General features: G+C 39.6%; 6 protein-coding genes across 7 annotated transcripts; 5 read left to right on the plus strand and 1 right to left on the minus strand.

Moving 5' to 3' along the window:
* Nucleotides 1-3523: 3523 nt before the first annotated feature.
* LOC113020711 (ethanolamine-phosphate cytidylyltransferase-like) lies at nt 3524-14067 on the plus strand. Its single transcript, XM_026164910.2, has 13 exons — nt 3524-3827; nt 9531-9619; nt 10035-10196; nt 10305-10371; nt 10455-10539; nt 10616-10657; nt 11621-11753; nt 11881-11963; nt 12042-12119; nt 12224-12289; nt 12378-12443; nt 12531-12619; nt 12822-14067. The coding sequence occupies exons 1-13, from the start codon at nt 3691-3693 to the stop codon at nt 12934-12936; spliced, it is 1212 nt and encodes a 403-aa protein (XP_026020695.1). The 5' UTR covers nt 3524-3690; the 3' UTR covers nt 12937-14067.
* A 674-nt stretch (nt 14068-14741) lies between these two features.
* Nucleotides 14742-27574, plus strand: LOC113020712 (guanine nucleotide-binding protein G(o) subunit alpha-like). The gene is made up of 10 exons (XM_026164912.2): nt 14742-14898; nt 16149-16284; nt 16374-16465; nt 16556-16648; nt 17142-17302; nt 21198-21326; nt 23898-24027; nt 24114-24185; nt 24890-24977; nt 27191-27574. Exons 1-10 carry the CDS (start codon nt 14860-14862, stop codon nt 27379-27381), a joined length of 1131 nt encoding a protein of 376 aa, XP_026020697.1. The 5' UTR covers nt 14742-14859; the 3' UTR covers nt 27382-27574.
* Nucleotides 27575-27796: 222 nt separating this feature from the next.
* Nucleotides 27797-29033, minus strand: LOC113020022 (neuropeptide B-like). Its single transcript, XM_026163692.2, has 2 exons — nt 28655-29033; nt 27797-28137 (listed from the first exon to the last, which is right to left on the minus strand). Exons 1-2 carry the CDS (start codon nt 28910-28912, stop codon nt 28009-28011), a joined length of 387 nt encoding a protein of 128 aa, XP_026019477.1. The 5' UTR covers nt 28913-29033; the 3' UTR covers nt 27797-28008.
* A 2812-nt stretch (nt 29034-31845) lies between these two features.
* LOC113020024 (uncharacterized) lies at nt 31846-35348 on the plus strand. 2 transcript variants are annotated; one of them, XM_026163693.2, is made up of 8 exons: nt 31846-31991; nt 32500-32757; nt 33590-33845; nt 33961-34048; nt 34119-34173; nt 34292-34422; nt 34505-34558; nt 34699-35348. In XM_026163693.2, the coding sequence occupies exons 3-8, from the start codon at nt 33674-33676 to the stop codon at nt 34829-34831; spliced, it is 633 nt and encodes a 210-aa protein (XP_026019478.1). In that variant the 5' UTR covers nt 31846-31991; nt 32500-32757; nt 33590-33673; the 3' UTR covers nt 34832-35348. The 2 variants fall into 2 exon arrangements, with proteins under 2 accessions (XP_026019478.1, XP_080157006.1); XM_080300880.1 differs by lacking the exons at nt 31846-31991; nt 32500-32757 and having other exon boundaries at nt 33545-33845.
* A 3098-nt stretch (nt 35349-38446) lies between these two features.
* On the plus strand, nt 38447-68221 carry LOC113020713 (B-cell receptor CD22-like). Its single transcript, XM_080300881.1, has 8 exons — nt 38447-38883; nt 64307-64651; nt 64750-65007; nt 65711-65956; nt 66098-66188; nt 66258-66300; nt 66532-66635; nt 66709-68221. The coding sequence occupies exons 1-8, from the start codon at nt 38832-38834 to the stop codon at nt 66767-66769; spliced, it is 1200 nt and encodes a 399-aa protein (XP_080157007.1). The 5' UTR covers nt 38447-38831; the 3' UTR covers nt 66770-68221.
* A 535-nt stretch (nt 68222-68756) lies between these two features.
* rnf213a (ring finger protein 213a) lies at nt 68757-115656 on the plus strand. The gene is made up of 67 exons (XM_026164914.2): nt 68757-69029; nt 70851-70969; nt 72562-72719; nt 79717-80403; nt 80525-80691; nt 80784-80951; nt 84779-84984; nt 85108-85397; nt 85492-85748; nt 85876-86088; nt 86201-86393; nt 86639-86694; nt 89716-89890; nt 89961-90119; nt 90248-90346; nt 90459-90581; nt 90760-90943; nt 91136-91309; nt 91429-91581; nt 91659-92275; nt 92522-92681; nt 93362-93579; nt 93746-93883; nt 94009-94173; nt 94652-95924; nt 96013-96194; nt 96300-96455; nt 96551-100159; nt 100231-100355; nt 100679-100783; nt 100862-100986; nt 101071-101193; nt 101296-101357; nt 101475-101628; nt 101717-101858; nt 101959-102150; nt 102496-102626; nt 103515-103672; nt 103765-103971; nt 104116-104303; nt 104418-104538; nt 104668-104768; nt 105154-105336; nt 105545-105711; nt 105813-105915; nt 106022-106136; nt 106217-106424; nt 106535-106731; nt 106826-106948; nt 108582-108692; nt 108815-109057; nt 109141-109216; nt 109312-109346; nt 109445-109545; nt 109635-109791; nt 109947-110121; nt 111433-111527; nt 111631-111882; nt 112288-112420; nt 112766-112849; nt 112929-113109; nt 113361-113562; nt 113660-113737; nt 113854-114051; nt 114256-114345; nt 114462-114640; nt 114731-115656. The coding sequence occupies exons 2-67, from the start codon at nt 70870-70872 to the stop codon at nt 114885-114887; spliced, it is 15657 nt and encodes a 5218-aa protein (XP_026020699.2). The 5' UTR covers nt 68757-69029; nt 70851-70869; the 3' UTR covers nt 114888-115656.
* Nucleotides 115657-144179: the final 28523 nt, after the last annotated feature.

Here is a 144179-nt window from a genome sequence, read left to right on the forward strand (position 1 = left end):
TCTTGTGGAGTGAATCTTTTTTCGTGTCAAGTGTCTTTAAGGTGTTCGAGTGGCACTGTTGACCAATCTCTCGATCTCCTCTGGGGATGATTCTCTTTCTCTCACATACAGCTGTATAGTATGTAGCTACAGTAGGTATTAATGACCATTGTGAAAAAGTGACCCTTAATATGCAACTCAGTGGAAAGGTGTGAAAGAGTAGATGTAAGAGTAATCAATATTGTCAGAGTTTAGGTCTGTTCTTTAATCATTCTTGATGTTTTGTAGATTTTTATTTATTTATGTTTTTTCGCATCCCTCTGTGGGAGAGCAACTGGCCCTTGGTTAAAGCCGCTAACAAAGCTGTCAATGTTTTTAAAGGAATCGTGACAGCTGCACTCAAGCCTTACTCAGTTACTCTGGTCTTCAATCACCTGAATACAAATCCATTAATTAAACTTGGATCTTAACTGAAATGAACTGCTATTATTTAGATATTTATGCACTAAATAATGTTGATGCTACGATGGATTCTGCCACAAGGGCCACTTGCAATATTTTTTTTTTTTCCCCTCCGTGTGTGTGTGTGCGTGTGTGTGCGCGTTTGTGTACGGTTGAAGTTCCTCTGCTGCTACACCAGTCGTTAATGCTCATTGTTTTGCTGTAGCATCATCCACAACGTTTCTGTTCTCATTATGTGTCGTGCGTGTGAATTTGAAATTGATCTTAACACTGTAATTTGTTCTGCAGATTTCCTTTTTAATTAGTTTTTGACTTTTTCTTGTTTTGTTTTTTTGTTTGTTTGTTTTTTGTATTTGTTTGAGCAACATGTTAGAGGATAAATAGCAGCACTTGTGTGGCAGTTGATTTTTAATAGCTCTCAAGACATTGGCTTTTTTCATGAAGTTATGCTTTGTAAATGGTTGACTGTGCAGGTTTTTTTCCCCTCTTCTCTATGGAGTGGGTCTGTGTTTCAAAGGTATACAAATCTGACTAAAGCGAGTAATACAAAGTTAATAATCTGTTTTGTTATTTTTCTGTATGGGTTGTAATAAAATATTGCAGTACTTTGTATGAAAACAGACAATAGTTAATTGTAACTATTTATAAATTAAATTATTGTACTTTTGCAATCTGTAGATAAGTACTATGTATTCATATATACAGTAACAACTGTGGATTTAAATGTGATTCTCTGAGGTGTCTAAGTTATTGATGTATATATTGTATGTTTGTTGATACAGCTTACTTTATTTTCTATAAGACCAATAAAATGTTTTGGAAAAGGGTTTTCAGCACTACTACTCTGTCATTTAAGGCGTTTAAAAAGTGTCGAAATTAGGTTTTGTCATATTCTGTGGCGTCATTGACCCAGTTTGATACTTTTAAAAATAAACTGGCGGGGAAGGCTTTTTGCCATCCAGGGTGGGTTTTAGAAGACAGCGATCATTTAGATGGCACAATTTCTTTTTCTGTGATCCAAAAAAAGCCGTTGGGCGACCCACTTTGGCTAACCTCGGTGGACATATTTTTGGCCCGACACGAGTAAAACATTAGAGTCATGAAGGATGTCTAGGTGTGCTTGTCCTAGATTAGGAGGAGTAGTGAGTTAGTCATCTCAGCTCCCTATGGAGCTTCTAAATCCCCCCCACCCCTACCCCTCGTCTCAGTGCACCTCATCAAACATCAGCCTCCTCAGCAGCGCTTCAACCCCCGCGCAGTCAAAATGCATCTCATGAGAGAACATTCAAAGACAAAGAGACAGATGGCTGAAGACAAACTACATCTTGCCACACCATCCTGCAGGGCATGTGTAAACCCCAGTGCCTGTATTGTTCTTTAGTTCTTTTAAATGGAGGAGGCTTCTACAGGTCTGCGTGACCTGTGCATTAAAACAGGCTCCTCTCCCCTCCTTGGATGCCTGCCCCAGACAAGCATACGGCCTCTGAAGAGTTGATTAATTTGGCAGGATGGGCTAAGGTGAGCTGGTGGGCAATCTAGGACAGCATTCTTCATCTTTACCCACTTCTGCAGCAGGTGCCTGCCCCAGTTCTTAGACCGCAACCTGCTGTACAATTAATGTTGCCAATGCCGTCAGTGAGGCCATTGATGTAACACATATGCACTGCCAAAGCTGAGCAAGGGGCTCTTCTCTACAAAGACCACCATGACACAATACATGTATATGTTCCCCCCCCCCCCCCCCCTTCGTTCTAATCAGTGAAGATTGTTATGGTGGTGCATGTGAGTTAACTGCAAAAATCTCCACAACCATTAAGACTTATCAGAGTTGCAATCCCAGCTATAAGACAAATACTTAACACCCTTTCCTACCCTGATTGAAACATTCAAATCAGCTAAAGATGGAAGCCAGGGTATTGAATATAATGAGTAAAACTGTCTTTCAGGAGCATGCACCTGTTCAGAAATGTGTGGGCTTGGGTTTCCCTCTGCTGGCATATCAGTGTTAAAGCCTTTATATGATTTAACTGGGTTTCCCCCATAAGATGACAGCACTTCTAAACAGGAGGATTTCCCAGTGTTTACCAGGCATATAAAGTGAAGTCATTTAATTATGCAATGTTTTACAAAACAAATTTAACTGAGAAAATGGGAGTATGCTATAGACTTTGAGCACTTTGTCTTGTAGCCTCGTTACTACTGTGGTGCGGGGTAGGTGGTTAGTTTCTGTTATAACCCAACTATGTATATTAGGAGCACTTACAATCTAATGCATCGCTTCTGTAGTAAATCTTTAGCCATCCACCCAGGCATACATCTGTAGGTACTGTTGTGAAAATCTGCTGACAGTGCTGAGACCTTTATTGATATACTGCCCCTGCTAAATGAGCTTGGACAAGTCATTAGACACAGTACAACCCACAGCTAAAATCATCAAAGTGGAATGAACAGATGACACCATGACAAATATAACAGCTGTAAAGTGCAATATTTAGCGAGCTTGGATGCATAAGGATAATAAGGAAAAAGAATTAGTTGAAATTTGAGTAAACTACAGATTTATGAAATCAGATGGTCGTATTTTTTAATAAAATTGGCTGCTATAGCTTATTTAAAAATGTTTTTTTTTTTTTAATGGGGAAAAAATAAAATATTACAGTGTCTACAAAATCTTTTAATCCTTACCTTTATTATTATTATTGTTATTTATGCAGAGATAATTGTGAGCAAAACAAAGTGTACTGGAGATATAGAGCAAAGCTTATCATGACCTCTCCGCTCATCAAAGACGCAGAGGCTGCTATTTTATATTGGAATCCAGATCTCGTCACCTGACGGTGGAAAACGCCGCTATTATGTAACAATGTGTCGGACGCGGCACCATCGTACGATGAGACCTCTGTCAAGTGAGCCTCAATAAACGTGGAGCTGTGAGCCAGACTTTTCAAAATAAAACCAACGCGCAGCGATGTGACACACCGGGTTTTATTAATGGTGTTCCTTTCCTCTCTGGTTCATCCGCGTTTTTGATCAGCTTGACGCAAAGGTCGTCGTGCGTCTCTGCGTCGCCGGTAGAGGAGGCATTGGCGCAACGCACTACTGCTGCTGCCTCGCCGCTGCTGATACAGACACCGGCTGTCCTGCTGAAACGGGACACGCACGAACCGACACGGTCCGGTAACCGCCTCATTTGACGAGAGTCCGTCTCCCGCTCCGGGCTGCAAATTCAGCACAGTCAGCACATCCACAATGATCAAGAACGGGCATCACCACAACCATCACCAAGTGAACACAGCAGCCGGGAAAGACGCAGGCACGACCCCGGGCGCTACAGCTTGCAGTCCGGAGAAGAGAAGGCGAAGAATCCGGGTGTGGTGCGATGGCTGGTGAGTTCTTAAATGCGTGATGAAGATACCACGGCATTATGGTTATGCTCACTGTTTGCATCGAGCACGTTTCATTGGATGTGGCAGCATTATACCTGCTGCTGGACAGGCCTGCTGCAGGTTACAGGACGCTCACAGCGCTGCTGCTTCATTCTTCACTGGTATCAGCATGCACACAACTTCTTGAGTGGGGATGCTGCTTAAAGTGTATATCCTGCTATCGGTCAATCACGTCATCATGCCCAGTTTTAGTGCTCTTCTCAGTAAGGACATTATTAGAACATCAGCACAGATGTGATCTTTGCAGCTGCCTTTGCTCATAACCATTTAACCGTGACCAGAGTCTGTAGAGTAGTTCACTTTATGGTGGATTTTGAAGAGGTCATGTGAGAAGCCAAGAGGACAAACCAAAGTAGTTAATTGATTACTATTTTATCTACTTACAGTTTACTGCGACTTCCTATCATTACTAGGTGTATTTACTGGTCTCGTAGCAGCGACCAGTTGGTATTGATCTTACTTTCATTTTAAAGATTTTTTTTTCTATGGAGTAGAAAAAGGAATTGTGTGTGTAAAGTATTAAATGGCAAAAAGAGGCAAGTGAAGAGTTTCTCTGAGAAACCTGAAGAATTACGCTTATTACAATCACATGTGCCTTAGTTTGGGTAAGAGGCAATTAAAAGAGAAACATCCCAGGACACTTATCCTTATCTTGACTCGGAATAACTGTAACGCCTCCTTAATGACATCTGTAAAACGGGGTGTCTGCTTCTGTGTGAAGTAATGGAATAACAAAAAATCATATCTGATTTGTGATATCATTATTTGTGCATTCTTTGATGTAATACAGGTAATCGATTCATATGATCACAGATATGAATTGTAGCTCTTGTCTTGCAGAACAGCAAACATGTACATGACAGGACAAAGTTCGATTTTTGCTTGCTCTGCTTCTTTAGCTCTAATGTCACACTTTTAAATATGATATATATACAGTATACAGTACACAAACAACAGTCAGACTGAGAAGTAAAACAGTAACTCTGGTTTTAAATAATTTAATTAAGCTGGTGGTGTTAAAATATCCAAGTAAATCACTTAGCCCTCCAGTAAGAGCAGCTGAGTTCTGATAGTCACAGTTAATTGTCGTAACCAGTCATGCAACGAGCACAGAGGTGTTCAGTGTGAATCTGAAGTATGAAAATGTTATTTTAGAAGCACTCATGGTTGTTGGTCAGCCTTTTAGTATTTCAGACATGTCACCTTGGCACTTTTCGGTGAGCTCACAGTGAAGCTAACTCCCCTTCAGAGCATGTGCTGGGAATATCTGTTTGCCATCGCCATCTCAACAGAACATAAAAGTTGCATATTGATTGCTGAAGGTTTCTTTAGTAAAAGACACATTTGGCATTAATCCATACTCCTATATAACTATGGGTGTATTAGAGGGGTTATAGACTTATCCATGTCCATCCCAGAAACAATGGATGCAGATGGAATTTTGTTTGTGGTTCTCGTGGAATTTGAAAAACTCGACAACAGCCCAGCCTTTTCCATTCCATTGACCTCCGTGTGAAAAAAACGTGGCTGTTCGCACCAAGGTCCGTAGCTTAAGAATAAACAGGGAGCATTGAAGTCCGATTTCTTAGAAAATGTGATAAAATGTTTAAAAAGAGCTGCAAACATTAGCTGATGAAGTGAAAATATTTCACAAGAAATTTCTCATGTTAGCTGTTGTCACCTCCGCAAATGTGTGAAAATATAATGAAAAAAAAGCCATATGATGAAGGTGTTTGTTTGTAGTTGTAATGGGCATTTTTCACTACACAAATAGCACAATTAACTGAGCTTGCTGTCAAATGTCTCCACTGGTAGAAAGACCGAACTTTGATGGTGTCATGCTGCGGCGGCAAAATAGATGGTTTGAGTTTCTGTGTATGAAGGCAAGGATTATGGTGGCTTTCTCTTGTAGAAATCCTGCCATTTTTGTGTAGCTGTTTGATGGTATGTTGCAGAATATTTGGGATGCCGGAATATTAACCGGTGGGGTGAGCATGCACAGAGAGCCAATGCCAACAGAGCTCTTGTCATTAACCCCCTTAACCCCTCCAGCCCACACCTGCTCAGGCCGTCCACAGCTTGTGCGGCCGTGCCTCTCACTGAGCACATTGTTCCCCGAAGGCTAACTGTACAGTACATCGCCATGTTCCTACTGATATCCTGCTGTGTCAGCAACTTGTGAGGAAAAAGTCCAAGGAAAGTGCACATTCAGTTCAACTGCTGAGATATTTCTGACCCTGCACCGTCTTCTTCTTCCTTTTGTTTCTCTGTTCTTATTTGTCACTGTGAAAGAAGGTGACCGGGGCTAAAGATCAATTGTCAAACAGGCATCATCAAGGAAGAGTGTAAAGTCTATTTCCACTATCTGCTGAGGTACAAGCAAGACTGTAAAGTGGTTATTCAAAGCCTTTGTAAAGTACTGGTGTGTTCATTCATCCCAGGATTATCTGAGACTGTTGGTCCTGAGAGATAACCACTGAATTTTTAATCAGTCAGCCTCATAAATTGTAATCAGACGTTTACATACACTCATCATGGGCATGGATGTCAATTTTGTTAATTTTGTGGATTTAATGATTTCTTTGAACTTTTCTTTTTCCAGCATGTAATGATTGTACACTATACATCTTTAATTATTTATATTTTGGGCACCAGATGACATTTATTTCATACTTTCTATGCATGTATGCACACATGCAGGTCAAATATATACATAAAGCCCCACTAATATTTGGCTAAATGTCCCTCAGCAAGTCACACGTTAACCACATGCTTCTGGTAGCCATCAACAAGTTTCTTCTATAATTGTGGTTGGACATTTGAGTACTTTCCTTGACAGAATTTGTAGAGTTCATTTAAATTGATTGGTTTCTTGGCACAGATCTGCCTTTTAAGTCTAGTCCACAAATGTTCAATAGAGTTGAAGTCTGGGCATTGGTAAGGCCATTTCAGAAGCTCAGTGATAGCCTACTTTATTCTAAAACAAGTTTTGATGTGTTTAGAATCATTATCCCGCTGGAACACTAATTTGTCCAAGTTTCAACCATCTAGCTGCTGAGTTGAGATAAAGTTAAAGAATTTGGAGGGAGTTTTTTTCATTATTTTATTCAATTTGTGCAATGTACCAGTACCACTGGCTGCAAAACACCCCCTGAGCACGATGCTACCACCTCCATGCATGAAATTTGGTACGGTGGTACTCATCTTTACTCGTCCAAACTTACCCTGTCATTGTGGCCAAATAGTTCAATGTCTTGTCTGATAATTAACCGTTTCTCCAGAAGACATTTGGAGAAGTAGATTAGTCATCATCACTGCAGCTGCTCACATAGAAACATGCCTATATGAGCAGCTGCAAATTTAGTTGAATTTGAATTTTTTCAAAAGAAACTGCCTGTTCTAGTGAAACATGTTCACTAACGAGAAGTTAATAGGTCTTGACTTGTCAAGTTAAAAGACATTATAGAACCTTCAGTACCACTAATAAGTTATTTGACTGTATTTATACTTTTGACCCTGTGTTGACACAACTCTGAAGTCATCAAAAATCTATGCTGTATTTTTCTACCCTGGAAAAAAGAACTGTTCAAAGAAATTATTAACAGCTCAAAATTAACATTCGTGTCCATACGAGTGAGTGTATGTAACATATCTCCTCTCATACACTGTGGCATTAGAGTCCATTTAAACCAAAGGAAGATGATGATCTTTACAGATCCACTATTTTCTACACTTTTGTACAGAGATGTTTGTTATTCATACTGAGAAGCTTAGGTGCAGTTTGGGTGTCTCCTAACAGAGTACACTAATTAATATTTCATCATCCTCCAGTGATACGCTTGATGATCCACTCCTAAAAAATACAAGAGGAATATGGTCGCATGTTATAAGATAGTTTAGCACCTGTAAAAGCATTATTCCTGTCACTGTCCGGGTCTCAGTTTTCATCTCATATCATTCACCTCCAAATGCTCCCGTGTCACTTTCTCACGGCCAGTTCTGTTCCTTCAGCGCCTGCACACGTTGATCCTGTTTCCGCAGATTGGTAGCACATGACACAAACACAAAATTAATTCCTGATGAGTTTTTTTTAGTTTGTTTGGTTTTAGTGAGCAGTGATCACGATCAAAATTCTGGTTACTTTTTAAAATTTCTTGTCAATGCTCAGTGCAGTGCACGCTATTCGTAGCCTAGCTATGTAGACTGACATCACAGAACAACACGGGATCTGTTTCTGCCCTGGTGGAGCTGTTTTCTTATTGATTTTTTTAGGATGCTATTCATAGTGCTGTTCTGGGATTTCCTCATGAGAATGCAAATGTGTAATACAATAGTGTAAAAAGTTTATATAAAATACAATAATGTTATTTTCTTTTGTCCATCAAGATGATCCCACACTGCTTCAATAATGTTGCAATCTGGTAATGGGAATGTCAATCTATAACTGATAGTCTTTTATTGTGGAGTTTTTTGGGGGGGGATTACCGTCATGCAGAAACATTTAAAAGTTGCCAAACTAATTATTGCTAACTATTGCTTAAGACCCCTTTGGCTCAGTAGAAGCTAAACATAAAAAAAATGAGGAGCGGCTCATTTAACGTACTTTAATCTTAATCCACCTCAGTTCATTTTCTGTGTTACCTGCAGTTTCCTTCATCAGAGTACATGCTTACTCCGTTGTTTATATCAGCGCCAACATATCGCATTCAGAGTAGATCAGAAAGAAAAACAGGATGTCAACTGTTGGCAGTAGTGATAGCAATGGAGGCCTAATGCCCATCTGTTCTCGATCACTATGCTAGATTACTGTGTTACAATCTTAGTGTCCAATATGTGTTAATCTAATTATGTACAGATGGCATCCTGCAAGGGGAGGAGAGAAGAGGAAGCGAAACCACACACCCACTGACATTTTGTTTGTAATTTTTGAGACTTTGATTAAATATGTTTGTGGTTGATACCAACTGATTTATATTAAAAGAACCTTGTAAATGTATAAATACATACTAGTATTTTTTCAAATGTTATAATCCATGAATTAAAACTCCTTTTATTAATGCGCTTAATTTCACTTTAATCCGGAGGGCATAAAGACGATCTGACATCCAAGTTTTCAAAAGAGCCAAAAAAAGATTCAAAAGATTGTCAACATTGTTGTTTTTCAAAATTAAAACATATCACCCAGCTTTTATCTGGTTCACCAAAAAGTTCTTGGCTTACTTGTTATGACGAGGAATAATAAAAGAAATATGGTATTTTGAAGAGGAGTTATGCAACGAACAGCTGCCAGATCTTCTTGCTCTAATTCAAGCTTGATGCTTTACTTCATCCCTCTAGACCAGGGGTGGGCAATTCCAGGCCTCGAGGGCCGGTGTCCTGCGGGTTTTAGATCTCACCTTGGGTCAACACACCTGAATCACATGATTAGTTCGTTACCAGGTCTCTGGAGAACTTCAGGACATGTTGATGAGCTAATTTAGCCATTTAAATCAGCTGTGTTGGTTCAAGGACACATCTAAAACCTGCAGGGACACCGGCCCTCGAGGCCTGGAGTTGCCCACCCCTGCTCTATACACTGTACCTGACTACAAGGGAGCTTTTGTGAGTAATCATACTCTTCCTTCATGTGTTTTTCCTTTACAGCTATGACATGGTACATTACGGCCACTCCAACCAGCTGCGGCAGGCCAAGGCCATGGGAGATTACCTCATTGTTGGAGTACACACAGACAGTAAGGCTCAAAATAATGTACACATATATGTGTCCCTTACACATGTACATGTGTAACAGAAATCCTCTGTCTGCATTTGTTATGCATAGTCTAGCTTATACAATGCATTCTGCTATTTCTCCTTACCATAGCACCTGCAGGGCTTGTATATCTTCCTCAGTCCTGTCATTACCAGTCAGGCACCAGCTGCATCCACTGCACTTAGAAAGAGTTGTTGTGACAGTAGCAGGGCGCCTTAGCTGTGCCCCACCCTCCTGTGGTGCACAGAGTGCACTGGGGCACTCTGACATTGTGATAACACAGAATGCCTTGACGGTCAGGGCCGGCACAGATAGCAGCAACCTTTCTTTCAACTTAAGAAGAAATGCATCTGTTACGAGTGTCTCAATCACTCTACTTATTTTTTGTTTGCAAGGTGAGATTTCAAAGCACAAGGGTCCCCCAGTCTTCACTCAGGAAGAAAGATATAAGATGGTGCGGGCCATAAAATGGGTGGACGAGGTCGTGGAAGGAGCTCCTTATGTCACCACCCTCGAGACCCTCGACAAGTACAACTGTGACTTCTGTGTGCACGGAGGTATGGAATATCATCACCCTACGTCCTTATTTAGACACGTAGCTGGAGTCGTAGGCAGCTGTATTTCTCTAAAGTTTAGAGAAGAACTCATGTATGCTGTTCTTTCAGACGATATAACATTAACTGTGGATGGAAAAGATACATATGAAGAGGTGAAGAAGTCAGGACGGTACAGGTGAGTTTTCCTTTCCAAATAAGCATAGCCAGGGTGGGATGTTTCTTTTTTTTAAAGTTACATACTGTGCCGTGATGTTACAGGGAGTGCAAGCGAACCCAGGGAGTTTCAACAACAGACTTAGTTGGCAGGATGCTGCTGATGACCAAAGCCCACCACAGCAACATTGTGAGTATCACCAGATTCTCTCTGTATGAGCTCAGATCAGAATACAAAGCTAAACTTCTCCTATCTGCTGTTTTAGGACACTTCAGACTATCAGGAGCACACAGATAACTTTGGAAAAGTAAGTAAATTTTCTACTTCATTTGATGGTTTCCTTATGAGCCAGTTCATATCAAAACTTCAGCTCAAAGTCAAGCCTTTCAGCTGGGTGTGTTTGACCAAAGATTGCTGGCTCTTTGACTTCCTCTTACTTAACTGTTTTGTTATTTAAGTAGCAAACTTTGGTGTTTGGACCAGATGTCAGAGATAATTAAATAAAGGTCTTTGATTTAGGACCCACTTTGTAATCAAGTGGAAGGCCTTTCCAGTCAATACTGAATGCCACTTCTGTTCTTTGGATGGGGAAAGTAACTCAGAGCCAGCATGCTGTGGCTCTAAACAGCTTCAAAGAAATAGAGGGTCTCTCCACATTTAAGAGTGGAAGAGTAATGCTGTGAATTTGGCGAGGAATGAATAAATGCATTCTGGATTTGTAGGCCTGCTATTGACCAAAGGTGACATTGACCACTTACACCACTGGGTGGCAGTGATGCAGCACAAGTTTAATTCTGGTCTCATATGTAGGGGCAATACTCAGTTTAGTTCAATTCAATTTTATTTATATAGCAGTTGCCTCAAGATACTTTATGCTGTAAGGTAAAGGACCCTAGTGTCTTATAGGAAAAAAAATTCCACAAATCTGACTTGTCCTGTCAGCAAGGTAATGGCGAGAATGAAGAAGCCCCTTTTAACAGAATGTGATCTGTTCTGAGGAAATGCTCAGGGCGTCACAGCAGGCTCAGCCTATAGCAACATCTACCTGTAAACGTTATTAAAAGAACAAGTTTTAAGCCTAATTGTAAAAGTAGACGCAGTGTCTGTCTGAAAATTTCAATTCTGGAGTTGTAATGGAACCACTGAAGAAAAGGTAGCATCAGAGAAATACTTTCTAGTCCCTGTTAATACTACCAGCTATACTGAAGTAAATCTGTTGTATTCCTACTTGTCACATTACACTTCTTTTTCTTCTTTCTTGATTGACCAGAAGGGCCATAGTCCCTGGACAGGGGTGTCTCAATTCCTTCAGACATCTCAGAAAATCATCCAGTTTGCCTCAGGCCAGGAGCCTCAACCTGGAGAAACTATAATCTATGTGGCAGGAGCCTTTGATCTCTTCCGTATCCTTTGTTAACCTCACAATAATTGCTAGAATTGATTATACACCAACCTTTTTTTCCCTTTAAATCATAAAACAGTTGCTACGCAATAGTATTTGGAATGCATTCCTGACTAGTCTCCTACCAGACATTGGCCATGTGGACTTTCTGGAAGCCGTGCATAAGCTTGCAGAAAAGCCTTACATTATAGTGGGGCTACACTTTGATCAGGTCAGTATTTCTATATCTTTGTGAGACATTTACTGCCTCCTTTTGAGATTTCTCAATGCTTGCGTTCATATCATTCAGGAGGTGAATCGCTACAAAGGGAAAAACTACCCCATCATGAATGTCCACGAGAGGACTCTCAGCGTCCTGGCTTGTCGAGTAAGTTCTGTTTAAACTTTATCAATCAGCACAGAACAATGAAAGTTCATTGATTATAAATCTATGAATTATATTCTTTTTTTCTTTTTTTTTTGTTTCTACAGTATGTGTCAGAAGTGGTGATCGGTGCACCGTTTGCTGTCACAAAAGATTTGCTGGATCATTTTAAGGTACGTGCACATGCTATAATTAACTTTTATCACTGCATAGGTAACAGGAAGAAATAATACAGTGAAACACGTGACTTAATTTCCACAGGTGGATCTCGTTTGCCACGGAAAGACAGAAATATATCCCGACAAAGATGGATCTGACCCTTATGCTGTAAGACTCCCACAAATATGCTGCGATTTTTATTTTTATGAAAACACATACATAAGTGTTTACTTACAGTTTTTCCTTAATACTCAGGAGCCCAGAAGAAAAGGGATCCTGCGCACTGTTGACAGCGGGAACAGCCTCACTACGGACGCCATCGTGCAAAGGATAATCAAAAACAGGTAAAACAATCAGATGTAGTAAATTTATCGTACATCTTGATGCAATCATGGTACCTTTTAACCTGGAGTTAGTTAACATTTACAGTTACATTAGTTCGATTAACGAGCAGTCGAACAGGTATACCTAATAAAGTGGCCAATGAGTGTATATTTGTTTGAAACTAGGCTTACTATATATTACTTAAACTTTCCCTTGACTCAGGTTGCTGTTTGAGGCGAGGAACCAGAAGAAAGAGGCCAAAGAGATTGCAGTGATCGAAGCCATGAAGAGACTAGAGGAGGAAAAGACTAAAGAAAGAGCACAGGCTGTGCTGTAGGCACCTCCAGCTAACAGTGACATATTCAACTAATATAAACTCATGTACATTATAATCAACCCTTTTGTAAGTGCTATGACACCCTCCACACGTGATCCTGGCTAATATCAGTAGTCTTAACAGCAGCCCCTTCTTTGACGAGGGTGGCGTAACCTGCTGTGGGATCATCAGGTATTAATATAGTGTGTTACGAGGGTTTGTTAACATGTTCTGCATATGCAATTATATGTTTGTGTCAGTCAACAATCGCACATGCAAATGATGAGATATATTCAAAGTTTGGAGGAAGATGTCACTATATATTCAAATGTCTATTTTATGTCATTTTTAATTCTCAAAATACTTTTTTCCTATTTAAAAAAAGGCATTTTATCTTATTTCTTGGGCATATGCAGTGTGAGATCTTGCACTGTCTTGCGATGTGATTTGATTTGTCATTTCAGCGGGACAGATGCTGCTGTTTAGCCCAGCAGTGGGCTAGCCTCACAACTAATCGATTACACTGTGTGTGTCTGTGTGTATTATAAAGTGACCGCAGGCTCATGGAGGACGCTGAAAAACACTAGAGAATCAGGAGATAAATCTCATTGCTTCTCTTTTCTGTACATACCAGATTCTGTTTCAGACAACACTGACTACTCCGGAATTTAAAGAAACATTTTCAATTTAGTTTTTTGTTCCGTTTCTTTTTCGAAACTTAAAAAATGCACATAATTGAGATCTGAACTGAACACCTGGACTTTTGTGTGCAGTAGCTCTTTTTTTTTTAACCAACACGCTACACATTTATTCTAATATACTGTTTAAACCTTTAGCTTTCACAGTATAACTAGAAGACTATGGCAGATGCTCAGAGTTGTTGAGTTGATCGTGCAGTCTCAATTTAACGTCTGTCTCTATATCAAACAGGATTAAATTATATATTTTTTGTAGATGTATATTTTACTCGCCTCCTCTCCATTAATTACTGTATAGATGTTTTTGCATCGTTTCAGAAACATAATGATATGTCTGTATGTGTGTTTGGAATGTATTAAGTATAGGCTATAATCTTTATGTTACATATGCTGCAGAAACCGATTAGGCTGCAGTATATTATTGCTGATAATAAGAATTTATTCTGAAAAGCTGTTTGCTGTCTTTTTTGTCTTTCATGCACACAGTGTGATTTGTCTTCACCTCTAATTTGATTCCTTAGTTTAAGAGGCGGATGATGAAGCCGCACATTAGTCACATTATAAAAAGGGTAGAGTTATGTTTTGGACACAGAAGTGACCTTTGATTAGAGAGACAGAAGGAGATAATCTGATCTTAATTTTGCCACATCTGAGTCACACAGAGTTCGCTAAATGTCAAACCGTTAATTTGAGATTATTAATAGCAGCTGATTAGCGCACAGCAATGTGCTGTAAGCTTTCAAAAAACATGTTGTGGAAGAAAGTTTGATAAAAACACATTTAAACTGGAGGCATGAAGCTGAAATAAGAACATGTTCTAATTTCGATCATTACTAATTACGATGTTTTAAAGCAGGAGTGGACAATTCATTTTTTCAAAGGTCCACATGAGAAACTGGGACTGCTGCGGAGGTTCACGACAATAAGTCAAATGTGCTTAATTTCATCTTTGTATAATCTTATAAGCCAAACACTGATTTCTCAAGTGGCCTCTTGGGGAAATGAACAGCTCACCTCAGCCTTAAAGGAATACAACGCATACAGGTCAGTACCTATAGCTTATTTAGTTGGGTGTAGCTCGTGACCCTCTAAGAAAAAGCTAGCATGAACGCGGCGCGCATTCTGAAAGACAGAGGCACGCACGTGGCCCTAATTAAAGCCAATTAGCCATTCCGTTTGTTTTTATCACCCCAACGAAAAATAACTTCGGTTTATCACCATCCCAGAGTGACCAGCAACAACGCAGATGTTTTCATGTCTAAATGTGCTGCCAGCCTCACTGCAGGTGAGTCATCGTTTCATTTAAACAACTCAGGATCTCTTAAAATTAGAATATACAGTCATTGGCTTGACCCATTTAGACATTTGGCGGCAGTGAAAGTACTTTCTTCTGCTCCTCTTCTGTTAGCTGAACTGCGATTACTTATCCTAAAGTGACCCCCCCCCCACCACCACCACCACCACACACACACACACACACACACACACACACACACACACACACACACACACACACACACACACACACACAATCACAATTAGAGGGGAAAAACGAGTCATTCTTTAATTGCAGGGTATTTCCTCTCCTATTTTTGGATTTACAATAACCCATGCACTAAACACTAAAACCTATGTTTGTTGTATAAATTACACACCTCCTCAGACATGTAGACGTGGTTGTTGAAAAAGTTCTCAAAATTTTAATTTGTTTTTCATTTAAAAATACGAGCTAATTTTTGAGAACGCCCCCCCCCCCCTCCAAAAAAAATTGTTCTAACTTGATAACTAAAATGCATGTAAAATATAACGATTAAGGTATAGAAACTTTTGTTTTGAATATTTGAAATGTTTCTTAAAACTGTTAAAAACGTGTCACCAAACAAAGCCTGCCCATCTGTCTGTGACAACCCTGTTGACATAAATATAAAACAAACATTACAAAATTATCTTTATGAAACATAAAATATTATTAAACAATATTTCTGTGGTCCAAAGTATTTATCACATTTATTTAGAATAAATATATATAATCATATATATTCCACCTCTGTAATATTCTTTGCTAATATTCTTGATATTTATAATTGAGCAATTTGTATATATTAGTGCTATTTCTTAAATTTGTAAATTCTTTAACTTGTTACTTAATTAGTTTAGTCTGTTACTGTCTTGGAGCAACTGTAACCCACATAATTTCCCGAGGGATTGATAAAGTATTCTGAAATAAATATGTGATTAATTTATTATTATTATTATTATTGATTTTTTTTTTAGTTTATTATTCACTATATTAGTTTGCATAATGTGAAATAAAATAATACCCGTTTTCTTATTTCACAAAGGTTTGAATAGTGTATTTGAGGAAAGAAAATGAAAGAAATAAAAAGAAAAGTGACTGTTGAAAAGTTGGGCAGTATGTTTTCTTATCTAAAATTGAATAAATGAAAACATGAAGTATGAACGGTATGTAAGTGTTAAAGTGAAAGGTGTATCTTATCCATTATAATTTGCATATTGTTTTCTCTCTCTCATTAGCTGTGCCTGGGAATGTGCCTTCACAAGGATGTTGCAGAGGAGCATAAAAAGGCAAAAGTCCAAAGCTCTAAAATAGAACGGGATCTTCACAAACATGCCAGCATGGAGAATAATGTGGTCAAAATCCTTATGCTCGGTATTTATTCATATATGTATCAGTTATATATTTTTAGTTACGTTTTGGCAAATTAAAATTAAATTAATCCTTCGATTTGTATGTGTCAGGTGCTCCAGAGACTGGAAAGAGTACAATTGTCAAACAGATAAAGATAATCCATAATCATGGATTCTCCAAACAAGAGCTTATAAGTTTCAAGGTAAAACGAGTTATCTGTCCTGCCTAAAGGCCAAAACAACTTTGTAGGTGGCAGATAAATGACAAAATGTCTTTGACATGTTTCACTCAGCCTGCAGTACTGGACAATCTTCTGACCTCTATGAAGACTGTTCTGCAAGGCATGGGGACACTGAGGATAAACCTTGCTAACAAGCAGAATAAGGTGAGATTAAGAGGTCTTTGTAGTCCATTTTAATTGCAACTCCTCTTCCCTGCACTAGATGACAGTCTCTATCCATACACAACACAGCATCAGTACAGAGGACTCATCATTATAACCCAATCTTTAACAAAGAATGAAATGATGCAAATTACTTAATGTATAGTATCAAAGCACATAAAACAGTCTGAGTCCATGATGCAATTAGATGAGCCTGTGAGCACAATCAAGATGGCAAGAATGGATTTTAAGGCCATGTATACATAGGTGTTCCAAGATATCGTCATATAAAATATCCTGCCACTGTTCACGTATAAATGCCAGATAAGCCTATTTAGTATTAAATCGAACAAGAACAAGGTAGAAGACTCTGGAGTCCAGGCGTTACAGATTGGAGGCGAAAGATCGTATTTACTCTAATGCCAAAATAAATCTAGTGTCTTCTTTTTTTTTCTTTTCTTTCTTTTTTTCCTTTTAACAATATTGTCCCTATCAGGATCATGCTCGCTCCATCCTGTCCTGCAGCCAGTGTTTAGGGGACGATCAGGAGCTCCTTCCTTTTATGGCTCATGCTTTCTGTGCACTTTGGTCCGACCAAGGAGTCCGAGCAGCTGCAGCCCGAGGATACGAGTTTGAGCTGAACGACTCTGCTCTCTAGTAAGTAGATTGACATTAAGTGACTTTATGTTGCACAACACGACCAATTATGATTGATGGTGGCAAATGTCATGGGAAATTGCCCAGTAAGAAGCATAGCGTCACATCTTGCCAATACAGAGCTACGGTAAAGAGAGCGCTGAGAATAACTTGTGCTCAGGAAATGATTTCTGTGACATTTGTGTAATAGGCTTAATTGGACCACATTTAAAAAACTGTTTGCAGAGATCCAGGGAGATGAAAATTAGAGTGGCGCAGATAAAACAAACACAATTAATGTCTGAGTTTTCTTGTTTGAGAATCCAAAGATGTGTATGCAGTTGCAGTTTCACTATCTTGGCGTATGATTCAGTTGTGACATAACTTTTCTGGATTTGATAAACTGTGTGTGTTTTTAGATATTAGATTACAGCTAGTATGTTTTCAAAACAATTTATTTATTTATTTATATTATTATTACTATTATTGAAGTGGTCAGAGCGTGTCTTTTCCCTATTGTTGTCCTCAGGTTGTGCAAATGTAGATGCTCAGTTAAAAACAAAAAGCGAGCTGTGGCAGCTACACTGCAGCCTGTAAAATGTCATGAATCCTACATGACTACTCAGCATAGATGATTTGTGTGTTGTGTCATCAGGTGAAGTGGGAATTGTTAATGTGAGTGTGGAATATGTTTTAATAAATGGCCTTATTGTTTTTCCCTGTAAGTGCAGTTATGAGACCCCCTCTCACATGTGTGATATTTTATTTAGTAAATATCTGATATTCCCCGGGCAGCTTGCTAAATTCTGATTATTATGTAAAGGCAGTTTGTTTTGCAGTCATTGTTGAAATCGTTCTTAATGCATCACTGTGACCCAATAAACAAATCAAATTGTAATTCATGTTTGATTTGAAGGTTCATGACATACGTTTTTGCATTATTATTGACTACTAGTATTAAAACATGTCTCTTTCAATTATGGCTCAAAGTTAATCTAGACATGTACTGTGACTACTTCAGTTCGTTTATTTCTCTTATAAAAACCGCTACGTTCAGATAAATTGATTTAACTTTCTGAGATTTCCTTACCTTGATAGTTGAGCATAGATCAAGATGCCTTTAATGACCTCTCCTTCAGCCTGAATTAATAGTGGAGTGTAAGTTGGTCATTCATTAGGATGTCTCTTGAATTTTGTGACTTATTGGCTTAAATTGCAGGTTACTCTTATTTAAAGACCATAAGACTGTGTACTGTGGTCAGTGTTGGTTGCATGGTCTTTTAAATGGAAATTTCTTTAGTAATTTTTATCTTTGAATGTAGAACAAATGGACTGAATAGAAGCTGTTATCTCAAAGGGAAAGGCAAGTAGATCTGTTGAGATAAAGTTTCTTTCATGTGGCCAGTCTCAGAGATTTGTGACGGCTTCATTATCAGAACTCGGACTTGAGAGCTGGAGGATAACGTGAAACCCGACTGCCTCTTTGTCTATGTTTTCACACTGCTGGACCCTGCATTGATTTCTCCCTCCGGAAATGTTGGATTGGACTATTGTGATACACTTGACTCCCCCCCCCCCCCCCCCCCCCCCCGGACCTAAATGTGTAAAATGACTTCTGATATCAGCTTTGGCGTCGGCTGAACTGTTCATGTTGCTAAATTGAAATTTGCTGTTACTACAAAGTAACTATTGATGTAACTGCTTTTTAGAAACAGATTCTAATCAGCACTACTTTATATCAGCTTGAATTTGTTGCTGTTAAGGAGGTAAAATTTTGCTTTTTTGTATGCACAGAATTATAAATAATGCATATTCAGAGCAAAACATTTTTTAAGCTTGTGTGATTGACTTTTCTGTAATATTATATCATTCATGGTGTTCCCCTTTAATTACTTTAAAGCAAGTAGATCACTTTTAAGCAATATTATTTGATCATCTTGCCACTAAACTACAGTTTTGTCTTAAAAAAAATGTTGCCTAGAAAATGTAAAGAATGCAATGATTTGCAAGTCTGTAAAACTGCTATTTAAATGATATATAACCCTTTTAAATGTGAATAAGTGGGGACTTTGTGATTGGTTTAACAACTAGCATGTATGGTGAGCGAGCATAACTTGGACCTCTGTGAAAGCAGCATTAATTCTGAAGAGTCACCAGGTTTTTGGAACAAATGGTTATTTTAACATGACGTAACTAAAAACTGCGTTCTTTGCAAATTGTGAGCAGCATGGGTCCATAGTAAGAGCAGGGTGATAAAATAGCCTGCCTGTTGTCCAGGCCTGTCTGGTGCATTATTAAATGGTAAGAAAAACAGTCTAACAAATCAAGTGAACTGATGAGGACCTCAGAATGGAGAAATGTGCTTTTAAAAATTGCAGCAATTTCTTTCCATCATTCAGAATTTGGATAAAGTCTGTTTGTCCATTAGACTTTCACAAGATTTCCGGAAGAGCTTCAAACTGTTAGAGCAGGACCTTTAGGAACATGCATGAATTAAAATCAAAATGTCTAAAACCCTTATTTTTAGCTCCTTGTGTATATAAGTGTTGGCATGTTTATTTTGTTTGTGTGTCAGAAGCGTCAAAGTGCAGAAAGTAGAGTCTTCAGAATTCCTGATGTTTTTCTGTTAGTTCCTAGGGTGTCTTACTTTGGAAGATGACTTTGTGAACACTTTTACTTTAACATATGTTGACCCCAAAAAATAACTGCTGGGGAGCGGTGTGCGCTTCTACAGTATGACGCATGTGAGAGAGCTGCATCCATAAATATCCATGCCTTGTTTACAGAGACTCACCTCCATCTGCATTCTAGTTGGGCTTGTTCTCAAACTTCATCTGTGCTCCAAAGTTTTCTTTTTGTTACTTATGCTGACTTTGGATATGCGAGTATCTCAGCATGAAATTTAAAATAATCATGAACTGACTTTTCTTCACTTGTCTAAATCAGTTTGATAATAGTTGAAATAGTTGCTGTGTTGGAATAATAATTTAAATGGAACAGTAAATTGTTTGTACCTATAATTAATGATAGAAAACACAAGTTACCATATGCCATAATAACATGGCCTGTCTAAAAACACAAAGCAGCATTTTAAAAGGCTAAAAACACTAGCTGCCAATTCCTTAAACTGGGAAGTTTCTATTGATGTTTTACTGACATGTGACTACTAACCACATGACGTTAAGTTTCCCCCATTTTGGTCACATGACAAGCTGAAGAAGTGAAGAAGGGCCCAGTTACACAAGATATAGAGTGGTCCGCAACCATGGGTCATGGGGAAATGAAAAATGAGGCATGACTCCCATTAGCTGTGAGTGATTGCTGGAGACTTTATAGCAGTCACTAGGAAAATGATTGCTAAAGCTTGATCGCATATCCGCCCACCCACCAGCAGCCACCTGTTGCTGGGAAAAACAAACTATATTCCCCAGCTGATTGGAGAAAATATTTTTGTGATTGCTTTTGTTGCTAACACTTTGTTGTACTTTAAATGGAGGTTATGGACTTGTCTAGAAACACTGTCCAGCTACTCTGAGCTGTAGTGCAACACAAACAGGAAATGGAAACGGTTTGCCTTCAAAATAAAAGCTGCACCTTTACTACCACTTGGCAAGTAGTTGCTAAGTGTCTACAGACAAAAATGAAAAACTATAGGCAGCTGTGTCAGTCTAAGATTTTGGTGCAGCGGCTTTTTTGCAACCAGTTTTACCCAGTGATAGCAAGCAGCCTCTAGAACCATTGCCAAAGCAGTTGGGGAATATGCATTTTTCACCTGCAATTGGTGGTTGTATCATGTCCAGTCACACCTACATGTACAATGTAGGTGTGATCTCATACAAACTAAATTTTGGCAAAAAACAGTGACTTGTAGTCTGAAGTCATGTTCCTTCTCCTTTGTTCTTTTCCCTTCCTCCAGTTTCTTTGAGAACATGAGTCGAATCATCGCACCAAACTACGTTCCCACAGATGCAGATGTTCTGAGAGTCAGAGTGAGGACCTGTGGAATCATTGAGACACAGTTTCAAGTTGATAAAACTATGTTTCGGTAAGACACAAAGTCCAAATACGACAGTGCAAAGATTAAATAACTGTACCTGTAATACTTTTCCTTTTTTTATTTTTTATTTTTTTTAATTAATATTTTATTTTTTGAAACAGTGCTTTAGAGTGGACCACTGATTGCCTGAAAAAATATGAGAAAAAAATCTGAATCACATTTAAGATTTACTGTTTGCCACTCAATCTCCCCTGTGCTCAGTGAATATTAAAACTATTTTACCTCACTATACTTTCAAGAGACGGTTGAACTCTTTGCATGTTTGCATAAACCTTTGTTATCACTGAATGAACTCTTTTATTCCCTTAACTCTCTTCCAACACAAACAAAATGAGGAAATCTGGATTAAAAATCGGCCATTATACTTAAGCCTGATGAATCAAATCCCTGCTCTCACACACTGCAATATGCTGCTGTGTACAAATATAGACCAAAACCGCACATGCAGCTGAAACAACACTCATGGACTATTTAAATAACACGGGCTGTTATTTAAATAGCAGCCCGTGTGCATTAGTCAATGCACTACAAATATTTTATGTTACATAGATTAGAGGTCTTTCATCTTTAGAAGATAACATTTTATGTAGTTATAAAAGGACTCTAGATATTGATGCATAACCACTAAAGACCAATCTGATGACTTATGTCAGGAATGTTGTAGTTGCACATAAAAAGGAATAAAATATACCAGTGGTGCTTTAAAGAAAGCTATGATTTGTTGTTGTAGATTGTGCGCTTGTGCACAAATGCATTATTGGACAGCCGAGTAATGACTGAGTCAAGGAAATGGGCATCGAGAGCGCCATAAACTGCAACAAACGCATCCAGAATTAAAGTGGTGGAAATTACTGGGTCATAGTTTTTATGAAACTGCCTGAAGGCTGATAGTTTCAGAGATTTTTAACACAAAACCAATGTAACTTTAACACACTGTGCTAAATAGTGATAGATTATCTACTTGTGACTGTTTCTCAAGTTATTTGTTGAAAAGTTAAGAAATGAATCAATATTTCCTGCATATCAGTTTGAGGTTATCGAGATGCACTCTGTCCAACCTCATGAGCAATTCTGAGTGAAGGCAGGTGGCTTCCTGGCAATGAATCAGTCTTGAAATATGGAGGACTTTACTTTATATTCCACTCAATATTCCAAAAGTATTAGCAGAAATATAGAGAAAGTTAGCTATGACTCATTGAAATCCCAACTTTCTTTCCCATAACTCTTGTTTTTCAGAATAACCAGGCATTCATGATGCCTCCTGCCTACTTTCCCTTCACTGTGATTCTATTCGGTCTGTGGGTCACAAACAGAATCATACCAAGACTTGAATATGAATATTTTATATACTGTAGCTGCTTCGAGGACCGCAGTGTCACCCTTCAGATTTTTTCCTGTTTTTCTTGATAAAATATGAATAATATGACGTTACTAAATTATAGTTTGTAAACTTTAAATTTGATATCTGAATGCACACAATGAAAACTGAAATATTGTTTAGATTCAATTCTCTGAACTTGTTTATCGCACAGTGCTTTTGTGTTTTCAACCAGTCTACGAGGTGACATTGGTTCTACTAGCTGCTTCTAGCTTTTTACTCAAAATGCAGTTGCAATGGACGCAGGAAAAAATCTCACCAAATTAAGGAAGCATACTGCTTTTTGTAGCAGGTGATATGATATCACTGTTGTTCAGTGGTTTCATTTAAATTTATTTCATTAAATTCATTTAAGTTTTCTTGTCTTGTGTTCTGTCTTTAAATTGATCTTAAATGCTTTTTTGTTTTATAATGAATATTTTGTTGCCCTGCAAATATGGCTAAAGCAGACTGAGTCAGTCCCATCTCTTTTGCTGAACTCAGTGTTTAAGTTGTCTATATCTAGTTCTGATCCTGTTCTTGTACTTAATGGGGAAAAGCCATAAAGAGCCCTCTTTCCATTATAAATGATGGCTTTTCTGTCCTCACTACATAAATACTGCTGTCAAATGCCACTGTTAAAACTTATTGTCACCCAGCTTGTTAACGCTTACTCTTGACCAATGGGGTAAATGCTTCATTGTCTCTGACATGAAGACGGCAATCATAGCACCCCAAAATGGGAACTCATTACCTGTGTCACCAAGACCCTTCACTTCACTTGGTGCAGAGTCTTGTTGAGATAAATTGCTCCAATAATTTAAACGGGTGAAATGTTATTTCTGAGTGTCGAGCACGCTGCCGTATGAATTGGGTGCTTATCCAGAGCTGCACAATGAGGCAAGTCAGCTGCTGGTTTGATTTGTAGTGAGACACTTCCTAACTTAAAAAAATGAAGTAAAACTACTTATACAGATTGTTGCCTCTGCTTCTCCTAATTAACTTATTTGCATAATGGCATTCCTTCTAAATAAATTGTATCATTTCTAAATATGAAATGTTCTCAGGCGACTTTATTTCAGAGCACCAAGGCCTTAGCAATTTAATTTTGAGCTATAAAATATGTAAAAGGTAGTGATTACTCTATTTCCCAACTTGTTTTTTTTTTCTAAATAAAGCTTAAAGTTTTTTCTTGTTGACAGGCTGTATGATGTCAGAGGCCAGCAAAGTGCGAGGAGGAAGTGGCTAAGCTGCTTTGAAGGTATTCAAGCTGTGGTGTTTGTTGTGGCCCTCAACAGCTATGATATGGCACTACTGGAGGATCCTTCTGTGGTATGTTGTCACAAACTGTGATTAGAAATCTCTACAGCCAGTGGATTTTGCTCAGTTGGAGTTAAAATTGCCACTTTCCTGATTAGAATCGGCTGCAAGAAAGTCTTGAACTTTTTTCATCAATCTGCATCCACACGGTTTTCCAGCAAACCACCATGGTAAGTTTTTGCAGTTTGAGTTTCTTTAACCCTTTATTGGATCATGTTCTTCCTACCATTAATTGATTAAAGGGTTCAAATGTTATATTTGAAAGTTGGATATTAGAGTTGTGCCGTGTCTTAAACTTTGTGGGAATGACTGAAGGACTGTTTTGTTCATTTCTAGTATACATATTAGGCATACAAAGTCTGAGATGCAGGATATTTCATTTAGTTAAAGAAGCTGCGAGGACTGTTTCAGAGACGCTGCGTTTAGTTTTCTTTCATACTGAGAATGTCAAATTGTTTTTATGAGCAAAAATCAGCCATCAGCACCTGAACTTAATACAATTGAAGGATTTAATTTTCTTTCAATTTGAATCATTTCTGCATGATTGTGTGTTAAAACTGAACAACCAATTATAGTGTTACACGAGAAATGTGAAGAAAATCTATTTAGATGGTTAGAATTATGACTTCATACTGACTGTAGCTGATTTGGATGGATCTGAACTTGCATGTCTTGGCATACCGGTTTTTGCATACCAGTGATTTTAATGCTGCTGAATGTTCAGATATTTTTCTTTCTTTAAAATGGACCTCGAGTGTACGAACAGTTGCTTTTGTAGATATTTGAGACTGAGAGTCATGTTGTTGAAAATCCCAGTGAAGAGGTTTCAGCAGGAATAATTGTATTATTAACACTCCTTATTTCTCTCCTACAGATTCTGTTCATGAACAAAACGGACCTTTTCCGGGAAAAGATCCTAAAATCTGGAAGACACTTGAGACTTTACCATTCTAGCTATAAAGGTACATTATAGAAACCCTCCACCCACTTTTCTTTTCTAAATGTCTTTTTAAGACGTATGAAGGAATTAAACCTTTATGAGATTTTTTTTTTTTGTGAACTACAATTCCAAGAGAATTAATTTGCAACACAACACACCCACACTCTCAACCGCTAATATTCAGCTGCTTGCTAATGCCAATATCTAACCATCCAATCACATGATAGCATTTTATTGCATTTAGTATGTGTACATGGTTAAGATTTCATGCTGAAGTTCAAATTGAGCATCAGAATCAAGAAGAAAGTTGATTTGAAGTGACAGAGTATTTCAGAAACTGCTGATCTTCTGAGATTTTCACACACAATTTTTAAGCTTCACACAAAATGATCTGAAAAGACAAATTATTCAGTAAGCATCGGTTCTCTGGGTAATGTCAGAGGAGATTGAGCAAACTGCTTCAAACTGCTAGGAAGGAAAAGAACTTCAAATAACTGTTATTTAGCAAAGACGTGCAGAGGAGCATCTCTGAATGCACAACATGCTTGCACATGGGGTCATTAAAATTGGACAATTGAAGGTTGGAAACGATGCCTGATCTGCGTCTCGATTTCTGCTGCAAAATTGAGATGGTAGGGTCAGCATTTGGCATTAAAAAACATGAAAGCCTTTTAATGTTCAGGCTGGTATAATGGTGTGGGGAATATTTTCTTGGCACACTTTGGCCCCTTGGTAATAATTATGTACTGTTTAAGTGCAACAGCCTACCTGGGTATTGTCACTAAATGTCCACGGTGTATCAATCCTCTGATGGCAGCTTCCAGTAGGATAATATGTCAAACTGGTTTCTTGAACATTACACTGAGTTTACTGTATTCAAAAGACCAGGGCCCGTATCCCTAAAGAATCTTTGTGCAAAAAGTGGCTCCTAGCGGCCAAATTCTAAGAAAATTCTCAGAGTCATGACGTTTTCTTAGAATTTCCCCTAAAAGTGACACGACAATCCCAGTTAATATAAAAGCTATTCCTCAAGATTCCTAGCGCTTAAAAGGGCTCCTAAGGCGAGATCTGCTAAGAGCAGGGAAGAGGACTTTTAGTGGCTTAGGAGTTCCCCTAAGCAGCTGCACAAAATGGCCAACAGAAGAGGCAGGAGAGATGTCCTGCAAACACTGGATGACAGGGAATTATTGAGATGCTACAGATTGGATCGTGCAGGAATCATGTTTGTGGTGGATCTCCTTAGAGATGCAATTACTTCACCAACTCGACGCCACAACGCTATTACACCGGAGACGAAAGTAATCACAACCCCGAGGTATTTGGCAACTGGGAAAATGCAACAATGCAGCAGTGATGACTTGGGTCTGCAATCACAGACATTGCTAAAAGCTGAGCCATGTTACCCTCGTTAAGACCACACTGGACTTGTAACGTTGTGATTTCTACTTCATTAAGGACAGCCTCTTGAGATAGGCCATCTTGTTTTCAACGGGGTCCATATGGGAGTGAAAGTACAAAATATGCCAGCTAGGATATTTATATGAGCAAATAAGACATGAATCATTATTTGAACAGGGTGTAATGAGTTTAAGTTTTCACATATTTTAGATTCTAATGGCTATAACCCCTACAGCTTACTATTCATTTTCCAGATATTTTCTTGAATGTGAAATATTATTTACAATTACAGTCAGCATAAGATTAGAGTGTATAATTATGTTTATTGATTTGAGGGTACATCCTTTGCTCATTATCACCAAAAGCTCATTTCCATCAAACTTGTAGGATCAACGAACCACGGCTTTTGAAATGATGACTCATACCTAGCAACGGGGTCAACCACACCTCCTCACTAAGATAGGATTTTCCATCCATTCCTTGCTCAGAGTTCACTGAAAATGTTCTGGAATCACTTCTAAGCTAAAACTCCTGGCAAGGAATTTTTAGCTTAAGTTAGGAGCTCTCTGAGAGGATTCTCAGAATCTTTAGGGATACGGGCCCAGGTCTCAATCCAATAGAACACCTTTGGGATGAGGTGGAACAGGAGACTAACATCCTGGATGTGTAGCTGACAAATTTGCAGCAACTATGTGATGCTGTCTTGGCCACATTTCAGGTCATTTAAAGGAAGCTCTTAGTCCGTTTGGGGATTATGAAGAAAAACAAAAAAATGCCTGGTTTGAAATGTACTGATTAACCTTTGCGCAGTTAATTCTTTTTCTCCTGCTATCATAGGTGCTGATGGTGATGTGGATGCTGCAGCCCACCATATCACTGCAATGTTCTCAGCATGTAACAGCAACCCTGACAGGCCTGTGTACCACCACTTCACCACTGCCATAGACGCCACAAGCGTACGGGTGGCATTTCATGTGGTCGTTGATCAGATTATGAGGGGGAACCTAGAAGCTGTTCAGCTTGTTTAAGTCTTCTGAGACTCTTTAAATTGTTTTAAGTCATTCATTGCTGTAATTTCTCTGTAAATTCTCATGTGTGCTTTTGTCTTTTAGAACTTCAAAATCTGATGAAGTAACACTATTTAATTGTTCTTTTTCCTTTCTGACTTTATAACATTTTAAATAAACATATGCTTTTTAAGCATGTCTGATCATTTTATAATTTGGCTCTTTTCTTCTTACCCTGTCTTTTACTGTTAAAAACCCAAAAATATACATGCAGCAACATTTCGTTGACAACAGAAGGTTAACTGCAACTTTGGAAATGTTTCATTTTAAATGTTGACATTTAGTACCACTAACTTGTCATTGCAGTGCTTGAGCTAAGGCATTTCAGCTTGCAATTTTGGGTGCAAGCAAAAAATCACACTGTAATACCTCAGCAGACTGAACAAGGATGAAATACTTTATTCAAGAAAACTCATAAACATTAATACATTTCTTTTCAAGCTTAAAAATTTAGAGCAGGTTTATTCTAGTCAAATGGTTCATAAGAGTAGCGTCTCTAGTGCAACACCTATTAAAATGTCCAGTTTTAAAATGTCAGTCCTGCAAGAAGTATGCTTGGTCATCTATCCCAGCTGTTGGCTTTGCTGCTTAGTCTGCTTCACAATCTGACGAGTCCAGAGAGAGGAAGACATCGGCTTTGCACCGAAATGAAGCCTTGATGTCCTGGATGCGTTCACAGCTCTGCAGGTTTGGTGTAATGTCTTTTATACAAACAGGCTGTTTGGAGAGAGGAAAAAGACAAATGGTACTGCATGAGAGAGCATCCGAAATCAATAACCTTATATATTCTGGAAACCTGAGTAAGTTGACATAAGATTTTTATTTTTAATTTTTAAGGAAGTACCATTGAGGTATTTTGCACGTAACATTTACACAAAATTTAAAGTGGAAAAAAGTGCTTAAAAGTTGTTGCTCTAAAAATAAACATTTGGAAAATTGTAGATTACAGACTGGCACAGTTAAGCTTTAAATTTTTATATTTTGCTATAAAATGAGATTTTTTTTTAAAACTTAACTTTATTATTTGTGCTTAAAAAAAAAAGTACAAATAAGAGTCTAACGGTGCTGAATGGACAGCTCCTTCCTTACTGAAGTGACGGTAACAGATTATCATAAAAACAATACTTTTCATTTTTTTCCACTAGATTTTATTTATGTTTGTCTGTAAGCGTGCTATCCTTAGTCGAAAAGAAAATTAGATTTTTAAAATTCTTTTTAAAAAGCGACCACTCACCATCGTCTTCAAGAAGGAACTGGACGCCGGGATCTCGGAGAACACGTTGTTTGTTGCGGACTCGTCAGTGTCTGCATGGTGCGGCTCCTCTCTCCTCACGTAAGCTGATCTCCGAATACCGGACAGCAAACCGGACGCCCTGCCTACGGAGTAGTAGGTTGGGCCGGCCACCTGCTTGTACCATGCCTCCGTTGGACTGCAAGCGACCAGCACTGAGATGACTACAATGGGGAGCGCGAGTTTAGGAGACCTCTTCATGACGAGCACTGACGCTTGAATGTTCGCACCTCTACTCTAGAGCAACAAGTCCTATTGGAAGTGACCGCTCACTGCTTGTATCCTCGTTTTCCGAGTCTACTTATAGCGACCCGTGATTATGCAGCTAGTTTTCGTCACGGAAAGCTGCGCGATCATTGATATACTATAGGCTCGATTGCGCTTTTAGATGGGGTGTGTTTGATGCGTGTATTTCCAGGGTGACGCAAATTCTCGGTTTATTTCTGTAGGTTTTAATCAAAGGGATTTAACAAAATATGGTAAATTACAGGAATTTTTTAAAAACATTGTCCCTCCACTTACACAGGCTGTAAAATAACTGGGCAGTTGACCATGTTAATGTCCAAATGTATGGCCTTTTATTTCAACATTAGTTAATTCCGTAGGTGTTTATATGTCAGTATGGAAATCCCTCTCATTGTGTTATTGCGATGGAAAGTAGTCATAGAAACTGCTGCTGTGCAGAACAAAATACAAAGCCTTTGGTCTGTTATAAATACAGAGTTAAATGTGCTGCCTGTTGTGTATCTTTGCGTATAAACAATTCATGGGGCCAGTCTGAGAACTCCTCACCAACTCTTCATGGCTAGTGTGATCTTAAAGACCTTTGGTTGCATTTTCTCAAATGGTCACATTTCAGTTTTTGCAAATATTTAATCGTTATACCAGATCCAGACTGACTACTGTTGTTTCTTAACTGAATCCCCTGTGTAACAACTCACCTATGATAAAGGCTGAAGCTGAATTATATGTCATCATAGAAACTCAAAATAAACAACAGACTTATTAAAAAGACATCAGATAAAAAGAAAGATGATCAATTTGGATTTTCTTAGACATGAGGAATGCCTAAAATCTCCACTCAAGACAGGCCTGCTGAAATCTAAATATAGATGATTCACCTACAGTGAACAACAGGTGACAAATCAGTCTTTTCTGGAAAACATCTAGAAAAAGAAAAGTCTGCTCAGGTTTGAAACATCATTCTTTGAGTGGATGAAACCAAGATCATCTTAAGGAAAGGACGGGCTTATCATTCAAAACATATCACATCATCTGTCAAACATGGTGGATGTGACTTGATGACACAGTTTGAACTGATCGATCAGTATTCTGCTAATTATCATTACAATTTATATATATATATAAATTGTAATGATAATATATCTATATATATATCTATATATCTATATATATATATATATATATATATATATATATATTATATATATATATATATATATTATATATATATATATATATATATAATATAATATATATATATATATATATATAATATATAATATATATATATAATATATTATATATATATATATATATAATATATAATATATATATATAATATATAATATATATATTATATTATATAAGCTGTGCATTATGTGGGTAGAATTCATATACTTTATATGACCTTTAAATATATAACTATCCATGTATTTGACAATAAGGAAGATGATTATCATGAGAATGATAGGGGCGATCGTGGCTCAAGAGCTGGAAGTCATGTAATCGGAAGATTGCCGGTTCGAGCCCCGGCTTGGACAGTCTTGGTTGTTGTGTCCTTGGGCAAGACACTTCACCCGTTGCCTACTGGTGGTGGTCAGAGGGCCCGGTGGCGCCAGTATCCGGCTGTGGCTACAATGTAGCTTGCCATCACCAGTGTGTGAATGTGTTGGTGAATGGGTGGATGACTGGTTGTGTAAAGTTCTTAGGGACTAGAAAAGTGCTATACAAATACAGGCCATTTACCATTTACCATGAGAATAGGATGCCAATTATAACATTTACAGGGTGTTCCCTGCCTCTTGCCTTATAGTAGCTGGGATAGGCGCCAGTTCCCCCGTGACCCTGAACTGGATAAGAAGAGAATAGATGGATGGATAATGATTAAATAATGGTTATTATTGTTGTTAATAAATCATTTGAACATATTTTTCATTCCATTTTCTCTCTGTTTTTCTCAAGCTGGTTACTAACAAAAGTGACATACGTATTAGTTCTTGTCAAGCGTTATGTGTTACATATACTCACCTTCCCCATTATCCCCCTGTGCTAATGTCTGAAACAACGTGTTTTTATTACTGCAATATTAAAGATAAGACGTTAAAAATGTGTGTAATGATCATTTGAAAGAAGATAAATGCAAAAGTGGCTTTATGCTAGGCTACAGATGGTAAAGATCCACAACGCAGCTGCAAAATAACCCAAAACTATCTGAAGACAAATAGATTGCTCTTAAGTGGCTGAGTCAATAACCTGATCACAAGCATGTTATTCATTTACTGAAGACAGAACAGAAGGCAGAAAGACTCACAAAGGAGCAACAAGTGAATGCAACTGCAGCAAAGGCCTGGCAGAGCATCTGAAGAGAGGAAACACAGTAGACAGCCTGAGTAATTCTAGTAAAGCTCTTATGAAGTTCCTATGATCCTGAAATGCAGAAAAAGCTGGTTATCTAATCATGTCAGCCTCTCAGTTCACAGCTAATGCAACTGTAAGATTTTAGTCTTACACCACCCCTTCACCTCCACACTTTATTTTTCATAATCACTCAATCCAAAAAGGCAAATAAATGAAACACATAAACCAAAACAGTGTCTTATGGACAACGACACAATGTGCACATTGTTAAACAAAAAATGATTAAAAAACGCAGCTCCCGATTGCTACCTCTGCTCTAACTCTGCTTTCACCACAACAAAGCAGCATCAGACTGTCACGCACATGCACAGGGGATGGGGTTTCTCGGTACTGCTCTCAGTTAAACGGCAAGAGATATCGTGTTTCTTGAAACTGCGGCTTAGATGACCTGATTTTAAGTCTTTTTTTTTTCTTTACAGGAAGCAGTGTGTACAGTATCTAGAGTACAAAATCAGTAAAGAAGAAAAAAAAGAGGAGATGTTCATTTTGAGAACAAAAGATCAAATGCAAACTTGCAAATGTCTCTTCTTGTGAGCATTTTAACATCAGAAAGGAGTTTCAAGTATGTATGAAGAACACAGACACCTGACATGGATGTTAATGTTGCTGTTTCTGACAGGTAAATGCAGCACTTGTATCTTCTTTAATGTTTTACAAGAATGCTAAACGATTACAGCTATCGAGTGAATCTGTCTTTTTTAGGTGTTCTCTGCAATATGTGGAAAGTGAAGCATCAGCAGCGTCTTATTTGTGCAGTCAAAGGCTCCTCAGTCATTTTTCTTTGTTCATTTCAAAATCCTGACAACCAAACAGTGAGGGTCCTGTGGGGTCACCTACAGCCTGCTACTTTAAAGGCTCGCTTAATTTCTAGCAGTTTACGAACTCTTTTCACAAGATTCCAGTACATCGGAAACACATATCACAATTGTTCTTTGAAAATACACCAGGTGGAGTGTAGTGATGTAGGGAGATACTTTGTCAGATTTAACACCATGTCTAATAGACCTCGTGAAGAAAATGCCCCAGTACTGAAGGTTGTTGGTAAGTTTTTGTTGCTGCTGTTGTTGTTCTTTAAATAAATAAAAGCTTTTAACAGTTAAGATTAAAGTGTCGCTTTGCTTTTTCAGATTTGACTATTTTTATGTCAAAACCTTCTGTAAAGGAAGCAATAAGGGAAGGCGACTCTGTAAATCTCACCTGCATGAACAGTTGTGATGGTGGTAAGATTTCATCTGCGTACACCTGGTTTAAGAATGGAGAGCCATTACACGAAGGAGCAGCTCTTTATTTAAGAAACGTGTCCCCTACAACCTCTGGAAACTACACTTGTTCTCTAAAAACACACTTAGGATCAACTTCAAGAGTCCTGGGTATAGATGTTGAATGTGAGTACAAGACACAAGATCAGTACTTTAAGGTAAAAAGAAATAATTAATGATGCTGAAATAGTAATGAGTAATGATCTCCTACATTCTGCCTTTTAGCATCTTAAATCTCTGAACTGTTTATAGCATTGATAACCTGATAATGGGAAATGTCTAAGAATTATTAGTGAGAAGTAGATCAGTGAATTACACTATTTATACTGTTATATAGTCATTGAGGTATTACGTCACAGAAATGCACGGGGGCTTTTAATGACTGTCTAATTGGTATGATATTTCTGCTCAAGCTTCTGGGACTTATTTTAAAAATAACACATACGCAAACTAGCTTTAATGTGCACACTAAAATACATTAATTCTGATGCAAATATTCTCATGCAATATTTATTTAGTCTTAATTAAAACTTCAGTCTTTTCTTATTATAAGCTAAACTGCTATTGTTACCTACACATAACAGATCTAAGCTGGATGTGAACCCCGGTCTCTAGCGTGAGAGCCGTGGGCTTTATATGCTGCCATCAGTTCTAGTCACCTACTGCTGACTCATAGGGAGTTGAGTAATGTGCAATTACGTCCAAGGATAATTTCTGGATAATTACACAGTTTTTGTGACTTTGTCACTGCACACCAGCACAGTGGGTTTTAAATTAAACAGGCAAGATGTGATCAAAGTCCAGATATTCAGCTTTAAATTAAGGATCTGGAGGTTAGTGTACTCCTAGTGCTTGAAAAATTGGGAAGGTTGCTTCTTATGTGGTCCTTTGCATATTTCTAAATTTTCACAATGTTAACTGACAACGATAACGCCCAAATAATAAAATTAATTTTCAGATGGCCCTAGGAACACCACAGTGCTTGTCCAACCACCTTTGGGGGCAGACCCTGGCAGCGACTTTACCCTGATTTGCAGCAGTCATGCAAACCCCCCCCGTGGAGAATTATACGTGGTTCAGAATAGCTGCAGGTGATTCTGTAAATGTTGGACATCAGCCAGTGTTCCACCCTAGGGACAGTGACCAGTATTTATGCAGTGTCACCAACAAACACGGAAGTCAAAACTCTTCTGTTGTCACTTTAAACATTAAAAGTAAGTAGGTTTGAGTGGCTGGTGCTATTGGATGCTTTCTGACTCGTATCAATAACCATTAAAAGTTTGCTTGGCTCTGGCATTACTGAATTAAAACAATGAATTTGTTTCACAGAAAACTGGCCAATGTTTTGGGGATACGTACTTGTCATTGTAACAGTTGCTGTAGTTCTGATTGTGACCACTTTTATTGCTGTTAGAAGGTGAGTGTTACCTAATTTTGAAATGTCACTAATTTTGTAACACATCGCCTAAATTCTGTTTATCTTTCAGACTTAACAAAAAGCAAATGAGGTCACCGGTGGAAAGTGGTGAGAAAGAATCGCAGGTGCTACTATTACTGCTGGACAATCATTAATTAATAACAGAAGTTCAAATTTAGAGTTCAGTAGAAAAAAATGAAGATTGTTGTTAATTGTGCGTTGCTTCTTTGTGACTTTATCTAGAACACAGGTCGTGTCAGCAGGCTCTCAATGTGTGATGATAACCAACCACAACATCAGGATCAGAGTGAAGGAGAAACCACTGAAATCGTCTACGCGGCTGTTTACTTCCACAACAAAAGAAAGCCAAACGCGTGAGATATTTCAACAATATAAGATAAAAATATATTATTTATTGTACTGGAGGAACATGCTGATAGAATGTATTACGTGCAGGGAGCAGCAGAAGAACACCCAAAGTGAAGATGTCATTTACAGCACAGTTTGCAGGTAAGACTCAGACAGTATACCACTACTACTACTAATAATAATGATAGTAATAATAACGATAATATGGGAAATTGTGTATCTGTCAGGAGCTATGGACACTTCATTCTGTTACATGCTGTCATTTCTGTATCATTACTTAGACCAGTTTGTGCAGCTTTGAACCACCCACAGAACCGACAGGAGGCAGCTGGCCCAATATATGCCTCGCCTAAAAGAAAGCAGCCTCCATATACTGAAGAGGGAGCCTGTTTGTTAAAGGGGTCAAAGTTCTAGTGACTTCACACTGGGTGAACTTGTGAGGAGAGGAACAGTGACCTGCCCACTCTCCCATACTGCCCATTCATGTCCCAAGATTTGATGTTGGGGTTCGAGATCTTCTGCTTGATTCCAGCTCCAGGTTGAATTCTTTGTCATTCTATATTATTTATTATTTTAGTATGTTGTGAGTACTGTATTTTATTTATGCATTCCCCCCATTTTTCACTATTGTTAATGCTCGGCATTCTCTTGTGTTAGCATTAACTTCGGTGTTTGTCTTGTTTGTTCTCTTTTCTGTTTTACTGGTTTTACTGCTTCCTATCTGTCCTCACCTGATTTCCTGTTGTGTAATCCCTAATCAGCCCTTGGTGTGTATGTATATTCCTTTGCTGTGTTGTGTCGGTCTTGTTCAGTTACGTTCCTGATGGTACGCTGTACTGTTCTAGTCTCCTTTGTGCCTTTTGGATTTTGCTATTTGGAGTTTGTATTGGATTTATTTCCTCCATTAAAGCTCACTTTCTGTTGAACATTATGTCTCCTGCGATTGGGTCTTCAATTACTCAAACAACACAATTTTAGATCTGAGGTAGCAGGTCACAGGGGAAATTTAGAAAGTAAGAGAAGGAGATGATCCAGTGGATAATAGTAATCAGAGGCAGTACTATACTGTCAATATTCCATTAGTATGTGATGTATATGAATGAATGAATGAATGAATGAATGAATGAATATTCTTTATTGTCATTGTCACAGGTACAATGAAATTGAAAGATGTCTCTGGTCAGTGCAACATCACAAAAGATAAATACTTAAAAACTATAATTAAATACTTAAAAACTATAATGATAGGATATAAAAGATAGAAATACATATAAAATACAGTATTCTCATACCGTAGATACACCCAAGCAATCCAGGCCTAAGGACCCATACAGACACTCAACATACGACCTAGTTGATATATCACTCAAACAATCAATCACTCAATCAATTTGTTAGCGCATCCAATAAAACATGTCTGAAAGCATTCCAACATCAAGGGCACAAATGACAACAGGGGCAATGAAAGTCATCTACTTTTAGTAGCATTGAGACATGATATTGCAATTGGGTAGAAACTGTGTTTGAGTCTGTTAGTCCTTGTGTATGTTGTTTTATACCGTTTACCTGAAGGCAGCAGTTCGAACATGGAGTGTCCAGGGTGTGAGGTGTCCTTTATGATGTTATGGGCTCTTTTGAGGCAGCGGGAACTGTGTAGGTCTTTCAGTTTGAGGAGAGGGCAGCCGATTGTCCTTTGGGCAGCGTTGATTACTCCCTGGAGTGCTTTCCTCTGAGCCACTGTGCAGCTAGCGTACCATATGCCTATGCAGTACGTTAGTATGCTTTCGATGGAGGCTCTGTAGAAAGACACCAGCAGTCTCTGTGTGATGTTGTTCTTCCTAAGCACTCTCAGAAAGTACAGTCTCTGTTGTGTCTTTTTCAGTAGCTCAGAGGTATTCACACTCCAGGATAGGTTTCCCTCTATGCTGACTCCCAAGAAGCGGAAGTCTGCCACCCTCTCCACACAGTCGTCGCTGATGATTAGTGGTTGGATTTCTGTCTTGTGTCTTCTGTAGTCAATTATGAGTTCTTTGGTCTTTTTCGTGTTTAGGAGAAGGTTGTTATCCTTGCACCATGAAGACAGCCGCTCCACCTCATCTCTGTAGGCAGACTCATCTCCCCCAGATATGAGCCCCACCACAGTAGTGTCATCTGCGAACTTTACAATGGCGTTGCTCTGGTGGGCGGGGGTGCAGTCGTGTGTATAAAGCGAGTAGAGCAGTGGACTAAGCACGCAGCCCTGTGGCGACCCAGTGCTTAGATTTAGGGCTGGAGATGTGTAACATCCCACTCTCACTCTCTGTCTGCGGTCGGTGAGGAAGCTATTGATCCACTTACAGGTGCTGTGAGGAAGCCCTAGGTCTTTTAGCTTGGCGTCCAGTTTGTATGGAAGAATGGTGTTAAATGCCGAGCTATAATCCACAAAGAGCATACGCACATAGCTTCCTTGCCTCTCCAGATGTGTTAATGCTACATTGAGTGCTGTTGCTATGGCGTCCTCTGTCGATCGGTTTGCTCTGTAGGCAAACTGGTGTGGGTCAAGGCTGCTGGGTAGGGCTGCTGTGATGTGGTAACGCACAAGTTTCTCAAAGCACTTCATCACCACCGGGGTTAGTGCCACTGGTCTATAGTCATTTAGGCTAGAGATATGAGATTTCTTGGGCAAGGGTATTATGGTGGAGGTCTTGAGGCAGGGTGGGACGTTTGACTGTTCAAGGGATTGGTTAAAAATCCTGGTGAAAATATAGGCAAGCTGGTCTGCGCAGTCTCTCAGCACACGTCCTGGTACGCCATCTGGGCCGGCTGCCTTCCTCGGGTTAACAGCCCGCAGGGTGCGCCTCACTTCATGCTCCTCCAGAGTGATGATGGTACTGCTGCTGTGGGCTGTATGGTGTAGCTGTTCCTCTGAGGCATAGGGTGCAGTGACCTCAAAGCGTGTGAAGAAGATGTTCAGCTCCTCCGCCAATGCTGGGTCACCTTCAGCCATACCTGATTTGGACTTGTAGTTTGTCAGCTGCTGGACACCCTGCCACACCAGCCGGCTGTTCTTACTCTCCAGGTGGTTCTCGATCTTCTTCCTATAGTCCGCCTTGGCCTTCTTAATGCCTTTTTTCAGGTTGGCTCTAGCCCTGCTGTAGCTCTCCCTGCTTCCGGACCTGAAGGCGCTGTTCCTCTCTTTTAACAGCTGCTGGACTTCCCGGGTCATCCATGGCTTTTGGTTGGTGTAAACCCGGATCTGCTTGTCTACTGTGACAGTGTCTATACAGTGTTTGATGTAACAGAGGACACTGTTTGTGAACATTTCCAGGTCTTGATGTTGGAAGATATTCCAGTTGGTTCTGTCAAAGCAGTCCTGTAGCTGTTGAGAAGCGCCCTCTGGCCATGTTGTTATAGTTTTAGTGATGGTCGACGCAGTTTTCCTGATTGGGGCATATGCAGGAATTAGGAGCAGGGATAAATGGTCAGATTGTGCAAAGAAAAAGAAAACAGACAAATGAAGTAGGAAAGAAAAGTAAAGAGCAGTGTGTGAATGCTTTTTTAAAAGAACTACAAATTGTTCTTGTCTATGATTCGACTTAAAGAGACAACAGTGACAAATTCTCAGAAGTTCTTAAACTTCAAGAACTCCGCCACTCACCTCAATTATAGAAGTTCTCTGCAGTTCAGATCGATTTGTCACTGTGGACATGATCAGTCAGTGCGTTCATCTATCAGTGGACTGACCTTACCCAGGGTAGGAGGCAGGGTCAGAACCTAATGTGACCCATGTGGCCTATGGATTGTGGTAGGAAGTCAGAAAGACCTACACAGACACAGAGAGAACATAGAAACTCCACACAGAAAAGCCTCAGTGCGGATTTAAAACACGGATCTGTGCACCATGCCACTGCTTGCCTTCATGCATTATAAGATAATGTGAATAAAACACTGTAATGGCACATTACATGCATCAACATCAAACCTAGCAATAATGGCTGTGCACGTGAGTCGTTTCCCATTTTTCCCACAGAGGGGTTCATATTATAAATTTGCTGTGAAATCTGTTCATTGTTGTGTGATATGAGTGTTAGCTGTTAATCAGTGGTGGGCAGTAAAACGTCTGGTGACATGCATGAGATTCAAGAGAATGAATCGTTATGTTCCAGCAACATTTGGTTAGAAAAGAAGAGCAGAGAAAAAAAAAACAAACATACCACAGCGCCTCTGATGCTGCTACATGGTTTCATATGCTCTCTTCTAAACCTTAGATGTTGACTGCATCTGTGGTTTGCATGACCAGATGGCACCTACCATGTAGAAAGTAGCGCATAGCAGACAAAGAAGATAAAGGACAAAGTCACTTTTTCTCTGTCCGTTCGTGATAACTTTAAGTGATTTTAAACTTTATGCTTGTGTAACTTAAAAAAGCTCCAACATGTGCACTGAACACATCACCCTAAAATTGACACTAACACTGTTCTTTGGAGGTAAGTGCGACATTTATTTCTTATTTTAAGGGAATTTCGAAATGTTTAAGCAAAAGAAAATTAAGACTAGAAAAATTTGCATTTCCTGCGAAAATGCAGTGTGGATGCTTAAAGCTGAAGCTGTATGCAAAAAGTAGCTGAAAAAGCTGAAAAGTTGCAGAAATTGTAAAAACTTTGCAGAAGCAAAGGAACTTTGCTAAAATGGAATAACTTAGCAGAACTGCAATCACTTAGAGGAAACTGTAAAGCTGAAGCTGTCTGCTGAAAATAGTTGAAAATAGCTGAAGAAGCTGAAGAAATCAAAGTCAGCGTTTAAAAAGTTGTTGAAATTTTAATAACTTTGCAGAAGAACATCAAGTTAGCAAAAATGTAATAACTTAGCAGAAATGCAATAACTTAGAAGAAACATAACAATTCAGCAGAAATGTTGTAGTTTACCAGAAGCTACAACTTAGCAGAAATGTAATAATTTATTAAAAAATTAATAACTTGGCAGAAATATTACAACTTACCAGAACTGCTATAATTTTGCAGAAATGTAATTATTAGGAAAAAAATGTATACAGATAACAGCTGAAAACGATGACGTAACCTCAAAGTTACTTGTTTAACTGTGAAAAATGACCAGAAACATTAGAAAAGAAAGAAAACCAATTCAATTCAATTTATATAGCAACAAATCACAACAAAAGTCGCCTTAAGGCGCTTCATAGATACAGAGAAAAACCCAACAATCATATGACATATGACCCCCTATGAGCAAGCACTTTGGCGACAGTGGGAAGGAAAAACTCCCTTTTAACAGGAAGAAACCTCCAGCAGAACCAGGCTCAGGGAGGGGCGGCCATCTGCTGCGACCGGTTGGGGTGAGAGAAGGAAGACAGGAATACCAGCCAGCAGATAAACTGATGTGAAACAAAACCAAGGTAAAATTGCAGAATTTACACAGTTGGTGAAAGGTAAAAATGGCAACAAAAAAACCCCAAACAAACAAACAAAAAAAACAAACAAACAACATTTAGTTAATAAGTGCACAAGATGATTCGATGATAAATATGGTGAATAATAATCACTGCCCTGCGTTAGAGAGTGACTTATGATGATGTATTAATTGGCTTAACTTTACCTCTAACAGCTTTTCACATAGTGCTGTGACCAGGGTGAAATCCATCATAAAGTAACTGTAAACAGTAGAACCATTAGCATGAATGTTATGGTTCTACTCTGATCAAAACTCAAGTCAGCTGTGTGACCTGATATAAAATGATAAAGAGGAACACATATAAATGACCTTTATGAACTTTTCAAAATGACTTTATATGTCTGACCCATTATCTATATATATTAGAGCAGATGTGGAAAACCACTGTTAGACCTACTCTATACTAACACAAACACAGTCAAAAATTCATTGCTAGTGTGACATGTGGTCCTTTTTGCCTTTGACCAATGATATGCTGGTTACTTGGACCAGTTTAGTATTTGCTGTCACAGAGGAATGTTAACCATAAATCCAAAAGACAAAACTGAAAAAATATGTTAATTGCAAACATGTTTTTGCTTAGTAAGAGGATTGAAATTACATGGAAACTGTCACCTTAAAGCCTCATTGTAAATATCATCACAAACAGATGTTTTCCACACGGTTAACAAAGCTCCACCACATCCAATCACTGCATATAAATCTAAAAGAAAACAACAACAAATAAAATGTAATTAACACAAGTGAAGTCTAAGGAGCTTGGAAAGAAAAGCGTCTGGACTTCTTTGAGTTCCTTGAAGACGTTTCACCTCTCATCCGAGAAGCTTCTTCAGTTCTAAGGGTCAAATGGTGGAGAGTCCCAGATTTAAACCCAGTGGGAGTTTCCCCCCAAAGAGGGACAAAGAACCCCTGATGATCCTCTACCTAATCACATGAGCCAAGGTGTGAAAGTGGGTGTGGGTCCCAATCAGCCAGGGTTTCGGGTGAGCTCATTGTGAAACCTGGCCCCACCCTATCATGTGATTTCCCGAGGTCAGGAAATCACCCACGCCCACTCCCAGGATGTGAGTGGACGTTACGGTGTCTGGGGAGGGAACTCAAAACTGGATTATAGATGGCAGACAGTTGGTGTCGTAAACCACCGCCTCTGTTTAAAGATGGTCGCTCACAGTGGACGTAAATGGCTTCTTTCACTCCTCCATCTGTCCAAAATGTGAACATTGGCATCCTCAAAGACTGACCTTTGTCCTTTAGATGCAGATGGACTGCTGAGTCTTGTCCTGTGGAGGTGGCTCTTCTATGTTGTGCCATGTGCTTGTGAAGTGGCTGTTTGGTCTCTCCGATGTAGAAGTCTGGGCATTCCTCGCTGCACTGTACAGCGTACACCACATTGTTAAGTTTGTGTTTAGGAGTTTTGTCTTTCGGGTGAACCAGTTTCTGTCTGAGTGTGTTACTGGGTCTGAAGTACACTGGGATGTCGTATTTGGAGAAAACTCTCCTGAGTTTTTCTGATACACCGGCTACATAGGGGATGACAATGTTGTTGTGTCTGTCTTTCTTATCCTCCCTCGCTGGTGTCTGATGTTCTTTTCTGTGAAGCTGGAATGCAGGCACACTGGACGAGCTTATTCTAAAAAATACAGAAAAAGGAACATTTTAGTTGTGTTAAGGCCTAAAAACTACAAATAAGTTATACAATGAACAATATTGAAATACCTTATAGGTGCTGCAGGCCATATAACCAGAATCCAGAGCAATCTCACACTCACATGATGGTGAGGAAAGACATGAGCTCTGCAGTGAGGTTTGAATGTCTCAGTTGGAACACTGAAGAACTCAGAAGACAGCAATACCTGCACAGAGAGACAGAGTAGAAAAAGCATAGATTTGTAATCCATAATGTGAATTAAAACTCAAAAAGTGTCAACAAGTATAATCATTTGAGTGTGGAATTATTTATGCAATAAACAGGATTTAAATTAATTAATTGAATTAAAAAACACTGACATGTGTCCTAATTACTCCAAGTTTGTGTTCCAGAGGGTGATGGGAGTCAAAGAGGAGGTACTGGTCCGTGTGTGTGGGCTTCCGGTAAACTTCGATGTTGAGTTTGCCGTTCTCTTCAATGTGCACGGCGCAGTCCAGGAAAAGCAAACAGTCGTCCTTTGTGTCTTCCCTGGTGAACTTGATGTTTTTATCCACGGTGTTAATGTGCGCAGTGAAGGATTCCACTTCTTGCCTTTTGATTTTGACCCAGGTGTCATCTACATATCTGTACCAGTGGCTGGGTACTCTTCCGTTGAAAGAGCCAAGAGCCTTCCTTTCCACTTCCTCCATGTAAAGGTTGGCTACAACAGGTGACACAGGGGAACCCATGGCACAGCCATGTTTTTGTCTGTAGAAACCCTCGTTGTATTTGAAATATGTAGTGGTGAGGCAGAGGTCTAACAGTGTGCACATCTGATCGGGTGTGAAGTTGGTCCTGTCTTCCAAGGAGCTGTCTTCTTGCAGTCGTTTTCTGACAGTCTCCACTGCCTCTGTAGTGGGTATGCAAGTGAAGAGAGAGACTACATCAAAGGACATCATGAGAACCTTCACAGACATGACACAAGGGAAGACTTTTGATTTAATAACTAAGCTTAAAACAAGTGTTACCTTTGAATATTTGTGGGAAAAATCTGATGCTAACCCAAGAATACAAAGCCACACTGGAAATGATGACAGGCTTGCAGCCCTCTGTCTTCCTGGAGTGAGGTGCCCGATCAGTAGAAGTGAATTGACAGAAGTCAGTGTCTGTAAGAGTGGCCAAACACTGATACTCTGTCCACTTGCGTAGAGTCTAAGAAGCTGGAATGCAGGCACACTGGACGAGCTTGTTCTAAAAAATACAGAAAAAGGAACATTTTTTTTGTCTGTAGAAACCCTAAAAACTACAAATAAGTTATACAATGAACAATGTTGAAATACCTTATAGGTGCTGCAGGCCACATAACCAGAATCCAGAGCAATCTCACACTCACATGATGGTGAGGAAAGACATGAGCTCTGCAATGAGGTTTGAAGGCCTCAGTTGGGACACGGAAGAACTCAGAAGACAGCAATACCTGCACAGAGAGACAGAGTAGAAAAAGCATAGATTTGTAATCCATAATGTGAATTAAAACTCAAAAAGTGTCAACAAGTATAATCATTTGAGTGTGGAATTATTTATGCACTAAACAGGATTTTAATTAATTAATTGAATTAAAAACACTGCCATTTTTTATCAAAGATAAAGAATCATACCTCTCTCTGCTCTGAGGATCACTGAGCATCTCTGACAGGAAATAGTTTCCTCAGTATGAGTCATCATTGATGGTCTCAGAGGTGTGTAGTGTGGTAGCATGATGATGGTCTCCAGATCAGGCAGGAGGTCAGGTGATGGGTGTGTCATCTTCTCCATTGAAGACACACTGGTATGGCAATTCATAACACAGCAGTCTCCTTGTGGCATGTAGTTATCTGTGCAGTCCAGCACTGATGGATCAGGTTTGGCTCAGCAGTTCATGAAGATGGTGTCTGAAAAAATATATCTAACAAAACACGTGCTTATAACACCACCCACCCAGCTCAGCCCCCAAGTGTCTATGTAATGCTGGTATGGGGTGTCGGTTACTAAGTCTAATTAGTGCATCAGAAAGCGGGGGCTACACCTAAAGCCCACACTTTTTGATGTCTTTGTTTATTAGCAGCTTTTTCCAGCTGCTCAGAGAATTCTGACTTGGCCTTTATCCACCCAAACCCAAACCCACCCGGATAAAGGCCAAGTCAAACTCACACACCATACCAGCATTACATAGACACTTGGGGGCTGATCTGGGTGGGTGGTGTTAAACTGTAATCGGGAACTTTCAGAAAACTATCCATTTACTTCTAAATCAGTTTTTATACATATTCTGTAAGCTGTACTAATGTTTTTCTCTACATAATGTATCATTATAGACATCTCTGGTAGCGTAAAGATAGTTTATAACTTTTGACATTTTTTACCTGTAAAACATGATAAGCAAAACCTCATTCATCACAAAAACTTTTGATTCTACAAAAGCTACTATAATCAAGAAAATATAATTGTCTGTATTTATTCATGTGAGCCATAATAAATACCTGCATTTATGTGGGATTTATTTATTTACTATTTCATATTTTCAAGCCCTTGGAGGGGAAGATCTCGTTTGTTGAGCTACATACGTCACAGTAAAAAGATTTAGTCATTTAAAACATGAGAATAAAAGAAATGATGTTGGTTTAATAAATGTTGCAGCACATTTCAGATCAGAGGTGCATGATAGCAGATGTTCTGTGCTCTGCATGAAGTTCAGCAATGATTTGGTGAAATGATTAATAACATTGCAATAAGAAAGGGTCTCCTGACAGACAGAGTAGGGAAGACCCTTTTTTCAATGAAAAATCTTTTTCATGCTCTACAATCAGTAAACTCTGTAACAAACATGATCTGTAATTGTTTCAAAACTCACCAGACGACTTCATGATTGGCTCGAGGACAGGACACAAAAGACAGGGTTGTGGTAACTGTAATATGATCTCAGAACACCTGAATACAGACATTTCTGTGGCTGAGAAATAAAAATGAGGTCAAGCAGGGTGTTCTTGTCTGTAGTGGCAGAAGTGATCAGCTGTGAATACCCTCTCGACTGAAACTGCTCCAGAATCTGTTTTCTTCCACTCTGCAACTGGTTCTCATTAAAATCTCCACACACAATTATTGGGTGACAGTCCATGATTTCAAGTGAATCTAAAAGACTTACCAGGTTTTGCATGAATGGTGTCAAACTGTAGTCAGGGGGTCTGTACACAACAGCAATGAGTGCAGGGAATGGAGCCTGAACCTTCAACACTAAAAACTCAAGATCAGTGACATTATGCAGATACTGTTTTACCTGAACCTGAAAATGATTCCTCAAATACACAACAACTCCCCCACCACTTCTGCTGGCCATGTGAGGAAAGTTTGTGTAGGACACATGTCTGTTGCGTTTGAACATGGTGTAGCCATCCAAATGAAGACTGTCTGCAACAAAGGAGCCTTGAAGGTGAGACTCAGTGAGACACAAAACATCTGCTAAACACATTTCATGATGACTCTTGATGTCACTGATGTGAGATGGCAAACCCTCTGTATTGTGATGGATCAGTGTAAGAGTGTCAAGTCTGCTGGCTGTTTCTCTGACCTGAAGAAGAGGCATCATTTCCTCAACACTGGCTTGTCTCATGGTTTGGAGCGCTGCAGTTACCTCGGGATTGGAGTAAATCTTTTTCTCATCCAAGTCCTGCAAATAGAGTCCACTGAGAGATGTCACCCTGCTGAGAGCAACGTAAGCCATACCTGGTTCAAAAATGTTCTTCATTGAAACTACAGCTGTCTGTGTTGTAAGACCCTGAGTTTTGTGAATTGTGCAAGCGAATGCTAGCTTTACAGGAAACTGTCTGCGTACCGCTCCTTTAAACTTCAGACTCTCCTCTGCTCTCTCAATGTAAACAAGATCATCAGATGCTGAATTAGCACTGCGGTTGTGTCTCATAGGCTGCCGGTTGTCCATCCTGAGCCCCAGTTTAATTATGTGTCCATCATTTTCAGATCTCACCACCTTTATCAGTATACCAAAAGCACCGTTGACTAAACCGTTTAGTGTGTCCAAGTTTCTGGTCAGCATGACTCGAGCTCCTTCAGCAACATTCAGAGTGTCAGGTAAATCATTTCTCCCACCTGTAAATGGTTTGTCTCTTCGTTCCATTCTGCCTGTACATTTATCCTTCTGGAAATCGTCTGCATTGATGATTATAATGTTTGAATGAAGCTTCTTCAGGGTATCTGTGTTGTGGGATTCCACATTCTTGTTGGTGGCATAAATGTGTAAGACCTCAGTTGGACATTCTTCTGGTGCAGTCACAGCCTGTGACAACAAATCTCTGTCGCACTGAGAAAGCTCATCTGTCTTTTCTTTGACTCTAATCCTGTTCAGCATCTCTGCAAAGGCCACATCATCTTTCTGACGCATGATCTCGGTTAGAGTGATCATCTGAAAATGCTCCTGCCATAGGTCAATCTGTTCTGGATCGTAAACACAGAGAGGTTTAGACTGTCGCACTGGTGGCAGCTGGTAAAAATCTCCAACAGCTAAAACTGACATTCCACCAAAAGGTCTCTGAGTGCCTTTGATTTGTTTCAGTCTTGCATCCACATAAGCAAAAAGGGGTTTTGAAACCATTGAAATCTCATCAATAACAATAATTTCAGCATTCATCAGCTCAGATCTGACTTCATCCAGTTGGTTACCAAGTCCTTGAATGGGAGGTTTCAGACTCCTGGGTAGTTTCAGTAGAGAATGTAATGTAGAGCCATTGATAGAAAAAGCTGCTGTACCGGTAAATGAAGTCAGTAAAACAGTTGGATTTGATATGTCAGCTTCTTCTGCATTAGCAGGCAGTCTGCTCAGGATCTTTGATGCTTCAGAATGAATACACTTAATCAGATGTGACTTTCCAGTTCCTGCACCACCGTTGATATAGAAGAAAAATGGATCTGGGTTCAAACCACAAACTCGCTGAATACACCAGTCTCTTATGGCATAGAACACGCAGGCCTGCTTCTGGTTCAGATTCTGATACATTACACGTACCACGGCTGGATCTACTGCAGGTTGTTCTCTGACGGCTCTGATCTTTGTTACAGCATCAGACTGACGACTGTAGTCGGGAACATTCTCCTGTTCGTTCTCATCATCAGAATGTCTCTCAGGAAGATTCTCATCACATTGCAGCCTCACAACTTCAGATTCAGGAGCAAGATTACACCATTCATCAATCACAACATCCCTATTTTGTTCAAACTCTTCCAGTGCACTCTCAATATCCTCAGAGTTCTTCTCATACTTGTCTTTATTTCTTTTCACAACCCTTTTCACAGACTCACTGTGGTCTGAACATGGAAGTCGTACAAAACCTGAGTTGTAGAAGGACTGATAGGTTTGGAACCCTTGTGGTTTCAGTTCCTGCTCTGATCTGTGTGGAAGGTAAAGTCTCAACAGTCGACCATAATATTGCTCAGGATCTTTTTCCTGTGAACAGTGGTAATATCTGATTACAGCTGGTTTATCATTCTTTCGCCTTTGTACAAATCCAAGCTGGTTTAGAAGAGGAAGCACATCTTTTCCTTCATTTGGACCACTCACCAACCTGCACAAGGCAGCAAAATCAGCCAGTGACATTTCCTCATATTCTGGGGTCTCAGGTCTGCATTTGTATTTATCACTCAAACTTGTCATCCAAATATTACAACTGTCATGTGTTGTGCTTTCCAGGAAGCTCATGGGCCGACTCATTTTTACTGGGTTATCATCTGTTGGTACAAATACAACACTGCGGGAACATTTTTTCATTTTTAGGCCACAGACTCGAGTCACACACTCCTGTGCGCTGATTTCTCTCTTTTTTGAGTAAGCCTGCATCACAGCTCTCATTTCATCACATTCATTGACGGTGTTCTTATCAGAGTTGTCAATAACTGTCTTCAGGTATTCAGAGAGGCCAGATTCTTTCTTTGTTATATATTTACAGAGGTATTCTATACATGAATAGGCATTCAAAATGAATGAGACATCTAAATTAGAGTTCCAGGCTTCAAGCAGGTCTGGGTTGTAATTGTTGATCCAACACTCATTTGGGTCACGTTTCAGAATCAGAGCTGTTTTCTTGTTTATGTCTTGGAGGCATTGTTCATACTCATTCATTGTCAAGTTGCATCGTGACAGAATCTGCTCTATGGTGAGGGAAGCAGCTTCAGGTTCCTTCAGCAGGTTCAACAAAGGTCTGAGTTTGGCTTTTGCAGCTTCAGTGTCTGAATCCTCATCCTGTCTCACAATCATTGTTCTTGTGGCTGGTGGTTTGGGAAACCCAAATCTACAACCAGAGTTCACACTCTTAAAGCATGTCTTTGTGTGGTTTTTGCTGTGCTTTTGTAGCTCAGTGACTTTTTTGTGCAGTTCAGGTTGTTTTTCTGGATCAGGGAGTTGAGCTGAGATGTATCTGTCCACAAAGTCACAGACAGTTTGGTCATCATCCACATCTGCTTCTACCTTTTCTCGAATCCACAGCAACATGTGTATATGTGGACTACCTCTGTGCTGGAACTCAACTCTGTAAAAGTAATCAATGATCTCACCAAGGGGCTGTGCAGGAGAAAAAAGCAAATCTCTGAACAAAGCCTCAACACGTTTATCAAACATTCGCATGGTGGTTACTGGATTTGATCTTAGAATTTCACACTTTTCTGACCAGTCCAGGGCTTCAAAATCAACCTCTTCACCTTGCTGTCTCTTTATTGCTTGAATCACTTCAGGCCATCTCATCTCAGCAGCAGAGAAAGTGACAAAGAACTGAGGTGTTCCTATTTGGCGAACCATGCTGAATAGATCTCTGGTAGTTTTCTGCCAGTAAGCTGGAGTTCCTCTGAGTGGCTGCATAAATCTGATTGCATCTTTATTTCTTACCAGCTTCTCTACTTCTGTCTTACTTTGTAACATTCCTGATGTGATTTTGCGTCCATCTTTGGTCATAGTTTTACCTTTCCTTAGCTGTATTGTCATGCTGGAATTAGCCAAATGTATTTCAGTGACAAACTGTGAGAAAAACAGGTAATTTGTGTCTTTAGCAAATCTTGCATCAATGTTGAAAAGCCTTGACTTGAAGTAAGCACTTGGTGTGAGCTTGAGACGTCTCTTTTCATCCAGTGTATTCTGACCAGTAGGAAACTGCACAGGAAATGCCATGGCTTCCAAATGAGGAGTTCTGAAGAAGCTAACAGGATTGTTTCTTTCTGCAGGAGCCACACAATATGTGTTATCAGTGAAACAGAGAATCTCTTCTGAAATGTCTACAGGCTGCAGACAACTTTCTAGAGCAAAACCTCCATTGTTCAAATCACTTTCTGGTTCATCTGGATTTTGTTCCTCTGGTTGTTCATCACAGGATGCCATATTAATATCTTGGTCACTTTGAGACTCACTTTCGCACAAAAGGGCATCTTTTTCATAGTTGTCAATTTCCATTAAATCTGCTTCATTATAATCATCACTTGCCATGCTGGCTTCATCACTGCTGTCATCATCAGGTAACGTTGGATCACAAAGCAATGCATCATCTCTGATAACAATATCTGTGTACTGTGGATGAATTTGTTTCAGTTTACGCAGAGCTTGAATGAGTTTAGACCAGGTGACAGTCTGGAACAGCTGATGGCCTTTGTAGCACAGTCGTCTTTTCAATTTCACCCTCATGATCTGTGATTGGCTTCTGATCCTCGGTAAACTGTCAACTGTTTGTTGGACCTCAGATGGTACACACACCACATTACCACGTATGAGTCTCTGTCTCCCCTTTGGAAGAGGAATAATCTTAGCAAATGGTATGCATTTGGCAATCAGATGTCTCTCCAGAATGTTGAGATCACACAGTTCAGCTGGAATATCCTGCAGTTCTAAACCATTAACAGCAGCAAGCCTGGGCATGCATCCACTTTTGAGGGAACTGTGACACGTGTGACAGATATACTCTTTTTTTCTCTCAACAGGAAAGCTGCAGTGATCATGACATGCTTCATCACACACATGAACATATTTACCAGTTAGACACTGATGAGCTAAAGTCTGGTGTTTTGAGTAGTTTTCTCTTTTGCAGATTTTCACCTGATTAGGAAAAGAAGCTTTTAGACAAACAGTACAAACATAAGATGGTGCTGACTTAATGTTTGATCTGAAACGAGATATGGCCTCATTCATTAAAGTGTTCTCTGGATGACACTGTAAACTCTCAGCTGGTCGATGCATCTGGCGATATTTTCGTTTTATGTTCATTGCACATCTGATATTATGCATCTGTCTGAAAGAAAAACCGTTCCAATATTTTACTCTCATTCGTTCTCTCATATTGTCCTTGTGTTGTTGCTGAAATTGTTTCTCTTCTCCATACCGCTTAGTCATGTAAGATCGTTTTTTCTTTTTAAATTCTTCGCTTTCTTTATATAGGTTATATACATATGACCTCATGTAAGCTTTATGTTTTTCTCTGAATCCAGCACAAGTTCTGTATGTTCTTCTTATACGCTCCTTCTGCTTATCTCTGAATATGGGAGACTCTCTATATGTTCTTGTTACACGTTCCTTCTGCTTATCTCTGAATATGGGAGACTCTCTATATGTTCTTATTACACGTTCCTTCTGCTTATCTCTGAATAGGGGATTGTCTTTATATGTCCTTATGACACGTTCTCTTTTTCTATCTCTAATTTCAGCACTTTCTCTATACATCTTTCTCAAATGTTCTTTCTTTTTCTCCTTATAGGTAGCATTTAATTTATACAGTTCATTTCTGTACAGAATCCTTTTATGTCTGTGATCAGGATCATCAGACTTCCTAGCTGAGTTTTTTTTCTTTGTCTTGAAGCTTTCATCAAACCTGTACATCTGCCTTTCTTTCGTCTTCTGATTTTCCTTTCTCTGTGGTACTTTTTCTTGGGCTAATAATCTTCTCCTCATTTTTTGCCTTTCCTGTTTATTACGTTTCAGCAGTTTATCTGAGAGTTCCTCTGTTATCTTAGTTGAACTGGAGGCACTGTTTGAATCATTCTGAGGAACAGAATCTGGTGTTACCTGAGTTTCTCTCACAGAAGATGCAGAGGTTTCCTTTTCAAAATAATCAGAAGGATGATGTTTATTTCTGGGAGCAGCTGTCTCATTTGAAGAATCAACTCTGGATGACATTACTTCACTGGTTAAATCTTTGGTCACAGGTTTCCGTGTCTGCTCAGTGTATATTTCAGAGTTTAATTTATGAACACGTTCATTTAAAGCTGGTGCACTTGTAGCTGTTTGTCTGTATTCGGTGGTTCGATTAGCATCTCTTTGGTCAGCAGCGTTTTCACTGTGAAACTCGATGGGCTGTAGTTCATAAGTACAGCTTGGTGCGATGCTAAACATTCGGTACAAACGTTTGATCCTGTCAATCATGTCATTAAGACGTGTGAATTTCAACATAACTGCAGTTCCACCACTTACACTTAGCGACAATGGCATACCAGTAGACTTACGTGGGTGAGGGTCAAAATATGCATATTCACCTGAATTCAGCCTGCTAACAGCGATGACTGTTCCTCCCATGACTAGCAAAGCGTAGCGAACGTCTGAAACCAAACACTGTAGTCCCTGTTCAAGGCTCGGAAAGTGATCTGTACCATCAAATGTGCCGTAATGAGCAAACTGAGACATGTCGACTTGATACTCGTGTCTGCGGCTGGTGACCACTGAGGGAAGTTCATCGCAGGCTAGAAACACACTGTTCACAAACCTCAGTCTGGCATCTGAATAGACGGCATGGCCTTTGTCCAACACACGGTTTAGATCTGCTCTGGTAATAAATTCATCCTCGTGTAAGAATGACAGGAAAACCAAACTGTTAGCCATACATTGCTGATTCCGGTACTTTCCATACCTAGGAGCTGCCTGGCTTCGGGAAGCACAGACGCTACTCACTCGTGGACTTTCACTGTTTGTAACCTGTACATGAGACTGTCCTGGAGCTTGTCCATCATGCTGTGTTTGTACAGTTAGCTGGGGTTCAGTCTGGATTAGCTGCATAACTTCAGGCTCTGGGACAGACACTGAGGGAACACTTCTCTTTACCACATCTGCATAAGATACTTTGGCTGTCTCTCCATCATGCTGTGTTTGTACAGTTAGCTGGGGGTCAATATGGATTAGCTGCATAATTTCAGGCTCTGGGACAGACACTGAGGGAACACTTCTCTTTACCACATCTGCATAAGATACTTTGGCTGTCTCTCCATCATGCTGTGTTTGTACAGTTAGCTGGGGGTCAATATGGATTAGCTGCATAATTTCAGGCTCTGGGACAGACACTGAGGGAACACTTCTCTTTACCACATCTGCATAAGACACTGTGGCTGTCTGAACACTGCTCTGCACTTCTGTGCTGGGAAAAGCTGAAACACACACCTTTACCTGCTCACTGCTCTGAGAAACATTCAGCTGTTCTTTCTCCTTCTGACGTCTAAGCTTCTGAGACTGCGACCTTTGACCTTTTCTTGGCATTTTGCTGAAGTACAATCTGGAGCTTATATGTGGTTATACACAAATATAAACAAAACTGAACCTTGAAACACAGAAAAACGTACAACTCCTCAAGTTACTGTTAAATCTGAGAAATGTACTATTATACTGTAAAATGTTTTTATGAATATATGAATAGATGTTAAAAAGCTGATTTGTACTCCAAATTCAAAATAAAGGAAATTCAAAGTTCTCTGGAAACAATTTGGTCCGTTTTATTGTAGCTCTTAGAAACTGTATAATTTTACTTATATTTTTTTAACCAGACTGGTAAATAATTACAACTTCTATAAAATGATATGCAGAATAAATCTCAACAATCAACAGGCTATAATAAAAGTCTTAGCTCTTAGGGGAGTTTATGTAAATCTTTCAGATATCTAAAATTGAAATCAAATATATGGAGCTGTGGTGGTGTGGTGATAAGATGACAGGCGATGAGGATTCTTCAGCTGGATTTTCTGCAGCAGTCAGGAAACAGGAAGTCTGGGTCCTCAGGCACTTCTCGATGACAATACTAACTGAATACTTACACTGAGTGACAAAATGGGTTTGTCCTTAAATAATAGTACTATAAACTTGCAGTCAAATGTTATAGCCAATGAAACAGACTAACAGACTGGATCTAATTTATTATTTATCTGAATGTATGTATTACAAAATAACCAGATTATCTTATTACAAGTAAACTTATAAAGAGGTGATATTTTATACAATTGATCAAAGTAAGCCAAACTAGAAGTGTTAATTCCAAAGTGTAATGCAAAATTAAAATGACAAATGTAGGGCTGTGTAAGTAGTTTCTACTATAAGTTCTACTGTACTGTAATTCTACTACTGTATATTCAACTTGTAATTTCCAGCAAAATGACTGAATGTGAGAGCTTAATGACAGGAAAGAAAGAGCAGTGAGAGCAGAGATCTCTCAGAATTCTGTAACAGATAGATCAAGTTCTGGTAACTTGGATTTCTGAAAATTGGATTCTGAAAGGATTCTCAAAACTTGGATTCTCAAATTAGATAGAGCAGTAGAGATAGAGGGATACAAGATGGAATGGCTTTCAAATTAGATAGAGCGGTAGAGATAGAGGGATACAAGATAGAATGGCTTTCAAATTAGATAGAGCAGTAGAGAGAGGGATACAAGATAGAATGGCTTTCAAATTAGATAGAGTTGGGAGAGTGATAGGATAGACAGAATTGCTTATAATGATAGAGAGAGAGAGGATCTTCTGCAGCAGGTCACCTGTAAGACACAAAAGGACTGGAATTAGTCGTATTTCCAATATGCTTGGATTTACCATATTCTTCAGACTATATGGCACACCTAAAATCCTGTCATTTTCTCAAAAACATACAATGTGCCTAGTGTATCGATTCTGGTTATGCTTACTGACCTCGAACAGGATTTCTGTGGTACACAGCGCTCAAAATTCTGTCAAATATTTTAGTAAGACTTCGGTAAGCTACAAAGCTGCGCTGCTTGATGTATTGTCAGAGCATTATGGCTACCATAGTCAGCACCTCGCAGAGTAATTTGTACGGTGCTTCAACATAACATTATGGTGTGTGTACAAGGACCTGGCACGTGCTAAGAGACATGCTTATGAAGCAGATTTCAAACTGATCAACCCATGAAGAGTTTGATGGATTTGTGGATGAGGAATGAACTGAAAAAGTGAGTGTATTGTTCTGTATTTTATGTGTTACAACTGAACAGTGTTGAGAGTTGTTTGTGAATGACTTGAATAAAGTTTGACTTATCTGACTGTTTGTTTGGGTTAATCTGCCTTAAAAACAGAATTGTTTATTGACGTTATGCCTTATAATTTCGAAAATACAGTACATGTAGGGCTTTAAATACTAAAGACTTCTACAGTAAATTATTGGAGTGAACAGAATGACAATGTTTAACAAATGATGGTGGAACTGTTATAAGGACATTTTTACGTTCTATTAAAACAATAAACTAAGTCTATAAACTCAAACCAAGACGTGCTGCTACAGTAACTTACTGTAAATATTATATGGTCCAAATAAACCCGCACACTGAGGTTACAGCAGAGTTTCAGGCCTCCTGCTTTAAATACTTTATATCCATTAAACTCAAAATTATTTATTGACTGGCCAAAAAGAACACAAACCTTCTCACATTTGCCTAAAAACATCTTGATGATCAGCAAGAGCTGTGAAATGATTTCAAAACACTATTTTGGACCTTAATTAAGACAATTGAAATTCAAACAGCAGTCGCTTTCTAAAATATCGGATTTGTGCCGTTCACACTGTCATACCATGATACCATCACTGATACCAACATGACAAAAAAATCTGATTTGATGCGCTTTCGCCTGCAGTGTGAACTGCACTCAGGCCAGTCACTCAGGAAAAATACTTCTAGCGTTTTGACTTCATGCTAATTCATAAGTGGAATGAGAGAGACAATAAAAATCGATAGCTGTGGTGCTCTTAAGTGTTTAAGGTACCACCTATACTCACACTTAAATCCACAAACATAAGGAGAAATCAAACAACTGCATAAAGATGTCTCTGACATTTAACTATGTTTGGACTTGATAAGCCATCACAAATTAAAATCAGACATTAATGGGCTATTAAACTTCATTGACATTTTCTGGGGCAGTCAGTGGTCCTGTGTGGGGGCTTTGCTGCTACAGATTCTAAATCCTGACTATTTGTCTTTGCCCATGAGTGAATGGCAAGATAACACAAATAGCCAAACTACTGTAAGTAAATTACTAAACATTACCATTACTGTCTACTTACCAGCAAAGGCAAAGCCAAAGAGCTGTTCACTCTGTGTAACAAAAGACAAAGAACAAAAATACAGGCTCAGACAACTCCAATCAGCATTAGACAACAACAACTCTCCTCTGTTTTCTTTTTCCGCACCCTAATAAAGATGATCATCTTCATAAAAGGTAATATGTAGTTTTATCCATTTGCAATAAGCCACACAAGTTTCTGAGTCATGTAATGCTCCAAAATTTAGGTTCAGTTACATAAGAGAGTAGAGATCGTAACCAATGATTTGCTTCACCTACTACTACACACTTTATCAAATGGTGATGTCACAATTTAAAAGTAGGCAACAATCACAAATGATAGCTTGTATGGAATGTAGGCTTTGTAGGCTTTGACATTTGAGGTGGCCTGCATTCAAATTCTATTAACACAATAAAAACAAACACTCTATAAACTTACACCAAGACGTGCTGCTACAGTAACTTACTGTAAATATTATATGGTCCAACAAAACCAACACACTGAGGTTACAGCAGACAGTTTCAGGCCACTCTGTATGTATTTTGGCAAAATGAGAAATTTGGAGACAGCTAGTTTCTACACAGCAGTTTCTACATATTTCAGTCACATTTGGGGCATGTTTGATACACAGCAATAAGCACTACACTAAATCTATGATAAACTTATCATAGCTGATATTAAGGCCTAATTAGCAAAATTTAGTATGATGATAATTTCTTTGTAGATCATTTCATGATAAAAAGAACAGAAGTGAGTGCTGTATCTGAGCTGTTGCATGTAAGATCTTTGCTGGACATTCCCACATTTCTTAAACAAACAAACATGACTTTCAGACAGTTCATCTTTTGTAAATTAGGCCAGGATTATTTTCAAAAAACAGCCTTGATAAAAATATCAGGCCACTATAAAATGTCTTATGTTTATGTTTTCATCCCACCTATACTTTGCAAGTCATTATGACAAATTACAAAAAGCAGTTTTTAGGCAGTGATTTAAGGGAAGAAGCTTTTGAAATCCACAATGCCCTACCACCAGTGGTCTCAAACTCTGGTCCTTAAGGCCTGGTGTCCAGAAACTTTTCTGTGTGTCCCTGTTGCAACACACCTGAATAACATTAGTAGGTCATTAGCAAAACTCTACAGAACCTGACTGCATGCTGAGGTGGTAATTCAGCCATTTGATTCATGTTATAGCAGCTCATGAGTGAATGAACATGATGCAATGAAAGTACTTTTAGAAGTACATTTTTCCAAACACTTAAATTACTTAAATTTGAGTAGTCTTAGGGGATGCCACTTCAGCACACAGTCAAATTCTATACTCTCACTAATGACCTACAAATGTTATTCAGGTGTTTTGTAACAGGGACACGTGGAAAAGCTTCAGGACACCGGCCCTTGAAGAGTGGAGTTTGAGACCCCTGCCCTATGTGAATATTTAATCGTCCCTAAACTGCCAGTCGTGAGCTGCTCTAATGTGAAACAAACACATATAGTTCTGTAAAGGTTTACAAAGAGATTTCTAAGGATTTGGAGACCCCAGAAAACAAAAACGCTCCCAGATATTGTAGCTGAACAGGCAAAAACAAGTTGCCTAATAATATCTCGATGATAACCAACAGCTGTGCTGACGAACTGCACTAAACTGAATCATCTATAGTGAGAGAAAAACACCAGCATTACAGTCAAACATGGTGCTGTTACTGTGATGTCCCAGAGTTCCTTTACTACTTCAGGACCATCAACTCATCAGGTCCTGGGCTTAAGTTTAATCACACTTAGGATCTGAAGCACACAAGCAAGTCCAATTGAATGAATGAAACAAAACACTTGGTATAAACGAATCAGTCTGGACTTTAATGAAATTAAGATACGTGGTATGACTTGAAAACCCTATATTGGGCCTTAATTACGACTTTTTTCTTTTCTTGCCTGCCCTGTTTGGATCTAATTAAGACAATTCTGAAATTATAGTGGACCAAAATCAACCAGTGATGTAAACCAGTCATTACCAGTTACTGTAAATGCTTGATGGTAATTGTTGCTATCAGGGCATCCACAGCTGGGTATTAGAGACCAACATGTTTTTACATTAGACCAGGTTGTTCTGGTTCAAAAATGAAATCATCACTTTAAAACTGCTTTTTGTATTTATCCAGGTCATCCTTGTTAGATGATTTGAAACGTGAAAAAAGCATAAACAAAATAAATCTGCAAAGAAGAAAGACCTTTCTCAGCACTGTACCTCAGACAAAACCTTTACTTACCAGACTTGAGACGATCAGATCAGTATCCTAGAGAAAGGAAACAACACATCAGATCACTGTTTAATGACTTAGACTGTTAAACCTCTTCACACACAATCCAATTTACTGTGACATGAAATAACTAGTAAAATCCTCAATTTCTTCAAGCCTTTATGAACTCACTGTAGTCTGAATAGGACAAACTTCAGTTACAGAGTCTCACATGGCGATAACATGTGTAATAAAGGCATGCATACTACAGAAGTGAAAAGAAGAGGCACCAATATTTGTTGGTACAGATTATGGCTTTTTAGCTCCATCATTTTCTATCACAAGTCAGTGTTTAATAAAGTGTGGAAAAACCACAACTGTTAGAATCAACGGAAAACCTCACCAGGTTTTAGTTCTGATCTGAATATGTAAATCCTAAAATACATGTAAATTTTGACATGTCATAGTAACAACAGTAGCACACCATTTTTGCAATTAAAATTTCTTAAAAATTATAATAAAAAGTCCTTCCATTGTACCTGTTGGCAGGAATCTTTTTGTATTTTGCAATATTTCCCTTTTGTATAAAATTTTCAAACACATTGTATCGAGCAAATTATTAAGAAACTAATTTAAACTTAGTGTACATAAATTACACACAGGCTTTAACATACACAACATTGCCTACTCACAACTCTGGTTCTCTTAGTATTTTATTATTGCTTAAATGTTTAAATGCTTTTTTGTATTTATTCATATCATCCCTGTTAGATGATTTGAAACATGTGACAAAAAAGCATGAACAAAATAAATCTGCAAGGAAGAAAGACTTTTCCCAGCACTGTACCTCAGAGAAAATGAACTCACTTTAGTCTAAAGAGGGCAAAATTTAATTGCAGAGTCTCAAATGGCCTTAACATATGTAATAAAAACAATAATTACTACAGAAACGCTTTGATAAGCCTTTAAAATTAAAATTAGACATAAATGGCCTATTAAACTTCAGGGACATTTTTAGGGACACTCACAGGTCTAGTGGGGAGGCTTACTGCTTATAAAACCTAAATGTGTTTTTGCCCATGAGCAAATGGCAAGATATCACAAAAAGCTAAACTATTGTATGTAAATTGCTAAAAATGTTACACAATCCCAGTTTCATATTGCTTCAGTTACAATCACTGTTTACTTACCAGCAAAGGCAAAACCAAGCTTCTATTTCACTCTGTGTAACAAAAGACAAAGAGCAAAAATACAGGATCAGAAAACTCAAATTAGCATCAATACTGCATCCCTCTCTGTTGTCAAAAAGATTCACTGAACTTCTTTGTTTACTACAGCTGGAATACAAACAACAACTCTCCTCTGTTTTCTTTGGTCTACCTCTCATTTAAGATTGCAAAACACTCATACATGAAAAACTGCACGATATATTTTTAAGGCTTTAATATTTGAGGTGGTCTGCATTCAAATTCTACTTCCTAAAATATTATTAACTGCACATAGTATCATAGTAAATATGCTGTAGTTTTAAAATAAATATCTATGTACCATACTAATAATAATATACTGCCATATTTTATTTATGTGAAGGTGGGCTGTTGTTTGTTTCATTAATTTTCCACAAAGTGAGAATTTAAACTGTGCTGCAGATTTAGGTTGGCACAAACAAGCCTTTGTTAAACAGTTCTTAAAAATTAAAGTCTCCTGTTTAGGAGTTCTTATTATTCTTGGGCTATGTCCACACGTACACAGGTACTTTTGAAAATGGAGATTTTTCTATGCGTTTGCGGTAATTGAAAACGGAGATTTCTAAAAACGCTTGCCAGGATATTTTCGAAAACTCCATTTTTGCATTTATGTGTGGACAGGGAAACGGAGAAAACGCAGCGCCTTTTTTGACGTCACACTGTGCGCCACGTTATTGTTACGGTGAAATGCATTTCTACAATACTGTTACTGTTAATTGTTCTCTCTGCAGTGTTTAAATGCTTACATATACACACACAGTTACTGTCCCTCCACACATACGACTCGGTTCTGCTTCTATGCCCCATCTTTGTTTGCCATTTCCCACCGAGGTTTCTAGACTTCTGATTGGCCAACATTTCTACATGGTTAGGAATATAGCGCCACCTGCTGCTTTGGCATGTTCATAGCAGTGTTCTCCTTCATTTCTGCATTTATGTGTGGACGGAAAACGGAAACGGAAGATCTCTGTTTTCAAAAATACCCGTGTATGTGGGGACATAGCCTATGATTAATCCTCAGTTTCCCCCCCTCCTTTGTCTTAATTAAGCCACAAGACCTGCACACACGCGACTCTTTTTCTCCCGTGTTCGGTCAGAGGCGGTAAAATGGCTCCTTTGATCTTGCCGACAGCTGACACTGAATCTAAGATGGCGGTTCGTTAAAAACTTTACAGCATAAAGAATGAGGCTGTTTTAACCAACTGATTTGTGAAGAGAACTAACTGCACCTTATGTAACAGACTGACAAACACACCAAATGTAATTAATAAAACAACACAATAACCGTGGTTCACAGTCAAATGAACCATTTTCATTTCACACTGGGCTCAAAGGAGCGCTAGGCATTAGCATCGGGATGTTAGCGTTAGCTCATCAAACACTCCTTTTACATACAAAAATGACAAAGTTTCACTAAGAAAAAAGCAACCACTGTGTTACTCTAATATGAGTTATACCTCGGTTGGCTTTATAAATCACTAAAAGAACTCGTTAAATCGCACAAACAGACTATAAACATTTAGGAGAGAAGAGGAGAAGCAGAGCAGCAGCACTCACCCAGAGCGGACTCAGCGAAGTGTGCGGAAAGGCGGATGTCCGGCAGTCAGGTAACAGATGAGGCGTTCACGGGTAGTAGGAAATTCCAGTATTACACACAATGGGCATTGTAAACATCAAAAATGTAGGTGATTTTAAATATTCTATACAATATTTATTTGCTACAGAAAAAACTCGCAGAACTTTAATTCTATAAGTTGAATACATATTATTAGAAGGCTCTACTCCTGAACACCAACACCAAAGAGCTGAGTTCACCAGACCTGAAAAAAAAAAAAAACAACCAGTCCAGGACAGTCAGTCTGCAAAGATGTTTTAAAGACACACACATATATATATATATATATATATATATATATATATATATATATATATATATATATATATATATATATATATACACACACACACACACACACACTATCCAGTAAGGATTCCCCTCAAAGCAAATGACTATAATTTCCTAACCGTAAGGGCTAGAACGGTCACTGCACCGTTTTGTTCAGAAGTGATGGGGGAATCTTCAAGTGTTGACAATTTATCATTAAAATATGAATTTTTAGAGCTATATGACATGGATGACTTGTTGACTTAGAAGCCACGAATTCCCCAATATGCAAATTTGAATGCCTCAGACCACATATATGATTGGCTGGCTGGGAAGCCGTGCAGGCCCTGATTTGTGGATTTGAATTCCTCAGCCCTCAGATATGATTGGCTGGCTTAGAAGCCCTGAAGGCCCCAATATGCAAATTTGAATGCCTCAGGACACTTATATGATTGGCTGGGAAACCGTGCAGGCCCTTATTTGAAAATTTGAATGTCTCAGTCCTCACAGAGGATTGGCTGCCTGGGGACCTGGCAGAAATATATAGAAATACTATGATTAAGCATAAATACTACATTTAGTAGAAATACTATGTTTTAGCACAAATACTATAAAAAGCAGAAATACTATAATTTAGCAGAAATACCATATTAAGCGCAAATCCTATAAAAACCAGAAATAGTATGATTAAGCATAAATATTACATTTAGTAGAAATACTATGTTTTAGCACAAATACTATAAAAAGCAGAAATACTAGAATTTAGCAGAAATACTATAATTTAGCAGAAATAACATATTAAGCACAAATCATATAAAAAGCAGAAATAGTATGATTAAGCATAAATACTACATTTAGTAGAAATACTATGTTTTAGCACAAATACTATAAAAAGCCGAAATACTATAATTTAGCAGAAATACCATATTAAGCACAAATCCTATAAAAAGCAGAAATAGTATGATTAAGCATAAATACTACATTTAGTAGAAATACTATGTTTGAGCAAAAATCCTATAAAAAGCAGAAATACTGTACTATGATTTGGTAGAAAAACTATAATTAATCAGAAATACTATATTTGGCAGAAATACTATATTTTGCACAAATCTTATAAAATAGCAGAAATAGTATGATTAAGCACAATAGTAATAAGTTAAACAGAAAAATTGGAAAAGCAAAATGGACAGCTGAAAAAATGCTGAACATGCTGAGGGTCCCTCAAATATACTTGTTAAATGAAAAAAATCGGCAAAAAAAATCTACAACAGCCACACAATCACAAATATGTACACATAAGGAGACACACATGCACAGAGAGACACACACACAAGATCCAATTCAGTCAACCAGTCTAAATATATTGAATTTGAATCTTAGAATGAGATCATCCCATTAAAAGGCTCTCTCTCTCTCTCTCTGTCTCTCTCTCTGTCACACACACACACACACACACACACACACACACACACACACACACACACACACACACACACACACACACAGGGAGAGAGAAGTAAGTTTCTAGGTCAGCCTGGGAGCTGGTGAATTTGAATCCACCAATCAGAGAGGCTGTGCACTTTTCCCCACCAAAACAGGTGCATCTGTTTACACACGCAGCAGCACAGAGAGACACAGGATTTTTGCAGTCTATTTCTCATAGTGAGGACTCCCCTCAAACAAATGACCATAATTTCCTAACCGTAGGGGCTAGAGCGGTCATTCTTACACCGTTTTGTTCAGAAGAGATGGGGGAATCTTCCAGTGTTAACAATTTATCATTAAAATGTGAATTTTTAGAGATATACGACATGGATGACTTGTTGACTTAGAAGCCACGAATTCCCCCAATATGCAAATTTGAATGCCTGAGGCCACATATATGATTGGCTGGCTGGGAAGCCGTGCAGGCCCTGATTTGTGGATTTGAATTCCTCAGCCCTCAGATATGATTGGCTGGCTTAGAAGCCATGAAGGCCCCAATATGCAAATTTGAATGCCTCAGGACACATATATGATTGGCTGGGAAACCGTGCAGGCCCTGATTTGAAAATTTGAATGTCTAAGTCCTCACAGAGGATTGGCTGCCTGGGGACCTGGCAGAAATATATAGAAATACTATGATTAAGCATAAATACTACATTTAGTAGAAATACTATGTTTTAGCACAAATACTATAAAAAGCAGAAATACTATAATTTAGCAGAAATACTATATTAAGCACAAATCCTATAAAAAGCAGAAATAGGATGATTAAGCATAAACACTACATTTAGTAGAAATATTATGTTTGAGCAAAAATCCTATAAAAAGCAGAAATACTATATTAGGCACAAATCCCATAAAAAGCAGAAATAGTATGATTAAGCATAAATACTACATTTAGTAGAAATACTATGTTTTAGCACAAATAGTATAAAAAGCAGAAATACTGTAATTTAGCAGAAATACTATATTAGGCACAAATCTTATAAAATAGCAGAAATAGTATGATTTAGCACAATAGTAATCAGTTAAACAGAAAAATTGGAAAAGCAAAATGGACAGCTGAAAAAATGCTGAACATGCTGAGGGTCCCTCAAATATACTTGTTAAATGAAAAAATCAGCAAAAAAATGCACAGGGAGAGAGAAGTAAGTTTCTAGGTCAGCCTGGGAGCTGCTGAATTTGAATCCACCAATCAGAGAGCCTGTGTACTTTTTCCCGCCAAAACATGTGCCTCTTTTTACACACGCAGCACAGAGAGGCACAGGATTATTGCAGCCTATTTCTCATAGTGATGACTCCCCTCAAACAAATGACCATAATTTCCTAACCGTAGGGGCTAGAGCCGTCATTCTTACACCGTTTTGTTCAGAAGAGATGGGGGAATCTTCCAGTGTTTACAATTTATCATTAAAATATGAATTATTAAAGATATTTGACTTGTAATGCACCATAACTGAGTAGAGCGAAGCAAAAACTGCCTTGACTTGCCCTCAAACAACGCTTTCTAACTCGAAATCTATTTGGAGTATCGATATCATTCTTTCACCGTAAGAGACAGCAGGCTTTGGTGAACAATCATGGAAATTTTCAGGTCTCTGTGGAAATCCAACAAAAAGTTATGACGAGAGAAAAAAGTGGTTCATTTCCACAGTTTGAAATCTGAAGAAATCTGAGCGAAGGACGAATTTCCTACCCTCAAACAAGTCCAACTCATTTCAGAACGGTAATAGGTGAGAAAGAAATTCTTGAATTGTGAGCGTCAGGAGTGTCTGAAGATATACCGGGACAAGCCTCATGTCTTAACTTTGCTTCGTTAAGGAGATATGACGATTCGAATATGCCTCTCATTACAGAAATCCAGCGATGATTTTGAACAAGCTCTCCATTGACTTTCTATGCAGAGTTTTGAGACCTTGTGTTGGTCTGAGGAGATTTGCGAAAATTCTATAAATCCCACAACAATGATAGTGACATTTTCTGAAAGCCAGCAAAAATACCTACGTTTTGATGTATAATTTGTGGAAGTTGAGTGAAAATTGAGCAAGTAGCAAACAGTTGTTCAGACATGAAGAGAAGGCTGCAAATCCTTCAGTGGCACACTGGAAGCCAAGAGCATAGCAACCATAACAACGCATGTATTTTGTGAAAAATCACAATTTTGCAACTCAAAACTTTAAGAGGCATAAAAGTAAAACGGTAAAATATTTGAAAAAGCTGAAACATACATGAATAGCCCAATAATTTGTGAACATTTTAAAGTTTGAATGGTTGTTCTAGGTGAAAATTTGAGGAAGTAGTTAAGTTTCAAAAACAAGCAAAATTTAGCAGAATTGCTGAAGTTTCCCATTAATTTCAATGGGACAAATTAAAGGAAAAAAGTGGAATATTTTAAAAAGTATAATAGTTAAAAATACCAAAAGATATAGCCGGAAAGAGCAAAAATAGCAGAATAGTTTAAAATTTGAATGGTGAAAATCGGCTGAAAATTGTGGAAGTAGTTCTACGGCGAAAAGTGTACGGAAACACCCGGAATAATAATAATAAAGAATAAAGAGAAACAGGAACTCAATAGTGTGGATGCTTAAAGCATCCACACAATTAATGCTTCTGTTCCAGGTGTTCTCTGCAGTAAGTGGAAGGTAGAGTATCAACAGCCTCATATGTGTGTAGTGAAAGGATCATCTGTTGTCATTCTTTGTTCATTTTCCTATCCTGACAAACACATAGTACAGGAAGTCATGTGGGGACACAAAAATATTTTTGCAGGTCCGTTCATTTATCACAGTGGCTCAAATAATAGCTCTTCGCGATTTCAGTATGTTGGTAACAAACGGAATAACTGTTCACTGCAAATACACCAAGTGGAGCACAGTGATGAAGGAAAATATGCCTTTAGATTTATAACCAACTCCACAAATGGCCAATGGATTGGAAAAAGTGGGTCAACACTAAAAATCGTTGGTAAGATTTAATTTTGGTTTTCTTTTTAAAGAATTTCGACTCCCCTTTGCTGTTTAATCTGACAAGGTCGAAACATAAGTTATTCATTTCTCTCATAGATTTTAACATTTCCATGACGAAACTCAAAAGACACGAATCAATCCAGGAAGGCGACTCTGTGAATCTTACTTGCACAGACAGATGTGATGTTGGCAACTTCTCATCTGTCTTCATCTGGTTTAAGAATGGAGAACACCTGCAGGATGGACGAGTGCTGCAATTAAGAAATGTTTCCTTCACAAACTCTGGAAACTACACTTGTTCTCTAAAAACAGGCACAGGAACAACTTCAGGAGTCCTACATGTTGATGTTGAACGTGAGTATTGTATAGCGATGTTTTAAACCTTACATACTGCTTAGGCCAAATTTGACCCATTTTGACATTTGACCTGAGCAACAATACCAGAGATGTGATTCTTTCAGCTTGAAATTGGATGACTTTTGCAAAAATGACCCAAACTATTACAAAGTTGAAAGTTTTTCTACAGTTCAGCCATGACAGTGTTATGAGAACTGTTACTGTTCACATCACATTTGCCCAGGTTCCCAGAGATAGGTGCCTGCTGGCTTTTGAATTGTAATGGACTCGTTAAACAGTGAAATAGCAAAACAGCATAGGAGTGATCAAATAGGATGTGCATAATAAGATAATTCAGAGGGTCATAGATGTGCGGCAGATAAAATCTTTGAAATTTACAGAATAAAATGCTTTATAAATGTAAGGTTAAAGCATGAATTGTAGTTAAAAGCATTTTAAATCATTGACTAAATGTTGCAAAATCTAACAGATACACAGTCCTTACTCTCTAAAACTTAAATTAAGAATGAATGATTCATTTACTAATGCCAAGTGGCTGTTTGTGCATTCAAATACTCTGAAGACATATGAGCAGTATGTAAGAGTTAAGCATGGAAACATTGTTCTTTACTGCAACACATTAAATATTTCCTCACAATTTAGATACCAAAATAATGAATCTGATTTATGTAAGATGATTTCACTAATGACTTTATTTTAGATGGCCCCAGGAACACATCAGTTTCTGTCACACCATCAACAGAGACCCTGATCTGCCACAGCCATGCAAATCCAGCAGTGGAGAACTATACCTGGTTTAAAATATATAATGATCACATTTCAGCAGCAGGACACCAACGTGAACTACATTTGAAGAAGGATTTTCAGGATGATCACAACTATTTCTGCATGGCTACAAACAAATACGGGAGTCACAACTCCTCTACAGTGCTGTTAAGGGGCAAAGGTAAATAGATTTATGTTCCAAACACTGTGGCTTGTGCAGACGCAGCTTTGCAAAGAAGAATCTGCCCTTGGAAACCCTTCCAAACAAACCGTACTTGTTCAGTCTTTTTTACTTTAACGTGCAACATCCATGTTTTCTCAGTGTACTGGTGGACAGGCACCAGAGATCAGATTGCTATCTGTACTTCTATTGCTGCACTCCTCATTGTGGTCACTGTTGTTGCCATCAGAAGGTAAAGTGTATTTATATTTGTTACAGCTCACACATGCAACAATAAAGTGATGGAAATCTCTTCTTTCAGACAGTGCACAAAAAGGACAGAGTCACAAGAAAATGAAAATGAGGTAAACATGCAGATGGCGCTACAATTAAGCTTACTGGTTGTGTTGTTTTTTTTCTTAATGCAGAGGTTAGCTCATTATGAGGTTGCCTAATAAGTTAGTTTATTGAAGAAACCCATTTATAGTTTACCCAAGTTATTCGCAAGTTATTTTGTGTTGTCTGACTGAGTACAATTCACCAAGCAGGAAACTTATATATGTGTTCTTTGATGTCTTATTAATTATTGTATCTAGAATACGGACTACTGCAACTATCCCGTGGTTGACATGAGCCAGTCACAAGAGGAAGAAGTCATGCACTCAACGATCGTTTTTAAAAGCAAAACAAAAGCATGCGTGTGAGCTATCCCTGCAGCTTCAACATATTATTCAACTTGTGCTGCATTTTTCACTGATCCACTATGTCATCAGCAGGGAGCAAAAGATGGACTCAACTAATGATGATGATTGTACCACTTTACTGTACAGGTAAAGTTCAACAAGAACAAATTTCATAAATCACAGTTCAGCTCCAGACAATAGTGTAGGGCACAAATTGGACAACATCAATCAACCAATCAATCAATCAAACAAACAAACAAAGTGAACAATGGCAAAAATGACTCTGCTGCCATCCTTCTTGTATGCTGTGTCTGAGTCAGTGGAAACCCCCACCCTGAACACAAGCTTTTGTACTGCTGTCTGTTTAGTGGTTTCTACTTATCGCGGTAATGGACCTGCCCAAAATGAAAGCGATGTACCAAAGTGCAGCTATTTGGCTGAAACACCAATTTTGGGTGTTTAAGTCAGATACTTGAACTCAACTTCAATTTTGTCCAGACTCGAGAAAGCTAAACAGCATTTCCTGTTTCGATCCTTATCCCTTGCCTTTCATTGATGAGCTGCTGGAAAGACTAGGAAAGGCCAGATACATCACAACCTTAGATTTGTGTAAATATTACTGGCAAGTGCATTTAGAATACACAGCCTTTCCGATTCCAGGAATAGGTTTATTTCATTGCAGTGTTTTACCCTTTGGTCTCCATGGGGCACCCTTAACTTTTTAAAGGTTAATGGATATAATCGTTAAGCCTACCTGATGTGGTGATTTACAGTGACTCGTGGGAGGAACACCTACAACATCTAAAGGTGGTGATGGCAAAGATCCAGTGAGCTGGTTTGATCTGAGTGACTTTAACCTAACATTTTGCTTGCACATTGGTCCACAAAGGAGTGTTCAGCACTCATTTTACATCATTTAAGACCCACTATAGGGGAGTTGTGGAAAAACTTAGAGCTAACAACTAACACCTAACAACTCGAGATACTTTTTTTTTTTTTTTTTTTTTTAACCCTGATGAGCAGCCACAGTACAGTGTGAAATACTACTACACATAATTGGGTTATTCTGCCCTCTGTTGAAAATGTAAGAGCATAGCATGAGCTTGGGTTCAGATTTTTGACTAATATGACTCAAAGACATTCAAAATAAATCTCTCTTCAGTAGGTGAGTGGGTGTCCTGTGAGAGCTATGGAGAGGCACAGCTCATAACAGGACTAAAGGTCATTCCACAGGCAACACAGGACACTCAGTGTAACAATAAACATATGCAGTTTGAGCATGTTGGCCTTTACTGAGAATTTACTGTAACATGATGGTGTGGATCGGTTTCATTTTTCACTGCATATTCCTTTCTTATCAGCTTATAAATGTTACAAACTAAACAGCTGTTTTTTATGACTTTAAATATTTGTTTTCAGTCATCACCCAGTGCCTGCAGGAGCCTGCATGTAGACTTCAAATGTCAGCGGAACAAACCTGCTGTGTTGAGGGCCACTTATTCTGATGCATGAAAGGATCTGCTGCTCCAGTGCTACTTTCATGAGTGTTTTGCTGTTAAACAAATAAATAAATCTGTCAAATGTGACAGATTGCAGAATTCCATTCAGTTTGGAATGTTTTTTATGAAGTTTCCTAAAAGATTTAAAGCCAGCCTTTCCCCCCCCCTCTCCTTTTCTTAACAGTCTCAAACTTTTACACATTATGGGCACATTTCCAGGAGTTTGTAACTGCAGCATGCTTATTTCCTCCTGCTGGTCACACAAAGCATGTCTATTGAGCAGTTTGTCCTTGCCTAAAGGCAATAGGAAAGTACAATGTAATGACAAACAAACACCATCACATGGCAACTGACCGCATGTGACCAACCCCATTTTAGCTGTTTTTCCTGTACAATTATTGTGTAATATAATCGGTTTTTGTACATTTCAGATGCTGAAATATAAACTGTAGCAAACAAATGAACTTTATTTTTTAATCACAATCTGTGAAAAAATAAATAAATAATATTTTTAATTAAGATGTTTAATATGTTGCATCCACAGGTTGTGCCATAAGATACTTTTTCATAAACTTCATTTATGCTAAGAAAAAAATAAGGTGAGTTTAAATCACTTTACAGCACATGCATCCATGCACTCAAGTACCCCTAGAAGAGGTCGTTTGTCTCTAGTTCAACTTGTGCTTTCATTACCTATGAATGAAAACCAGCTTAGTCAGAGGCAAAAGAAACCCCGATTTTATTAGTGATTATAGAAGTAAACTTAGCTCACGCCCATTTCTGACAAAACGAAACTTTAGTAGATACGGAAACGAGGGGACAGCAGGTCTTGGACGTGTCTTTGACGGCTGCGTAGTGGGACCAGCAGAGATGATTTGCAGGCTTTCTCCTTTTTGCAGCACAGAAGAGAAGGTAGGAAGGCGGCTCAGGTCGGCTGTTATTTATTTATTGTTATGAGCATTGGGTGACTGTCACAATGTCAGAATTTCCGTTGTGACACAGTAGGAATAAACTCATCCTAATAACAGAATTAGCTATCAGACTGCGCTGCCTTGGGCCAGGTCTGTCTGGCTCCAGCTGGGTTACGGGGTAATGAAGTTTGGTTGACGTTCGTTCTTTCTAATAGTATCTCCGTTTATTATTGAGAGTGAATCAGAGCTAACTGCCCAAGCTAATGTTAGCTGCGCAGCTCATTAGGCTGGCTGCTTTGGGGAAGCTAGTTAGCAGAGTCGCTACTTAATTTTAGCAATAGTGCTCTCTGTAGTGTGACTAAGAGCCTTCCCTGCTGCTGCTAAGCTTGTCGTGATTCTGCAGGTTTTATTTTGTCAGTGACTTCGTGGCCATTTAGTTCGCTTTCTCTCTGTTTTGTTGTTGTCAAACGCACTGGCACGCAAGAAGTGACGTAAAACGTGTGCGTTTCTTTACGCAGGGAACATGTGAATGGCCGAACTTCTAAGCCAAAGATCTTTTCGCTTCAAGAAGAGTCACTCCTTAAGTTCTTGAAAAAGGTCGTCCCGCCTTTATCTGTGAAAGTATGAAAGCTCATCTCCTAGAATGGAATAGTCACTTGTTATTTGCAGTATTTTCAGCAATATAGAGATACGGTTTAAACACACGCGATGGTGTTTACTGTATTTGTTACATTTTATTAAGAAATAAAGAAATCGTTTGAAGTCTAAATCAAATCGCAAAAGACCTAACCGACCTTGATGCTGATTGTTCATTTCCTTTCCTTGCTTATACTAAATTGATTATATTCCTGCAAACTTACTAATTATTGACATCAGTCTCACAAAAAGGCATTATTGGTTGGGCTCTAAAATCAAACTGGGTTGAACCAGTTATATTTCACAGTGTATTTATTTGTATTTGGGTCAGATGTCTTAAACCTTAATAGCCTTTCTCAGTGGATTGAAAACGCCCAAAGCAATTGTTGCATTAAAGTGTAACCAGAAGTCCAATGAAGACCATGCGTTTGACAAAGAGGGAGAGCGATTGCCAGATGAATTATGCAGAAATGAAAGCGAAGTATCCATCGCTGGATTGAATGACTTGATCCCAGCAGATATAAGGATTACCCAATTTTGACTCTTTATTCATGACATTAAAAATCAATCGAAATCAAAGAATAATGGCATAATATTAACTTGGGTGGTTCACGAATTTATGTTATTTTGAGTTATTCAGTCATTCACGTAATATCGCCTTTACATTGCCAGCTAATAAGTAATGTGAAGTATTTATTGAAAGTATGAGGAAAAGGAAGGAGGAAAACCACCTTCTCCGCTTCTACTCTTTGTGAAATGTCCTATACCATTTTTGAACTATTTATGGCATATAAAGAATTACTTATTTCCTCATTAGAACTACTTTTGGTCAGTGTTAACTGAATTTTTCTTTTAAGGACGTGCTATTAAAGTGTGCTGTGAGGGTTCCCAGGTTTTTTTCCCTCTCTTTGGTTAATGTCAGTTTTTTATTGGATACTTGTTCGCGGGCCATGAATGTGGGCGTTCAGTTGACTCACTGACTCTCTTGTAAAATGACTTCCAATTCAGTCTCTCACAGGCCAGCTTCTTGGGTATGACTGATCAAAGTTCAGAGGAGATAAAGACAATGCGACTGGTGTGTTGTTGTGTAGCTGAACACAGTTTCATGTGACATCGACTGCCAAAATAGAAAGTGAAAGAAAATTTTGAGATGGTCTTGAAGTGAAAATAGTTTCTTTCTTTGCAGTGATCACTGAAGTCTGAAGATGAAGTGCTCACGCTGTGGCCATAACATTGTAGAGAAAACAGCCAAATTCTGCAGTAACTGTGGCCTAGAGCTGTCTGTTAAACCTACAAATGCACAAGGTAAGTAGATGAGGTCAGAAATGTGGTTTCATTTTATATAGTTGTTTATAATATTTGAAGAAGTCCAAGTGACAACTTTGTTGTTCCTGTTAATTTGGCATAATGTACTGTATTATTTAAACGGCTCTGTATTTGATTAACAGTGTGGATGCTTTTTTCACGGCCTGTCAACAAATAAAATTATAGTTTGAACATGCAGCTCTGCAGACATAATGAAATTACACTTTTCTATAAATATAGATTAAAAACCTGTATACAAGGAATTTAATCATGTAAAATTATGTGATGATAAGGGCTGTTCATCTGCGCATAACTTATATTGCACATTTTTTCCTGACATGAGGATTTACATTAGTCATGTTGCACATGTCAAAGCAAAATTAGGTACGGCTTGCATAATGTGGGGGAAAAAAAAGAGATTGTAGATACATCTGTGTTATCAGTTCGTACTAAGCCTTGAGTCGAGGAAAACTAAGACTAAAGGCCATTATTATATCCTAAAAATCAATCCAGCATCCAGTATTTGGAAAGTTTAGATTCCTTGCATGTAAAATCTGTGTCTCATTCCTGTTTCTTAATTTTTTTTAACTCAAAAGAACCCCACACTTCTAAATTGTGACATAAGGCCTTCTTGGCTGAACTGGAGAAAATGATCCGTGCTCTTGTGTCATTACGTGTTACTGTAATGCCCTGTTTCACGGCAGAGATAAACCAGTTTCATCTCTCTGAGGTAAACAAAAATGCAGCGGCCAGACTAGTAATGGATTCTAACAAGTGAGCTCATATTATTCTTACTCTTTACACTGGCTCTCAGTAGACTTTGATTCATTTTAAAGTTCTTGTACTCACCTACAGAGCACTTAACAGAAAGGCTCCAGACTATTAATCCCAGCTTCTTACCAAACACACTGCTGCTTGCTGTCTTCGATCACAGGCTCAGAATTTGCTAGTTGTTCTTCATACAAGATTGAACACTAGATGCTTTCAGGTGTCTTTCGTGTCCCACTACGACTGCATTTAGCTGACTCTGTGGACTCTTTTAGAAAACAGTTCAAAGATTTTTTTTGTTTAACCAGACTTTCCATTAAGATTGAAAACAGTTGAAATATGTACAAACTACGTGTTTATTTTATTCTGTGCTTACCTATCGTGACAGCGTGTTGGCCTACTTTGTAAGGGTCAGAAAATGCAAATTTGTGCCTTGTGACTTACTGAACAAGCTCAGGTGTTTTCTTTATAGTTAAAAGAAAATTTGCCTACGTGGGTCAAAGTGAAAACATACAAATGCCACCTTTTGTGGTTTAATGTATGTCCCTATTAATTTACGGACTGAAATCTAAATGTTCTGTCATTTTAACTACTTATTGAACATGCATGTTGACCCTGTCAGAGTTCATACTTGACTAAATCTTTGACTGGCAAGGTGATGTGCCAGAATGAAAAGCAGGACTAAATGCTCTGTACTACCACAGTGGTTTTCACACGTCTTTAGAAATTAGCTCATTTTACTTATTTTTTCTAACTTATAATTTGTTATTTTTATTTAATTAAGTTATTTATGTATTTTTATTAACCCCTCATCGTTAACATAGATGCAGGAGATCAACCAAAGTCTTTGGTAGCAGATGGGGAAGGTCCAATTGAGAAGCTAGATTCACAGAAAAACACCCCACTGGTGGACAGCAAAGAATCCAGTAAATCCCCCAAACGGCCAAATGACGAGGTCATCAACAACAACCCAAAGAAAAAGGTGAGCGTGTCACAATCTTGCCAGGCCTGTTGGTTTTTAATCTGGGGAAACAACATATTTTGTACAGTAGGTGAATGGCTTTGCTTACTTTTGGTGTACAGTGAGTTTATGCCTCAACACAGTGTAAGGTTTATGCCAAATTAATTTTTTTCTATAATAATTAATCCACTGGTATATAATGAAAAATTATATTTTTATTGATTGAGCTGTTAATTTGGTTCTCTTTCATAGCATTCGTTTCGTGTCTCACTATGGGAACGCTTCCTGCGTGACCTCATCAGAAGCTCAAATAACATTACGCCAGCCCTTACAGGCTGGCTAGGTGACGCCCATGTCAGGAGGGGCCAGTGCCTCCCTATATAATAGGCTGACATAGCGTCAGATGTCATTCAAAAACCTCTTCCTCGCTTCTCACAGAAGCCTGTAGACAACTGTGCTATTGGGTGCTAAAGCTAAACTGTTCACAGATTCGAGTGAACAACTCGGTCGCCGTGCGCTTTGTTCCCAGCTTTTCAGTTGTCCACTAGCATACAAGCAGTAGCAATACTGTTCTGTAGCTAGTGCTGGTGCCAAGTAGCAATACTTTCACCCAGGGAAGTAGCAATATTTTCCGAACGCGAAGTAGCAACACTTTGCTAATAAAGGTATCTCTAGCTTCCTCTAGCAATACCCTTCGACGCTAGCGGTTTTACACATTAGGTAGCAATACCTGTAGAAAAGTAGCAACACTTTTCACCCCACGTTAGCGAGGAATAGCAATATTCTCCGCACTCAGTGTCAGTCTCGCTAACGTGCGCAACCCTCTAGCTAACCATGGCTACGATGGCCAACAAAGTTACAAAACTCTGTCCTTGCGGCAAGAAGATTTCTCGCCTCGCCTCGCCTCTCACCTCGCTCGCCTGTGACAGAGGTGACAGGACACCGAAATGGCGTATGTTTCGCGCTGCAACCACAAGGGGGCGCCGAAACGCCATCTTCGGTGGAGTGGCCAGTGAGCCCTCTGTCTCTCCACATGAAGAGCTGGGCCACCTGCACTCAGTCAGCATGGGTGCTGAGGACATTGGAAAAGGGCTACAGGCTGCAATTCAATGTCGCTCCACCACATTTCGAAGAAATCGTTTACTCTCGTGCTCTGGGCGAGTCTGCCAGTTTTCTCCTGGAGGAAATTTCCACCTTGAGAGACAAAGGAGCTGTAAGAGTTGTCCCTCCGAAGGAAATGCACAGCGGATTTTATTCAACGTATTTCCTTGTGCCAAAGAAAGGGGGGAGGGGGATGAGAGCCATTCTGGATCTCCGTGCCCTGAACCGGCATTTAAGGACATACAAGTTCAGGATGTTGACGCACGCCTCGCTGCTACGGTTTGTACGAGCGGGCGACTGGTTCACATCAACCGACCTGAGGGATGCTTATTTCCACATCCCTATATATCCCCCACACCGAAAGTATCTGAGATTTGCTTTCCAGGGGATAGCATACGAGTTTGTAGTCCTGCCTTTTTTCTCTCACTGAGCCCAAGGGTGTTTGTGAAATGCACCGAGGCAGCAATGGCCCCGCTCAGGGAAAAGGGCATTCGGGTGGCCACATACATCGACGACTGGCTGGTGGCAGCCCCAACCCGCCAGGGAGCGACTTGTCACACAAATGCTCTCATACACCATCTGGAGAGTTTGGGTTTCCAGATAAACGTGGAAAAGAGCACATTGACGCCAACTCAATGCATTACTTTCATAGGGCTCAGCCTAGACTCCCTCCGGGTGAGGGCTTTTCTGTCCCCGGAGAGAACAGCGGCCATACGGTCATCCCTAGCACTGTTTCTCAGAGGCAACACAGTGACCCTCAAACAGTGCCAGAGGCTGCTCGGTCTGATGGCCTCTTCTCTAGTGGCAATAACACTGGGACGCCTGCACATGAGAGGCTTTCAGCGCTGGGTGGGCTCGTGGGGACTGGACCCTCACCGAGACGGCCACCGTCGCGTGAGAGTCTCTGCAGACTGTTCACTCGCTCTCCGCGAGTGGAAGAGGCCAGGTTTCTTGTCTCAGGGCGTTACAATGGGGGCAGTTTCAGCCAGGAAGGTGATTTCCACAGATGCCTCTCTTTCGGGCTGGGGGGCCACCCACGAGGGCAGAACAGTGAATGGGGAATGGGGCCCTCACATGCGCTCCACCCACATAAACTGTCTGGAACTGCTGGCGGTTCACCTGTCGCTAAAACACTTTCTCCCTTGGCTGAGAGGTCATCATGTGTTAGTGAGGTCGGACATCAACAGACAGGGGGGTCTGGGATCCCCCAAGTTACACACACTGGCACAAAGACTGATAGTCTGGAGCAGTGTCCACCTGCTGTCACTGAGAGCAACTCACGTGCCGGGGATCTTGAACTTTGGAGCAGATCTTCTCTCCAGGGGCAACCCGCTGTATGGGGACTGGAAGCTTCACCCAGAGGTGGTGAAGCAGATCTGGCTGCGATTCGGGCAGGCGACCATGGACGTTTATGCATCCAGGGAGAATGCTCAGTGTCCCCTGTTTTACTCGCTGCATGATCAGAGAACTCCACTCGGGGTGGATGCTCTAGCTCACGAGTGGCCGAGAACCCTCCTCTATGCTTTTCCCCCAGTGGCCCTCATTTCTCCAACTCTGGCCAGAGTGAGGGAGGGAAGTCACTATATGATCCTGATAGCCCCGCACTGGCCAGGGAAGCATTGGCTGGCGGAGATTTTTCAGCAGCTGTGCGGCCCACCTTGGTCGTTACCACTACGCAGAGACCTCCTGTCTCAGGCACAGGGTGAAATATTCCACCCCCACCCAGAGAGGCTAGCTCTATGGGCTTGGCCCATGAGGGGTTTAACCTGAACACAGTGGGGCTCCCTCATAACGTTATTGACACTATTCAGTGTTCTAGAGCATCATCTACTAGGAAGCTGTATGAGCACAAGTGGCGTGTGTTTGAAAGCTGGTGTGTAGAATCACAGGCCATCCCTTTTCAGTGCTCTGTGGCTGTGATTCTGTCATTTCTTCAGGCCCTGATTGATAAGGGTAAAGCCTTCTCCACCATCAAGGTGTATTTGGCAGCAATTTCGGCCTGCCATATTGGTTTTGAGGGGAAGACTGTTGGCCAGCATCCCTTAATATGTCGTTTCATGAAGGGTGCACGGCGTAAATTGCCTACATCTAGGCCGTTGGCTCCATCGTGGGACCTTCCCACAGTATTGGCTGCGCTCTCCTGTTGCCCATTTGAACCCCTGGAACGGGTTGAGTTAAAATTTCTGTCCTTGAAGACGGCTCTATTAATTGCTTTAGCTTCTGCTAAACGTGTGGGAGAGATCCACGCTCTCTCAGTGCATCAGTCATGCATTCAGTTCTCCTCGGATAATATGAGGGTCAGTATGCGGCTCAACCCTGCCTTTGTCCTGAAGGTTGTCGGCACATATTCCCCTATAGAACTGCTGGCCTTTTGCTCACCGCCTTTCTCCTCAGAGGAGCAACAGCAGCTGCATACCTTGTGTCCAGTCTGTGCTCTGCGCATTTACATGGACCGAACCCAGAGTGTCAGACAAAGTGACCAGCTGTTCGTGTCCTGGGCTAAACCACATATGGGAAAGCCTGTGTCTAAACAGCGCCTCTCCCATTGGATAGTAGGAGCAATTGCCCTGGCCTATACTAGCAGGGGCCTTCAGCCCCCTGCTGGCTTACGTGCGCATTCCACTAGAGGTCTGGGAACCTCATGGGCTCTCTTTAGGGGAGTTTCTATTCAGGAGCTGTGTGCAGCTGCATGCTGGACCTCACCTCATACATTTGCTAGGTTTTACAGGTTAGATGTGACGGCACCTAACCTAGCGCATTCAGTCCTCAGTGCAGGTACTTCCCGGGTGGCTTCTCCCCTGTGAAGTGCTGTTGGGGACAGTTGTCTTCTTAACAGGCATGTCTGGCAATCCGGGAGTCAGTATTTCTCTCATAGTGAGACACGAAACGAATGCTATGAAAGAGAACTTAAGGTTATGTATATAACCCTGGTTCTCTGGGCAGCATGAGTGAGTGTCTCACCAGACCGCCCTCCTTGCTATGGAAGCGAGGAAGAGGTGGGCTTGTTTTGAATCTGACGCTATGTCAGCCTATTATATAGGGAGGCCCTGGCCCCTCCTGACATGGGCGTCACCTAGCTAGCCTGTAAGGGCTGGCGTAATGTTATTTGAGCTTCTGATGAGGTCACACAGGAGGCGTTCCCATAGTGAGACACTCACTCATGCTACTCAGAGAACCGGGGTTATATACATAACCTTAAGTTTTGTCAGTTCCAATCAGCAAGAGCCCCGTTATCATGGTTCAGAATAAGTAGATGTCTTCAGCGTCCTCCATAGAGAGTGTTGCCAGGCACACGACACGACACTTTTCCCATCCGTCCATGATGTATCCAGCAACAAACGTTCCTGCAGGACAATCGGGCTCCCCTGAGCCCAGGCTTCTCGTTGAGAAGAGGGTGTCAATTGCATTAAGAGACCAGTTAATCAAATCCATAATTTCCTGATTCTAGAGAACAGGACGGAGAGAGTTTCTGAGAGTTCGACAAGACTAGATAAGCAGGAAAGTTTCAACTTTACTGTTTTACAAAAAAAGCTAAAAAAAAATAAAGTGCATTATTATTTTTTGACTAAGATGCCAAATCGCGTCTTAAAGTTATTTATTTGCATTCCTAAACAGAAATATTAGTTTTACTGTTGAATGTTTTGAGCGATTCATTTCTGACTTCTCAGAGAAGTCCAACATGTGGGCTCGAATTTTGTTATAAAAATGTTAGTTCATTTTTTTATTAACCTACTAAATAATAATCAAATTTTTAATTTAAACATGTTTTTGACACATTTGTGTTATTAAGTATTTTATTAAACTTTTGAAGCACTGTAGCTCAGTGTTTTAATTTTAATTTTTTACATTGCAAGAATTATTTTCACAAGTGTAAAGCCAAATCTCTTTGACCTGGAACTAGTTAATTTAACACGTTTAAGAAAAAAATCTACTGATCTTATGATAATCATAATACCTTCATGTAGTACATAGTTTGGTATAGTTTAGCCCTTCAATACTTAGTGTATCTCTTTTGAGTCACAAAGTTTTGGTGACTCAGAATTTATAAAATGAATTACACAAAATTACAAGTCATTTATGCAAATTTATATATCTATTTTTTTACATTGTTTTAATTTGTTAGAAGATTTAATAAATGCTTCCTTAAATAAAAAAGTTCATTTTTCAGACTTTAAACAATTAAGTGAGTTTGAATATATATGAATCTAAAATATAGTGAGGTCAATAAGTATTTGATCACCTTGTGATTTTGCAAAGTCTCTTACTTAGAGATCATGGAGGAGTCTACAATTTTCAGCATAGGTACATTTCTAATGTGAGAGACAGAATCTAAAAAGAAAAATCCGTAAATCACATTGTATGATTTTTGAACAATTTATTTGTGAATTACTGTGTCAAATAAGTATTTGATCACTTAAGTCAAAAAAATTTAGTATTTGGTACAGAAGCCTTTGCTAACAATTACAGAGGTCAAACGGTTCCTGTAGTTCTTCACCAGGTTTGCACACACTGCAGGAGGGATTTTGGCCCACTCCTTCATACAGATCTTCTCTAGATCTGTCAGGTTTCGGGGATGTCGCAGAGCAACACGGAGTTTCAGCTCCCTCCAAAGATTTTCTATTGGATTCAGGTCTGGAGACTGGCTAGGCCACTCCAGAACCTTGATATCCTTCTTACGGAGCCACGCCTTGGTTTTCCTGCCTGTGTGCTTTGGGTCATTGTCATGTTGGAAGACCCAGCCATGACCCATCTTTAATGCTCTGACTGAGGAAAGGAGGTTTTTGCCCAATATGTCACAATATATGGGTCCGTTCATCCTCTCCTTAATACAGTGCAGTTGTCCTGTCCTCGTGCCGAAAAACACCCCAGAGCATGATGCTTCCAGCCCCAGGCTTCACTGTAGGTATGGTATTATTGGGATGATACTTATCATTCTTCTTCCTCCAAACACGGCAAATGGACATAGGACCAAAAAGTTCTACTTTGGTCTCATCTGACCACAGGACTTTCTTCCATGACTCCTCTGGATTATCCAGATGGTCCCTGGGAAAACTTCAGACGGGCCTGGACATGGGCTGACTTAAGTAGGGGAACCTTCCGTGCGATGCAAGATTTTAAACCATGACGTCTTAGTGTATTACTGATAGTAGCCTTGGAAACGATGGTCCCAGCTCTCTTCATGGCATTGACCAGCTCCTCCTGTGTAGTTCTTGGCTAATTCTTCACCATTCTTAGCATCAGTGATACCCCACGAGGAGAGATCTTCTGTGAGGTCAATGTGGGGACATTGGCAGTCATCATTAGCCTCTTCCATTTTCTGACAATTGCTCCAACAGTTGTTTTTTTTTTTTTGTTTGTTTGTTTTTTTCCACCAAGCCGCTTGGCAATTGCCCCGTAGCCCTTTCCAGCTTTGTGAAGGTCTACAATTTTGTCTCTTGTGTCTTTGACAGCTCTTTGGTTTTGCCCATGTTGCTACTTAGATTTTGGCTAATTGTGGGGTGTACAGGTGTCTTTCTGACAGCTAACAACCTCAAACAGGTGCTACTAATTTAGAGTCATGAGCAGAATGTAGCTGGACGATTTAAAAGCAAAACAACAGGTCTTTGAGGGTCAGAAATCTGGCTAATAAGCAAGTGATCAAATACTTATTTCACACAGTAATTCACAAATAAATTGTTCAAAAATCATACAATGTGATTTCCAGATTTGTCTTTTCAGATTCTGTCTCTCACATTAGAAATGCAGCTATTCTGAAAATTGTAGACCCCTCCATGATCTCTAAGTAAGAGAACTTGCAAAATCATAGGGTGATCAAATATTTATTGACCTCACTGTATGTTCTTGTTATCTAATATAGGAAATCGTATTTGTGATATTTTCAAAACAGATCTGCTTTTTGTTTGTTTTGTCTACATAGAAAAAAAAGAAAAGGAAGAACAAAAAGAAAAAAGATGGCACCTTGTCATCAGATCAAGATCTGTCACACATTTCTCTGGGAGATAAGCAGGGGAAGGAGACACAGGGAGAAAGAAATTCTTCTGACAGTGAAAGCTCAGACAATGCAATGGACACAACACCAGACTCACTCCAAGATAGGCTTTCCTCGTTAGAAAGCCAGCCTAGTTCCTTAACAGCTAATGATATTGTTGCCATTGCTGAAGATGCACAAGCCAATCAGAGTGAAAAGTCTGATGCCCCAGTACAGGCAAATACAGTGGAGCAGTCTGCGGCGGCAACAAGTAGCCCAAACGAGATGGAGAGCAGTGCACAAACATCTCCTGACAATCAGCCACAGAAGACAGAACCAACCAACACTCCAGCTGAATGTCCTGCTTCAGAGGACAAAAAGAGTACAACCCCTCAGTCACCTTCAAATAAAGGGACCAAGGCCACTACGGCTAAAGATCCAAAGGAGAAAACCTCAAAGAACCAGAAAGAAGCAGACAATGCTAAAAAACCTAAACAGGACCAGAATGCTAATGTGGCTGCAAATGCAAAGCAGTCAAAGGAAAACACCCAGAAGGGAAAAAATCAGCAGGAACAGAAACCGAAACAGGCTGTAGCAAATGACCAACAAAAGGTTTTTGGAACTTATACAGCAAAGGTATTACTGGCTAATGCAGTATATGTGAAAATAATTGTTACTGACCAACAATAACATTTATGGGAGAGACGTCAGTCCCATAACCTTGAGATGTATTTATCCAACATATTTAATGCTACAGGCTGACACTGGCTCCAGTGTGGACCCAGTGGAGAAGATGGAGATTCAGCAGTCAGGGAGCGGGCAGGACTCGACTCCAGCTCAGCCTTCAAATGATAACAAAGGATCTAAAGATGGTGATGATAACAGCAAAAGTTCAAAAGCTCAAACAGCTCAGCCCCCAAAAAGGTGATAAAACTCTCTCAGATAACTGTATATTTTACCTTTAACTCATCTTTGCTCATTTTTTTTTATTCAATAAATCTATTTTTACTTTTCAGAGTGACACGGAACACAAGCATTGCTGCTCGTGACAGGCTCACAATTTATTTCCATGCGGTCCTCTCAAAGGATTTTGGATTTGATCCAGAAGAAGATCTTATCTTCATCAGGGCTGGGTCATGCATTGGAAAATGGAATGAAAATGCAGCTCAACTGTTTGTGACCAGGTACTTGCTCTTAAGTTAACAGTCATTGAAATTAAGAATGTTAATTACTTTAAGAAAATATTAAATCAAAACACTCAAAATTTTCTACACTAAAAATAAATACAAAAATAGTCAATACATGAATTTCAGCACTACATTTACAAAAAAAACACTAACACACAGATGCACACATGTAAGGAGGTTTTTAGATCAAAATCTAACCTTATAATGCATGCCATGAAGAATATATTGTGCTATATTCGCAAATGGAAATTGTATACTGAAATCACAATCTAACTCAAATCTTTTGCACTTGTATAAAGGATTTGTAAAGGATTTTCCTTTACATTGTAATATTTAAAGACACTTTTAAAACTTACAGTTTTTCTCAAATGCTAAAACACATTTCACAAACGTTTCCACCATGTTCCCCAATGTCTAAACACAACACCCTTTTCTAAAGCTACATAAACACAACCACACCTTCCCACTGCAAAACACAAACTCCCACACCAAGAGAGCAGCTCGAAGCTGTCAAAACTGTAAACACTATACACAGCATTACACACTACAGCAAAACAATTGAAAACACAATGCTCAATTTGTGAGACGGTTCTTTGGTCCATAACTGCCAATGCATATTCTTATAAACTGTACAGTAACGGATCGTCATAGAACCCTGCAGAGGATTAGGCATTTAGATTTGTGAGTTTCACATGAAGACTATAAATCTATAAAAACATCCTGCATGTACGTACACTACTGTAACATAACTCAATGCAAAAACAGAATCTATCGCACACAACAGTACTCTCGGAAACATGATCAGGGTGTGAAGTCTTTTTTATTGTCTACACGGTCTTTTTACAGTATTACACACAGTCACCGTGCGGCATCATGTCGCCGAGCTGCATTGGGCCACATCACCTCATCCACATCACAGGCTATATTGTCCCTTGCTAGGCACCGCGGGAAAAACGCCCTTGAATGGCGAATCCATCCCTGGAAGGCCTCCACTGGGATGTCAGCACAGGCCAGCTCCATTGCCCGTACGAGGTTCTCTCTTGTGTATGGCTGTCTGTCATACCATCTCCATGATGAGAAGAACTCCTCTATAGGGTTCAGGAAAGGGGAGTAGGGTGGCAGACAGACGTTTAAAAAGTGGTCACTGTTGGTGGTGAACCACTCTCTGATTTGGTGTGTTTTGTGGAAGCAGACGTTGTCCCAAATGATCACATACATGTGATGTGCTAGCCTAGGATGGTGTTGTTGACGGTCCAGGAGGATGTCTTTTAGCTCCTCTAGGAAGGTGAGGAGACGTTGGGTGTTGTAAGACCCAAGGACAGCATGCCGGTGGACAAGCCCCTCCGTACCCATAGCTGCACAAAGAGTAATATTACCCCCCTGTTGGCCAGGAACCTCAGTGATGGCTCTTTGGCCAATGATGTTACGGCCTCTTCGCCTTCGTTTCTGGAGGTTGAAGCCAGCCTCATCCAGGAAGAGGTACTCATGGGGTCTGGCCATCGCGTCCAACTGCATTATCCTCTGTGAACATGGAAAAGCGTACAGGTGTTCAGAATGGTCAATCAGGTAGCACAGTATTGTCCAGAAGTAATGTAGGCCACTAAGCAACACAGTATGTCCACTAACTGTACTGTGGACATGGATGTATACGTACTTGCACATACTCGTAACGTTGTTCTATGTGTCGCGCAGAGTTGCGCTCAAAGGGAACCCTGTAGACCTGTTTCATCCTCATCTGTTGGCGCCGGAGAACTCGGTCTATTGTGGACACGCTGACAGCATCACTGTTCTCAAAGTTTACATTATCTGCAATGACTTTGTCTCTGATCTCTCGGAGTCTAATGAAGTTGTTCTCACGGACCATATCTGCAATGAGGGTTTCTTGTGCCGCTGTGAATATGGCAACCCTCCCACCTCTATGTGGCATTCCTTCAGCTCTAAAGAAAGAAACATGTGTTGTCAATTGACTGATTTATATGTAAAACTACATGTAAAGTAACAGACCACTTTCACAGGCCTGTAAAACTGTAGTGTGACAAAGAAAGAAATAGCATACTATACCTGTTGTGTTGTCTAAATGCCTTGATAATGGTGGCCACGGTGAACCTACTCAGGTTTGGATGTACTCTTCGTCCCGCTTCAGCCATTGTCATGCCATGGACAATGACATGATCAATTACTGTTGCTCGCATATCATCTGTTATGATGGTGCGAGGTTGTCTTCTTCTCCCACCTGGACCTTCTCCTCTCTCTTGTTGGCCTCCTTCTCTTCCTCCTCTACTCCGAACTCCTCTTCTTCTTAGGCCTTCACCTCTTCCTCCTCTGATCTCAACCCCTCTTCCTCTTTGGCCTGCAGCTCTTCTCCTTCCGCACGCTCGAATGCCTTCATCCATTGTGATTGTTTGGTATCTTCACCAAACTATGCTTTTATAGGTGGGGTCACATCATTAGCAACAGGTGTCTTCCATTTTGAGTCGTTGTGTGTAGTGACTGACGCCAGGTGTGTTCCCTGTGTTCAAAGATTGGTGACTGTGGCAAGCATTTTGCATCACATGGGCTTTCATTTGAGAATATGAGCAGAGTTGTTTTGCAACATGTTTTAGCAAGGAAAAATGTGTTTAGACTTATGAGTACAGAGGGTTGTGTTTTGTGAATTGTGTCTTCATGTGACATGTGTTTATGGTACTGGAATATGGTGGCTACATTTAGTAAATGTGTTTAGACTACTGGTCATTTGGGTTACAGGATTGGCTTTTGTGTTTTAACATTTGAGAAAAACTGTAACGCTTAAAAAAGCTGGAGAAATTAGGCTGTAGTGCGAACATAAGTACCTCACATAAGTACCTGGAACACTAGTCGTCGTAAAGTCGGTATTTCACTAACTTGATGATTACTGGCAACATGCTTCTCTATTGGTCTCTACTATGTGGCTGCCCACATGGTTACTTAGTATTTATTTGTGTCAAAGGATTCAAATCAAATGTTTTTGACCTATAAGACAATGATCTAGTTAAACAGAAATACCTCTGAAGGAGGTCTGTCTGTGCTGGTTTGCCTTGGTCTCATTGAAAGCTATAGAAACATACTCTTTTATTCGATCATAATCCATTTCTGATGTTTAAATGCCAACTGTGGAGTGTTTTGCCAGTGGAATAAAGGGCAGTATTGACATTGGAGCAACACAGGTTCACTGAATGAAAAATCACATTTTTTTTGTGTTAATACTCACAGACTTAACTGACTTCTGACAGTTAATGTTTGTTTATGAACAATGAAGTAAATATTTACAGTTGCCAGAAATTGTCAGAAATGAACCCCTAGTGAACTACAGCAAACTATGCTAAGTATTTCAGCTTTTGTTACCCATGCTTGAATCTTAGATTTTCATTAACCTGTTGTTGTTTGCCCAATCTTTCTTATTTTTCACTTTTCATGGGCACTACCACTCTAAAATACTTTTTTTAGGGATGATGTGACACAGTCATTTAGTCATCAGCATTTGATTCTTGTCAAAGTTAATCAGATTCTTTTGTTTTCCTGTTTCAAAACAAAAATTCAGGAATTGTTGAATCCCTGTCTAATATATGTCACCCACGGACCTAAGGAAATATTCATGTATTATGTCAGTGGTTATATAGTAGCTTATGAGTGCATATTTACTTAGTACATCACTTTTCATTTTGACATGACATACTAACTGTAATGCATCTATGATCTTAAACCCTGGCATGACTTCTTCTAGTGTGCATGCACAAGCTAGACTTTTCTTATATCTTTTCCGACTGACTTTACACAATCTACATATGACTTTCATTTTCATACAGGGATCTTGGAGAGCATGGGTTTCTGGTTCAAGGCAGGCTGACAAGTAGCAAAAAAGAAGCTGTGTCTGAGTCAATACCATACAAATATGTTGTATACAAGGCTAAAAAGGATGCATATGAGTATGAATACATATATAAACTGGACTCTACACAACAAATCACCAACAGATGTTTGTTTGTTAAAGAGCACCTCATCAATGATGACGGTAATTATAATTCTCATTTAGTCAAGCTGTAATTACACTTTTTCTGCTAATATGCTGATGACATTAACATATTTTGTTGTGTGTCCTTTAAAGTAAATTTTTGTTGTATTCCTTTTGCAAAAGGAGACTGGCATCAATATGATGATATCATCTGTGTTAAACCCTCAAAGAATGTGTTGGAGCGATTGGTAGAGAAGTTCTGGCCTGAAAAAAGAAAGGATCTCATTCAAGGCAGAGAAATTGCTGGGAACATAATGCTGGAGACCATATTTGATCTTCTGAGGAGCTGGAATGACACCAATCTGAGAAGTTTTCTGGTCCAACTTAATCAGTTCATACAGGTTTATGGGGACCCCTTTGTGTTTGAAGAGAAACAAAAGAAATGGTACTCCTTAAAATATGGAGAAGAAGATGTAAGTTTACAATATTTCTTTACAAAGTATAGAGGTTATGGCCAGGTTATGGCCACTTCAGCTGACTTGTTTCTATTTTTGTATTATATCTTAGGTGAGAAAAATGCTTAAAGCATTCATGCTAGCAAATGTGACTCCGCTGTTGGAGAATGGAGATCATAGGAGTCTCTACATTCAGGATCCCTTGAAAGCAGCTGTGATCATGCTTCACATATCGAAACAATATCAAATCAGATTTGAACAGTCTGAGCTTCATCGGCTCTGTGCGGCACTAAGTTTACCCAAACTAGGGAAGGATGACTTCCTTCAGTACTGGGCAGAGTTTTCTCAGCATGTGTCTGTTTTCAAAACGTAGGTACCCCGTCTTTTCAATAATACTGGAATCATAATCTACTGACTTAAAAGTAATAACCTTACTGCATATATTTGTGTTAATTATCATTTTTCTGTTCATATGTTCAAATAATTATTGCTACAGTTTGCCAGAATCATTGGTGTATCTAATAAACACTGTAAAAAGAATGGGGATGCCTCGATGGATTGTGGTACTGCCACTTCTCCACCTCCTCAAGGGTAACACAAAGCCTTTTGAAGCACCATCATCTGGAAACGGGAAGTATGGCCCATCTTGGGCAGGATTGGGAGGCCTTGACATGGGCACCTCGGCTTATATGAGCAGTCAGGAAAAGAGGTATGGTTCCCTATTCCTTTGCTTTGGTTTTGCTTGCCCAGACATGTACCAGTGCATTGGAACCAATACACATTAATTTATTATTGTGTATATTTTAATTGGATTTTTTCAGAGCACTGATAAATGTGATGAAGAACCGCAGCCACTTAATGGAGGTCGATGCACTTTTACTTCGATCCTGCTTGTACCTGATGTCACTTGATGAACTGACTGAGTGTAGCACTGAACTTAAAGCTGAGCTTTTGGACATGCTCCATGTTTTCCTTAATAAGGTTCCTCAGGACATCACTGGCGGCAACATGCAGGTAAATTAAAGAAAGTGTAGTAAGTGATCAAAGTTAATCCATTCATGGAGTATGTGGAACATATAACTTTCCATGTACTTAGTTTAGTGTGACTTTAAATTTATAATTGTAAAAAGCTGCATCATTGATATGTATATCTACTGATCAGACATTGGGGAACGCTTAGAACTCCTTGCTAGTGACAGTTGAGAATTTTAACCATCATGTTATAAACTAAATAAATGTTCATGATTTTCTCTTTCTAGGCAGTATCTGACACTCTCACACACATTCAAGGGAATCTCATTGAGGAAAAATACAGGTAATTTTCAGTTTTTTATTTGAATAACAGGAGGTCACTAGGCACTGCAGTTGTAGTTGTTGTTTAAAACTACACTACTTAAAAAAATTAAAGGAACACTTTGAAAACACATCAGATCTCAATGGAAAGAAAAAAAACATATTAAATATCTCTACTGATATGGAATGGATAAGGTGTTTGGAAAGAAAGGGTCCCACATCATTTGATGGAAATGAAAATGATAAACCCACAGAGGGCTAAATCCAAAGACACCTCAAAAATCAAAGTGAAAACAAAAGTCATGTGGAACGCTAGACTATTTTGTGGAAATTTTATTGCTTTCACTGTTACTAAGTAGTTTGTATGGTCCCCACATGCCAGTATGCATGCATGACAATGTTAGGGAATGATCCTAATAAGACAATGCATGGTGTCCTGGGGGATCGTCTCTCAGATCTGGACCAGGGTATCAAGGACCTTCTGGACAGTTTGAGGTGCAGTATAGCAGCATCAGATGAATGGAAACATAGTCCTATTGGATTGTGGCAGGCAAGCGTGGGGGGCAATTAATGAATTTGATTACTTCATTCTCAGGAAATTACTGTTTGCTTCCACCACATGAGACTCAGCATTGTTGAGCACCATGACGAACTCAAGACTCAATGCACCTGTATAGGGTCTGACTGATTTTTGTGCATCCCTCCACTGACATGCCTTGCCAGACCAACGTTGACCCACGACCAAACAAGTCATGCTGACTGCTGTTAGTCACCGTCACCTTCACCCTCCACATCTTCTCGAGCTCTTCTCTGAGACCTTGGTATTTCTCGAACTTCTCGTGTTCCTTCTTCCTGATGTTGCTGTCATTCGGAACTGCTACATCGATCACTACGGCCGTCTTCTTCTGTTTGTCTACCACCACTTTGTCCGGTTGGTTAGCCACCACCATTTTGTCCGTCTGTATCTGCAAGTCCCACAGGATCTTAGCTCGGTCATTCTCCACCACCCTTGGGGGCATCTCCCATTTTGACCTCGGGACTTCCAGGTTACACTCTGCACAGATGTTCCTGTACACCAGGGGTCGGCAAGGGTTAACTGATGGCACGACCATATCTGGACTGGCCATCGGGCATACCGGACCTTTGCCCGGTGATTTTTCGTTTTTAGTATTTTAGTATCTTTTTTTTTTTTTTTTTTTTTTTTTTTTTAAGTAACGTATAAACAGTGAAAGATGGTGGATTGGCCAGATGCTGGCAGATGTGTAAAAATAACTCAGATATAAACCAAGTTCAGGTGTAGTTTATTTTCGTTGTGCTGACTTTTTAGTTAGTTACAATAACTCGTACTGTGTACTAGCTAGCATGACGGAGTTTCTATACAGCTGGGTGGGTGCTATGTTACTGATAGTGAACTTTATTTTATTCATAAGGTTTGTTAGTAGAGTTGCTAACCGTCCCATAAAAAACGTAATCGTCCCGCATTCAGAGAAAGTATCACGCGTTTCGTATTGAGCTGAAAACGAACACAGTTTGTCCCGTACTTCAGCTACAATGAAAAATACACAAAGCTGGAGTTATTCTGCGACTTTACGCTGTCAGCTGCCTCTTCTTCTCTCATTCAATCATGAAACTGATCAATGATCAGCTGATTGGTATTTCTGACACAAGTCCCGTCTCTTGTTTGTTTATCGCCCACTTTGCGCCAGAAAGATGAAACCAGCGGATGTCGCGCTAAACAACAGCAGCGCGTTTAAGTTTGATCAGCTCTTGTTAGAATTTATTTAATATTAATTTCTAGTATCATCTGATGTTTTCTGGAGCCACAGCTGTAAAGCTGCTGGTCATGGTATTGGTTTGGTTATCTGGTGAGAGGGAAACATGAAGATGAAACCAGGAGATGTCCTTACTGAATCATCATGTGATGGTGAAACAGGTTTACCTTTTAGGTGACATGAATGAGTTGAAGGGAAGTTATGAACTGTTTCTGAGAGACAAATAACACCAGGATCCTTTTCTAAGTAGCTGACAGCTGGTAACTGTGCAGGGGCGGGTCTAGCAAAGTGTTGCCAGGGGTCCATGTAGGGCATTAACAGGGAAAGGGGGACACAGAGAAATACTTCTCTTTCTTATTCTCATTTAAAATTTCTAGCCAAATCTTATAACCAAAGTTTTTATCTGACGTAAAATGTTTAGAAATCATACATATACCAACAAGACAGTGTACATCACTGTCACAACAGCGTTTGTTGTCATTCAAAGGCTTTATAGATTTTCCTGTAATACCTGGTGGGCCGGTCTCCAGTCAAAATGCCCAGGCCGATTTTTTTTGTCCCAGTCCAGCCCTGGGCACGACACGCAGTGAGTTAATCTGAGAAGGTTCATTAAAAAATAAATGGCCGCACCAGCGGTGGACATCGCAAATTAGCTTGCATAGACACATTAGTTGGGCCGCTTCTTAATGACGGTATCTTAACTAACAACCCCAACTACCAGATTCAACTTGTAATTGGCTAAAAATCTCACAGCCTACTGGTGAGAGGGACGTTGCTAGCTGTCAGTTTTTTCAAGCGATGTTGAAATTTCCACGTTCCGACACAAATGCTTCAGGAGCTCTCCGCTCAGCACAGCAACTGTTAATATAGAGCATTATTAAATTAATTGCTAATGCAATTATATGGCACATTGACTTCTGAGGAAATTTTAGATGGCACTTGCCATCCTGGTGGTGTGGATCAGTCAATCGATGTGTCGTTCACTCGATCCCGCACTTGATGGTGACTTGTGCTATGGGCTTGGAGTTGGCCTCTAGTGTTGTCCGCCACATCCCCATTGAGTTCCTGATGAAGGCTCTCAGGGTCCTGTTGATCTTGTACAACTTTAGGCATATATATATATATATATATATATATATATATATATATTAATCAAAGACACTAATATTGTTAAAATTTGGTGTTGTGTATTTCCATAGTTGATGTTATCGTTGTTTTAAATTGATACATATTGAATTATTTACATTTTTGTTTTTTTTGTTTTCTCCTAGTTATTTTACAGCAACTTATAGGAGAGAGTGCTTGGCAACAGCAGTGAAACTGTTAGAAAAGATCTGCAATGGTGTGAAACCAGCATCATATACCCAGAACTATCCTGACATTCCAGTGGCATGCATGAATCTGGTTGCATCTGTTTCAAACTTTTTTCAGTTTGACAAGCAACAGGTAGGTAAAGTGTGTAAATCTAGGAAATCAGGTGTTTATTTGTGTTATTATATTAATTATTCTAATTTAGGAGACCCAAGAACGAGATCAAGAACAACGATTTGTAAAAGGCATGGTGATCACTCAGCCGATGAAGATAATCAGAGGATGGATCGCTCAGTCATTTAAACAGAGTTTGCTCAACAGGAGTTTGTTGTTAAGACAAGTTAAAGCAACAGATGAGATTGAAGTGAGCAGCTTTCTTTCTTTCTTTTTTGTATACTTAAAAAAATAAAACACTAAATATACAAACTGACCACTTCCTCACCGGTAAAGGATGCTGACAAAAATAAGGCTTTAATGAATTGCATATTACAGATGTGGAACAACGTAATCTCCATCCATTTCAAAGATGAGGATTGCACTAAAGAGTGGCGACAGACATTAACTATGGATTTTGAGGGCAAGTATAGACAGGTAAGGGATTTATTTTTATTTATTTATTTTAGGGGGGCACTTATTATTATTATTATTATTATTTCTTTTTTTGGAAAAGTAGAACAGATTTATGTTTCCATGTGATTTTTAGGGATATCCACTGGATCAGATTGAATTCTACTGCACCAAGATAGAAGATCTTAGTGATTCCCATCCACATGTTGCAGCTAGTGTGGAAAAGTGTGCTCTTGAGGCTGTTACATCTTTGTGCCAGGTATAAAGTGTTCTTGTTATAATTTACTTTCATGAGTGGCATACTATTTGCTAATATTGATAATAAGATTTAACAGATGTTTTATTAAATGTTGAAATACAAGGACCTGGATTTACATTACTCTTACGTTCAAGGTGTCAAAACATAATTCACTGTGTTTTTTCTATGTTACATGAAGAACAAGAATGAGGGAAAACTCTTTGAGAGGTTCAAAATAAACAGCAAATTTGGGAAACTCATCTCTGCCATTATTGAGAAATCCTGGCCAAAGGACAGTCAAGGGAAATACCACTCTGATGAAGAAGTTGTTCTTCAACACCTGCTCTCTTGGACTGCTGCCAAAGACATTTTCCAGCTCCATGGTATTCGCTAAGAAAAATACAGAGCGTTTGAAATTGCAAAAAAAAAAATTTATCACAATATTTAACTTATATAAACACACAACTTACTGCAGTAGGTAATCAGGCCTTGGTTTGTGAGCCTGTGGTTCAAGTTAATGAAATCATTGCTGTGGTATTAGAAAAAACACTTACATGTAAATTCTGTCACTGCAGGAGCAGATGAAAAGCTGATTGAGCAGCTCTCTCCAGATACCAGAGACAGAATTGCAATAGGGATATCCTCATTTACAGCCATGAAAAATCAACTGGTTCAAGGAAACATTAAGATCAGCCTGCTCAACATCATTTTGGAAAGGCGTGAGGCCTTCTTAGAACTGCTGAAGATAGGTAATTTGCCATCACAGATGTCTTCAGAGTTATTTTGAAAAATTAAGTGTGTATAGTGTACAGTTGTCTAATAGTAATCATAATTATTGATGTTTGTGTTTTTGACTTGATACTAACAGACTGCCTCTCTGAGACTGGGCAATACAAGGATCATGACAAAATGAAGAGGCTGTTGAAGTGCAGAGAAGATGAAGTAAAAGCTGTATATCATGAAAAGGAGCTTGTTGATGTTCTCTTAACTAAGAGCCATCAACTTGAGGAACACATGACAGGTATGTTGACTGAGTTTGTGCCATTAGTCTTAACTATCAGTCTTAATTATTAACATCCATATTAATTTCCATAATAGTTGATGTTGATGAACTGGAAGGAAACCAACAAGTCAACATTATAACCACACCTTTGGACCATTTCATGGAGGTTCATCAGTTTGACCAGATGCCCTCCGCAATAACTGGCATTGTCACCTTCTTCAATCTGGACGAAGAAATCAGAAACATGGCAGAAAATTTATACACATTCAGGGACAGTATTGTCTTCAAAATGTGTTGGGACAAACAAGCCAAGTTCCTGGCCAATGAAGAAATGGAAGACAATCCTGATGAGCATCAGGTAGTGGACATTAGGGCAACACTACAAATGATACATGATGACATTTACATAGATTGCTACAACCATTATAAAGATATCTACACTCACCTGAAGGATGGCACTATAAGGCTTGAAGAGGTTAACCAGTTTTTTAAAGCTTTCAAGGGCAAGTATGAAGATCTTGCAAAAGACCTAGACATCATGTGCGGAATGAATAAATCAAGGGACAAACAATGGATCAACAGCAGGGTTCAACAGATCGAGCAGTACCACGAACTTCATCTCGCTGTGACTTCAGCTCAAGTAATCATGAAAGTCAAAGAGACACTTGGTCTTCAAGGTGACTTCAGAGTTCTGGAGACACTCACAGAAGTTGTAAGTAGCTTTGTGTATAAAGAATTATCAATCTAAAAAGCTATTTTGCATTCCACACAAGCTTTGAGTTATTGTATTTGATGATGGATATACATAATAGATGGAACATAACAGCACAGTTCTTTGTTTTACTTCATTTTAAACCGTTTAGCACGTTTTAATTTAAGGCTCCCTGTGAAGAGTGTCTCTGATCATATTTCCATGGTTAGAATGTAACTCTAGTTTTCCTGTCTCCCCACCACTCAGAACGATATAGACTTTCAGAAAGAGCCACTCAGCCGGATTGACAATGAGTTGATGCAGGCAAAGACTGTTCTAGTGGACATAACCGAACCCCGCAGGCTGTGTCTGCAGGAACTGGAACTAAGGGGACACTTTGTGACATGGGTGAAGGATGCCCTTGAAGGTAAGTGTAGTTATGCATTTTCTTGTTAATGTCTATCCATTGTGTAGCACCCCACCCGTGATACCCGTTTAATACTCCCAAATTCCCATCCGGGCTACAATTGCACACTACTACAGCTATGCTGCAATATCCATTGGAGCATGGCTGTAGTAGTGTGCTGAACATTTTTTAAAATTTCCTTTGTAACTACTGACATCAGCAACTATGGGAGTGTCTACTGCAAGAAATAAATGAATGGACTGCACATATGCTTCATTTTCTTATGGCAATGACTCCATCTTACACTTTGTAATATGGTATAATGCTACGTGCAGTTAGAAACCTCTCGAAATTAGACTGGTTCTCTAAAGTCACAAAGGAAAAAATTGGCTGCACAACACCAAGTTTACCAGGATTGTGTTGCAGGAAGCAGGTATGCAGGTTAGACAACTCTATATGCTCACATTTACATCCATACCAGTTTAAGATCATCAGCTAACCTACCATGCATGTTCATGACCTGTGTCAGGAGGCTGGAAGACCCAGAGAATATTCACACAATCGCTGGGAGAACATGCAAACTCAACATAGAAAGGCCCCAGCCTACCAGCAGCTTCAAATTCAGAACAGTCCTGGTATAAATCAATGTCACCAACCACTAACCACCACCCTATTTCTGTTTATTTAAATGTATTTTGCAGATATCAATGAGTTAAAAGTGTTTGTTGACCTGGCTTCTATCTCTGCGGGAGAGAATGATATGGACGTGGATCGTGTTGCGTGCTTCCATGATGCAGTTCTTGGCTACTCTTCATTGCTTTATGAGCTAAAAAAAGACTCTGGTTTTAAAGCCTTCAGAGAAGTGCTCAAGAAGGTCTGGAGGGCTTTGGAGAATGACAGCAACCTACCCAAAAAACTGGTGAGAAGATCCCTCCGAACACTTAAAGCAAAAATATGATCAGGATGGCCATGGAGGCTTTGATATGAATGTTAGTGTCTTACAGTGGGGTTATTGGGGTAAAGGCTAACCTTATGAAAGGTAAACTGAAACACAACACAATTATGAAGAGTATCTTTTCTTACAGCGGGACAGTGCACGTCATTTGGACTGGTTGAAGACTGTGAAGGACAGTCATGGTTCAGTGGAACTGTCATCCCTCTCCTTAGCATCAACCATCAATAACAAGGGTATCTACTTGATCAATGCACAAAATGTAAAAAAGGTAAATAATGCAGTGAAAGTTGATTGCATCCCTAGATCAGTACAGCACACATGTTAGACTAAGATGTGAGACAAAGAGTCTCCAAATATATGCATGAAAATTTCTTTTTTTCCCCCCTGATCTAGTTGAGTCTTGACACTGCCCTGAAGCTGCAGATTCCAGAGGAGCATGATGGCGGTCAGCAGATGCGCTGCTATTCCCTTGAGGACTTGAGGGAGCTGCAGAATAAACTCATGCTCATGTCTGGGAAAGGGGATCAAGGGCAATGTGAAGTTGATTATTTTGCAGAGGTACGCTGCAATATTTTCCTTTTCAGTATCTGAGATTCCAATAATTCAGATAATATATTTTGTAAATATTATTTTAAATTGATAAAATTATCTACATCATCAATAATGCTCAATAATCCATAATGTCAAAAGCTAATATCTAGATGATATAGACCTATTAAAATTAGGTCCTACAATTTACAGTACATGTGAAGACATGTCCAAAAAATCCAGATAACTCTCTTCAGATTTATTTGATAAAAATGTGGTGATGTATAGGTCAATTTTTGGATATACTACCATTTCAAACCTTTAGTGCATTGCATTCAAAATTTATAAAAAGAAAGAGAAGAGCTATTTACTACATAAATGTGCAGCTATATGATCATAGACTCATGCTTGACAGAGAAACTGATTCCACAATGAAATTGGTGTAACTTTGTATGCTTTTTGAACTTATTTATTTGCAGCTGGCTCTGGGCTTGTTTCTGTTTTTCAGGTTTTTGCCAGCGTTCAAAGACTAACTGAGGCATTCATTGCTCTTTACACTGCTGGGAATCCACTGTTCAGGCACTGGGAAGTGCAAATCAACTGTTGTTCCAAAAGTCAGGCACCCAGCATTATGATGGATTTCAACTTGGACAGTGTTATCAGTGTCATTGTGGAGGGCAGCATAGAAGAGAAGCTTCCTGAACTTTGCAAGAAAATGGAGAAATGTCTTGACTTCTGGATGGATTTTGTAGACAAACAGAGATCCCAGCATTACTATCTTAACTACTACACAGCTGAACAGATTGTCTACCTATGCAACAAGCTGACTTTGCAAAATGTTACCAATGTAGAAGATCAGGTTCTCATGATGCTTTCTTTCATCAAGCCAAACTGCACATACTCAGATTTGAGGGAAGTTTGGCATGAACTTCAGTATGAAATCCTCAAAAAACCAGAAGAGCAAAATGAGGACATTGAGTTTCAGACCTTTGTTGTGGTGCAAAGCAGTGAGGGGGAAGACCCAGACTTCACCAGCCAAATGGGTCCTCTGGCAAGTCTCGTAGAACAGGCAGAAGGTTTACCAAAATTTGATCACATATGGAATGCTTATATGAAAGACATGAGAAATTTTCTCCCCCACATTCTTGATATAAAAAATCTTGGAAGACTGTTGGATATCCTGGCCAACAAACACAACGAGAGTCAAGAAGAAGACATTTCTGACGATGACACAGGGAATTTCATAAATAGACATGTTCCCAGAGGTCTGGCTGTTGGAAACCCAAACCTCATTGTTTGCCCACATGATGAGGTGTTGTCATCTTGCATTTCCATTTACATGAGCAGTGAAAATGAGACACTTCCCACGTATGATGAAGTCCTTTTATGCAACTCCATGACACCATATGAACAGGTGGAGCTATTTCTCAGACGCTGTCTCAGCACAGGCTACAGAGGACAGAAGATATACTGTTTACTGTATGGAGATCTCCTCCCTTATGATGTGAGCTCTAAAGCTGAGAACTTTTTTCAGCGAATGAAAATGCAGAGTAGAAAGGATTATAGACTTGTTATCATTTGCAGCTCAGAAAGAGAACATACCTACCTTCCATCAGCCTTCAGCCAGTACAGATTGCACATGGTTCCACAGGAACCTTTGGCAAGAATCCAGAGTTACCTGCAAAAGCACTATGCCGTCCCAGCAGATGAGTGCAGCGCCGCAGCTGCGTTTAAGGACAGACTCTGCGTTGGTGTCATTTCAGCCACAAGGGCTGGTGTTGGTATGTATAGGTGTTATTTACTGTTACTAATGGTTAAAAAGTTGTTTATGAAAATTCAAACGTGCCATATGATCTTTTGAAATTGCAGGAAAATCGCTTTACATCAGAAGGCTGTATGAAAAACTGAAGAGATCAACCAAAAAATCATCAGTGATGAAATGCATTCGCCTGATTGAGCCAAATGTTAATGAGAATGTCATCCTTCAATCACTGTTGGACGCCCCTAGAAGGAAAGAACTCACTGTGTTCCATTTTGACGTCACATCATCGGTAGTCATCAATCAATGGATTGTTTAACGTAGTGTAACCTTTTCAATATGACTTCTCTTTGCAGCTTACATAAAATGTGAAATGACTGTGTTTGTTTTGGAAAAGGTCCAGAAAGGCCTGCATGAGTTCCTCTTCAAACTGTTGATTTTGCGATACTTGCTGGACTCAGAGGGAAAGATGTGGAAGTGCAATAACAAGCAACTGTACCTTGTAGAGATTTTGGAGTCCACTGTGAAGTCGGGCAGAAATGTTTCACTTCAGGTTAGAGTTTTTATGAACACAAACATTGATGATTTGTTATCTGATTTAGAACTGTTCTTTACCTTGAGTTGTGTTTTTGTTTTCTTCTCGTATAGACTCAAAAAATCAAAAGCTCATTCATTGATGTGTTCCCAAATATTTTCTGCCGGCCACCCAAAGAGGTATTAATGCTAGAGATGAGGAAGCAAGAAGATCCCACCATTGTGAGCAATGATGACCCACTGATGGATGATGAAGAATTCAGGAGCGAGGCTTTTCAGAGACCATACCAGTATCTCACGCGGTTTCATAACCACATTAATCTAGATGTATTCACTTATAACAAAGTTGATGGGACACATGTTGAATGTCTTCAGATGCTTCTCATGTTTTGCGGCATAATGGATCCATCCTGGGCTGAACTAAGAAATTTTGCATGGTTTCTCAACCTTCAGCTGAAAGACTGTGAGACGTCTGTTTTTTGTGATGTCACTTTCACTGGGGACACACTAACCGGATTCAAAACCTTTGTGGTAGATTTCATGATTCTGATGGCAAAGGATTTTGCCTCTCCATCACTCAGCATTTCTGACCAGAGTCCTGGCAGGCTGGAAATCGATCTGGCTGGTGTCAGAGATGAAGACTTGGCTCCTTTTCTTATCAGGAAAAGATGGGAAACAGAACCACATCCATACATATTCTTTAATGATGACCATGAGTCCATGACCTTTATTGGTTTCCATCTTCAGCTCAATGAGCAGAACTTTGTTGATGCCATTGACCCAACCTCTAACAGGGTGATTAAAAGAAATGTCATGACAAGGGCATTGTATGAAGGTCTAAAGCTGCAAAGAGTCCCCTTCAACATTGACTTTGATCGCCTTCCAAGAGCAGAGAAAATAGAGCGAATCTGTAGTGTTCTTGGTATCCAGTGGCCTCTTGATCCAGATGAAACTTATGAGCTTACAACTGACAACATATTGAAGATGCTCGCAATCCACATGCGGTTCAGATGCGGCATCCCTGTCATTATCATGGGAGAAACAGGGTGTGGTAAAACAAGGCTCATCAAATTCCTTTGTGAACTCCGGAGGAGTGGAGTGGCCACTGAGAACTTGAAACTTGTCAAGGTGCATGGAGGGACAACTTCAGAGATGATCTACACCAAAGTGAGAGAAGCAGAAGACATTGCTTCGATCAACAAACTCGACTATGGGTTTGACTCCGTTCTGTTTTTTGATGAGGCCAACACTACAGAGGCCATCAGCAGTATTAAGGAGGTCCTCTGTGATAAGACTGTAAAGGGGGAAAGTTTGACAGCCAACACTGGGTTGCAGATTATTGCTGCATGCAATCCTTACCGAAAACACACAGATGAGATGATTCAAAGGTTGGAATCTGCAGGCCTTGGGTACCGAGTTCGAGCAGAAGAGACGGACGAAAAACTTGGATCTATTCCTCTCCGCCAGTTGGTGTATAGAGTTCAAGCACTGCCACCAAGCATGATTCCCCTGGTATGGGACTTCGGGCAGTTAAATGATCACACAGAGAAAATATACATCCAGCAGATTGTACAAAGAGTTGCTGAAAAAAAAGCCATTGATGAATGTCATATCAAGTGGATCACTGATGTACTTTCATCTTCACAGAAGTACATGCGTGCGAGAAATGATGAATGCAGCTTCGTCAGCCTGAGAGATGTTGAACGTTGCATGCAAGCTTTTGTTTGGTTCTATGACAACCATGAAATGTTTTTTGCGGAGCTTAAAAAGTTTGAGAATGATAGAAATGTTGAGAAGGATGAAATGCGTCCAACATGGCCTGGGAGCCGAGACCCTGTTCTCTGGTCTCTAGTCATGGCCATTGGAGTGTGTTACCATGCCTGTTTAGAAAATAAGGATAAATACAGGCAGAAAATCAGCAAAAGTCTTCCAGCATTATACAGTCCATCAAAGGTGATGCAGGAAATCTCACTCATGCAGGATTTACTTTTGAGTGGTGTGCCAATGGGGGATACAATTGCAAGAAATAGTGCCCTGAAAGAAAACGTCTTCATGATGGTTCTCTGCATTGAACTGAGAATCCCTCTCTTCCTCGTGGGCAAACCTGGAAGTTCAAAATCTCTGTCTAAAACTTTGGTGGCAGATGCAATGCAGGGTCAAGCTGCTCATTCTGACCTGTACAAAAAGCTCAAACAGATCCACTTGGTGTCCTTCCAGTGTAGCCCTCACTCAACACCAGAAGGCATCATTAATACATTTAAGCAATGCGGACGTTTTCAGGAAGGTAAAAACCTGGATGAGTATATCTCAGTTGTGGTTCTTGATGAGATCGGGCTTGCAGAGGACTCTCCAAAGATGCCGCTGAAAACTCTTCATCCATTGCTGGAGGAGGGATGCATTGATGATGAGCCACTACCACACAAAAAGGTTGGATTTATTGGAATCTCCAACTGGGCGCTGGACCCTGCAAAGATGAACCGAGGCATTTTTGTGTCCCGTGGGGACCCTGACGAGAGGGAACTCATTGAAAGTGCTAAAGGAATCTGCTCCTCTGATGCAGTGGTTCTGGAGAAGGTCAGGGATTTCTTCCAACCTTTTGCAAGAGCCTACTTGAACATCTGCCGCAAACAAGGCAAAGGATTTTTTGGCTTACGTGACTACTATAGCTTGATAAAGATGATCTTTGCGGTCGCAAAGGCTTCTAAGCGAAAGCCCACACCAGAGGAAACCGTCAAAGCAGTGCTGAGAAATTTCAGTGGCAAGGATAATGTAGATCCAGTTACTGTCTTCACTACGAGACTGGGGATTGCACCAAACCTAGAGAACATCAGTACCATTGAGTTTGTGAGAGAAAACATTGAAGCAGTTGGACAGGAAGAAGAATGTCGATACCTCCTGGTGCTAACTAAAAACTATGCAGCCCTGCAGATCCTGCAGCAGTCCTTCTTTTCAGAAAGTGGTCAACCAGAAATTATCTTTGGTTCCAGCTTCCCAAAAGACCAAGAGTATACCCAGATCTGTCGCAACATCAACAGAGTAAAGATATGCATGGAAACAGGACAAACGGTTGTGCTCTTAAACTTGCAGAATCTCTATGAAAGTCTCTATGATGCCCTCAACCAATACTATGTTTGCTTGGGAGGGCAGAAATATGTGGACCTTGGACTGGGAACCCATCGTGTAAAATGCAGGGTTCACAAAGACTTCCGGCTAATCGTCATTGAGGAAAGAGAAGTGGTCTACAAACAGTTCCCAATACCTCTCATTAACAGGCTGGAGAAGCACTACCTGGACATCCAGACTGTTCTGAAAACCGAACAGAAGAGGATGGTGGAGGAACTGGAGAAATGGGTCCAGCTTTTTGTAACTCTCAGCAGCCAACATGCAGCGGCAGCTCAGACATACAAATACAAACCCCCAGACGTATTCATTGGGTACCACTCAGACACATGTGCTTCTGTAGTTCTCCAAGTAATAGAGAACCAGAAGGACAGTTTAGAAATCTCAGATTCTGAGAGGAGAATGCTCGACGAGGCTAAACTCATACTGCTCAAATGTGCTACACCAGACTCTGTGGTAAGGTTGGACAGTACAGCCCTTCCAAAAGTGGAAAGTGAATATCTGGCCAGGATGTACTTTGAAGAGCAGAGTAACAGCTGTTTGGCTGACTACATACTTGCTCACATAAGACAGGAGGCCCATTCTTGCTCCTTCTTCACAGAGGTAACTAAATTTGACAATTTTATATACACAAACACAAAAACATACGGTCTAATTGTAATTTTACACTTCAGGTGACAACATTCTCCAGACTTTTGACTGCTTTTGACCTCGAACCATTGGAGAAGATGTTGCACAGTGTTGAGCTTCTCTCACTCCAGCAGTTTGACACAGAGCACTCCTTCTTGAAGAAGATAAGGTTTGTTTATCTACGGAATGTATAATTTTACTCTCTTTTTTTTTTTACATTCACACAATAAAGTACAATAGAAGCTGTGAAACATGTCCTAGTATGAACAGTGATAGACTAGTTCTAATATCTAGTAATGTAAACATTACTAACTAATGAGACATATCCCTTTGTTACTGAATTTAAAGATTATTGTGATTGTTTTAATCTATTGGCACATTTTGACATTTACATTTTTAGAATATGTTTAGCAGCAAATATTGCATGAGAATAACTGACTATGATCTTGAGATGTGTTACAGTGTACAAACCAAGTCCTTCTCGTCTTGTAGGAACTTCCTCACAGCTGAGAATAAAAGCAGCAGCAACAGGGTCCTCATCGTCCAGAGTGATTTTGATGAAGCCAGTCTCAGCGCCAACCTCATTGCATCTGCAAAGTAGGTCCAACACTTTTTTTTGTGGGCTTTTAGCTACCATGTGGTTTGGCCATATTAACTTTTGCCGTTCATTTCCAGGTATTCATCGATTAATGAGATCAATAAGATAACCCAGGAGAACACAAGTAGAAAGGTATTTGTGTACTTCATCACCAGACTGCCAAGAATGGAAGGAGGGACTTCTTACATTGGCTTTCATGGCGGTAAGGCTTATACAACATGGACTATATTTTTTATTATGTCGTGTAAAGAGTGGACAATAAGCTGAGACATGTTAATATTCACAGGCCCCTGGAGATCAGTTCATATTGATGACCTCAGACGCTCTAAAGACATTGTTTCCGACATCAAAACTTTGCAAAACATGACAATCAGTCAAATGTTTGAAACAAAGGCACCTCAGGCTGAAGGTTAGTTAATGATAAATCATTTATATAAAATTATGTTGTTGTCTCCATATATATTGTTCACTTTACAGCATTGTGTATTAAATTACAACATTTTTGTTAAAGCCATGGAGACTGATGACATGTACTCTGAGAGTGAACAGGAGGAAACTGTGCAGGAGGAAAATGTAAGTCTATAAATCCCGGCATGGTCATCACATTGTTTTCTTACATGAATGACATGTTTTTTTTATTGGGGATTAATCTTAACACTAGATTTTAACTAGTGTGTTCTTCTTCTGCAGACCTGGGAAAGTGTTGTGGACACTACAGCATTGCTGAGGAGCTGTGTGCAGAGTGCAGTAGCCATGCTGAGGGACCAGGTGGAAAGTGGCCTCCGCAGTACTCGGAGAGTAGAGATCCTTCTGGCACTTCTGAGTGACAATGACGAAATAACAGGTACTAACAAAACTTTTTTCAGTACTTGTTGTTGCTTTTTTTGTTATTTGCTTTTGTTAATGCTAATTATTCTATCTGAATTTGTCAGGTGAATTCCTACAAGTGGTGAAGCGGCATCTTCACTCATTGTTGGTGACTCACGACGGCAACACTTTCTCATCCATCAAGAGCAACTGGGTCTTCAAGGAGGCCTCAAACATCGATGCCTTGCAAGAAGGAGGCACCTTTAGGTGAGTGGTTCGGTCTTGTGTAATATGCAGTTTAATATACAGTATTATCCTATATTTATTTGAAAACCACTGTAAACTTTTTTTTCTCCATTCATGACAGACACACCTTATGGAAGCGTGTTCAGGCTGTGGTCGTCCCCCTCTTGGCGCATCTAGTTTCGCTCATAGACCGTGACCAAAACATGGACCTCCTGCTTGATACCCGCTGTGGTGAATCTGTTAAGAAGCTATGGTTAGATATCTTTGGCAATGAAAAGCTGCTGGAAATCTCACATCTAACACTAGACCACACGTAAGTGTTGTTAATAATGTAATTATTGTGCATGTAATAATGTGTAATAATTGTTTTGTTTAAAAAAGTACATTCTTGTACCTAAATGGTAAATGGCCTGCATTTGTATAGCGCTTTTCTAGTCCATAGGACCCCAAAGCGCTTTACACTACATTCAGTCATTCACCCATTCACACACACATTCACACACTGGCAATGGCAAGCTACATTGTAGCCACAGCTGCCCTGGGGCGCACTGACAGAGGCGAGGCTGCCGGACACAGGCGCCACCGGGCCCTCTGACCAAAGATACTCTGTACCTAAAGATGTCTGATGTTCACTTTGCTTTTTTTAAACTGCTTACAGTTCTGAGACGAGAACCATCCTTGTACAGCACTACATTGCCCAAGATAAGAACATGTGCTGCAGCATGCCATTCAGCTGGAGGATTAAGGACTACCTGGAAGAGCTCTGGGTTCATGCACGTCAACATGAAGGTAGTGGTTTGTTTTAGCCACTATATAATTTATATACCGTAATTGTCGGGCTATAAGCCGCTACTTTTTGCACAAGCTTTGAACCCTGCGGCTTTTAGTCAGGTGCGGCTTTTCTATGGATTGTCCCTGATTTTTGTCATATCGTAAGACGATTTGTTTTGTTTGTTCCGCTGTTGTACGGCACTACGTTGCCTGGCGGAAGGGCATGTGATCAGACACACAGTATCGGGGTTCAAGAGTGGTATGTTGGTCACATGTCCATCCGCCAGGCAACAGAGTGCCGTAGAAGTAGCTCGAAAAACAAACTTCAAAGTAGCGCTACACGTTCAGCGGGAGTCGTGGATGGTGTGCGGCAATAAACTTGCGAAAAGCAAGTTATGCTCAACTCCACCGGTGGAATCTGACCGCGTGGAAAAGTGTGAAAATATCCATCCATCCACCTGAGCCTAAAAGGTAGTCTGAATCTATTTTTCTGGTGTGCTGTAGGTTATTGTTATGTACTACATTTGTTACTCGTTTTTGAAGCACAGCACATGTTTCGTACTTGTAATTACCGCTACTTTTACATATACCTAAAAAGTTGTGCAAATATGTACCCATAACTTGTTTTTCAAAATATTAATAAAAGAGGTGTGTCTCCAAACAGCCATCTCTTTCCTGACAATTCGCTTTGTGCATATTCTCTTACATATGTTAAGTCAACATTGAAACACCTGCGGCTTTTAGTCAGGTGCGGCTAATGTATGTACAAAACAGGATTTTCCCCTGATTTTAGCTTGTGCGGCTAATATTCAGGTGCGCTTTGTAGTCCGGGAAATACGGTAGTGATGTTGTGTTTTTGGTTTGTTAGTTTGTTTTGTTTTTACATTAAATGCATATGTCTTCCAGGGCAAACTCAGAAAGAGTTTGTTAAGTTCTTTTGGAAGACACCGCTCGGCCGCTACATAGCGAAAGCAGACCCAGAGATGCAGGTTGAGTTTTTCCAGCGCTACCTTCAGGATTTCATCTCCATGACAATGAATGTCACTTCTCCGGAAGATCTTCAGGTTTTTTGTTTTGTTTTTATTTTGTTTTTCATTTGATGTTGGCGAGATTGTGTGTGACAGTATATACTAATGCATGTTATTTATTTTTCTAGCTCCTGTGTGGTGCTTTGAATTCTTGTGTTAACGAACTGCAGTTGCAGCTCAGTGACACTGAAGCGGTGACGTCTCTTCCGTGGGTCCATGCTGCATATCATGAGTTCAAAAACCGGCTCCAGAACCTCTGCAGAGTGATGTGCATTGTACCTCAGTTGACCCAAAACCTCCTGATGAATCCTAATGCCAGAGATGGGTTTGAACTGGTAATCCTTATTTACATAGTGTTTTTATTTTCTGTTTCTTTGAAGGATTTTTAATTTCTCATCAACAGTCTTCTACTTTTTTTTTTTAATTTTGTTTTGGGTTTTGTAATTATTTCTTTTTGGTTTTGTTCTCCTGTCTCCAAGGTACTCGATGTGTATGCTGGGTTTGCGTGTGTGGAGTACCTGGAGCCCATAGACTTGAACACAGATGCCCGAAGACAAGCCTGGCTCAGGCAGGTGAAAAAAATCCAGGTTGCTATTGAGTTAATCTGCTCAGAGGACAGCGTGAGACATTATGGAGAGAGAAGCAAGATCATCGCCATGAGAGTCCAGTAAGTAAAGCTTAAGGAAAAAATGTCCAAATCATCACAAGTCTGAGGTTTTTAGTTTGTCTTTAGGTAACCACTTGAGCTGCATTGAAAGGTTATTTGTTTTATGTCTTTTAGAGCTGGATGGAATCGGATATTTTCTCTGTCTCTGTTTGTGGAGCACATGTTACTGGGAATAGAGGAGCTGGAGAAGAAACTGTCTCCTTTAGTTTTGGAGAACACTGGGCGGCTTGGCCAGGTGCGTCTGGGTTCTTTGTATTAAATCTTTTTTAACAGTACAGATAATTACCATAAAGCGTTCTTCACGATAACCACAGTCCTTTCTTCACCCATAATAAACATGTATTGCCTCTGCTCTCCCTTCAAGATACTGGAAAAAAACTCAGACCTCAAAACTCAGGAGACGTTCGAGGCAGTAATTCGTTTGCTCAAAATCTGCAAAGATGGAGCCATCGAACGCATCTTCAGGTAAACATCGATTTTTATACATGTTGCGTGTTAACAGAATCTCTCATCCTGTACATTAGCGCTTCTGGGCACATTTAGCATTGTATTTGGTTGCTTTAAGAAGGTTGTAGAAGGTACAAATGAACTGAAATCAACGTTTTAATGGCCAAAAATTAGGATTTTATTTCTTGCTGGGAGCTAAGATACTATTTTTAACAATTTATTGTTATATTGACCTATTTTAGCATCTAGGGGCTTAGAATATAGAAGGAAGCACTGCAGGAGGAGGGCTGTCTAATTTCAGTTTCATATCATAGCTTTAAATAGTAATATTTCACTACTGAACATCAGAATTTATAATTGTTTGTAAATGTTATAATTGTTTTTTGGGGGTTTTTTCCCCCAGGTTTGGTCTTACACTGTGCCCAGTGTGTATGGGAGACCCCCAGGACCCTCTCTGCCTGCCATGTGAACACATCTACTGTGTAGCCTGTATCAAAATGTGGTTGGTGCCTGGACAGATGTACTGTCCTCTCTGCATGCAGCCAGTTAACGATGACTTCCCCTTGGTTCCCTCAGATGATATAAGGTTGGTAACTATATGTGAATAAGGCCAACCTCCCACGTGTAATGAACAAAGATATCATTCAATTCTTCCCACACAATACAAAAAATTTTGATCTGCCTTTTGCTGCTGTTTAGTTATGTTGTGTTTAAGTACCTTGTTTTTGATTAGATGTGTTTTGTGATGTGCTTTAAGACATCTGTGTGACTTTTGTAAATCTTCTTTCATGTAGGATTCCCATCAAACAACACACCCAGTTCAGGAACAAGTGCAATGCTTTCTTCATAGACCTGGTGTCGACTGTGTGTTTCAAGGATAATTCTCCACCCTGCTCAGCTGTCATTTTTCATTTGCTGTCATTTCTCATGGTGGAGCCCGGCGCTGTCCCAATTCTGAGAGGTACTCTATTACTTTCTTTCCACCATGTATGTGAAACACATCCATGTGCGACTGTACAACTATATGTTTTGTTAGTTCTAAATAGATTTATGTATTTTTAGGCAATAAGCAGATTTTGACAAAGGCACTTTCTCCGTTTGACGACTCTGTGGATAAAAATCCGGTGGTGCGGTCAGTAGTGCTCAAACTTCTTCTGAAGTACAGGTGAGGTCCCTTTTCTTTCCTCCCTTTTTTTGGTTATTGCATGAGGTGTTATTATGTCTGCGCAGTGCAGTTTCTAATTTGTGTTTAACCTTGACTGTTTTTGAAGCTTTGATGATGTTAAAAAGTACCTGCAGCAGCATCTGACAGCAGTTGAGCGGAGCAACATCTTGGAGGAGATGGATAAAACGGAGCTCTACACCTTGTACATTAACTGCTTGGAGGTATGCGCTAACACGCAAGCTGCATGTGGATTTGATTGTGGATTTTATTAAAATGCCTTTTTAAATGTTTATTTTTCTAGGATTCCATGTTTGAAAGGATGCAGTTCAGGTCCACTGCAGACCAGCAGGCATGTCTGCAGGATGAAAGCGCCTTCTTGACTGATTTCTTGCAGTCTCGTGATCAGCTTTCTGAAACAGCTACTGTAGAGTACCTGCAGCAGGTGGCCAGAGTGCGTATGGATCTCGATATGGCAGTGAGCATGTTTGTGGAAAAACTGAGAGCTCCAGGTGCGTATTTTTAATGAGTTACACACTCTTATTGTGTGTCATACTCCTACAATGTGTCAGGAATGTTCTCCTTTTTACAAACACATTACTTTGATTTTATTTGATACCAGGATCCCGAGAAGTTGGCCAGAATGGAAGCACAGCTTTTTTGACCAGCGTCATAGACTTGTGTAGGCGGAGTGGAAATGACTGGTATCGGGTCTATTTGATCCGTAAGATGTGCAGTCAGTTTGGAGTAGAGTTCGTCAAGAAGCTCCTCAAATCGGATCAAATGAGTTGGATCTTTCCTAAGGAAATTCAGCAAAAGGTTCGCTTAGCAACCGTTTGATTTTCAGCTTATAAAGAAGATAAACGATAAAAGTTTTATTCAAAATAACTCATTTTCATTTCACTCTACCCAGGATGAAGAAGTCACACCAATAGATCAGCATCTCGTGTGTGGGGAAGATTACAAGACCATCAGAAATGCTGTTGCAAAAGTAGTTATGGAAGCCAAACTGGATGGACTGGATGAGGCTTGCGAGGTAATGTTGCATCGTTTTCTTGGTGGAAATTCAGAATCAGAGGTTCGTTCTTCGTACCTCGCTAAGTAAGTTAGCTGGATTTGATTGTTGACGATTTCGCATGATCCTGGATCGTTCGGTTCTCCGAAGCTCATCCGGGACTTGCTGTCATAGCAACAGATCCGTAAGCGTAAACCTGCTTGGGAGCAGGTTTACTTTATGTAAACAGGATTAGATCGCGGCCATTCAGGTATGTCCGCTTCATTTATATGAAAGCAACAGCGATATTTTTCCACTGTTTTTCCATAAATAAATATTATCAATATACCTAAAGATAATGCAGTATTTGATTCTTTTATTCATTTCATTCAGATACATACATGTCATTTCCTAAAAAAAGGGAAATGTACTATTAATCATTCTATTTCATGTATTTGATTATTTCAGATGTAATTCATATTTTAGAGTAGTAATAGTAAATTACTTCATGTAATCAAGATGGGAGACCACGGCTATAAAAGCGAAGGTGGATTTGGGAAGTCTGTCGCAGCCATGTCCTGTCCGTTTACGCGAGCCACCCATTGCAGAAGGTGCAAGATTGATAAGGAGAGTTTTCAGAATTCAGCGTATATTGCGGGACAGACAGGATCCTTTAGCTCAGCGCGACAGTGTGCTCATAGAGAGATATCGATTTTCCCATGAGGGTATTATTCACTTAACCAACTTGTTGACGAGGGGATGCAGGACCACCACCTGTCTTTTTTTGCTCTGCCCTTTTCTTGGTTGCTGTTATAAACAAACAGATTATTTCAGGGTCTCTTTCCAAGAGACTAAAAGCAATCTAAGTGATAAATATTACCATTCTGTAGAATATTCTTATATTTCACTTTTACTTGTTCCCATGTTCTAGTGGGTCCTGTTGTGGCTCTAATGTGAAAGAGGACATAATGTAATATAATATTGGATAATATAGTGTGATATGATAAATCTACCCTACCGCCTACTGGTGATGGCCAGAGGGGCCGATGGCGCGATATGGCAGCCTGGCTTCTGTCAGTCTGCCCCAGGGCAGCTGTGGCTACAACCGTAGCTGCTTCCACCAGTGTGTGAATGTGAGAGTGAATGAATAGTGGCATTGTAAAGCGCTTTGGGTGCCTTGAAAAGCGCTATATCAATCCACTCCATTATTATTGTTATTATTAAATTACTTAAGAGTTTAATTTGTCAGCAACTTTCTGCCAGCCCTCTCTCCTTGCTTTTGCAGCCTTTGCAGTGTTCCCTTGCGTTTTAATTAAACTCTGAGGGATTTCAGGAGTTTCAATCAAGAGTTCTTGCTCTGCTGCCGAAAAATACTGAGTGCGCTCCTTTGACATTTTCGCCGACCAATCAAAGGGTTGCCGATCAATGTTTCTACTCTCGATGCGTAGCCCCTGTTAAGCCACCCAGTGATCTCACATTACTTCATCCAGCTATACTAATCGTCAACAAACAGGTGTGTTCGGAGAACCGGAATAGCGAGCTCAAAGTTGGCGCGATGATTTGATCTTGGATGTGTCATTTGATCTTGGATGTAGTAAGCGAGGTACGAAGAACAGACCCCAGGAATCTAAATTTGTGTGCATAATGGTGTGGGTCTTTTGCTTTGTCTTTATAGCGGTGCAAATGCCCACCACAGTGGAAAACAGTTTATCTTCTCTTGGCACTGTATCGAGAAGTCACCGCTCTCTACAGAGAAACCAATGCGAGCTTCCATCCCAAGCCTGAAGTAGGTTTTCTAATTTAGTTACGCTAAATAAAATAACATCATCTTATCTTATTTTAGGTTATAGTTTTCAGTTTGTCTTCATTCAGTATTTAAGTATTTGTGTGTATATTTTTTACCAATAGCAAGTCGAGGCCCTGATGAGCTACATCCAGAAATCAAAATTCCTTCCCAGCCCGCAGGTGAAGGCCTTTGCCCTGTCTCTGGTAACCAACCAGATCGGGCCCTTGGCTCTTCGCTGCGGAGTCTCTGGTGCCCAGTGTGTGTCGGTGGACTTGGCTGTTCACTTAGCTGCTGTCTTGCTCTGTGGAAACCAAGGAATCTTGGCTCCACTGAAGCAGCTAGCTATGACACCTGCAAACATGCAGGTATGTATAATCGCTGTTGTAAGTGATCAAAACCTGTGTATATTTTTAAAAAATAAATATATGGAATGCATCTGTTGGTACAGGCGGCTTTCTTGCCCACCATGCCGGAGGACATGTTAGCAGTGGCTCAACAAGCTATGGGTCACTTGCAGTGGTATCGTAAGTATTATTAAAAAGACAAAAAACCTCTAATGTGATGATAGGAGGTGATGTGCTAAACACCTTTGTCGTATTGTTTTATACTTTTAACACAGACTGTCCAAATGGTCACCCCTGCACCATTGGTGAGGTATGTTAGCTTCAGTTGGATTCATAATCCATTTTTAAAAAGTCTGTTTTTGCTGGTATCCCTTTCATATTTATTTGAAACTCTTTCTATTCCTCTAGTGTGGCCAGCCCATGCAAACAAGTCATTGTGTAGACTGTGGTGCAGTGATTGGAGGGAATAACCACGCACCTGTGCCAGGATTTCGTATTGTGCAAGTCCAGTAAGTGTCCTACAGAATTCAAGTGGAAAGAGGAAAGTAGCAAAATAAACATATTCATCAGTATTTATTTGTTTATTGTCTTCTGACAGGGGTGACCGCACTCAAACAGGCCACGTCCTCGGCGACCCCGGACGTAGAGACAATCCAGACATGCTGGACACCAAGAGCATTTCTCCCGTTCCCTTCACCATCATTCGCATGCTCACTCACATGGCCATGCTGCTTGGTTCCTGCAGCCAACCACAGGTAACACAAACAGAATGGAGTTTTTGAAAGTGCTGTTTTTCAGCAACCACAAATTATCCAAGTAATCTCCATCAAGGTAATGTTAAAAGCCTGTTTATAATCCACTGTTTGTAGTAAGAAAGGTGGAGAGTCATCTGCTTTTGTTTTCCTTCTAGTCTATTTCTGCCATTATCAAACCTCAAGTCCAAGATGCAGGAGAGTTTCTACTCGCTCATCTGAGAAAGGACATGAAACACCTCATCAGAAGTCTGGGTAAGGGGACAGACGACACAATCAGCACTGTTCACCTGGTCATCAACAGCCTCCTGGAGACACACCAGCAGCAAAGATGTAAGTAAAAGCTACACTAATACTGCAGCTCTCTACAAATATAAGATACCAGTGAAGTCCTGTGTCAATAATTATGGAAGCATTTTGATAACAAAGCTCAAACAATCCGATTGGACTTTGAATAGCTGTCCAGTAGGGGTGCAACAATACTCGTATCGATATTGAACCGTTCGATACAGTGCTTTCGGTTCGGTACGCATATGTATCAAACAATACAAAATTTTTAATTTATTTTATCAACTTTCCTTCTGACGATGCTGTCTGTGTTGAGCGCTCAGTGGATCTGCGCTCGACGGTGCAGCCTAGGCGGAGTAGTCGAACGCAGATTCACTGAGCGCTCAACACAGACAGCATCGTCAGAAGGAAGAGCGCAGGGCAAGCTAGCGAGACAGAAGTTAAGCTCACCTTGCAACATGGCAAATTGAACCTCCCCCACCCTCATTCAGATCTGGCGTTTGGAACTATTTTGGTTTTCATGTGACGTATGACCCTGAAGGTAAGTGCGTCATGGACAAAAGTAAAACAGTATGTCGGATGTGCCATGCAATGCTCAATTACATTGGTGGGAACTACTGCGTTAGCGCAGTTAGCTCGTTAACGTGTTGGCCGTCCAGCCCCAGGCACGGGGCGATCCGCGGTGGCGTTAACGTCATTTCAACGAGATTAACGCTGGCAGCACTAGTGGGAACACAACGAATATGACTGCACATTTACGCCGACATCATCCTAGTGCAAAGACAAGTGGAAGCAGACAAAAACAACAAGCACGCATGCTACAAACTTTACCCGAGTCATTTAGACAGCCGTTAGCACATGATTCTTCTTATGGGAACTGATATGTTTAATATGCTGCTGAGAATATAGCCCAGAAGAAGCGTATACTGTAGTATAGCTTTTATTTTGGAAAGAGACATTTCTCTGTAATAAACTCTCTTTTCCAAAGATGAGTGATTTCTCGATCAGATAGATTAATTTTTTTATTATTTTGTTGTTTCAGCAACATTAAATTTAAAAACTGTACTTTTGAGTTAAAATATATATTTAGAATTTTAATAAATGACAAATTAAAAAGGCATGAACATTTTTTTTTGTATCGAAAAAATATCGAACCGTGACACCAAAGTACCGAACCGAACCGTGAATTATGTGTATCGCTGCACCCCTACTGTCCAGTATAGTCCAGCATAGAAGAGAGAAAGTGTGCCCTCTAGAGGCCGCAAATTTGAGCTTTTAAGTCAATATCTATAGATTTGTAAAGACTGAGAATAGTCATAGTAAAAGATTTTTTAATAGTCTTGACTCTCCTTTCAGGGCCTGTTCAGTATGACAATCTTCTCTCAACCAAAGAAGCACGAAACGGCTGGGAAATTGAAATGAGCGCTGCCATTATCACACCACATCTGAAGGTACTCAAAGTTTTACTCCTTTTTTCCCCAGAACAGTACAACTTGCCTCATATGTTTATACAAGATCTATGCATAACATAACATGTCACCTGCTCTTCCGCAGCACTTGGATAGACAGCTAAAGGAAGTGAACACATTTATCCGGGCTGACTCTCGTATCTCTGCCAGTCCAATCATGAAGCTAATTTTTGGAGATCCTCAGCTCTTCTTGGCTTCACTTCCTCCAAAATCTCTGATCCATGTTTCTGCCGTGTGGAGCTGCCGGGAGAAAGTGTCTCTGTTGAGCCTCACCCACATTGTGGAGCAAAATGATGGCAAAGACACCTTGCCGGTCCTCTGGAGATTCCTCCATAGGGTGAGAAAATGACAACATAAAATGCATTTGTAATGTTGAAGAAAGGAAAAAAAATCTGTCGGTGATCCTCCTACATTGTGTCATCGACTGCATTGGGTTTAATCTGTTTCAGAGCTTTTAATCCATATCCATCAGTATAGTTTCTGTACTTTTTGTAAGTGCGTTATTATTTTTTTTTGTTTCCATGGATCCTGTATTTCTTTTCTTTTCTTTTTTTTTTTCTTTTTTTTTTTTTGCCAAAAAAAGGCTATATTGAAAAAAACATATATAACATATACAAATAAGCAGCTCTTACAAGACAAAGTTCAACCACAGTTTCCCAAAGAGTACGTAACAGGAATTTATCTGAAAACACTACTACTATCATTATTATTATTATTAATATTACTGATTATTTATTTTTAGGAAGCAGAAATCCGACTGGTGAAGCACCTTCCTGAAATCCTGGCGCTCCAGAGGGATCTAGTGAAGAAGTTTCTGAACATCGCTGAGCTAACGGAAGGCAGCATCGCTGAATTTCTCGGCAATCAGAAAGCAGGTATTGACTTAACTGTCTACATCAGTGCTTCTCAGCCTTTTCAACTACGTGACTCATGCACAAGAGATACAAAGTTCCATGCAACTCCTAATTACCTCTGTTCTCGGAAATGTCATGGTTAAATAGCTGGCAGAATGCAATTTAAGAACCTGCCTGCCAAGGAGTGAGTTGTTTTAACCTGGACGGAGACAATGATTGATTATTCATAAAGAGGAAAATCTCTTCCACACGTGAACGCCGCTGATGTTGATGTTCTAATTTTCTGTACCGTGTGAACTGCGGGTCTCCTGTGCGGCTGACATCTTTACACTAGGGATTAATTATTTGATTTCTTCTTGTATGCAGTTTCACTCAAAACCTGGTACGAAAAACACATCAGAATCTTCCTGACAACCTGGAATCAGCTCAGAGTATCGCTGGCAACCAATGGTAAGCAACCAGCAGTGCTGTTACACCAGCGCTGACCTGTCCAACGTCTCGTTCTAACGTCATTTTAAAATGTTTTCAGGTGAGATTAAGATCCCGGCTGAGTTCTGCCAGAATGACCTGGACCTCAACAGTGACTTCAGGGTGCTGTTGCCACGGCGACACGGCCCAGGCCTGTGCTCTACAGCTCTCGTCAGCTACCTAATTGCGCTGCACAATGACATTATATACTGTGTGGACAAGCACACTGGAGAGGAGACCAGGTGGGGGCGCTCATGCCACATTTTTCTCACTTGCGTATGCTTTGGCTTTCAGAAGACTGTGTCTGAAGTTGTTCTACACTTCATACGGCATGTTTGCAAAAATTATAAGATATAGATGGATTAAAATAACATTATGATATCTCAATTATAGCTGGAAAGAGCTGAAGACTGAAAAGAGAGTCAGAGTAGTAGAATCCCAAAATATAGAGACACTGTCTCCTGGGTAAACTTTCTATTTATTCCTCTCTCAGCTACAAAGTAAGCCCTGCAGATCTGACTGACCTGCATGTGATTCGTTACGAGCTGGAGAGGGATGTGATGCCGCTGATTCTGTCCAACACCCAGTACAGCATCGAGCGGGGCCAGGAGACCCTTCACGAGTATGACTTGCCTAAGATCGAGCAGCAGATCATCTCACGCTTCCTGCTGGGCAAGCCTCTCATCACTCTCAATGTGAGCCAATGAGAATCAGGAGCAAAGCAGCTTTGCTGACAATTCAACGCACAGTTTGTTAAGGCACAGTTTACCCCTCTTTGTTCTTCATCCACAGGGCCTTCCTACACTAGTGAATAGACACGATCGCAACTACGAGATTATCCTCAAGGTCATAAAAGAAAAAGTCCAACAAGTAAGTTGTGATAGGTAGTAACATGCTGGGACTTAGCATTTATTTATCAGAGATTACAAATTGTGTATACTGTACATGCTTCTGATGATAACAGCCATTATGATGTATGCCGACAGGAGCCTCTTCAGACTCTCACTCTCTTTGCTGTGGCTGGAGAGCTCCACTCCTACAGTGAGGTGTGTGACGCTTTGTCAATGCTGGAAGTGGCCCTTGGTTTCCTTGCAATGACTGGGGGAGAGCCTCATATGCAGCTGTCCTCCTACCTGGAGGAGGTGCTGCAGATGGGAAACCAGATGGCTCAGCACATCCTCAAGGTTGGCCTATCTGAGACTATTTTATTCTGTTGCTTTTTCTTTCTGACGGCTATGTGGATACTGTTTATACAGAACAGAAATGTGCCAAGTGTGCTTAAAGAAACTTAATTTTGTTGCTAGTTAGGAGCATTGAGTTTAAGATCTGGCAAGATCTTAATTACTTTATGTTCTCTATGCCTCACATTCACATTGTTTTGCCCACAGGCCTTTGGCATGTGTTGCCTTAAACACTGTGTGGCACTGTGGCAGCTGCTGGCCTCACTTAAATCAGAAAACATGCTGCGCCTCAAGAGGGTAAGCATCACCGACACAGAGGTGTATTATCCTATGTATAGATGTGATCTAGTACAGAGGTCTCAATAGTTATTATTATCAATATGCCTATACATGTGTTTTTTTGTGTTCATCAGGATCCGTTTGTAGGAGTTTCAGAGAAGTACAAACAGGCCCTGGGTGAGGACGAGCACAGGCTGCTCATTGGTTTCTTCTCTAAAAACAGCGCTGACACTTTCCTCCTGGAGATGCACGAGTTCCTGGTGCTGTCCCTCAAAAAGCCAAATGCAACTGATACCTTCAGGCCTGACTGGGGGTAAAGATTCATGTTTATTCATTGTGTTGTCATATGCATTACTCTAGCAGTGGCAGATTTGATTCAAATTGCTTGTTTCATCTTTTAAAGCTTGAAAGACACGCTGGTGTCTTACATGGAGCGCAAAGACATGGACATTCCCGCCGATGTGGAAGAGCTCTTCCCAGAAGAGATCCTCCTGGCCCATTACGTCGAAGCATGGAAGTTTATCGTAGCCTTCAAGCAGGAGCGCGGACAGAGACAATGAGAACAAGATTTAAGCTTTATTCCTTTTTTTCATTCTGTATGCGATGTCATGAAAATCCCTCAGATCATGTTTACATCTTGAAATGACAGTATTCATTTGTCATGTAATTACACGTATACAGAGAAGACGTGCCTTTGACAGAGCACTAGCTTCATAGAATAAGACACATTTTACAGCTTGTCTATATGATAATGTGAGCTTTTTTTCCCTTAATGATCTCTTCTTGGATTGTATCACTTTCTATTTTCTTTGATGTTATCTCTGCAGCTGCAGTTTAAGTCTGCTTACTTGCACTTTACATTTAATGTGAATTTAAAAAAAATAAGTTAATTTACTCAGGTGAAAAAAGGTGGATTAAATTGAGGAAGGTAAAATCAGACTTATCTAAATCACTTTTTCAGGAACAAGCTGACTTTTTTACTGAAGTCATCAGTCACATTTTGTCATTTAATTTTCTGGGTTTCTTTTGTAACCTTTGCTTCATATACAGAACATCTACTTGCCCTTCTTTCACTTTAAGCTTGTCATCGTGCTGTCCACTTTTTCCATTCATTTTCTTTGAGTTGTTATTACTAATTAGTACATTTACTGAGTTCAATTCACTTTTTCTATTGTTTCCATTCTCCTCTTTTTTGTATGTGGGATCTGTAATATAAACAGCTTCCAGCAAACCTTTAATGATGCCTACATTTGATTTTTGTTTCTTTTGTTTACACAGAGGTTGTAGGCCAAAAACATACACGTGTCAAATACAACCTCCTTTTCAACACACTGTCTCAGTTCTTACTGACTCTAGCTTCCTAACTCGTTTTGTTATTTGTTACACAGTACTGTGCAGAAGTTTTGAGCCACCCTTCAACTCTTTCTGTTTTGCTTGGAAATGAGAAATGGCTACAATTTAATGAAATATGTGCAAAAATACATGGAAATACAGCATATAAGGGGAAAAAAAATCAGATTTTGTACAAGCTTGAATGTCAATATTTGGTATGACCAGTTTTATTCTTCAGCACAGCCTGAACTCTCGTAGGTAAGCTTTCTTGTAATTTCTTTAATTAGTCTTCAGGAATAGTTTTTCAGGCTTTTTGAAGTATATTTAAAGCTCATTTTTGGATGTTGTTCGCCTTTTGTTCTCTATCACTTGCTGCTTCAATAATGTCGAGGATCTGGTTCTGGAGAGGCCAATCCATGACTGATTGTGTTCCACTGTGTGCTTTTTCAATGCTTTTACTGCAGTTTGGTATCTTTGTCATGCTGAAAAACAAAGCCAATCAATCAGCCAATCAGATGCTTTCTAAATGGTATTGCATGTTGGCTCAAAATCTGATGGTTCTTTGACAAGATCCACCGTTTTTTATAGATAACTGTAGGCACTTACTGCTGCACCTCTCTCCAGACCTTCCATAAAACTTGTTGCCACTGAATTTCAGTCCAGTTCTTGTGTAATTTAGCAAACCTCAGCTTTTTCCCCATCTTAGGAATGGCTTCTTGACAAGCCACCTTTTCACTGTGGCTATTTGGGGATAAAAACTGCTTCGTCCCTTGAGTTATGGGCCCTTTTTTATGCTTGAATAATTAACAAGTCAGCGATAAATGACTTAAAAAAATAAATAAACACAAAGTCCCTCTAAAAATGTTCAGATACAAGAACTGAGCTAAAAGTGAAGGGGGGCAACTGATCTCCAAAGAAAACTTTTGTTGTCGCCTGGACAGATTTAAAAACGACGTTTTCGTCTCAAAACGCTCCGCGTCCACACTAGTTTTCAGTCGTTTTCACAGAGTTGTGCGTCCACATTGAAACGGCCGAAAACGCTTACTCCTGCGCATGCGCAAAAGCGAGTGAGAATTAAAGAATTTGAAGAAAAGCTATCTGGAGCACGTACAAACTGATAATAATCTTTTTTAGGGCTGTCGAAATTGAGAGCAATCAAAACAACTGCTGTATAATGCCCTCCGCTATCTTTGTTTAATTGGTCACATGACTAAAATGCATCATGGTTTTAGAAAGTCTGCGTTTTCGAGCGTCCACACTGCGACGGGGCAGCTCCGTTTTGAAATGTATGCGCTTTCGAGAGCGTTTTCAAAACGCTGCGTTTTCCCTTAGTGTGGACGGGAGGCCAAAACAGAGAGAAAACAATGTGTGGAGCGTACATAGTGTGGACGTAGTGTCCTCTGCTCGTAGGCAGTTCTGATTAACTATGCCAGTTTGTATTGTGGTTCCTTATACCTTGTAATTCCCATTATTACTGAGTGTAAATAATAGATTTTCAACAGTACTGCCAGTGAAGTTCACATGTTAATTACTCCCTATTTACACTTTACGTCACTGCTTAAACCCAACGTAGGGAGTACATGATGTAGTGTTCAGGAAATGTCTGCCTACCAAGGGTTTTATGACTTTTTGACCCTCTGTTGGTGGGGAGCTCAATGTGTTTCTGATCAGCCTGATGGAAATGATAAGGACAAGACAGCCGTAAGAATGCCGCTGACAAGCTCCTTGATTCAATTTCCCCTATGTCAAAGTAGTGTTTAGCATAACAATGACAAATGGAAGCATTTGCCTGTTAAAGTAAACCATGTCAGCGACCACCCTCTGGAAGTCGTCAGTCAGTAAATGATATCTGCCGTACTCGTTACCAGAGTTTTTACCACTTTAGCTCTAAAAGCATATTTTTTCCCACTTAGTTCCACAATGATGCATCTATTGAGCTACAAAATCTAATCAACAAATAGACTTAATAAAACAGATGAGGCTATAATCGCAGCCATGCATTTCATTTCATGTTGACAGCCAGAGCTTTTCAGCGCTATCTAGGCACATTCAGTGCTGCTCATTAGCAAACTCATAATGTGGAAGCAGTGTACACGGGGTCAATAAATGCACTCACAAATGGGTCACAGGCAGGATTTGTGCAAACGCACTGTAGAACAAGCTTCACTGAGCAAGTTCAATCTGTTCCACTTCCACTTCTTTAGGCTTCAAGTCCACCATGCCAGTGATACAAAGGGAGGGACACAAAGCGGCCAAATTATTTCCCCTGTTCTCTGTTTGGGTTTTTTTTGTCCTTGTTTCTTGATGAGGAGGAATTAGGGGCAAAATTACTGCGCATAATGGTTCACATCTAATGACATTCATGGTTGATGGACATTTGGGATCGGGACATGAGCATTTTTATATGTGGAGGATATTGTGATCAACAAAGCTGCATAATTATGTGCAGAAATTACCTGTTTTGATTTGCAAATGCAGAATGTTGGAGAGCTCGAGAGCAGTTTTGTAGGGCAGCGCATTTACAGACCTTTTAGTGTTAATATAATACAGAAGTGTACGGCAAGCTTTCTAAGAAGAATGGCTTTGTCCGAGCCAAACATAAATTGCAGCATATCCTCTCCCTAAACTGCCAGGCCGATGGAGACCTTTTGTAAATCAGTGAGTAGTTATGCTGGATCATTAATGAGTTTGTTGCTTATGTCATAGTTGTCCAATTTTAAAGCAGAATACCGTTAAAAAATAGACTATAAGTGAGTATAGTTAGAACAATAAAATTGGCTATTTTGCACAAATAGATTCCCAAAATAAAAGCTGAAAAACGTAAAACTAGATCATCATTGTCAATTTATTCTGTGTTATTTGTTATGAATTAATCTCGGGCAGTCATCACACCTTTAGAGATGCCTTCTAAACTTCATCATCTAGTTTAAATATTGTGGAATATGCCTGCGTCTCAATCCGCGGAGGAGCCACTTAACCCTTTGCAAAACAGCCTCAGATATTCATCAAGTTTTCACCTTGGGGATCCAATATCATTCATAAGCTCTGACGCCAGGCAGGCGCTTGGAGCCAAGAGAGAGCTAAGATTTTAATGGCTGTGGTATGAAATCAGTACCCTGAAATACCCCTGAGACCTCAGACAGCACACCAACAGGCTACTGTATTTTCTATGGGGCATTATGCTTTACTGGCGGTCTGGGGAAATGTTTTCTTTAAATTTACCCTTCAGGGTGCTGCTGTTATTGCATTATTATCAAATTAGTGTATTTTAATTACTACGTCATACGAAATGTATGCGCCAGAAGGTCACAATGGGGTGAGTGCAGGGGCAGTGTCCAAATTCTCAGGTTGTACTGTGCAAAGGCAAGATGAAGAACAGAGAAAGCGGGGAAAAATACAACTCGCTGAGCACATCTGTGAATTATATTAGCTAATTGTGTGCACTTCTCTTTGCACTCAACACTTGGGTTGTCCTCCAAGCACACGGAAGAAATTAGGAGCGCGGCTGCCATGTTGTTCTATTAAATACGTGAAGAGAAAATACAATTACTAGTTAAGTGGGAACATACCACTTGGGATTATGTGAGGCACTGAATTTTTACCTTTTTAGAGTTTTATTTTTTGCATGCATGGAAAACTTTCCCAGACACAGTGTGTCATGAGTTTAAAGCATGAATATGGCTGTCAAATACAAAATTAAGGATTTTCCCTAAATTGAAAATGTGTGTGGGTTTTTCTTTGTTTTGTTGTATAATTAAATTCTGTGCAACAGTCTGCCTAAGCTGACAAATCTTAACTTTTACGCGCTTCACTGTTAAAGCTTGAATTTCAATACTTGGCTAGCCGCTATGGGCACACAGGGAAGGCTTTACATTCCATAACAATAATACATATTGAATCAGATTGTTGTGGTAAGAGGAGAAGAATTTTGGGAAGCTCAGAGATATATGCACCTTTTCCCAAATAATAAACAAATGCATGGTCATGAGTTGGGTATCGAGGTACATTTACAGTGTGAGCAGTTTTCATTAACTTTTGTTTTAGGAAAGATCCTGTGTACAGGCAAAGACGCTAGAATTACTCATCTGTGGGAGACAAATTGGAAATATGGGAATATGGAATCTTTTCTTTCTACTTTGACTTCTTGGAAGACATAGAGATCATCTTGCTATGTGCTCCATAAGAAGATGACATTATCCAGCATTGCAGCTGCTCCTTATGATTATTCTTCCTAAGAGTAATGTTTCCAGAAATACGAACTCACTCACCCGGGCTTAATTCCATATCACACAAGGAAGTAAAATATGCCCCTGGAGAGGTTGGCTAAGGGGATTCCATCCTTCCACCCAGCTATCCTCAAAACACAGCAGCTTGCAGTGGGTTCAGAACTGAATTTGAATTACAAGTTGAGACAGGATAGTAATTCGATTAATACTCATCGACATGATGATATTTTAAGGCATTTACTGGAAACAGTCTCCGACATGAAAGATGAATTAATCAAAGGAAATGGATCGCTCTTAATAAATGTACACAAAAGTTCATCTGTAGCTATTCTGATCTGTGACGCTGCCACACAGGCGGCCGCTGCTCATTCTGAATCTCTCCAGAAGATCTCCAGTCATTCCCGGCATACTCGAGCTCGTTTGAAGAATGATCACTTCACTTCTCCTTGACACGCTGAGTACCGGTAATAAAATAGATTATAGGCGGTGTTTAGAGCCACCTACCTTTCTGGCCTTTGGCAATCTTTTCTGTGCAAATCTGAGTGAAGGATTTAGCAGAACTTTTAGATTCCCACCTAGGTTCTCTTTTTGGCTTTCCATTCAGATTGTGTATGCGATTGTCTCTGAAAGCTTTGACTGTGTTTGCTTCTCAGTAATGGATAACTATTCTTTAAAAAGAATAAAGTGTAAAATGTCACGGGGCTGTTATTATGTAAGATTTCCAGAAATTTAACAGTGTAGACTTTTCATTCTTGCAGGGGTCATAAATCAAACAAGCTTTTACACCAGAAAGTTCTCCCTTGAAAGAGAGAAAGCAGTTGCTGCTGCTGCTGCTGCTACATAACAGAGTGTTATATAACACAATTAAATATGATTCCCACTCTCTCTTTCTCTTCTTTGTTCCCTTGCATTTTTCCCGTTCGCTGTCTTTCACACTCTTTCTTGTTTTTTTTTTTTTTTTTTAGGTTTCTTCCATCTTCTTTCATTCATTCTCTATTCCCTGATGTTGATGTGCTTTGTCATCTGACTGCCTTTGGCTGTGTATAGATAATGACTGTGCAAGAGGTTTTTGTTTAGCATGGGTACAACAGGATTAGAGTGATTAGTACTGGTGCCAGTGTTGTAACAAGCCCAGGAAGCATTTCACGGTGTAAAGAGGTGCTGACAGTTATTCTGTACAAGATTAGAGAAGTTGGATTATGGCTTGTTTTTCTACACCTGGCGATGAGAGACTAAAAGAAAAGAGTGAAGGTTACAAACCCCGAGGAAAAGAGCTGTCCTGAGTAAAGTAATCCCCAGCTCCCCAGCTGCCCCTGGCTTATTCATTCTTATGAGCTGTATTAGCTGTAGGCTGTAATAGGCCGTCTCAGATGTGGAAATGAATTTCTACCTTGACCTTTCACCTCGGTAGCCCCTGATACCTCTGGTGGCCCAAAGAGCAGGGTGGCTCCTCTGCCTCCATTAAGCTCTCCTGTGGTCACGGCCCAAGCCGGTGTTCAGTTTCACAGCACCTCTCTTCCTGGCCCCAGCACAAATACACAACACCCTCTCCGATTGCACTTGATAATATTTATCCTCAATTATAATTCCACAGATATGGATTCTCGAGTGGAGTACAGTGGCAGCAGACAAAGCAGAGTGGCCTTGAGCCCCACAGCTAGGTTTTGCTAATGTGGGCTCCATGTACTCCAGACAATCCATGCTCTCTCTGGTAGTGGGGCAAAATAAGCAATGTAGCCATTAAGAGCTCCAGCGCAATGAAGAATCACTCAGCTGTATATTTGTCCTTGCGATGAGTGCATGCATTGCTCTAGTGAAACGTGAAACCACCTGGAACACACACTGGTGTCACATGTGAGGAGTGGTCATAGTTTAAATAAATCAGTCGGGCTTCTTGTTAGCTACGGCCTTGTCTGTAGGAACCCCCAGAATAGGCGATGTGAAAGATGCATGCATCATAAGCGGATCAAACACATCCACCGAATGACATTTACATACTCAGAAAAAACATGTAGGCAAAAGGGTTGTTTATAGACATGAGTATGTCCAATATCTGCTTTCTCTCTGTGGTATCAACTAATGCTTGAAGAAGCTGTTGGGCCCCAGAAAACAGCACCGCTTTATCATCAATTTCCCCCCAAATAGTAAGAAAATAAATACAAATGGTGAACTGAAAGTTGCTAGAAAGCTACTTTCAGAGTCACTTGCTAGCACTAATGTTACATTGCTAACAAGAAAAACAACATATTGTGAAAAAAAAATTCTGCTGAATCCGCTTAATTTTCTTAGCTGATCACAAGCTCTTTACTACATAATGTCAGATGATTATACAGGATACTCATAAGTTGGTGTTTAATTTAAGTGAAAGGCTAATATCTGTACATGGAGAGCAATGTTTAGGTTGGCTAGCCAGGCAGTAAACACATCCCACAACTTCTGTATAGACCTCATTGCCTCGAGCTGCGGGAACCCGTTACGTCTGCAGATCATTCATCTCATTTCTGGTCAGCTAGCATCCAGCATAAGCTGGAGCCCTTATTGAGGATCGGCCTGTGATTTATTGGTTGTTTTGGCTATTAGAGATGGCAACAGAGTATTGAAGATTTTGTAGCAGGGGAAGTAAATGGAAATAATGAGGGGAAGGAACAACTGCCAGCCACTGCTTTTTTTTAACTCGCTCACACATAGAGAAATCTGTGTGTAATGTTGTTGTTATTGGCAGAACCCATTTTAGGCAAGTCAGCACCACCCTGTGATGCCCAGGAACGACATGCATGTCATTTCCTGCCAGGAGCAGTCATTTCGTTCATTACTGCTGCTCACTGGCAGCCAGTTTGTGTTCAGTTTCTGATTTCCAAATTGAAACGTGTATATTTTTCTTTTGTCGACGGCAGTTATATTTCCAGGCGAATCAAGGCTGCGGTTCAAGACGTTTTGGGGTCTTAGAAAAGTTTCAGTTTATAATGAAATGTATAAAATGCTTGAATCAGACCGTTTATAAATATTCCACCGAAGTGCTCTTGGCTTTGAAAAATAGCCTGTTTACTCTACCTTTTTATGCCCTGTGGGATGGATTTCCAAACTGTATACATAGAGCTTGTACAGCCAGTCTTGAGTAATTACATGGTATCTTGAATTACACGATATTTAGCTGGTGATAACAGGAAGGTCACATGTAATTAAATGTTATTAATGAGCATACTGACTAAAATGAATGTAGCTTGAACTTTTAGTATCTAAAGCAAATCAGCTCCGACTTCTTTTCTGGATGTGATTCATTGGCCTGATGAGGCCACTGTCTGCTTGGATTACATCCAGCCATCTGATGCTCGCTTCTGGGTGTGTGACACACAGCAACAGTTTGGTTAATTTGATATTTCACTTTAAATAGTTTTATTTTCTTGAGAAAATAAACATTTTTAGAGCACTCAGTGGCAATTTATACATTTTAATGTCTCTGGCTTTCAGCTTTTTTATACCAGAGTCATTTATTAAACTTTTAATTGTCCAGAACACAACAAAGTAATAAAATGCAGATCAAACACGGAACCTGAGGGCAGGTTTGTAAGCTAAACAACACACGTACTGTATACGGAAAATGAAATGAACTGTCACAAAATGAGAGCCTTGACGTTTTTAGGAGTCGAGAGGTTCGTCCTCACAGCTGAGCATCAGTATTCTGCATCCATCCGACTGTTGGATTTGTTGATAACACAGCTGCTGTGGGCCGTGCGCCAACCGAGGACTAATGGCTGAATTAATGGCCACAAGCAGCTGGGCCCATCAAACAGACAGGATTACATAAGAGTATATGTGTTTGGACCGTGTATGACTATATGTGTTGCAGAGCAAACGGAAGGACTGTGCAACAGCAGAACAGCACCGAGGTGTCAGGATACACTTAGAGAGGGGAGGAAGGCTCATGCTAGCCTATTGACCTTAGCATCTTTTTTGTGGAGACTCCTTCTTAGCTAAGTCTGGCAGCTGTTCTGCATGGGGATAACAAGAGTGGGCTCATAAAAACAGCAGATATCATACACTAACTTTGGACACATTCAGTCTCGTACAGTGGTGTTCCAGTTCAGACAAACCAAAAATCACTTTATCAGTTGGAAGTTTAAGTGTAAACAGTTAAATGTCTGTAGGCAGAGGATGAGCGCAGGAGGAGAAGCAGGTGATAACCTGGGATGCCCTCCAGCCCCCGCAGATATCACATAGCAGTTTCCTAACTGCAAGATAACCAAGGTCAGTCCAGACAAATTGTTCAAGTGTTTGTTGAAGCAAAATGAGTAACTTCAAATAAGCATTAAATGGGGACAAACATTTTAAAAACTATAGCTTGTATATAGAAGATGAATGCAATGTCATGCTTTGATTTTGAACTCTTTAAAGACCCAAACTTAATATATTTGGAGATCATACGGTTAAAATGTCTCCAAAGGAACGGCCATAACAAACATATTCAGAGGTACAGTTCAGTATCTTCACTCAGCATGGTTACAACTCCCTTTGTCATAAATTAGCTTCAGAACCTAAAACAATTTAAACCGATGCGTCGTAAAAGCACTCACTGTAAACATATTTGTTTCCACTTTAAAGTCACACCCTAACCTTCAGGTCAAAGAAAGCTGGCTTGCTTTTCCAACGAATCTCAAGTAGTCATTTAGCCTTAACCAGGCGTTACCTGCTCTTCCTCCTGATCTATAGCTGCCCCTGTTTAGCCATTTTGTTAAAACAAGTGGGATTCACAGTCAAAAGCTGAACAGTTTCTCATTTTAAGAACATTTAGACACATCGGTAAAGTTTTTTTCAAATATTTCGGGTCAAACTGAGGGCTTAGTAGGTCTCTACGTCAGGCTTACTTTGTCAGACCTTGACACCAGAGCAAAGTCTGGCCAACCATATAAATCTCTGACATACATTATGCAGATGATGTCTAGAATAACATTAATAAATCTGGTAATGGGCAGGATGGAAGGGAAGGAGGAGGCTTGGGGGGGTTAAAAGTGAAACAAAACTCAAATAAGTATTTCATTTCCTTTTGAACTTGTGGAGAAGCCTCAGCGTGGCCCTGCTTTACATCACTGTGTGATGACTTTACCACACAGCCTTGATCCCCCTTTAGAATCATCCATCTCTAATTTTTTAGTGCAGATAAGCAGGCAATGAGGTATCAGAGTTCACGCCAGAGCGGTGTTTAGCATACTGGCTGCTTTGCTGAAGAGCAAGGCAGTACTGTATATTAATCTATAATAGCGAGAGAAGGGCAGAGATGGAGGCAGCGTCTTCATGTGTTCGTATGTCAGCCATAACATTCTTTGCTGATATTCTGTTGACCTATTTCAAATAAATATGTCATTTGTCTTCTTGGTTCAGAGGAGCTCTTAGAGATTTATGCTTCTTCTTACTTATACCCCCTTAATCTATGATAACAATTTATCTCTAGATTTCTCATCGCTGACATGACCCATTCCTCCCAGCAGATTACATAAACCAACTAATATGAAAACAAACAAGTGGTTCTTATATATCTGTTTGATGGAGTAGCGATCTGGCCAGAGTGCACCCTGGCTCTCAAATAGATGGATGGTTGTGGGATCCTGATGCGATCAAGAAAAAAATGATGTGGCTGTGTAATTAATATCTTCTTTCAAGGCTCATTTCTAGCCTTAAACAATTAGGACACATGTTCTAAATAGGAACAATATTTTCTAATATTATTTACACCTACAGTAAATGACTGAGCTGATGTAGTAGAGCCAAAGGTATGCCTCATTTAAATGTTCAAGCCCGCATATCGAGCAATAATAATACGCTGGCTCCTCTACAGTGTAACTTGCGCTCAAGCATCATGTACAGCACTGCTTTGTGCCCAGCATTGTAAACACAGTGTTATCCCAAACTGATGGCTCACAGTCTAATAAACAAGCTTCTAGTAACAATCAGAGCTTTTTGCCGAGTAATCACCGGAGATGTGGAAAGGTTGTTGATACTAATGGTGTACGGCAGGGCCCTCCAAGCCGCTGCTGATAGACTGTTTGCTTGAACAGCGCTCCTGCGATTGAGAGGCGATGATGGCCAAAAGGAAGTTGTCAGTCAGAGTTGGCCGTTGCTGCCGGTGCCAACAGGTGTGATTCCACGTCTTTTACTGCATCGTGGAAATGCACAACTTAAACAGCTGCATGGAGACGATGTGTGTTTGTGTTTATACCGATGCTTGGATAGGGGATTAATCGCAAAGGGAGGAAGCCTTGTATTCAATACTCCCTCGCTTTCAAAGCTGTGACCCTTGAGGGTTTCAGTGCACCCATAGATTGAACCAGGTCTGATAAATTTTACCCCTGAAGGTGAAAATATGCAATCAGAGATTTAGGAGAGGAAATTGTTTGTGTTTGCACATCACAATATGTTGAGAAAGTATTTGTACCCTACGTTTTGCATATTTTTTTATACTTAAATTTTATTATTTGTGTAAGATAAAACAAGAAAACACAAAATGCCATTTTTAAACCATGATTTAATTAAGTTAATAAAGTAACTGTCACACTGTCCTGCTACAAAACCCAAGTGCACTTGATATTCTTGAGCAGCAAAGCAGTTCTGTTTGTGAAATGCTTATTTATGCAGGCACAAAGTGGTTTGCTTGAGCTTCAGACTGATAGATCCTCCTTTATGAAAAGCAGCTGGTTTTTTTCCCAGGGTCAGGTAGGGTTTTTTTTTTTTCAGTTAATACATTAAATAATTTTTTAAAAACTAAATTTAGTATTTAGTGGGATTATCTTTGTCTAATACTCAAATTCTAACATCCAATTTTTTTGATGATTTAAACATGTAAGTGTGAAAAATATGCAAAAAACAAAAACCAAGCCAAAAACAAAACAAAGATATAAAAAAAATAAAAAAAATACAACTCTGTATGTGAAAAATCTACCTCTAAAAGTCGATTTGTGTTGCTGCTGTTAGGCAAGCCAACTCCACTTCCTACACGCCTGCCATAACATCTTGGTTTACAGCAGACTGTTGTATTATGGCTGAAGCTTGTGGTTTTGGAGTGGGCAGCTTTAATATGTCCTGGCAAAACTCATAGACATTAACTTGAGCCTTACTAGGTAGCACATTGTGTCCACTGTTGTATCAAAGGAAAGCGGTATGCATGACCATGTTCAGTGACTAAAACTCTGAATTTAAAGGTCAACCAATAAGTAAACGTTATTTATACGATGTCTTACTGTAGTTCAGAATTAACAAAGACTAATATACACAAGAAATAAAGGTGTTACCTCAAAATTAAGCCTAGTTTGAGCAGCCATACAGGATTTTCCACATTGCACATTATTGTATCACTGGATCTAGTGTGGACAACACAGTAAAACTTACTTTCCTGTTATAGCAGTTCGGCCCTTTTTGGGATGGAAGTTTCCACTTTTTTTAAATTCACCCATTGGTCTCCGGTGTGATTTTGGATGCCTGTCTGATCCTGGAGACGTCAACCTTTATATAACCTTTATATTTTAAAAAAACCGACTATGAGATGATGGCATGCCTACTGACCCTGTATGTGACAACATGAGCTAATCTGTACTTTGGGAGCCTCCCTGCGCTCTGTCCTTTATGGTTTGGCAAGAACTAGTTGTAGGCAGTGTCACAGAATGACCTTGTGCCTTTTTAAAAAAAGTTCTGTAACCACTAGTGTAAGCCAAGCTCTACCGCTTTGTCGACAAATTTCGGTTTTCTCTTTATGGAGATTGCTCATTTGTTTTTTGCCAGGTTTGTTCAAATTGAAGCATTACACACATTCACAGCCAAGTTTAAGCAACAAAAGCTATATACTTTTATTTGCTCAAAATAAGTATGTTTGACAGAAGAAGACATTTGTCTTGTTTCATAACATATTGACTTGCCAAAAGCTTGATCACTAAATTGCATGGTGGATAGATTTACGCTCTAAGCTCCCTAAAGACAAGATCCAATCCTTTCCCCACAGCATTACCCGTTGTTTTCTGTCTATTGAACAAGACGCAGGTAGTCACACAGGAAAGCCCTATCTCATGTTTTGATCTTAATTTGCTATGGTCCTTGAAATTCCAGACTTTCAGAAAGTCTTCCATTCCTTTGCTCACACATCTGTTAAGATTTACCTTGTAAAAGTATTGGCTGCAAATTTAGCCATTGTTATTCCACTTTACTAAGGTTGACATAATGATCTTGACAAGCAAACAGCGCACAGCTAGAAAAAATATGTATTGTGAAAGTACCACTCTAGCACAACTTTTTTTCCCCATCTGGTAGTTGATATTATTTTGTATTGTTCTTGTTAGAGGAATATATGAAACGGAGAAAGGAAAACAGAAGAAGTCAAACACTCGTCTCTTTCTTAATTTCAAAGTTTCTTTGTAACACAAAAAGTGCTTTACTGATGGTACAAGAGGTAAAGGGGAAAAAAAGTTGCAGTACCATTGCTGATCTAGTGGTGGCAATCTGGCTCCATTCAGATAGATGGACTCGAGTTACTTGACACGTTTTTTTTAAATGAGCTTCTGCCCCAGTATGTTCAGACCATGAAAATGATTGTTACAAAAAGTTACTGAGATGCACTGATGAGCTCTGCCTCTATTCTACAGACAGGGCAAATAATAATAAACGTGTGAATGCATTAATACGCACGTGTGAGCATATATTTTTATGTCAAGCTTGCTGGTTTTACTCGTGCATACTTAACTGAGCCACCGAAATGACATGGAGACAATTGCAAATATATGATTTATGATAATTTTTGGTACTGAATTCTTGCACATTGTGATGAGTAACAAGTCTAGTTTACTTTAAGTTTAATGGTTTTCCTAGGGAATGCTCGGAACATTTAATAATGAGCAAACATAGCTAAACATAGATAAACACACAATACCTCATTCCTGCTCAGGGAATACCATTATAATTACAATACAAACAAAAATTAAACATTTTTAATAAAATGTAACCAAAATAAATGTCAGTAACATGCAATTCAACATAAAGAAACTGTATACTGTAGCCTTAAAAAAAATACAGTAACTAAGTTTCTTATTTCCATTGCTAGATACTGAAATAAATGTTCATAATTTTGTTTTTCTCAGATCACTATCATCTGTCTCCTCACCTCTGGCCCCACAGCCACCCCCAACCACACACAACTTCAACTTCAACTTTAAGCCCTGACATAGTTTGTGGCTGACAGCAGTGTGAGAGTAAAGGTTATCTGCAGGTGCCCTCTCTCGAAGATGATGTCACTGATAGACTAAGAAATAGAGTGAAATCCCTTCAAAAATAAACACAAGCTGAATGCAAATATCTCTGCTATTTCACACATTTCATTTTTTCTCATGCTGGTTCTCCGCAGCTTCTCGGGTTATGTTCACTGTGCACGATGCCCACTGAATGTCTGTTCTCAGATAACCTATACCATCTCAGTTTGGGTGCAATCCCTAAACTCTCTATTTCAGGACATGTAATTCTGTCATAAATGTGCCAGAAAATTGGAAACACACAGACCGTCAGTGGATTTCTCCACATTATTAAGTCAACACAGACTGTTTGTGCAGCTGTATACAGCTGTCTGTAGTAAATAAAACTAGACTTCAAATGCATTACGGCCTAACAGTTTTGAATGTGAAACACCACCAGAAAATCCTACAGCCATTGCAGTCATGTGTTGAATTGACTGTGTGACTGGCAGGTATTTTATGAGTAACAAAGTAGCCTGATATCATTTAATATAATTCAATACAAGTTATTTGTCCTGTCAAAGGAACACATTAACACCAATTCGCAAATTTTTATTAATGACTTCCTTTGGATTACTCAACATCTTTGTGGACTTACTTAAATCTAGAGAGGGAACAAAAACAGCTACTGTAAACATATTATAAGATCTATTCACGTGCGTGAACACAATGTTCAGGACACTCAGCAGGGCGTCTTTTTATTGCTCATAATATGGACTAAAATCATTTGTTCAAGTAGTTGAAAACCTCCTTAGTTTCTAGCAGGCAGGAGGGGGCTGTGACTTGGCCAGTGTTAAAACAGCAATGTGGGCCCAAGGTGCCATTAGTGGCTGTGGAGCAGCTGGAAGTGATTCCAAAAACATGGTGAGGGGAGGCAGTTTAAAACCGCATGGTTTCAACTGGGTTTTAACACTGTTCTTGAGTTTACAACTAATGGCTTCGCCCAGCCTCAGTGTGACTTTGTTTGTATTTAATAAGAAAGGCAACAATGGTGACTGCATCAAAGATGTTCACCGGTGGTTTGACGCACACTGTGCAACCATGGCTACTGTACCGTAGGTGTTAATGGGCTTATAGAGAATATATGATCCCACATGGAGGGTGAAGGAAGGCCATCTGCTTCCCGTCTCTGACCCAGAGAGTTTGTTTTGGGTGTCCAGTGCGCTGCCTTGATTTTGTTGCAGTTTAAGTTCAAACCAGATGTTTGTTGTTCTTCTTTTTAATTTTTTTTATTTGAGTGCTATGTTTATGTGTAATACTCACATAAAATTAATGAAAGCTTGCAAAGCAATCTTTTTTTTTTTGCTAGTAGAGTTTATTCAGAGTTCTGGGAGAGCCAATATTTCCTAAAAGGATTCTTGTGCATAATCTTGTAGTCTTGTATCAGTGGAAAACACCTAAACCATCTCTCACTTTGCGGCTTTTGTGCTTGGCTGTCTGTCATACAGTAGAGACGGTAGACAGTCATGTTTAAAAAGGCCACCTGAATAAACTTCCTGTGCTATCTGCTCTAATTATGGGATCATCCCTCAGGAATTCCTTTGAATGCTCAAACACGTGGGAATACACACGCAGTCACCAAAGAACAGGCAAATGCAGTATGGATACACAGTTTTGTCAGTCCTGTACAGGATTTCAATAAAGCAACAGTAATATACTAAAGTTTAAGACCACTTGAAAAATGGCAGAATATCATATTTTGCATGGTTGGATCTTAACAAGGTTTCAAGTAGAGCGTCAACATGCAACAAGAAGGAATAGAGGTGAGACAAACACATTTTTTTGAGCCTGCAGTTTACTGAAAACGACGCTTAAACAGAAACAGGCTGTTTTACAGCTGATCAAAAGTTTAGGGCCACATGCTTTTAAAAGGCCAAATCTGTGCAAAAATGTGGATTCATTGTCATTTTCTGTCAGGTCGTCACACTGTCATGATGTTCTGATGGCAAAGGCCAAAAAAACGTTCCCTTTTTGAATGTGGTCGGGTTGTTGAACTGCATAAGCGGGGTGTCTTGCAGCACGCCATCGCTGCTGAGACGGGATGCAGTAAGACAGTCATTTGGAACTTTTTAAATGATCCTGAGGGTTTTAGAATAAAGAGGTCAAGTGGAAACCCCCCAAAATTTCACCAGCACTGAGCCGGAGGATCAAATTGGCTGCCTGTAAAGACACTGGACGATCCTCGATCCAAATTAAGGCCGGTAGTGATGCCGATTGCACCCCAATAACCATCAGACGGCATCTGACGGACTTTGCAAGAGAGCACCAAACATGGGACACTGAAAGATGGAAGAAAGTTTTATTCTCTGATGAGAACAAATGTAACCCTGATGGTTTCCAATGTTCCTGGCATGACAAGCAGATCCCACCTGAGGTGTTTTCTATGCACCACAGTGGAGGGGGCACCACAATGGTCTGGGGTGCTTTCTCCTTCAGTGGAACAATGAAGGCGCAGAGGCCTCAAATGGCCGCTGGCCGTCCAGATGTCCAGATGTTGCAGAGGGCATCCTTCATGACCGAGGGCCCTCGTCTGTGTGGTAACGACTGGGTCTTTCAACAGGACACAATACCTGCAGGACAAGGGACTTCTTCCAGGAGAGTAACATCCCTCTTTTGGACCTTTGGGGGTGGATGGCAAGTGAAGTTCACAAAAACGGACAACAGTTCCAAACAGGAGATGCCCTTCGTGCAGACGTCTTCACCGCTTGGAGAAATGCTCCTCCTCACCTCACGGAAAAGCTTGCATCAAGCACGCCGCAGCGAATTGTTGAAGTGATCAACAGTAATGGTGAAGCTACTCAGTACTGAGTTCATGTTTGGAACTTTAATTTCTGGGAGGGGTTACAGGTTTTTTGGGAGGTGTGATCTTAAACTTTTGATCAGCTATAAAACAGCCTGTTTCAGTTTAAGCATTGTTTTCAATAAACTGAATGCTCAAAAAATGTTTTTGTCTCACCTCCATTCCTTCCTCCTTGTTGCATGTTGAAGCTCTACTTGGAACCTTGTAAAGATCCAAGCATGCAAAATATGATTTTTTAGCCATTTTTCAATTGGTCTTAAACTTTTGATGGGGACTGTACTATCAGTGGTTCTAAAATAGCATATAGGTGCATAGGAATTTGTTGTGGCATATATATTCAGACAGCATATTTTTTAAAACAATGGAAAATCTGTGAAATACTCAGAGTATGCAATGCAAAAATGCTTTGATTTTTTCCTTTTAAAACACTATGTACAGCCTTTGAATGCACCCTAAACAGCTGGTCAAAATAAATGACCATTATTCAGTGTTAAATTCACCAGATCTAATAAGCAGTGAGTGAGATTGAATTTATCAGATTTGCAATGTTATTATCCAATCTAAAGTAAGAATATTTTCCTCTCAGCTTGGCTCAACACACTGCCTCTTACTGTAGATTGAAATGGGGCGGTGTGATGTCAACCTAATCAGCATGTTGTTTCCATCTCTCTGAACATAAATGGCCTTAATAGCACATAAACGTAGCCTGTTTTGTTAATAGCTGAACTGGCTATTTCATCCACTGATCTGCAAATTTGTTCAGTACCTCTGTGATGTGTATCTTGAATGTTTGCAGTCCATTTGCACAGAGTTACAGTGGTTGGAGATTCGGAGCTGTTAAACTTTGTTCTGTGTAACTGGAGCTCAAAGCTCGCCAGCAATTGTGTCATGAACTGTTTCTATCAAATCTTAGATTCCAAATACTTCAGTGATTTCAACTCAGGCCATTAGGACTTTAAATCCACAATGGAATCAAGTCAATGTATGCAAACATATGTACAATATTGTTCTGCACAAATAATGGCATTTCTATAGACTAAAAAGAGGCAATAAAGAAAGAATATTAATTTACTCGGTGTATGAATGGATACCTGAGTGCACAGACACGTCCACAGAAGCGTATGTGCACACACACATGCAAGTACGTGTAAGATTTCTGGTTCATTTCATTCGGTCACAGGTCCACTGTGAACAGTTTTGTTTCTCCTCTGAGTATTTTGAGCATTAAAGATGATTGCGGTACAGTGCTTCATGGGTGTCTCACATGAGAGTTAGGAACCAATGAGCTTCTGTAAGAAAGCACTTTAAAAGTCGTTTACCGTAGGGACTGAAAAAGCTGAAAAGTTCCAGTTGAAATGATTTAAAACCAGATTTCGCTCGAATTATATCAGGGCCTCGTCTCTCGTGGATTAGTGGACTGCCTGCAACACATGACTACTTCGCTCTTGCATCATCTTGCAGGGTGCTTCTACAGTAAAGCTAATCCTCAGAGGCCCGTGCTACAACCGGACCATATATTTTTTTCTCAGAAAAACCATGTTGATTTACATTTATGGACCATGGCAGCCTTACTGCATAGAGTCCCACTGCATCAGTAAAAAAAGACTTGTGCAAATGTAAATGTTTGTATCTCTGGCTTCAGTCTTTTTATTGTCCTCCTTTCAGCACATGGGGAAAAAATGTGGGAATATACCTCAGAAGCGATTGTTCTGTTTTAAAGGTTTGTGTTTAGTGGTTTGCTTGTCTGAATGACTGAGGAGGCATCTGTTGTATTAGTTATACTAGGGTGAAAGTAGGGCTATAGTTTACAGACTCTGAGTTGCATCTCTGTAACATGAGGATCATAGAATATTTACAGAGCTTATAAGGATGATGGGGTGAAATTTGAGGGCTGGGCAAAGAAGCCTTACTCCTTTTTCTGACATGCGTGTGCAGAACTGGCTGAATTTTTAAAACATGATGTGTTTGAAGGGATGTATAAACATCCAAATATTTTTCTAACAAATTTGCTGTCAGTAGCTTTCTCCAAATTAAGCATCTGGATGAAGAGGTTGTGGATGAATAGGCCCATTTAGTGTACGGTAGTCCTGACCAACATGAACATCACACACACGCACTTAAGAAACTAAAGCTTTAATAAAAAAAAAGTCATATCTGACTAACAGCACAGACTTTCAGAAACTTAAGGAAAAAACTTTTCAGGCTTGGACTTTAAATATTTAAGCACTGATTTATTCAGTCACATATTTTGTTTACAGCAATACATGTGGGTCGTAAAGATGACAATCACTTAAAATTGTTTTATGAGCATGTGAAGAGAAAGAGCCAGAGAGGGAGGTATATTTCATTTTAATTTCCTCCATAGACAGCATGTGGCCAGTAGAGCAAGTTATACTCAAGATAAGGAAAATAGTGAGAGTCTCTTGGCAGAGAGGGGTTGGTTTATGAAATTTATAAGCTGCTGAAAGTGACACTTTAACAGATATTTAAGTTTGTAACATCATATCCCAGAAATTGCTGATTTTTATCATGTACTGTAAAAATTAAACTCCCAGTGTAGTATTTTTTTCTGTGATTCTCCCCCAAAGTACTAAGAAAACACTTATGAACTTTGTTTTTAACTCGCACGGTCAGTTTAATAAAACTGCAAATGCGTCTCATTCTTGCTGACATTTTCAGAGGATGGCTTTGCAAGTCGCTGATATTTTGGGTCTTTCTGTATTTAAAACTCTTAATGAAACTTTATTTGTCATTATTTGTTTGTGAAATCATGAAATCAAACTATGATACACAAAATCTATGTTTGTCTGCAAACTGTTCCTACACAATCAGGACTTGAGCAACCAAAAGTTGATACTCAGATACATCTTAACCCTCTGACGGTTCTTATCTATATCAGACATTATAACATTGTCATGCTGCTTAGCAACCACCTATTTTCAGTATTTATGCACCTATAAAGTATAGTACATATATAATTAATTTCATACAAACAAAACTTCAATATTATCATATAGACCATGTAACAAATTTATTAGACCATCACCTAATAACAGCTTTATACCACAGCTGTAATGATTAATCTACCAGTATGTGCAGTTTAAAAAAATATTTTTATTCCTAAAATTCAATTATTATTGTTAATCCTGAATTTTCAAATGCATTGTTTTACAATAAAGCAAACAAAAAAAAAAACATTTCTTTTGATTTTTTGATGCTAAATTACTTCCTGAACAGAAACTATATATTTTCAGTGGTTAAATATTATGCTTGAATAATTTCTGACTCCTCAGGGAAGTCCGGTGATCTTTGGTAGAAAAACTTGAACTCTGTTATTTACCTTCTTTATATATAGTCCACAGTGTAAGTTTTAGTTTGAAACAACAACAACAACATAATTGCTTATTTTGTTATAGTAGCTATAGTAGCAAATTTAGCTACTATAACAATAGTACAATAGATTTGTTCAGCACTGCATATAATACATTATGATGCGATCATGTTGCCTCCCAACCATCTTACATCTGACTAAAATTACATTTATGTGGTAGGACAGGATCTGAGCAATGCAGGAACCATAAAAAATAGGCAAAACTTTAAATTTTGCCTTACATATGCTAGGAGGGTCATACTACAATGGTTAGAAAAAGGGAAGTTTATGCAACAGCATTCATATTGGATAAGCAAAATAGGAAAAGTAAATCAAAAAACAATAGAGAATCTTATTTACAATCTCTATATTTTTTTACTTTTCCCAGTGTCACCAAACAATTCTGTAGCATGGGCATGTACTGGTATAATTTCCAAATTACGGCATTTAGCGTTTAGCTTTTTTGCTCTCATGCATTAAAAACAAACAAGCCATTGTATTTTCCCTCGGGAGGTAAAAAAAACAAACAAACAGCATTACTAATTGATTCTGTTTAGCTAAAATAGCTGCATTTTCCTTTTTTAAGAGTATAGGTGTTGCTGCACTGGAAAAACAAAAACACATCTCTTGTTGTTAACTTCCACAAAGTGTTATACTCCTAGTTTAAACCAGGGTCACTCACGTTCCTGGAGGATTATTAGCCAGGCCACTGTGTAGTAAATGTAGCAATTAACACCCACTGGAATGGTGTTGTCAATGTTATAAGGTGAGTGACACGAGGCAGACCATGACTATAACAGGTGGAAGCAAAGGTCAGGAGGGAGCAGGTTTCTGGAAAAGGCTATTATCAAAAAATGTAAAGCTGGAAAGGAAGTTTAATTTCCCCCTCAGCCGCTGTTAAACTCAGATAGCTACTTACATGGTAGCTGAACACTATTACCAGGCTACCACAGTATATTAGTGTGACAGACCTCCACTAACACATATTGTGATATTTTTTGAAGTTTTTTTTTTTTTTGAAGTAAACTGCTGCTTTACTTAAACACCCTTCGACCACTTTACTCGGTCATCAGCGGCGAAACCAGAGAACAGCAGAGAAGTTTAAAATGTTGGATTTGTCCTTGCAGTTCTCCAGAGACTTGTATGACTCTTTTGTCCACTATGTGAGCTGTGGTCCAGCCCTACATGTCTAGACAGAGGAAAAGGGAGAAATATCTGCCAGCGTATTCGGTAAAAGGACTCACTTTCAGGGGAGGGAGTTTAATTACTTTTTCCTTTCAGATAACCTGTTATTAACAGCGACATTTACTCTTACCAAACAAACATTTAAACAGAAGACACACGTTAAAAATGGAAAAAAAATGGGTAAAAAAAGTATTGTGTAAGGCCGGTCTTGTGATTTAGGCATATGTTGACAAGCTGGAAATTCCCATTTGAAAAATAAGTTGTATTGCTGTTAGATTTCATCCATTTTTGGCTGATTGAAAGTCAATTTCTTCAAGAACGGCACCTCTGCTTTCCTTTTCATTTGGAAACACAATAAAAACATTTCACTACTCATGCAGTGAATCAAAAAGTATTTAATGGCGATACTTTGTGGCACCCGCGACGATTTATCCAACTGTGTGGTCTCAAAATAGTGAAGGGCCACAAAATGAAGCTGTAATTTAGAAACACTAATAATAGCTGATACAGTAAATCAGAACTAATGTGATCTGAATGTGTCAGTGTTTTCTTCATCCCTCTACAGCAAGCTCAGCCAACCCAGACAGATTAACTTCCAGTCATTACAGCATTTTAGATGACTGACAGACTGAGCGGACCTTGTCCATCTCGCTGGCTACTGAGCATCTACTGTCACCGGGTGTTGCGGGTGTTAAACCACCGGCTCAGGCGATAATGTCATGACTGGCAGTGGAGAAAAAATAAACAGTTCTGGATTATGATAATTGGTTGGTTAGCTTCGGCCCGAGTGGGGCACTAAGACATGCTCAATTAATCAACTGTTCTGCTGAAACCTTTTATAAGAAGCAAAACAATAACCTTTTAACAGATGGGAATCATTTTCCTTAATTAAAAGCAGAAATAAATACTGCCCTATCACAACAAAACCACTCGGGTTTTTACACACACTTTAGCCATATAGTCAAGAATTTTCTGGCTTAGCCAGAAGCAATCAAGTCAATTGCAAAGTGTCTGTTTTCTATATATACATATAGAAATTGGGTTATCTGAATTCCACCTCAAAACTGAAAAAGCAGATAAATGAAAACATCGGAACTGTGCATTTTGGTATAAATGTGTACTGTAGTCTATATTTGATTAATAAAAAGTGTCAATGTGCGATAACAGATGTCAATAAATTATTTACAGTAATATTTTCAAGTCTTGTCTAAAATGATATGTACAGTCCCATTTGTTAATGTAGTCTCTTAGCATAGCTATGTTAACAGAAACTATAAAATCCATGACTTTGTATTAAATTAAGTTGTCACTGTGCACAGTAACAGTGAAAACAAATACAGTTTAACATCTGACAGCAATATTAAATGACATATTTATTGTAAAGTTATAGTTGTAGCAAAAATACGTAAACGAAAAGGTTGCAGTTAATTCATATTTAAACTATGAAATCAGAGTGCAGAGTTGCAAAAGTAAAAACAAAAAGAAAAAAAAGAAAGGATCTTTAATCCGACTCTTTGGGTGGAGCTTTCTGTGCACATTCCTGCACATCAAAACAATGATCTGACCGTGTCTAAAAGCTGCATCAAGCTTTGAGTGGGATTAGTAGTGGAAACTACCTTTCACCTGCATAGCTGAGCAAATCCACACTTGACAAAAGCCAATGAGCCGTGATAAATGAAAGACACCCCAAAGATGTACCAGTCGATCACGTTGCAAGGGCTGTGCTAAAGGCAAGTAAAGTCAGGCGTGTTAACCAGGGCAGGGCCATGCACCACCTCACAGCTCACCATTGTACTGTAGGTTACATTCCTACCTCTGTATGATGTAGCCATCCTTTGCCTTTACTGGTGTGCAACAGCACCATCAGGTCAAAACTTTGCATTCTTTTGTGAAACCGGTGTTTCCAAATTCCTACTAAACTAATAACATTTCTAAAATATGCAAGCAGAATGAAAGATTAAAAGAAAGATAACAAGACAAATGAAAGACAATAACCAAACCATAAAAGGCAACATCACATTTAATGTCATGAAATAAAAGCAATTATTAGCAATAAAAGGAATAAAAATGTATCGTAAGGTGTTTAAATGAGGTTACTGATTACTGGTCAGACCCAATCGTGCTTTATAAGTGATCTATAAAATCTTAAAATCAATTCAAACTGGCAGGAGAGAGAGGCCATGGTTGGGGCGATGTAATGCCAGGCTGTTAGCACTACAGTCAGCATGGTAATTAAAATGCTAATGGTGGTGCTAACAGACTGCATAGATATATGGTATATGGTAACAGCATTTAACTCAAATCTGCCAGTGACAGATCTGTCAAATATTCATTGAGATCTGGTGCTGGTTTTGCTCTGGTTTTTGTTTGGGTTTTTGTTGTGGTGTTGCCTGGCACATTGTCCTGCCTTTGCCATAGGAGGATATGCTTGGTCTGCAACAATGCTTAGGTTGGTGGTTCATTTCTAACTAACATCCACAGGACTCAAAGTTGTAAAATGACAATCACTGTTGTTCATTGTTGTGGTTTGGACTATGGCCACTCACAGCTGTCAGTGTTGGGATAGATGGGAAGGATGTCTCTACAGGCAATGTCTCACTGTAACACCCAGAACATAAAGCTATACCACATACCAGACTACAACAAAGCAATGGGAGGATGTCGTTGGTAAGCAGGGGAATTCTGTTAGTCTTCTTCATCTTCTCTTATATAAATAACACCATGCAGTTTCTATATGGTGAACATGAGGATCATAAAGGCAGAAAAACTCTCCGGGACTACTCAGTCACAATGTCATAGTCAACAATGAATAAAACAGTCTTCAAGATCTGTGAGGTCAGGTTAATAACAGTCCACAAATACTGTGCCCTATATAGGACTGATTAGAGCTTGTACACATTCTGATAGCTGTTTTTTTATGTCACATTTCCTTTTTCTACTTTTCTGCCTCATATGCATTTACCCTGTGTCTCCTCCCTTTCCCTCTTCTCCTCTCTCAATCAACCAAACTCCGTACTGCGGTACAATAAAAAAGAAAAAAGCCACTGTGTTGCTCAAACCACACTCAGACAGGCTGGGGAGCTCGTTTGAAAGAGCCTCTCTCAGTGACTCTATTTCTCGTCAAAGTGACCTGAACTGCTGGCGCTGGGCTAGTTTAGAGCGGACTTTGGGAGGAGACAGACTGTAATCTCGGCCATAATCCATTTTAATCAACAATAACACTCTACATCCAGTCCCAGGGCGAGGCAGCAGATTTACATCTCTGTGAGGCAATGCTGAAATATGGCTTTGATTTATTCAGGTTTTATTTGGCACAAATTGTCCAAGGTACAGATCGCATAGCTCAGCCCTTTCCCCTCCGGCATTAATAGAAAGCGCTCTGAGTTGTGCTTAATTGCAAAAGAAGTCTGACGTCACGTGGACAGTTTAGCTGTTATAAACTTCCTCGCTGACTGCTCTCTTTTTCTAAAATCACCAATAAATTATTTCAAGAATTTTGACAAGCTCAGAATGCACAATCACAACATTTTCCTCAGCTTTTATGACTGCTATACACTAAAGTACTGTAAAACACTGTCATAAAAAACAAACAAAACAACACAAAAGCTAAAGTGAAAAAATATTTGATAGGCTCAAAACTGATTTTTTACCCTTTTAACTATGACGCCCAACACAGCATGACTCTCTCAACAGTACATGGAGTTAATTACACTTGCTGAAGTTGTATCCTTCTACATTACACCCCTATTACACCTTTGGACCTCTGACAAGTAGCCTCTTTGTTCAGTAGGTCTCCTTCGAGTGACAGGATGTGTTAATATCACTTGTTTGATTGGATGCGATAAATCTTGCGCGCTGCTGATTTTTTTCCCTGAGGTATTCCAGCCTAGTGTCCTGCAGAAAGCTCTGCCTGCATCCAAACCTTGTGGCCGACTTTGAATTGGCTTCTTTGTCTTCCCCCGCGGATCCAAATCATCAAGGCCAGAGCCATGCGCCTGTCGCCATGGGAACGAGGACCGTGGCTGCCAGTAGTTTGCTGTTGGCTTTGGCAAGGAATCAAAGCATGAGTGGAGGTGGGGATGGACAGGGTAGAGTAGGAGGTGATGTGGCTTCGTGGGATGGCAAGAGGTGATACAGCATCTTAAGGTACACTGCGGCTTTGTCCCCAACCTGGAAGCCAGAGTGCACTGGTCCACCCAGAGGGATATGATCCGTTTTCCTGACCACCTCTGCCTTGTCATCAACCCAAATGTTTCTCCTGATTCTGACAAGATCTGCATGTGTCACAGTCTCCAACGTGATCCCACCCCCTGCAAAAACCCAGCATGCTCCCCTGAGTCATTTTGTTTACTCTGGCGTGCATGGCTGGACTTGAAAACAGATATGGTGCGGTATTCTAAATGTGACAATATCAACAACTTTTCAAAAATCAATAAAGCTGCTGTTCACAGCCGCTGAGTGCAACAGATCGTGTGACATAGCTGTAGCACGATTCTGCTGAGAGTGACAGGCAGTCTTTTGTTGTCACGGTGAAGGCGAATCACATGCAAAGTAACTAAAAGCAGTACCTGAAAGTACACTGTTGCTCTTTATTTCCCTAAAGGAATACCTTTTTTTACACAGATCACCTAAGTGTCAGTTCATAAGTTATCACATTTGAATTTTTATTCGTCATCAGTTATGTTGTACAAATAAAGCTGTCTTGGATTGTAATTTTTGTGGGTGTAAATTCATATTCGATAGACGAGGCCATTTATCACTGTCAGAGTCGCAACTGACTTGAAGCCCCTTCACCAAAAGAAATCCCTGTTTTGACAGGCGATGCAGAAGCAGGCACTGGGACAGTCACTGTAGGGGGTCTTCTGGTTTGCAAGGCTTATATCCCCAGGTCCTCTCACATTCAGGTGTAAAACCCCTCAGCCAGCACACCAAGGCTAACATTGCTCTGGACTTGCAGCGCCACAGTGTCTGCTGCAGCCCCCGAGCCTCCCCGCCTGTTACTAAAATAGAGGCAACCTCACACCAAGACATGGCTTCACAGTTAGCTTAGAAAAATCTAAATGTTCAAAGCACTCAAAACAAATCCATCTTTTTTCATAATGAAATATACCTGAACTGACTTCTTGAGTTGTGTGATGAATCGACTTTCCTGGGTAGTCAAACTCATTAATGTTATACATAATTTATATTTAAAAGGTCTGTGACCTTGATGGTGAGACTTCTCTGCAGCTGCAAGAATGAACCATTTAGCTGCTTACCTGCTTTCACAGTTGAAAAATTACTGCAATGATTTTCACTGATGATGAGAATATTTAAATCTTCTGTGGTAAAAAACAACAACAACAACAACAACAACAAAAAAAAAAACGCACACAAAAATGTTTTTTTTTTTTTCCACACTTCTAAAAAACGATTTTCTGTGGGGTGCAGGTGTTGCCCTTTCTGGCACGATATCCCAGATGATCAGCAGATGACTCCCTGTGCCACTCACCTCTGCTTCCTGTTTAGCTGCACAGCGGATATCAAAACCACACATGTTCCTCCAGCTCTCTAGATTCACTGCCTGGGAATGGCCCCCTAAGGGTCAAACTTTAGCTTCTTCCTGCATTTTTGCAGGTCAAAGGTGACAGCCTGTTACCGAGGTGTTTCCCACTGCTGCTATTCTGGATTCTCACTGAAACCTGCGTTAGGGAAGAAGAGACTTTGTGCATCAGAAAACCACACGGATACAATCTTGTGAGCTTGTTAAAATAAGTTGGGCAAAAAAATAATGGTTGTCAGGTGACTCCATAAGGAAGTGTGCAGATGAAAGATGGCAAATGATGAGATCGTGAGAACTGATTCATTGAGCATTATGAGATTTCGCAGCATGTGACAGGAAAGATATGGCAGATTATTTTGAATTAATAATATACAGTACTGTGCTTTGAATAGAACTTGTTCTCTCAATAGATTACTTGACAGATGAAATCAATCTGAAATAAAAGCCCCTTTGAGTATTATGAATTAGGAGAACTTGACTGGATCTCACAGCATTTTTCTTCGGCCTCATTAGTGTCATGACTGATTTCCCCTCCAATACTGAGCTTGGGTCTCCTTGAGAGATCTCGGTACCATGGTAGCGGATCTGTCGAGTTGAGTGATGATGATGGGAGCCTCTTGACACATGTGTACTTTTACAGTGAGAGGGCATGCATAATGCATGCAGCCTTAACCAAACATCCACGGCCTGACTCTACTGGGGTGTTATCTGGTGTGTGACTCGACTCTCTTCCTGAGTGGGATGTGTATCGCTTTCCTGGAGGCCTCGCTTCCTCCTGTGTATGCATGTAAATATTCACAGACTGCAAATATCAAATAGGTGCACGCCAATACACACACATTGGTAAAACCTTCAAACCAAAAAAGAAAAAAAAAAGCATTGTTTTAAATGGTAGGACACACAATCTCGGATTTACAATAGAACAAGTAGAACAACTAGTGCAACTAGTTATTTACTAACAATTAGTTAGTTGCTCTGAAATATACCAGCTGATATGAAGTATATATATTGTCTTTTTCCTCCTATTCTATAGATGAAAGGAAGAGGAGCAGCTGTTACACAGGCATGTCTGGGTTCTCCCCAGAGCCCCAGTGGAGGCTGCGTGGGCTAACTCCAAGACATCTGGCATGATAGAGAATATCTTGACTGCCAGGTTAGCTTGTAAATGAGACAAATACACATATATAAGCTCAGTGAAAAACAAACGTTTCCAATAAAATTCACTGTTCATTTAAAGTATGAGATTCCATTTAAAAACAAATCCAACAAGCAGATAGATTCTACAGATTATGTACTGTATGGATTAGTGATAAGTAGTGCTTGGGTTTTCATAATTACACAACATAACAGCTAATATTTGAATGTCTGTGGAGGTCTTTGTCTGTAGAAGCGAGAAAAGAATTCAGAGTTTAATTCCAGCACATTAAGATTTAATCATTATAAAATTGTCAAACAGTGAAGAACAACATCCCAGTCATCCCAGTCTATAAAGTTTAGTTTTGAATTTGAAATCAAAACTTTTAGCTGCTGGCAGATATTTAGTTAAAATAGATACATTAAAAAAGGCATAAAAATTACACATGTTTTATTTATTTTTATTATATTTTTATTGAAAAAGGACTTGTTACAATAAAGTGCATTGATATTATTTAGTCAAAAAAGTCCTTTTGTTTTACATTCAGATAACAAAAAGTGAACTCGGTGGCTTGGCAGTGTATACATAATGCAGCGTGTTTAACTTATTTACATAAAGTACATTCAATACATATGAAGTAGAGGGTCGACCTGACATTATACAATACATGGAAAATACACCAATTCAGGGCTGATGTTACCTAAATTCAGGGTGGAGGGTGGGACACAAAGCTTTGCATTTGTTCCATATTTTGTAGAATTTATCTTTTCAAATTTTTATGAAGAATGTCAATTTTTCCATTTTAAATATTTCAAAAACCACATTAAACCAATCCTCAGACATAGGTTTTAAATACTGGAAACATGCTTGACATTTGGACTGATAAAAGACGTTAAGTAAAATGATGTGATAATGAGACTGATGGGCAATCACTGTTAGAATGTTGAACTAAATTTCATATATCTTATTCTTGAGTTGTTTTTAAAGTATACCAGATGGGAG

Source organism: Astatotilapia calliptera, chromosome 4 (genome assembly GCF_964374335.1).
Source record: "Astatotilapia calliptera chromosome 4, fAstCal68.1, whole genome shotgun sequence".
Taxonomy (NCBI): domain Eukaryota; kingdom Metazoa; phylum Chordata; class Actinopteri; order Cichliformes; family Cichlidae; genus Astatotilapia; species Astatotilapia calliptera.

What these genes read in the sequence shown, in the direction of transcription:
- LOC113020711 (XM_026164910.2), top strand. Translation starts at nt 3,691, where the DNA reads ATGATCAAGAACGGGCATCACCACAACCATCACCAAGTGAACACAGCA. An exon ending in TGACTTCTGTGTGCACGGAG is followed by an intron (nt 10,197 to 10,304) that starts GTATGGAATATC and finishes CTGTTCTTTCAG; the next exon opens with ACGATATAACATTAACTGTG. An exon ending in AAGAAGTCAGGACGGTACAG is followed by an intron (nt 10,372 to 10,454) that starts GTGAGTTTTCCT and finishes GTGATGTTACAG; the next exon opens with GGAGTGCAAGCGAACCCAGG.
- LOC113020712 (XM_026164912.2), top strand. Translation starts at nt 14,860, where the DNA reads ATGTTTTCATGTCTAAATGTGCTGCCAGCCTCACTGCAG. An exon ending in TGCTGCCAGCCTCACTGCAG is followed by an intron (nt 14,899 to 16,148) that starts GTGAGTCATCGT and finishes CTCTCTCATTAG; the next exon opens with CTGTGCCTGGGAATGTGCCT. An exon ending in AAGAGCTTATAAGTTTCAAG is followed by an intron (nt 16,466 to 16,555) that starts GTAAAACGAGTT and finishes TGTTTCACTCAG; the next exon opens with CCTGCAGTACTGGACAATCT.
- LOC113020022 (XM_026163692.2), bottom strand. Translation starts at nt 28,912, where the DNA reads ATGAAGAGGTCTCCTAAACTCGCGCTCCCCATTGTAGTCATCTCAGTG. An exon ending in GTTCCTTCTTGAAGACGATG is followed by an intron (nt 28,138 to 28,654) that starts GTGAGTGGTCGC and finishes CTCTCCAAACAG; the next exon opens with CCTGTTTGTATAAAAGACAT.
- LOC113020024 (XM_026163693.2), top strand. Translation starts at nt 33,674, where the DNA reads ATGCAAACCCCCCCCGTGGAGAATTATACGTGGTTCAGAATAGCTGCA. An exon ending in TGTCACTTTAAACATTAAAA is followed by an intron (nt 33,846 to 33,960) that starts GTAAGTAGGTTT and finishes TTTGTTTCACAG; the next exon opens with AAAACTGGCCAATGTTTTGG. An exon ending in ATTTACAGCACAGTTTGCAG is followed by an intron (nt 34,559 to 34,698) that starts GTAAGACTCAGA and finishes ATCATTACTTAG; the next exon opens with ACCAGTTTGTGCAGCTTTGA.
- LOC113020713 (XM_080300881.1), top strand. Translation starts at nt 38,832, where the DNA reads ATGTGCACTGAACACATCACCCTAAAATTGACACTAACACTGTTCTTT. An exon ending in ACTGTTGTTGCCATCAGAAG is followed by an intron (nt 66,189 to 66,257) that starts GTAAAGTGTATT and finishes CTCTTCTTTCAG; the next exon opens with ACAGTGCACAAAAAGGACAG. An exon ending in CACAAGAAAATGAAAATGAG is followed by an intron (nt 66,301 to 66,531) that starts GTAAACATGCAG and finishes TATTGTATCTAG; the next exon opens with AATACGGACTACTGCAACTA.
- rnf213a (XM_026164914.2), top strand. Translation starts at nt 70,870, where the DNA reads ATGAAGTGCTCACGCTGTGGCCATAACATTGTAGAGAAAACAGCCAAA. An exon ending in AGACATTTTCCAGCTCCATG is followed by an intron (nt 90,944 to 91,135) that starts GTATTCGCTAAG and finishes CTGTCACTGCAG; the next exon opens with GAGCAGATGAAAAGCTGATT. An exon ending in ACCTTCAGGCCTGACTGGGG is followed by an intron (nt 114,641 to 114,730) that starts GTAAAGATTCAT and finishes CATCTTTTAAAG; the next exon opens with CTTGAAAGACACGCTGGTGT.